General features: G+C 46.0%; 4 protein-coding genes across 7 annotated transcripts in view; 1 reads left to right on the top strand and 3 right to left on the bottom strand.

The window, feature by feature from the left end:
- Positions 1 to 23,455: 23,455 nt before the first annotated feature.
- Positions 23,456 to 77,393, bottom strand: PTEN (phosphatase and tensin homolog). The gene is made up of 13 exons (XM_086752383.1): positions 77,346 to 77,393; positions 76,572 to 76,869; positions 71,570 to 71,652; positions 70,786 to 70,958; positions 69,711 to 70,414; positions 53,170 to 53,254; positions 49,709 to 49,753; positions 45,063 to 45,106; positions 41,722 to 41,960; positions 36,153 to 36,294; positions 33,755 to 33,921; positions 25,205 to 25,429; positions 23,456 to 24,528 (listed from the first exon to the last, which is right to left on the bottom strand). The coding sequence occupies exons 1-13, from the start codon at positions 77,391 to 77,393 to the stop codon at positions 24,343 to 24,345; spliced, it is 2,439 nt and encodes an 812-aa protein (XP_086608509.1). The 3' UTR covers positions 23,456 to 24,342.
- Positions 76,332 to 93,240, top strand: ATAD1 (ATPase family AAA domain containing 1). Of its 3 annotated transcripts, XM_086751919.1 has the most exons (11): positions 76,332 to 76,418; positions 77,247 to 77,365; positions 78,498 to 78,673; positions 80,378 to 80,476; positions 80,759 to 80,879; positions 82,506 to 82,706; positions 83,873 to 83,979; positions 86,942 to 87,031; positions 89,089 to 89,139; positions 91,338 to 91,474; positions 92,011 to 93,240. In XM_086751919.1, exons 3-11 carry the CDS (start codon positions 78,512 to 78,514, stop codon positions 92,129 to 92,131), a joined length of 1,089 nt encoding a protein of 362 aa, XP_086608045.1. In that variant the 5' UTR covers positions 76,332 to 76,418; positions 77,247 to 77,365; positions 78,498 to 78,511; the 3' UTR covers positions 92,132 to 93,240. The 3 variants fall into 3 exon arrangements, with proteins under 3 accessions (XP_086608045.1, XP_086608044.1, XP_086608046.1); XM_086751918.1 differs by lacking the exon at positions 77,247 to 77,365 and having other exon boundaries at positions 76,337 to 76,418; XM_086751920.1 differs by lacking the exons at positions 77,247 to 77,365; positions 89,089 to 89,139 and having other exon boundaries at positions 76,337 to 76,418.
- Positions 93,241 to 95,478: 2,238 nt separating this feature from the next.
- On the bottom strand, positions 95,479 to 123,027 carry PAPSS2 (3'-phosphoadenosine 5'-phosphosulfate synthase 2). 2 transcript variants are annotated; one of them, XM_086752350.1, is made up of 13 exons: positions 123,000 to 123,027; positions 108,639 to 108,744; positions 106,291 to 106,526; positions 105,543 to 105,681; positions 105,163 to 105,281; positions 104,945 to 105,058; positions 104,240 to 104,351; positions 102,304 to 102,324; positions 100,871 to 101,076; positions 100,273 to 100,408; positions 99,407 to 99,675; positions 98,464 to 98,693; positions 95,479 to 98,037 (listed from the first exon to the last, which is right to left on the bottom strand). In XM_086752350.1, the coding sequence occupies exons 1-13, from the start codon at positions 123,018 to 123,020 to the stop codon at positions 97,896 to 97,898; spliced, it is 1,851 nt and encodes a 616-aa protein (XP_086608476.1). In that variant the 5' UTR covers positions 123,021 to 123,027; the 3' UTR covers positions 95,479 to 97,895. The 2 variants fall into 2 exon arrangements, with proteins under 2 accessions (XP_086608476.1, XP_086608477.1); XM_086752351.1 differs by lacking the exon at positions 102,304 to 102,324.
- Positions 123,028 to 137,929: 14,902 nt separating this feature from the next.
- Positions 137,930 to 143,202, bottom strand: part of MINPP1 (multiple inositol-polyphosphate phosphatase 1) — a 20,834-nt gene continuing 15,561 nt past the window's right edge. Inside the window, exon 5 of the mRNA XM_086752547.1 lies at positions 137,930 to 141,714. Within this exon, the coding sequence (XP_086608673.1) occupies positions 141,315 to 141,714 (400 nt within the window). The 3' untranslated portion in view covers positions 137,930 to 141,314. The remainder of the gene's footprint in view (positions 141,715 to 143,202) is intronic.

Below are 143,202 nucleotides of genomic sequence, written 5' to 3'. Positions count from 1 at the left end.
CCCTACAATGGGCTAGCCCCCATTGGACAGGCAACAGCAAATTCCAGCCCAGGAGCAGTCTTCTCCTGCCAAAGGACCAGGGCGGTCGTGGCATTTTCTAGCCAAGCAGCGAAGGGGAACAAAGATCCTCCCTGGTCTCTGGATGACCCGTGCCAGGACTCAGAGGCCTGTGCCCACCTCTTCCCCTTCTCCATGGACAGCTCGAGGTCTCCAGGTGAGCATCTGCTCGAGCAGGTGCGGTGGCTCTGTGGCTGTTCCCCCTCTTCACCAAGAGGTGGAAGCAGAGCCCCCTTACCCTACATGGGGCTTGCACTAAAAACTCAGATTTATTAGCTCAAAATGAGGGTCTCCCCACTTTTGTGCAATCACAAATAACGTTTGTCTCCTGTCAAAGTGCTCAGATGAGACTCCTCGCGTCCTGGTGCCTGCATCAGCAATGTTGAGGGGTTTTCCCTTCATACTGGGGAACGTGATACTCCAACAAACCAAAAAATCAGCAGTTCTTCACCGCCAGCGCAGTCATCGCCTCCCAAGACCCCACATCGGCTGGTTGCGTAGGGGGATAACTTGTGCAAATACGTGACTTGGCCTCGTTGCGGAGCCCCGGCCGGAGATCTTGGGGTGTGAGGAGCCGGGAGAGCACGGGGCAATACTGGGAGCAGGGGGACCAGATCCCCGAGCAGGGAGTAGATTCCTGGGGGATGAGGTCCCTGCTCCTGGAGGAAGGGCAGTCATGCCCTGGAAAACTCCAGCCGCACATTAAAAATCCAAGCCAGCAGTGCTTTTAGAGGCTGCCACACGCGTTCCTTCTTTACCTACACCCTCCAAACAAATAAATCCTCACACTGAAATTATGGATACATGGCCGGACTATTCACAGAATCACAGACTGGTTTGGGTGGGAAGGGCCCGTTAAAGCCCACCCAGTCCAACCCCCCTGCCAGGAGCAGGGACATCCCCAACCAGATCAGGTTGCTCAGAGCCCCGGCCAACCTGGCCTGGAACGTTTCCCTGAGTACTACTAAAAATACAGAACTAATTTTATTTTTTCTAACATGGTGTGCGATAATTGATCCTGAAATGAGCCCTTGGCTGCCGCAGGTATTTACCCGTGGCAGTGAGATAACGCTGACCGCCCAAACGAAACAAGTGAACTCAAGAATCGGAACCGGAGCAGACCTGCCTCTAATCTGTGTCACCCGGTTTCTTGTCGCTGCTTCACATTTTTGCTCCAAGTGCTTTTTTTGCCCACCCCCTCCCCAAAAAAAAACAGCGAATTCCCATGCTGCACAGAGCTGTTTTTCAGAGTTTTTATTATCTGTCGGAGGAAGAGAGCAGGCCTGTTTTACTCAGCCTGGGAATTAACAGCATGCTATTACGATAGATCTGCACGCACGGCAGAGGCTGCAAAGCACAATTTAAAAAAAAAAAAAAACAGGAAAAAAAAACCCAACAACAAAAAAAAAACCCTAGAAGCCAAAGTTACCACTGAACACTCAAAGCTGCAGAAGTTTCAGTTACGCAAGCACACATTTCCTGAGTGTGAACATCTGACACGCAGTCAATCAGGTGGAGAAGGACGTTAATAAACCAGCACAAGCAGGGCAGTTGGAAAGTAAGTGGATTTTAAACTTTCTAAATAAAATCAGTCATTCCGAGCGCCGTGCTTCGAGTCGGCCCGTGCGCAGCAGCTCAGCTCTGCCGCTGTGCACGAACGCTTGCAAGCACCTCTGGAAGACATGGCAAGGGGAAAAAAAAGCATATACAGGTTCCCTGCATTCTGCAGAAGAGAAATACGTCTTGCAGGGAGGATTTTCTTACTCCCGTTTCAAAGGTGCTTGTTACCTGGGCTACTTTCCCCACCCCAGTCTCCACGGGGCCCTACGCTCAACTTGCTCCAGGTTGCAGATGCCTCTCCTGTACTGGGGCACCAACCCATTCCCAGTATCCTGATGCGGATCCCCAGTGCCGAGCAGAGAGAATTATGCCGTCCTCAGACCTGCTGCACGCGCTTCAGCCAGCCCAGCCCTGGACAAGGCTGACCTTCACCATGGCCTCCGGGCCAGCTCATCATGCCTTGGACCCTGGTTCCCCTCCAGCATCGCTCTCCTTCCACCAGCTCCACATCCCTTTTTTCCATTCAGTACCTCCCCTATGGATCCTACACCACAAATTCATTACATGAGTGTATTCCATCTTTGCCGTCTCTCCTCTGGGCTATACAAACCATCACAGTGCATCTTTCCGAAGTGGCATCAGCTTTTCCCCTAAAGCCAAACTCTTTTTGGAAGCATCTCAGTCAGGTTCAGACCTGCGAGCCTCCTGGAGAGCAAGTCCAGTCTGCACCCTCGGTGCCAAAAACCAAACACGAGGGCTGAGTCGCTCTGGATTTTAGCAAGCAAGGAAATAATTCTTCAGCCAGTCCATGATTTAGAACAAATTTTCTGCATATTTGGGGGTTTTCTCTGTATGCTTGCTGCTCTTCGTTGCTTTTCGTCCCCTATCAGAACTACATTTGAAAGGCAAACCCTCACCTTCCCCCAGATTCCCTCCGTGAGAAAATTCTCCAGAAGTCTGTTTGGTCAAGTACCAAACCACATTGGTGTTTCGAGTGTCTCAATTTGGTCCCTGATATCAAATCCAGGAAAAAAAAAAAAAAAAACCCCACAGATCTCCACGGCCAAACTCGCTCAAGAAAAAACTGAAAACAAACCAAGTAACAGGAACTCCATATCCAAAAATAACCACATGTCCATCACTAGAGGTTCGGTTGCTCTTAGGGAATCGCAGTTCAACAAGGTCATAATCTGTCGCTCTGCGAGCACCATCTGATTTTCCAAAGGGAGACCAGATTTAAGCACAAGTTTTAGACTCTTTATGGAATACAAACCACAAATCTAAGCGTTGGCAGCTGTGCTTCTTGGTTTATTACCTGGATGCATTAAGCACTGCATAGGAAAGATCTTCCCTGTGTGTGTGGGGCATTCTGAGGACAGGTCCCCAAGTGGTGGGAGATCTCCATCCTCAGCGACACCTCGACTTCCCTGGACACGACCCCCAACCACCTGCTGTGGCTGCAATGTTGGCCCTAGGGACCTCCAAGAGAGCCTCCCTACCCAAGGTTCTCCATCATTAAGCTTCATCCAGGCTGATGTCATGGCAGATCTTGCTTTTTTTTTTTTCCCTTGGAACAGTCATCAAGGTCTTAGTCTACCCAAAAATGCCTGCTCAGTGTCCATTTACAGCTGATGTACGAGTGGGACTTCGGCCTAAACCACCACCATTTGGAAGTTCAGCTGAGGCCATCCGTCCCACGATACAGGGTTTTTTCTTTTAATTCCCCGTCACCAGTGCTTATTTACAGTCCCAGAAGCAATGACTTGGCACACCCCTGCCCTCTGCTACATTCCTCCATCCACACGTGTCAGGAGGCAGCTGGACATCAGGGTTTGCCACGCAAGAGGTTTCTCAAGAGGTTTTCCACACCCGAGGTGGTACCTGCAGACAGCAGAGAGCTGCAGCCTCTGCGTTAGCCCCTGCTGTGCTGCAACGTCAAGGCCTTTAGCAGATGTTGGATCCTGGTGTGCCTGTGCTTCCCCCACTCCTTTTTTTTTTTTTTTTTTTTTTTTTGGTTTTTTTTTCTTTTTACTTTAAGAATAGCATCTGGTTGGCTTGCTCCCAAGGCTGTTACTCAGCTCACAGCCACTCTCAGCAGTAGTAGCAGACAAAGCAGGCAGCTTCGGCAGGATTTGCCCAAATCCTTTACTTGGCTTTTCCGAGCGCTACCTTAATTTTATTCACATGCAAACTCTTATTTACACGACCACTTCCATAAAGCATTTTTTTTTTCAACTGGTCCTTCCAAAATAACCCTTTGCCAGAGCAAGGTAAAAAGTAAGCCGTAACAACCAGCACAGGTGCAAGGACACGGGAACAAGTCGTGCGTCGGAACGAGGAGCCCGAGTGGCAGCCAAGGACCTGCAGCTGTTGTGCAATGCAGGGCTGGATGCAGCCCGGCCAACCCCGGCGCTGTGACCAAACGGCACCTCCGCTGCGGGACTGGGCCAGCACTGGAAAAAGCTCGTCAGCACAGAAGTTCATAATAATGTGAAAATGACACCGGCAAGGCTTTTCCCCGCAGAGCGGCACACAAGTGTAATGCAAATAACATCAAAATGTTTGATTTTTTTTTTTTTAATAAAAATTAGGATATGGCCAGATCCTCGCTATGGGAATCATACTCTCCGATTATTTTCAGTTAGAGGGATATCCAGACTCACCAGCCAGTTTTAATCCCATTAATGCGTTCCATGTACGTGTTGAGATGTCTTCCATTTAGTCTGTCTTGCAGGACAGATATAATGCCTTCATGGGAGCCAAACAAATCTCATTTGCATGAGATTCAATCTTTAAAACTTGCCAGTTGTGAGCAGAAAAGGCTGGACAAGGTGTTGTCCTAGGATTGCCTACCGAGCGTTATTAACTATGTGATCCCCCCTCACTGCTGCCAGAGCATAGGCCAACCTGCAGCCTTGCAATGGCTGACATCGTCTTCCTGCAGCCTCTCTGGGAGCTGCCAGCACCTCAGTAGTAGATTTTGGTAACGCTCAACAGGTCTCAGAGCTCCTCTGGCTTCTTCAAAGCTGTCAGGAGCTACTTATCCAAAAGGCAAAGTCGTTATCGTGACACTTCAAAGAGCGACATGGGAGGGCATTGGCGTTTGCTCACCATGGGTACCAAGGGAGATTTTTTTTTTCTGACTTTAGACCCTCTAACACCTTCCTGGTCAATTCATCCCCATGAAATTTATCTTCTGAGGTCTAACCCCAACCATTTAACCTCATCCGCCATGAACGAACTCTACCTACCTGAAGGCTCGGGTCTCCTGGTTGGTGACACTGGCAGTAGGAAGGGGAGATGGTGGCATCTGTCTTCTCCTTTTAATCCCACTGGCCCCAGATTTATTCTCCTTTATTTCTACTTCCTCGCCAGTTTTGAACAATTCCTAACATCTGTGGCTCTCTGCTTGCTATTTTCACCTCATGCAGACTGTTTCAGGGCTTGATTTGGTCTCCACTTGGAATGGAAGCCAAGTTGACTTGACTTCCTCTCTACGCCAACCTGGAGCTTTCGCCAGCCTCCCTCCCCAGGTTACAGGCCTTGGAGCATCCGCTAAAATGTCCTTGAGCAAGTCCTCATAAACCGGGACCCAACAGTAGGCAATTCCTACAACAACGCCCAGTTTCGTTTTGCGTCAAGCCGATGTTTAATAAATTTCATTTGCACCAGGAGACTTTCCGAGGTGGGATTACCTTCTATAACGTTTAGCAATTCCAAGAATATTTTATAATTCTGACAGCCTGCATCACCCTCGAGCCTGCCATGGTAAACACGCTCTTCCCTTTCCCTCTGCTGCAGATGGCAGTGCAGGCAGTCAGTGAGGTTTCATGTTTGTTCTCTAGCATGAGCCAAACACTATTATTCCTTTTTTTTTTTTTTTTTTTTTTTTTTTTTCCTGGAAGGACATCAACCTGCAGGGATTACAGAGGATTTTTTCCCCTCCCTCTCCCCATTTTTGGCGGCGTGGTGACAGACACCGTTTGCAAGAGGAAGGATCCTGGAGGCCAAGCACCTTGCTAAGCAGGACTTTGAAACCAGTGGTCTGACCGCCCGGGAAAGCCACCCCACCCCTTTTCAGTAGCACCATTCGCAAGCAGAAGCCAGCAGCGTTGGTATGAATAACCCTCACAGCTGGAACGGCACTGGTTAAAGGTTGGACCAGAGACCCCCGGGCAGCTCTTCCATTCTAAATTATTCTCTGATCTAAGCCACATCCCCTCTCCTCCCCTAAACGCTTCATCAGGTTATTCCCTCACATTCTCAGGTGCTTCAGCTTGCCTCCGCGTCACGATGCTGTACTACACAGAGGCACGGCTTCCTCTTAGTCACCAGTTTTCTAGAGATTTAAAGAATCACAGACCTCGGACACCAGGTGAAGAAATTTTTTAAAGATGCAAGAGATCGTTTATGTAAAAAATCCCAAAGTTATGCTTTAACAACTTCCCTTTCTTTCCAGAAAGACAAGGGAGTGTTTCACGAACTGTAACAGATACTACTTTTCCATAGCAGGAGAAACCAGTGAAGATTCCTGCAAAATACGAATAGCACAAACAGAATTAATAATTAACAGTAACAACTAGCAGGTTCAAAGACTGCAGAAGCAAGGGTGGTGACTTCTACCAGGTAATCAACCAGGAAGTGTTTCATCTTCTCGCTCTTTCCCCCCCATACCCCGTGATGCATTGGCTGGAGCCCATCCAGCCAGAGCCATCTGTAGCAGGATCTGTTGGCTCCTGCAAGAAAAGTGTTGATTTTCACCCCAAAAGGAAGCATCTGCTCCAAGAGCAGCCCTCTATCAGACAGCAGAGAAAGGTATCGCGTTCCTCCCAATAACACCACCTAAACATCCATTTGGTCACTGCATCCAACCAGGTAGACGGCTCGCAAGCACTTCATTTCCAACATGTAATTAACACCAGCCCCACGCCCCGGCCTCAGCACACGCTAAACGAGGTGCAAGCATTTATGGCTTCAGGAATAACCATGGTCTGCATCCGGCAACCAGCCAGGGACTTTGCAGCGCCGTGAGATAAAACAGGGGAAAGCAAGAAGAGAACGGGATTTAGGGGTTGGAGATGGAGGGGCATTAAATAAGTTATATTCAAAGGGAAAGCGGCTGGAAGGCAATCGCAACTTCAGATGCCCAACAGGGCAATGGGTTGGTGCTATTTGGTGCACGCACACCCCAACGCTTCGAGCTGACAATCCCATTCAGCATGCGCTTTCAGGTCAGGAAAGGAAATTGCCATTAATGAATGGCAGCAGAGGCGCGGGCCAGAGGCCAGGACGGGAGAGTTGCTGATGGGCAAAGCAGATGTTGCTCAGCTCGTTGCAGAAGGCAGGCAGGCCCGGGGCCAAGGGTTAGCAGAAGCGATTCTGATCCAAGCAGAGGAAGCAGAAACAGTTGGAAGGTGCAACGGGGCTTTGGTGGGATGCACCTCCAGGAGAAAGGCACCGAGGCTGCTCGGCCTCGCTGGAGATGAATGCCTGGTTGGGGCCCAGGCATCACTGATCCCACAAAGCCAGATCCTCCCACTGCTGTTAACTGGACTGACTTCAGCAGAGCTCCCCGGCTTTGCAGCCTCCACTGACCTGCCCCTACGTTTACAGCTCAGCCCTGGCCAGACGTTTTCCTAAAAGCTCACACAAAGCCAAAAGAGGAGGAGCAGAGAGTAATGAAAAAAGCCCAGATACCTGCCCACCTCCCACAATTAAGCTGGTCATGGCTTTCAGTCCCATTGGGTGACCAATATCTGTGTTTCCTCCCATTTCAGGTACACACGCATTGAGCTAGAAGAGGCAGGTTACAGGTATGCAAGCCGGAAACATCCCCTCCTTTTTCTTTGTTTTATTTATTTTACTCTTCACAGTCACCCAAATAATTGCTGGTTTTGGGGTTTTTGTTTTGTTTTGTTTTCAAACTCTACACCCAGACATTGACCTCACTTAAGATCAACCCAAGGTGGGCAGAGCACCACCGAGGGCACCACGGGTAAAAGAGGTCCTGGAGCTTGGCTTGGTCCAGGGCCACTCTGCAAGCCCGAGCTCCCAGACCAGGGTAAAACGCTACCCCTGAGCCAGCGCTGCGCTAGGAAAAGGTGCAGCCTTCTCCATTATGTCTACGACAAAGACTGTCATGCTGCCCAGAAGGACATGGTCATAGCAAGAAGGAGGGCAGAAGGGCTGAGGTAGGGCTTTTCACCTACAGCTGCTTCATCAGCCTTAATGCTGTGTTCTTCTTTCACCTCAAAACCATGGGAGGGGAAGAAGTACAACAGAGAGACAAGGATTTGCAAGTGCACATCAAATAATAGACATGGTTTCTCCATTTCTTCCTTCTCATGTGACATGGAGGTGGGCTTCAAGGAATAAGACGTCATGTCTAGCGTGCAGCTCTCACTGAGCATCACTCATTCAATCAAAATTACAACAAATATAACAAAAATCAAGTCGTAACATTACGTATCAGCCAAAAGGTGAGAAAGAAGGATAAAAATGCCAGCTGCAGTGAGGAAGAACCTCAGAAGAGTCAATATTTTTCCATGACAGTGCACATTGCCCCAATTCAACCGTTAAATCATCACAGTAAAAGATTTCAGTTCATGTTTGCCAGCAAGCATGAGGGTTTTCCTCCAAGAGGGTGGGCCAACAGGGTCAAAACCTCTGCTTTTGGGCTCTGCAGAGGTTCTTCACCAAGGAGAGACAGCTTGACCTTCTTCACTGTCATGCTTTCACTTTAAAACATCCAGGGAAGTCACTTAAATGCAAACAAGCCATGGAAAACGTTAGCCTGCTGGAGAACTTGGGAGAAAGACAACTGAACACAGAAGTGAGAAACGGGGAAATTTTTGACTGTGGCTGCAACACCACAGCATCAAGGGGTTGTTTTTTTATTATTATTACTTTAAAAAAAAAATTACAAAAAGCAGCAGTCCAGTGAGATCTGGCCATTTTATTTTCCCAAGTCCCCATGCAAGCAAGCTTGAGCTCTTAGAAAGAAAAAGAACCAGCCGCGGCCGTGACACGCAGAGGCGTTTCAGTAGGGGCAAGGCAGGCTCTCAGGAGCACGCACTGAGCCACGCTGGCTCATACTGCTCGAGCGGCCTCCAAAGCAGCTGTTCAAACACGCTGTAAGATATCAAAGCAGCTCTAATTAACTTCCTGCTTTAGTACGACTTCAAAGTATCTCACAGAGATCTCAAACCAGAGCTTTTGCAGGGCAGTTTCTAAAGGAAAGCACTTTGGGGCTCATTCATCACCGACTCAAGCATATTTGAGATTCTCCAGTTGCTGGGTTTTTTTTAAAAGGAGGTAAAAAAGGCTACATCCATAAAACGCTTCTAACACATGGCATCACCTGTCACAGGAGAAGGAACCAGCAAAAAGTCGAGTCAATCAAACCCTTCTCTAAGCCAACACCTAGAAGTGGACGAGCCAGGCTGGTCCTTCCTAGTCACCTTTGGTGTCTAGCTCCATTTTACCTGCAGAGGTTAAAGCTATGTCAGGGCATGTGCCATTCGGGAGACAAAATGTCAAGGGGCTTGTTTGGTCCAGCCATGGGCACTCTGGGGGCCCCCAACCACAGCGTGGAGGGGATGGACGGGACCAAACCCTTCCTGGAAGCAGAAGGCGATATGAGGGGCTGGAGCCCCAGATCACCATCCACAGGTTCAAGTTGGACACTTCTTCACCCAGAGAACATCACGCATGGAGCTGCGCACAACTAGCATCTTGATCGATAACCCACAATGAGAACAAACTGTCAACCATTTTGTAAGTGCGCAACACCCCTCCGCCACCTCAGAGCGGGTCACCTTTCCCAGTGAAATCCCACTGGCTGGGCAGGAGGGCGGGAGGAGCCCCACCGCCAGCCAACACCATCACCAGAACTGCAGTGATGGCTGGAGCCACCTCCAGCCTTAAGCCACCACCTCAACGTAGCTTTTTTTCAATATTAGCCCCATCGCTGGCCCTTTGCTCATCCAGGGCCGCCTCAAGCTCCTGAATGACGCTGGGTTTTGATCCACCACGTAACCTATTTTTTCGGTTTTGAGTCATATGCTCCTATGTTTATTTACTCATTCATTTTGATCTTTTTCTGGTCAAAGAGACATTTTCCCACATACCCAAGTCTGCCTCCGCTCCAACATGCCAGGATCTCCATGATCATCCACTTAACAATGCATTTTCTGAGCCTTAAATTGTGAGTAGAGCATTAATAGCTTCCTCATGTATCTGCCTGGAGCTCGTTTGCAAAGCCTCACTCCGTCCCCATTACACACTATTAAAACCTACACACACAGGAACCTTTGCCATGCTTTGTTTAAAACGTTTTTTTCCCAGAAATTAAAAAAAAAAAAAAAAGTTGTCATGGCCAAAAATAGAACATTTTTCCGCTCTGAAGAACAAGCAGCATTCCTGGGAATTCAGACAAACAGTGTTGGGCAAAAGACATCTAACAGTCACCAGCACAGCCTGCGACATCCCAAAGCTGCTCCGATGTCCTCCGATGCGGGAAAGTGTTCCATGCCCCTCTTCCACCCCCAACACAGAAGAAAATCAGAAGCGAGGAGCCTGTTTCCGCATCTTGCTCTGTGAGAAAGTGTTGCTGCTCTCCGGCCCAGAGGGACTTTGTAAAAAAATTTTTTTTAAAGAGGAAATGTCTCCTGAATAAAATCTGGTGCTGTTGAGAGCACAAGTCTTATCCTGCCATCACTCTGCACAATAATCAACAGTCATATTTTTAGCAAGGTCTACATTTTTTGTTTCCTATTAGAAAATACGCAGTATTTTACATGACTGCATGCATAAACGTGACATATAATACTGATTATATATATATATATAAAATAGTGAGATGATATATAATTGTGAAACCATGTTCAATTGAAGAAGAGTTTCTACAGAGGAGAAATTCAGGAAAATTTTCAGGGAGACCAGTAGTTTGATCTTTGTAGGTCCCTTCCAACTGAAAACACTCTCTTCTGTCCTAATTAATCACAAACCACCACATTTTAATTTCACCAAGAGGCGGTCTCAGTTTAATTGAATCTGTTTAACAACATGGGTCCTGGTTACATCAGGGCAAAGAGGGAGCTCCATTTTCAGACATCTGGAGTATTTTGGGAGCCTTCAGGCTCTTCTGAGAGCGAAAGGAAGGGCGAATCCCAAGTTCCATCGACCTTCAGCTATGCTTAAATCCCCCATTGCCTTGGGTGCTCAGAAGTTTTACTGGTGACTCCATTAATGGGGTCAGAAAACCTGAGCCAGCAGCATGGAGCACGGTGGCAACTGTGGGATTTGATCTGACGCTAAAACGCTCAGGTCCTTCGACAGCATCATGAACAAGTAGCGCAAAGAACACGTCTTTGAGAAAGCAGAAGTGTTCTTGAGAGCTGGGTGGGTAAAGAAACACGACCCTTTACCCCAGGACAGGCAGGGCGTATCTGAGAGATCCCCAGCGCCTGTTTTTGATCATCATCACACCCCCAGAGAGCAAGCAGGCACGGCGAACCAGCACATTTAACACGAGGCCTTGGTGCTGATCAAGCAGACGTGCTCAGATAAGCCCCTGTGACTTCATGCAGCATCAGCTCCCTTCTGGCTGCTCCGTTCGATTTAATTCCTGGATAATCTCGTACCCCATCAGCTCCCAGCTCTTCAGCCATGAGATGTTGCTCTGCCTGCCCGCGCACCCTGGTCTCTCCTCACGTGAACAGAATTTGGAATAAAACCAGTATTAGTAGCCCTCTGCCTAGGGTCTTTTGGGGATGAAAATACCCTCTTGATCCATTTACGGGGGAAAAAAGAAATCCTATTCTATTAAATAGATTTGGTGGCAGAATTTACAGGACGGCCTGGAAGCTCATTGCTATTAAATTGAACAGGTGAGAAATCCTTCCAGCCCATGATGGGTTTTACTGTTGGAAAAAAAAAAAAAAAAAAAAAATCACCAACTTGGCAACGCTTTTTCATGGGAAAACATCCAAGCAGCAGGACTTGCGACAGCACGTTGTGGGGAGCGGAGGGCAGGAGCAGAGGAAGAGCTCTGCAGCGGTCAGAGAGCTGCACCGGGCTACGGAGGAGAAACATCAGGTTTCAGCCTCAGTTACACCCAACACAAGACCAAGAGTTGAAGCCGAGGCACCGGCATCCCCACGCCGCTGCACGCAGGATGCTCCGTCCGTAACATCCACGAGAGGATGCCAAAACCTGACAACATCTCATGTTTTCTGTGATTGTCCCAATACAGAAAAAGGCTGGGAGTTTTTAATCCTCTAATTTTTCATGGGAGTGGAAAACAATCAGCATCTCGGTCCTACGCGCAACTCCGACAGCCTGGAGGAGAAAGATGCCACCCAGGTAAGGTGGGAACCATCTCCGCCTGTTTTGACCCATACCCAACCCCAGACAGAGCTGTGAGAAGGGTATTTCCATCCGTGGGGCATACAAGGGTTCGGTTCTTCCACGTTTAATTCAAAAAGCCCAAAGATTCCTGTGCAGCAATGGGCAAAGCCTAAAGAGGCAAAAGTCCAGCGCAGAGCTGATGGGTTTTAGACTTTGCCATTCCCTGCACTTCCAGCAAGTGTCAGGGATGCGCTGGCAAAGACACTTGCCTGTCAGATGAAAAAAAAAAAATCCATTCAGGCCCCTCATTTAGGATCTAACTTAATGAAATAATAATAATTATGCACTACCAGGAACCAGCTACATGAGAAATGACAGGAGATCGGCACCGTGTAGCAGCGGGAGCTGGGAGTGGTTGCTGCCGCACCAAGAAGGAGAAACCCTGTGCTGAACGGCCACAGAGAAGAGAGCCAGGCTGTCAGCATTTACTGCGGATTTACGATTTGCTACAGACCAACGCGTGGTTTGCGCCCGTTCAGGACCACAGGTGCCGGATCCGGCCTCAAGCTTTGGTAGAGGCTCCAGGGACAGAAGCCCTCAGCTGAAAGCCAGATGTCTGCCACCTCCAGGCTGAAGTGGTCCAGTATCAGCACATTTTGCATTGGGAAAAGAAAAAAAAAAAAAGTTTTAGAAGATGCTACAGCTCAACCTGAGGACATGGCTCCAAGTGAGGGAGCCTGGGGAGGTCAGATCACAGGATTATGGTTTTTTTTCCAACCCTGAAGAGATAAGTATCAACGTAAGGAAAGCAGCAGCCAGTGCGCACATCGCACAAAACCCATCTACTTTGTCTTTATTTCTGCAAGAACGGAGGGAGAACGGCTAAAGGAAGCCAGACTTGGAGATGGCAGCTGCTCTGCAGCAGCCCTGCAACCCGCGCCAAGCACGGCAGGTCCGCCGCACCACGCAGCGTAGCAGAAATCAGAGCAGGGACCACATCAGCTCGCGGTGAAAGACCACAGATAAGATAAAAAGACAACCTTCGGCAGCAAATGGAACAGAAAAACCAAGCTGCAGCGCCTGGCGGCCCTGAGCAAGCAAAAGCTCGCTGGGAATAAAAGCAATAAAAATAAAAATCTCACAAATGCTGCAAAGAGGGAGAAAACGGGTGAGGACCAGCTCTCACCTGAGAGAAAAAAAAAAGCATTATCAGGCACAAGCACTGCTAAACCAGGTCATTAATTCAAAATGCTTATTCAAGAGCAACTGTCTCCCAATTAAACTCTTAATGGGCTTCAGTTAAAAAAAAAAAAAAAAAAAAAAAAAAAGGAAAGACATGCTTGAGATAGAAACTGCTGACTTTGATTTTACGATTTTAAATTCAACACGCTGACCAGATAGAAGAGGCATTTTGGCAATAACACTGCGTTGATAGGCTGCTGGGGTACACGCAACGGCCCATGTACCTACGGCAACGGCACACGCAGGACTTCTGCCACGTAACCCCCAGGGAACACCATCCGCGCCCATCTTCTCACCAAACTGTCACCGCTCCGCCGCCAACGGCATCACCCCAAGTCACAAAGAGGATGACGCAAAGCTGCACGGCCTCTTGGGAAATGCAAACGCTTGCACGGGTCTGGTAGTCACAGCTGCAGGTGAAGTGACAAGGTGAAACACAGTCGCTGTGCAAATCGCTCCTGAGAGAGATGTCTGTCTTCCAGAAGTGTTTTGTGAAGTTCAGACGAGAAGTCCTCAGCCTAGAAGAGAGATGTTTTGGCCAGAGATCTACAAAAGGACACGTGGTGCAGAAAGGAGGAGGAAGGATTGGTCTTCCGCTGTCTCTTCCAACACAAGCGATCAACTGAAGTTAAGGAGATGTTTCCTCACTCCACCCAAATCATCACAGGACCTGTGAAACCCCTTGTCCGAAAATGAAGTGGATGGAAAGAGTTGATACATCAGTTGGACAGGAAACTGGACCTGTGCTTTGAAGATGGCTATCGAAGGCTGCCAAACAGACAAACCACTTCAGGCCCAGGAAGTCCCTGGCCACCAACTGGTTTTGGTCTCATATGTGCGTGCCCTGTTCTTACTCATCCTTGAACAGTCATCTCCAGCCACAGAGGCAGGACACCCATTTCAGTAGCAAACCCAAACGGTTGTATGGTCACACAGATGTACATTCAAAACTGCTGTTCTGACATTTTAAGGCTTTACAGCAAGATGCTGAGCTTAAAAAAAAAAAAACAAAAACAAACCCAAAAAAGAAACCCAACCATCCAAAGCAAGTAGTTAGCAATGGGCTACTCAATTCGTGTTCCAGGTTTTCCTTCAAATATTCAGTTACGTGGACATTCAGCATCCTTTATCTCCCACCTTCTTGTCCAGACATCTCACCTTGCCTCTCCCTCTCCTCTTTCCTTCTCCTTTTCCCTGCAGTTAAGCCAAGCTTGCTTTGTCTGAAGGACTTCAACTCTTTGGAAAAGTCAGAAGGCATTAATCAAACGCACTATTGTGCAACTATTTCCATCCTCCAGTTGCATCTGGTCCCTAAGGTCTCTTAATTCTTCATTAAGAAAGTCCTCCATGTGGAAAGAGGAATTGGACGGCACTTCACAAGCTTTGCTGCACATGAGTATGCACGATTCGAAATAAATCACTCCAGCCCGAAAAACAGATGTGCAAATGAGCCAAACACCAAGGGTTTTGTCAAAAGGAAGTGACAAGTAGCAGTGGCCCCACTTCTGCCATGAGTCATCTTACCAGCAGCATTATGGACAGAGGTCACCCACATCGGTGGGTATCAAGCAAGAACGGAGCATCAAACCGAAAGCATGAGAGGAATAGCCCAACCGTTGACTACCTTTGTGGGTCTGAAACCATGCAAGACCCAACCAGCTCCCACTCAACTGCTGCAGGAAGTGGCCTGACTTATAAAAAGTTCAGCTATAGACGTGCACCAGATGAACTGTGCACAGCGTTTCATCCAAACCCAGGTCATGAACTCTGTTAGAAAAATGCACTCCTCAAAAGGCAGACAGGTACCAAAGCAAGAGCACCAGATTGCGGCCACCAACACGTCAAAACCACATCTTGAACATCTTAACCCTAACAGGTAGTTTGATTTTTGGAAAATACTTCTTGGTCAGCCCATGCTGCAGCATCTAGATGAAGGTGTGGTTCCTGGTACAGGGTCCCAGACTGCTCTCAGAAGACTCTTATGCTTAAAAGATCCCAAACTAACTTAATTTCCTAGCTGTGTTACTTTAAACAGCCCCTCTTTGGCCAATGAAAGTGGCTCCAAGGCCCACTTGCACTGCATCTTCCCACCTCCTTGGGTGCTCTTTTGGCTGTGAGCACCAAATGAAACAATCACCGCAGGGAGTGCGTATGCACAAGACTACACCCACCCACCAATCTCCTGGTGTTGCGAAATGTGTCAAATCCTTAACAAATGAGTCCTACCTCCCCAGAGGAGCCTGAAGTTGTGCTCTTGCACTGCTCTGAACCGAAGTTGTAAAAACTTCCTACTCCAAAGGTTTTTTTTTTTTTGCTATGAAGACAAGAAAGAAGAGGGACATGGGTGAGCGGGGAGGGAAAATCTCTGCAAAGGACACCACCTGGGCAAGCAACCCCAGCTAAGGTCATGATGACAGGTGGGACCTTCACCGAAGATACAAATGCACAGGTCCTGACTTCTCACTGCGCTGCAATCTTGCCGTCATCCATAGGGACAGCAGAGGAGCCAGCAAACTAACCACAGGGAAGCTGATCTTGTTGACAGTGGCTGGCATCCCCAATTTGTCCTTCACAGCAAAGCAGCGAGGATCTGCTGCTCCCTGCTTGGTTAACTTGGCAGCTGGGCACCATGGAGCAACATTAACAACAAGCTGGCATAAAGTATTCACACTTCCACCACCGCCATCACATTGCCTTCCAGACACAGGTCAAGAGACGCTCTGCCAAAGCTAAGATTATCATCAAACAGGTTGGGTTTTATCGTGTGTAAACATAAGAGTTTGGCAGATCTTACCTTATTCCCCTACAATAAGATCTCCAAATCTTACTCTCCTGGAATCTAAGCTTGCCAGATGGAGCTGCAGAGATGAAAGCAGCAAAGATTGTTCCTTGCAGCATCTTCTTTCTTTGCTTCAACCTTCAGGAGAAGCAAGGGCATCCCCTGGAATGGTGCAACACAGATCCAACCAGAAAAGGACATGTGGACTTCACCCTCAGGCGCCATGCCTTCACCTGCATTAAGGGAGGATGAGTCAAGAAGCTGGCAGCCAGCAAACAGCCTCTGATGGGCAGAGAGACCTCGGATGGACTCAAGTGGGAGACTATTCACCAAACTGAGGAAGAAAGCAGGAGTTAGAAGAATGGTTCAGTCCCAAAGCTTGGTGCCTCCAGCACAAGGAGAAGTAAAGGAGAAGCAGGAACACTGGAGGCAAAATCCCCATGACAAAACCAGTGCAGACTGTGCCACTCTCAGGAGTGAGCCTTCATCCAGGGGACTACAGAGCCACCTCAGGGGCCCAAGACCTGCATTGCTCTGGACACGTGCCCACCGCTAAGGAAGAACAGCAGATACGTCCCAAGGAACATGTGTGCACAAGGTAAATCGGCACAAGGGATGCTCAAGGCAGCACTGGTCACAGGGTGTCCTTCCAGTGCGCTTGAGCAACAAGGTTCAGAGCTTAAGTTCTTGTTGAAGGCTTGGGAAATGGCCATCGTTCTGGTGTGCAGAGGAACCTCCATGGCATGAAGAGACATCGGAGTGCCACTGGTGAGAGGATGAAACTCTCACAAGGAGCACATGGTTCAAAAGGAGGCCTTTGAAGAAGACATCAGAAGCCAAGTGGTGAGAGAAAGCCTCAAGATATAATCAAGCAGCACAATACCTTCTGCTCAAGGAAAGCGATCTGCATAGCACCAGGCGACATCCCTCTGTGCTAAACAGCAAGAGGTAAGGACATAAACCTGGAGACACATGGCAAGAAGCAGCTTTCCAGGTTCATAAAGCAGGGCAAAAATACACGAGCTGTGAGCTTGGGTTCTTGAACAAAGCTTTTCCCTTCTTTCTACACAAAAGAACCAAGTTGAGAGCCAAGAGGACGGACAACCCTCCGGGGTTAAAATAATCTCAGCGCGGCAGAGGCACCTCCTTCCTCTTCTGCTTTTTATTATTACTCTGTATTTCTCAGTCCAGTGGTTCCCATCTGCTTCCAGCCTGTTCCTCTTCCAGTGGGGCTCCAGTTTCTCCAGGCTGACATCAGGCCTTCAGCCCTCTCCAACACGTCTGCTGCAAGCTGTAGCCCATCTGTAAGTCAGATCTGAGCGATACTGAACCTTCAGTCAAAACTGACGGACCACAGCTATTTAACCGTATATCTGGACTTCAAGAAGCCTTGTGAAAACAACCCGTGTCCTTCCCAACTGCCAATACTCAGAGAAGGGAAATAACTCTCCTTTTCGCTTGCAAGTGGATGTTGCCAGTCTACTTTCACTGCTGCGTGATCTTCACACGGGCTCTTCACCATCCTCCCACGCGAATGCCAACGTTTCCTAAGCTGGCTGCCGTCCTACCTAGCCTGTAGCTGTCAGCCATCCCGTTTCCATAGCTTCAAACACCTTTAAAGCAAACGCTCCCCAAGCCAACCTCTCAAATTCATCTCCCGCCTAAACTCAGCCCTCCAGATGCCTCTCGGACACCTCTCATCAGCTGCTTTATAGCAGTTTTGCAAAACCTTAGTAAATGTAAACATGTGCCATCACCCCTTTCCTCACAAGTTCCATGCCTCCGCCCATGAGGTTTCTCTCTCCCATGACCAAATCCTGCTTTACATCAAAGACTTTGCCTTCTTATCCTTGAAACTCATTTCCATTTAAAACGTTCATTCATGCACATATGTCCATTACAGAATCCTTCCCATTTTCTTCCGTCGCTTTCCTTCTACCATAAAAACATTTCAGAGGACCAGGCACCCCTGGTATCTGTCCAGCCACTCAGATTTCTTAACCCAGCATTTGCCACCTGCTTTCAGCCCCTTTGTCTTCCAAATCCCACATAATCCAAATTGCTGTAGTTTGCTGAAGGCCAAAAAAAAAAAAAAAAAAAAAAGTCTTAAGCAGCCTGAATTGTACAAGTACAAACTTTAGCCTCTAAAATATCTTCTATCAACTTAAAACTCTTAGGTGAATGGGCTCTGTAGCAGGAAAAGCATGTCTCAGGGAGTCAAAGAGCCACCTGGTTCCACCACCTGGAGTTAGCTATGGGACACAAGGTGAGTTATCAACCACAGGAGTCCTCAAGAAAAAAACCACCCCACTAAAAATCTCTTCTACTTTGCCATAGTCAGCACGATCCATACATTTGCAGGTGGAAAACATTGCCCAGCAGTTACTTAGGTTTTCTTGCGCAGGTTGCTCATCCCAAGTCCAGTTCCTCTGCTCGCCGTTCCCGTTTGGCTGAGCGAACATGCGCAAGTTGTACAGCGCATCAGCTGCTCGCTGAGGCAAACGCGCTGCTGAACTCGCACAAGCCCAATGTTTTTCAAAGCTATGAAGAAAAGCAACCTAAAAGCAGTTCTCCTTGCTATGCCTTCAGACTAAAACTAAAAAAAAAGAAATAAGAAACAGGCAGAAAATAATTACATGTTCTGTGTTGTAACAAAGATACCAGTGACTAGAAAATTTGAAGGCACAGGAGAAAGTGAGAATAAACACACAGGAAAATAATGAAACACTGTTAAAAAGCCCAAACAAAAAGTCTCTAAGTACAGGAGCAAGAGATAGCAAAAAGTAAAAAAAAAAAAAAACAAAAAAAACCCAAAAAAACAAGTATGGGTTTTTATTCTGGTAGATACATCAGTTCAAAATAAATGGATTTTCTTGTCTGCTTAGCACAAGGTGCTTTTTAATTGTATCAAAGAAGGGCCAGAATTACCAAGGACAGACATGGAAAGGGGGGTTTGAGAAGGTACTAAAGAGTCAGGCTGAGAAGAAACCAAAGATGCATTAGCAGCAAGCAGCTTATACTATGCTTTAGAGAAGACATCCTCCAAAAGTTGTGCCAGCTTGTTATTTGACCTGCCCTCCGTTTGCCTCAGTAGTCTGAACCTGCAGGGATGGTTTGCTGAGCGTTTTTTTTAGTCCATCCCTTGCAGGGGTCTGACCGCACCTGGCTGTGGCTCCTGGCTCCCGCTGCACCCAGAACACAGACACCGTCACCTCCCCCTGCCAACAGGCTGGGGACCACAGCGGCACGTCACCTTGGGGAATCTGGTCAGACCAATATAGAAACATCGTCACTGGTGGATGTCAGCACTCGTTTCACAACCAAAACGCCAACCAACTGCAGAAAAAAAAAAAGTGCTTTAGAAGAGTCTGCTACCAACGTAACTCCTTCTTAAAAGAATGTGATTTGTAACTCCGGCTGCCGTTTTAGAAAAGACACAATTAACAATCACTCCATGGCTGTCTAAAAAGAGACCCACATAAACCCAGCTGCCGTTCGCTGCCGACACCACAGGCAGCACAAGGTCTCCAGGTGCCCGCGCTGGAGAGGTGGTCAGAGGACACGGAAAGCGCCGGCACGGGGACGGAGCACGCGGGAGCGTCCCTCATCCAGCACCATCCTGGGACATGCCATCATCACGTTAGTCAGAGCACCCATATGCACAGCCGTACATGGAAAAAAATGAACGTTTTATAGAAGCAGCTTTTAGACTGGAGCATGGGACTTTTAGTCAACAGGGCAAGAGTGTAAGTCAACCACAACACACTACCCACACTGCAACACACCTGTCACCTCGCTTCAGACTGGAATCCCTTCGTATGTACAGGGCTATAAATTTATAGAAGCTCTCACCATACCGAACGCCGCCCGGACTCCTCTCCCTAAAGCTTCTCATCCTGCCTTTCTACACCTTCCCACTCTACTTTGGTTTTTTAGATGTAACACAAGCTTACAAAAAAAAAAAAAATGCATATTAACAGATTTGGTTTAACAAAACCTGCTGTTTTACTAAAATGGTGTAAATCCCTTAATGGTGTCATTCACCCGAAAGGATCAGATACAGCTGGCAAAAAACTCCACGCGCATAAAGCAAAAAACTACTTTCCACTTCTTCTACCACCAAAGACCAGAACAGGCCACAGCACCAAACCTCTACCTGATACGCATTTTTGGAGATGCTCAGCCAGATGTGATACAGGGCTGCCGTTAACACCAGCAGGAAGGAAGGAGGAGCAAGGGGAATTACCTGACGTAACCCAAGTCAGCATCCCCAGGACCCACAGGGTGCGGAACAGCACCCTGGTTCCTCACTGTCACTGGAAACGCAGGGGCTGTCAACTCAGCTATGGGTCTCTGTCCTAGGGGCTGGAAGGGCAGCCCTAACACAAGAGAACACCATGTATCTTAAACTGCATTTTTTAAGCAAAGCGCTGGTTTAAAGTCTAGTTTGAAAACAGATGAGCAACAAGAATAGAGGAAACCCCAAACGAGGTACTCCATACCAGGTGCTGAGCACACTTTTTCCACTGGGGAAAAATATATCTCATTGCCAATTTAAAGCTACTTTAGGAAAAAAATTCTCAGGTTTGCATCTCATTTTGCTGGAGATGCACCGGTGGACATTAAAAATAAGGCATTGTGCATTTGGGATAGAGTTCTCTTACTTGGAAACCAAAAATGGTTTATTTCCCCAGGAAAGCGGTCCTGCAGCTCACCACGACCGCATCACGGTGAAGGGTTTGATCTCCCTGCACACAATCTGTGCTTCCAATGCCTACGCTTGTTCAAAGCTTCTGAACATATAAGGTTTTAAGCTGCAGTTCCCTTAAAATCCCTTGATGCGCAACCAGCACCCTTTGCTCTAACGACGATGCTCAAAATTCCACGGCTTACAAGCAAAATATGTCAGCTGACTGTATCCATACTCAAAATACTTCAATAAAACACCCACACAGTGACAAGAATGAGACTTTAATCAGTTTTAAGTGGAGTTTTAACACTAAGAGATAAAGGGTTGTTAAACACAATAACAAACGGACATCTGATTGGTATGAGGCATTATCCTGTACACGTCATACTCGGGTTGTGGGTATTCTCAGTGCATAGCGTTACACACAGAGCCACTGTTGCACAGCACAAGAGTATCTGAAGAGGCTGAATCAGAGTAAGGCTGCTTAACAGACTGATTTTTTTTTTTTTCTTCTTTTAGTATCTATATATATATATGCTATATGAAAACAGACTGAAAATTTGAACTGGCAGAGAAAGGCAGCTCTGCCCAATGCTGCAGCTGGAGCCCCTTTTCGTGCACAGTTCCACCTCATCCATCTGCAGGCGTGACGCTTTCTAACAGTATTTAGAAGGTAAACGAGGCACTTCGTGGCAACCACAGGCATCGTTAACATATTGCACACATTGGCTACGACTAAACATGGAACTTGCACACTAGCATCCTGTTTTTTTTAATTTTCTTTTCGAAAGCTGGAACATTTGATGCTGCATGTAAACTCCTCTGCAGTTTACAATGTGTGCCGCAGGAAGGAACCCGGATGCTATGATACAACTGCGCTTTTCACAGCTGTGGCAAATATTATGAGTGGGGTTACCGATGACTCGGGGATGCTTCAGGGCCTAACAGTGAGCTCTTACCGAAGTTATGCCTTCACGTAGTTTCAGACATGTAAGCTGTTGCACGTCCAGAAAGGTTTAAGTGTACAGTCCAGAAACTCAAGGAAAGATTACCTACAGAATGCAGTTCAAGCTAATCATGAATACTGTCATAAATAAAGTTTTAATAAGGACTCAAAAACCTTTCAGTCATAGTAATTCTTGTCAACTTCTATGGGGGTGGTAACTGAAATAAAGTATAGGAGAGTATGTATAATATATATTTATATATATAATATATATATAATGCCATTTTTCCATTTCCAATGACTACACCATAAAATGTAAGCAAGGCTTCTCAAAGACATTGAAACATTCAAAAAATCAAAACCCTCATTCCAACCTTCACATTCCAAAGGAATAACAACAGTGCAAAGCCCATCGCGTCACGATTTCCGATCCGGCCCTCAGCGTTACATACCAGAACCACGCCAATCCAATTTTTATTATCCAAAGCGGGACACGCAGCAGTGTCAATATCCGAATACTTTTTAAAGCATGAACATTTTTGTTTATTAGCCAACACAACTTTCAACTGTTAAAAAACAGACAAGGTGAAACATGATTGGAAGGGTAAGAGTTAAACGTCACGTCTCAAGGTAATCACCTCCTGCTCGTCAATAACAGCGGGAATAATGAGCGCTAGAACCAGAAATCTTGCTCCATTAAGCTATTAAAATCTAATTAAACCTAGAAGTCAGAAAATATTTATCAGCCTTGTTAGAAGTTAGAATCATGAATCTGATGAGCAAAATTGACCAACAGATACAGGAGAGGAAAAAAAAAAAAAAAAAAAAAAAGCACTTTATACCTTCGTTTACCAATAGTAATTACTGGAAGTCCTGCCTTGTCTTATTCAAATTCTTACCATTAATGCTGTTGCACAGGGCCCCTACAGGTTCCATACACGGTTGTTATCTAGGTGAGAACACAGCTAATGAACTTCAATGTCAGCACCAATAAGTTAAGAGAGAGAGTGTACTACATTGTAAAAAAAAAAAAAAAAAAAAAAAAAAAAAAGCTTCAATTTGGGGACAGCTATTCATAGCGTACTTTAGAGAGAACAATTTTGTCAGCTACTTGCATCTGTACGCAGCAGCAATTGTACTCCTAAGTCACCTGCAGTCCGGGCACGTCAATTATACCCCAAAAGCGAATCAAGCCCTACTCCTGGCTACATCCCTATGAACGAACGATACGACACTGCCAGTTTAGAAGTTACTTTGTTGGATTGGCTTTGTTCTAACAGTAAACAATATATCTGGGACAAGCTCTGCTTTTTAAAAGTACACATCTTCATGTATACAGTGTTGAGAATCTACTGCAACACTGGTTTCCTCTGTATCGTGTGTAACGTCTGTTTTTAAATCACCGTAGGTACTGAGTATTCAAGTAAAATTCCCTAACAGTTAATGACATTTTTTTAAAAAAGTGTGCAAAACTGCAAAACTCATTGTAATAGAATGTGTAAGGTCAAAGGGGTGGAACGGCTGACAGAGGTTTGATTGAATAAATGCATCGTAGATCTTCCAAACAAACACTAACCTGGAGAATCTCCAACTGAAATTTCCTGTGCACCATTACAAAATATTTTTATATGAATGAAAAAAAAGCTTGCAAGGCAGCACATGAAGTATTCACAGCAGGAATATGATTGAAAAACTAATAATATAGATGTAAGATGTTGACTGATGTATGCACTAATAGCATCTGACTTTTAGCACTGGCCTTGATTACACAGGAGATGGAGCAGCCATTACAATTCAAAAAAAACCAAACAAACAAACAAAAAACAATTAATCAATCATTGTCAAATTTTGTAACAATTTATATTTTAGGTGATAGCCTCCACATTTGTATGGTTAAGTCATTGTTGCTGTGTTTCCTTTCTGTGACCCCGATAATTTTTCTCCCTTCATTTGCGGGTCTTTAGGATGTTGTGAAGGTTCATTCCTGTACCCCTATACAGAATCACTCCCTCTAGCTGCCTTTTCTAGCACCATTACACTTAAAAAAAATAAAATGCACAAACAACAAGCAGTGACAGTGGCGACTCCTCAATTGTCCAGGATGAATTACGGCAGCATGCTAAAGAAAGGTGCGTGGAAATAGCCGGATATGGTACACAGGCCAAGCTCCAGCGGACTCGATTCCTTTCTGAGCATTACTTCCCATCCCCCATCCAAAATACATGCATTAGAATGTAGTAAAACCTTCTAGAAACATCTCTTAGCCAACTGCAGACTTTTCTGTTGCCACACAAGTGCAAAAAAAGGGGCAGGATGTGAACCTGTATATTTTCAAAACTTTGTTTGGTGACAGAACACAAAAGGAAAAATTCCTACGTATACACATTAGGTCTGTCTCCACTTTTATAAAACTGGAATAAAATGGGAAAGTGCCATGTTTATAGTTCCTAATTGAAGTTTTAATGTCCTTTTGACACAAAAAGGTATATACATATCATAGCTACGTAACCTTTTTTCCCCCCAACTGGACAAGTGTCAAACCCTGTAGATTTATAGGGCAAAACAAGATTGGTCAGGAAAGAATTGTTCCTATAACTGGTAATCTGACACTATGTCCTCTTGCCATTTAAAAAGGTTCTTTTTTCAGTTTTTTCAAGTTTGTCACTCTTCATGGTTGGTTTTTTTTGTGTGTTTTTTTATCTCCGATAAAAAAAATATTCAGACTTTTGTAATCTGCGTATGTTGATCTTCATCAAAAGGTTCATTCTCTGGATCAGAGTCAGTGGTGTCAGAGTATCTATAATGATCAGGTTCATTGTCACTAACGTCTGGTGTTACAGAAGTTGAACTGCTAGCCTCTGGGTTTGATGGCTCTTCTACTGTTTTTGTGAAAAATAGCTTCACCTGGGAAAGGAAAAAACAATATTTAAAAAGGGAACCTGAACATTAACTGAGCACAGGTAACAATGCAATTTTTAACAGCGTGGCTCCGTTCGCTATAGCGAATCACACGAGTGCTCCTCGCTGCTCTGGAAAGAGGGAAACAAAGAGCGAGCTCTTCTGAGGTCAGCAGCCTCTCCCTACCACCCCTGACAAAATAAAGAGCTGGCAATGCAGCAGGTTTTCCAGCCCAGCTGACGGAGTTTTGCACATCTGCACCCACCGCTGGTACTCCTGAGTTACAGCGGCAGGACGTACCGCTGCAGCGGGCCGCGCCACGCTAAGTTTTTTGACCGTCCTACCTTTCAGTCCTCTGTGAGCACAAAAAGAGACTGAGGCGCGAGTGCACAGGAATGAGCAAAACACGCCATAACTGGTGACTCGTGCGTGTTTGTGTTGGAAGGCTGGTGCAAGGAACATTCCAACAAGCAGCTATGACCACTACCCTCAAACCAGCACTGCTGGGGTCTAACTGGTGAACTTACAAAGCCAGAAGCTTTGCTAGGCGGTGGCAATACTGTACATGAATTCCGTTCCTACACGGACAGCAGTTTCAAAGGGTTCCTCCACAATGTAAGACAGACAAATCAGACAATGTCACACAGCTTTTCAGCTTTGTTTATACACAATATATACTGACCTTGAAGTTTGGAGAGAAATATCTGTTGGCTTTGTCTTTATTTGCTTTGTCTAGATCGTTTTTTGTTAATGTAAGGATTAAATATTCCTTATCATTATCTGAGCGCTCTGTACTGAAAATACCATCAAGTTCCTGATCTGCAACTAGACTTCCATTTTCTACTTTGTCTGAATTTTCATCCAGTCCTATGAAGAATGTATTTACCCAAAAGTGAAACATTTTGTCCTGGGGGAGGAAGAACACAAAGAACAAGCTCGCTTTAGTATTCACTAGTGGCACATTAGACTAATATCATCATCTGGTTAAAAACAAATTGGTAATATCAAACAAAACTTGCTTAGACAACAGTACATCATCGGTTACATTGCAAAGACATTTTCACCAATTCTCCTACACAATGTGCAAAACTCTGTATCAAACTCGGTTTTAACCAATTAAGCTTTCAGAAGTCACTCCCTATCGAAAACTGCATTTAAAACAATTTATCATATCTACAAAAAAGCAGATGACAATAAATTAAACAAATGTTAAGCTTGTAATCACATGACAGATATTCTTTTGCTCATACCTTGCCACGCATTAGCCAAACCTAAAAGACAACTTGTGCGAATCAGCTTCAGGGAGCAGTATTTATCAACGGGGAGCATCCTCCCCTACAGCTTCCTACATAACAGAATTTTATTTTTATACAGAAACAGCTGAAATCAAGCAAAACCTGCCTACAAATAGAGGATTCTTATTGTATAGGTTCCATTAGTGGTCTACGGAGATGGTTTCTACCAGTCAGATGTCTGTTGACCAGTACTAAGAGAAAGTCAGACTCTGGAGCGCCTGCTGGCCCTCTACACAACAGGGAGTTTTTAACGAGGAGACGAGGCGCTGGCGGTCTCAGTATATTCAACTTAAGCAGAACTTGAGAGAGGATGATCAACAGCTGGAAAGGTACAAGTTAGATTATCCACTACAACAGGTATATCTGTACAAAGAGGCAAAATATAAACCTATGAGTGATTTTTGGAAGTCCCTGGAGAATTAGCTGGTATCAGCTAGTATATTACATGCTTATTGCTACGACTAGCAGGGTCGTTGGGAGTGTCTATCACGTATGTTCTGCTGAACAAGCAGCAATGTTTTGCTCTTGGCTAGACAATCTCTGAAGATGGTATGCCCAGGAATCATAGAATCACAGAAGGGTTTGGGTTGGAAGGGACCTTCAAAGCCCGTCCAGCCCAACCCCCCTGCCAGGAGCAGGGACATCTCCAACCAGATCAGGTTGCTCAGAGCCCCGGCCAACCTGGCCTGGAATGTTTCCAGGGATGGGGCATCCACCGCCTCTCTGGGCAACCTGGGACAGTGTTCTACAATAAGCTCCCGGCTAAATAGCTCTGTAGGATGCCCTGTTTTCCATCACCTGCCATACTTCTGTCAGTCAGGAGTTGATATTTCTGAGACCAATTACCATTAGCAGGCTGGCCCTGACTAGCACATTAAGCACTTCATCTGGAACTCTGAGCTACATTTACTTCCTCTTTACCAATGATACCTTCTATTTCAGTCCAATTTGAGTTTTCAGGCAAAAGATCCAAAAAGCAAGTGGCCAGTCTTCCCACAATAGCCAGTATTTCTGTATTTCTGTTCAAGTTGCAGGGGTGACGAAGCTAGCACATATCAGAATCTAACATTCCTTGCTATTATACAAGACCAGAACAGAAAGACTCCTCCTGAGCTAACTTACATATTTTGGTTTACCACAGAGATCCAATTCCAAATTCTTATTGGAAAATCCAGGTCCTGCCCCACCTTCCTAGCTATTGACCTCTGCTGGTAAGCAGGGTGGGAAGCCAGACATGGAACAGAAGTGGTTCTAGTGTGTATCATACGAGTGTGCCTCGCTGCTGAAGGCAATCCGGCACCGGCCGAATATCACATCATTTTCCTGGGCCATGGAGAAGGGAGCAGGGAAGAGTTGGACTGCTGTTTAACTTATATTCTTCTTCCTCACAAATTAATAAAAACAAGTAAGCACACAAATGCTGGGCATTCAGAAGTTTCTCACAGAACAACTTGTACCTGCCCTCCCTACCAAAGCTGAGGAGACTCATTTTCAATATTTGATAAGCATACAAAAGCACTTCCAGCTTGTGTGCATTTCCGTAAGCACCTAAGAGACCCCCACTCTGTAAGGAAGCGCAAGGACAGAGACCAAAGTTAAATAATTCAGTCAGAAACACTTCTCGCAGTGCAGCAGTTATCCACTTCAACGCATGTCTCCCCAGTGCCTTTGGGAATCAAGTTAATACACCAGATTAACAAGCTGTAACCACAGCTGGCTTGGGAGACTAACAGATGTTTGCCACTGCCACCAAGTCCCTTCAAGTTATCACACCAATGAAGGAGCCTTGTTGGAGCCCATCCACGCAAAGCAGCGGTTGGTAGGTTCTTGCCAGGCCCAAACTGCTCATACACTCAGCACCTTCTTCTTAACACTGCCTCAGAAACAGCCTTAATGCCCACTCCAGGACCTGGAAGTAGAGGATGAACACCATGGGCAAGAGGGTTTATTCTTCTGTAATGCTCCAACGAGTCACCGTCTGCCTGCTGATGTCTCATGAAGAAAGTGGCAGTAGGCAAAATCCCCATGAAGACACCTGCAGGGTAACCTGGTCCAGGCTCCTATGCCCTCAAAAGATACTGCATGAAGATGCTGCAGCAGATGGATGGAAAATGGCTTATACCAACAGTGTTGAAGCAGCACTGCAGGAAAGCAGGGCCAAAGTGAACAAGGCCACTGGATGTAAAACAGTGCAGCAGAACCAGAAGGCATGGTCTTGTCAGGCCCCACCTTAAACTTCATCAAGAGGAGCGTGGCCAGCAGGTCGAGGGAGGTGATTCTCCCCCTCTACTCTGCTTTGGTGAGACCCCACCTGCAGCACTGTGTCCAGTTCTGGAGCCCCGAACACAAGAAGGACATGGACCAGTTGGAGAAGGTCCAGAGGAGGGCCACAAAGATGATCAGAGGGCTGGAGCACCTCTCTTATGAGGCCAGGCTGAGAGAGCTGGGGCTGTTCAGCCTGGAGAAGAGGAGGCTCCGGGGAGACCTGAGAGTGGTCTTCCAGTGCCTAAAGGGGGCCTACAAGAAAGATGGGGAGAGGCTGTTCAGTAGGGCCTGTTGCAATAGGACAAGGAGTAATGGTTTTAAAATAGAGGGGGGTAGATTTAGATTGGAAATTAGGAAAAATTTTTTTACAATGCGAGTTATAGAACACTGGCCCAGGTTGCCCAGAAAGGTGGTGGATGCCCCATCCCTGGAAACGTTCAAGGCCAGGTTGGATGAGGCTGTGAGCAACCTGATCTAGTTGGGGATGTCCCTGCTCCTTGCAGGGGGGTTGGACTGGATGACCTTTGAAGGTCCCTTCCAACTCTAACCATTCTATGATTCATCAAGTGGAGCAGAAGCAGGATGGATTTACTCAGCACTTTGGCACCTGCCTGAACAAGCAACTGCAGGGACTCAGCTTTACTGATAGAGTCCGGAGAAGACAAGACAGATGACAAACTTCTCGCTAGACATCTTTTAATCTGTTTTCCTCAGCATAAATTTGTAGAGGTCTTCAGGGACTCAAACTAAACAATGCAACTTGGCTGAGCTGGTTACTTATCCTTTTATCTCCCTCCAGCTTTTTAAAGCATCCAGTTATTTTCCTTCCTTTCCCACTACACTAACTTAATTAGCTTAATAAATTAAGTTCATTGGTACTGGAACATGTCACAGTCACTCAAATTGAGGGAAGACTTGGTCATGGTTTTTGGAATTAGCTCTTAAGGCTGCTAACTGTGTCACTACTTTCACTGAAAACCAAAACTCATTATTCAAAGTGAGGACCCAGCCAGCTTCAGCTAAAGCATTGGGCTACAAGATATTTCACAGGAGACAAAAAAAAGTTGATGTAATACAGGGCCAAAGACAGGAATTTTAAAAACCAAGGCATGAGCTGAACTTGGGCTTTCTATAGCAAATCAGAATACCAGATCAAGTGCTCGCAGGAACACAACTTAATGAACAGGCCTCTGAAAATGAGTATTAGCTAGAGGCTTTTTTTTAAATGCGGTTTGCTTCACTTCCAGTTACATCACAGGCATCTGTCTTAAAAATAGCACAGACGTATTTCTTCCCATAATCAAATCTGTATCATAAAATCTACAGTGCAGTATCAGACACTGGAGACAAGCTGATTTCATCGCGCTAGTTTGACATACAAGACTTATCTCTACCTTCTGCAGTTTTTCAGCTCTCGACCGAAAAATATCCCTCACTCTAGAGCCACTATCTGCCTCTAACTGCAGAATGAGATCCAAATCCAAACATCATTTAAGCCATCAGCTGGGAGTTCCCATATCCTCTGGAGAGTTTAAGTTTGCAGAGAGATATACAGGCGTGATAATCACTGTGCAGCACCAGCTAAGGGTTTTGGAGATGCAACCCAGCAATCAGAAGATGGAGATCACATTTCAACCTGTTCCACGCTGGCCTCACAGCCTTCCTGTAGCCACGGCTGGTGGAATTTCTTGTACTATTTTCAGATCGCCAGTTAAAGTCTTCTGACATTTCCCGAGCTCATTCTTCAGTGTTCGCTAAAGAGCGATCACCCGAAGTCCTCTTGAACCGTGTAGCAGAACTTCCCATCTATATAGACTCAAGAGATGAAACGGCAGACCCAACAGCTCAAACAATGCTGTCAGCCCTGCCTACGCTAGGCTCTGGGTATAAACCAGCAGTGACTCTTAGAAGAAAAACCCCACATCAATGTCTCCCCTTCATCTATACTGGAAGGACTCCTGGAAAAGGTCTCCTTTATCCCCAGGCTCTGCAGGCAGGAAGACGACGAGATCTTCAGGATTATTTTTAAACAGACTCTCAAGGAACCAAGTGATATAAGGATACTCTGAAATACTTCTAAGATTATCATTTCAACATCAATAACTTGAAGAAAAAGGCTTCACAGAGGTACATAGAAGCAAGCCTAGAGAGACTACAGCAGCAGCCTGAGATGGAAGAACAGCCGAGCTACAAGTCAGAGAAACAAAAACCTACGCTCAAAAACCCCCCAAATTACTAACTTCCATCCATCAGAAATTCATACACAGTAACTGTACTCGAGCCCCAAGCCATTTTATTCTCATATGAGCAGGCATTTCACTCTTGAAAGGAAGTAGCTACATCATACTGAATAAACGGTCCAAGAATGAAGTAAACAACTTGATTAAACAAGAAAAGACCAAAAGTTGTGGACTTACTGATGCCATGTGGCACAAATTATGGAAGAGATGAAACAGGGCAACTTTTTCAAAGCAGTCACCCTCTTACCAACATCATCTCACCAGTACCATAATCCTTTGGCTGAGGTCAGCTCTCACCAGCCATTGAATATGCTTAAATCAAGTTCTGTCGTTAAAAAACAGGACACTTGACTGCTTTAAATTTCACACTGACACTGCAACGCTAGGTGCTTCAAGTAATTTGATTATTCAGGTCTGTTTTGTTTCATGTTTTATCCAAGAAGAGCTTGATCAAAGTTGAGGAGGACCCTCTGTATTACAGAGCTCTTGCAGACAACACTACTGTTCTTCAGAGGATTAAGAAATTTGAAAGCAAGTACAGCTTAGCGAATCTGGAGCACTTCAGCTGAGATCAGTGGTATCAAACACCAAAACAAACCCAGCACGAGGACGCAGAAGTTTCCTTTATCTCCAGAGATCAGATATAGCCATTTTGCAGTCTGAAGCCCGGAATGGACTGAGAATTACACTTTTAATTAAATGTTATTAGGTTTATTAGGTTTCTTATGGAAAATCAGAGTGTTGACTGGTAGATACATGATACCTCTAAGTGCGTGCAAGAAAACTTGTCTAGCAGCTACCTCTGAACATGCTAAGAGAAAATTCTGGAGAAGCAACAGTCAGTGACATGCAACAGACCCATAACTCCAGCTTTCGTAAACACGTGTGAATAAACCAGAATCTCTGAAAGATAAGATCCTATTACTCCTAACTATGCTGTTCCTGATGAGGAACACTGCATGGAGGTGATCTTCTCCAAAATGTGACAAGTCTCCACAGGGGAAGGCTCTCTCTTTTAGGGTCTTGAGTGAAAACTGTGTAGAGTCAGTTGATCTAGAAAAGGAACAGGCACAGATGTGAAACACTTGTACAGAGAAATGTGTTCAAGTTTGTGCCAGGGAAGGTTTTTGGCCAAAAATATGCACCTTTGCCCTATTCCCATCTTAGTCACTTCACGTAACAAGTTTTCAAAAGGATCTCCTCCAGTGCCAAAGCACACGTCAGAGATGGAGTATTTCACTAATTCTCCGTGTGAAGACCTCAGCAGTGGTTTCGTAAAACACACTAACATACCAACATCCGAGAAGATCCAAGGATCCAGTCCCAGATGCTCTCAATTTGTGTCTGCATTTACAGCGGGGCTAACAGAGATGGTCTTACCAGAACTGCGTAGCACCACATACCTGCTTTCTTTTGGACTCCACTCCTACACAAGGTTGAGGGCAATCTGAAACTAGATTCAACAGATCTTTGGGGCAGATGACTAAGGTGGTTTCTTTACCAGCTGGCAAAGGGACAGTTTCTATCTCTCAGAAAAGCTTGCAGACATGGAAAGAAGAGCTTTCACCATCTCAGCATTTCTTGGCCCCAGCAGTCCAAAGACACTGAGAAAAGGAGCATCTCTGCACTACCTGTAACCCACAGAACCTGAGTGGTTAAGGTACCTGACAACGATAGACAAAAAGAAAAAAATTAAACCAGCTACCTCGGAAACTACAAAGAGATTCTTAAGAAATGAAACACAGCTGATATGACACTCTGAAGTGAAACTACAGCATGGTAACGCACTCACTGCATTTCTGCAGGCAATTCTACACGCTCTCGAAGACTGAATTTATACTACAGAAATAGCACGTGATAACTAGGAGCTCCAGTTTACGCCATCACTGGATCTCAGTGCTCTTTACAGAGGCAGAACAAATACAGAACTTGGTGCTACAGAGCCAACATCCAGCATCTGAGCTGCGCACTGGTATTTCAGGGACTTAGTCACGGAGAGGCAATGCAGCACAATGCATCCTGAAAAGCCCGTTTGAAAACCATGTATTACTGAAGATAGTAAAAACTGACAAATTCACAGTGAAGACAGCACAGAGACCAGAGGAAACAAGACCTTGTCTCAGATGTCTGGGTTTTGTTTCATGTCCTCCCTGCATCCCTCATGCCTAGCCCACAGTACTAATCTGGGTGCTCCTTTACAAGTCCATTGTCAAAACTGGCTTCTGTGCACTGCAGTTTTAAACGTCAGTAATTTTAATGCTGACTTCAACTAAAATTTCTACTTTTAAAATGCTTGGTCTAGAGTTCTCTGCACTGTATATAGCTGCACTGACCAACTAAAACAGCTCATTAAACAGGCAGAAGAAAAAAATATTCCAAATAAGAAACCGTTAAAAAATTTTTTTGTATAGATCTGCTCACAGCGAACAACAGAACGTGGCGTTTCCAGCTAGTGAAATTGTACCATTGAACTAGTTAACAACACCTCAGCGCTGAACAAGCCCACAAAAGCATGCATGTGTACTTGCACACGTACCTACTAGGTACCACCCACGTGCAGTTATGAGAGACTTATCACTTACGTTTGCCTCCCAGTCCACTCTAGTATTTTTTTTTTCTATGCTTTGCCTGGACACAGGATTCACTCAATGAACACTCTTGAGTTTTATATCATCTATTAAATAGTGAAAAACTATTCATAAAGAATTTTAAGAAAGAAATACAAAAGTAGCCTTTAATCAACAAGGTCTCATCCTCACCCTTCACTCTGGTAGACAAACTAGCTCCACAAGCAACAGAATTCATGAAATCCAGTGATGAAGCATTCCTCTTTAAGAACTCGCTGACTTTAGCGTCACAGTAAGTTCTAGATTAATTTTTTCCACAACTGAGACACTGGTAACATTCTCAGTTCTGAGTGAATTCTGTAAACGTCTAACGTCAAGGCATCGCAGCTGGGAACCGAGATGGCTGAATAGATTGCAGAGATACTTCTACAAAGTGCATAGGAATTCAATTATCTCAAACTCAACCAAATTTGACAGATGGGTAGAAATCAACCAACAGCACACAGACATGATCTTCTGTGCCTGCCGAAACCTTAGGAAAATGTAGCGAAGAAAACAGCTGGAGTTAACTTGCTCAGTATGCAAGTCTATTTTTAGAATTAGAATGTTTCTTCCTCAATTAGATTACTCACTACTACCCAAACGACTGCAATACATATCCAGTATAATTTTTATCCAACGTTTGTATTTAATCTCACCAACTCTCAAAATATTCAGCTTTCATTTTGTGGTAGATTCTCTCTTTGGGAAACCTGACATTAAAGCATTAAATCCTGTGATTACACACCACTGAAGAATAACCAGCATCCCAGTCCTGCATCAGGATTGGCTTAACAACATTTTCCAGAAAAGTGAGAAAACCAACCTTTTTCAACATCTTGTTCTGTTTGTGGAAAAATTCCACTTTGATATCACCGCATACCGGCAAAGGTTGAGGGAATTCAAAGTACATGTACTTGTCTTCACGTCTTGAGGGTCCTGAAGGGGAGGTGAATATCTTTACCTTTAGCTGGTACACCACAAACTGAGGATCTGCATGGCAAAACAGAGCGTCACTTTGTAAGAAATGCCTTAAAAGTGTCAAAAAGCACAATATTAGTATCAGAATCACAGTCACGAGCTACGACATCGTGAAAGTTCAAGAAATATCTATGAAGAGGCAAGCACCACAGGGCATCAGACTTTGCTAGGTGTTGCTGGAAACAACCTAACAGATTTCTGTCCTTTGTAGCAACACTCTCAGGCAACCATAGAGTTTCTAGAAAGTTGCTGTTTCTTTTTAATATAATGAGGAAGAACTATATGAAGTGACAACTTCTTGACTTTTCTTTGCGTATCGCCTCTCATCTTTATATCATACGGAGGTAACTGAGGGGTTTTATTCTGTCACCTCTTCTTCAAATTGCAGAGCGGGCAATCATGTCAGCACAAACGGATTCCTACTCTTGCATAAACAGAACTGTTACACACACACACAAACAGGGACAAAATTTAAAATTAATACATAAACCAACCAGCAGATTATACTGGCACAGACCCACAGTCTGGCCCGTGAACCATCCCCGCCAAAGGAGGGCCAGCCACAGCGTAACTTTCCAAATTAAGTCTGCAGGGGTAACAGCTGAAATTAGGAGGGCTTTTTGGTGCTGCCTAAGCAGGTTTTCTTTGGAAACTGCCAGACGCCACCACGAAAGCCAGAAATATTAAATGAAACTTATTCAAAGTCTAGAACTGCTCCATAGACAACAGGCACCAAACCGTACCCTGCCACAGAGCGCACAGCCTCCCTGAAACCAGCCCTGCAGAGCTGCCCAGGTCCTGACCAAGCACACCCATGCTATCTTGCTGAATGGCCTACTGCTACTTATCTCCCTCAAACCCTCAGAGCCGAGAAACCCTGCCATGCCGCCTTCTTGTCGTGCCCTAGAGGCACGACTCTGCTTGGTCAGTGGCTTTAGAACAGAAGGAAGATAACAAGGAAGTCAGATTTGAAGTTATCATTTGTTGGTAAAATTACTACCACCGCAGCAGATAACGTGACTAAAGAAATACAGACTACTGATTTCGCATTCTGAAAAATCACTGAAAGCTCCACAGAAATGTAAAATATTGCAGTTCACAAAGATGCTGAAGTTGAGAGATTTTCTGTCTTCTCAAGTGCTTAGCAAGTCTTTTGTTTACCCCGACATCCTACTGCAAAAACAGCATGCTAGCAGCCTGGTACTGACAAACAAGTTAATGCTCACGCGAGCAACTCATACTTGGAGCTTGATTTCGCAAGTATAGTGCAGTTTATCCAAAACACTAAATAACTGGTAATTGCAGAAATCTGTAACCTCCACACCTCTACCCTAGAGGCAGAGGTTTTTTGGCAGAGGCTCCACCTCTCCTCCCCCTGTAAATACATTTAGCCTGGCAGTTAGCTTCCTTCTTACATGAGTGACACGTTCAGGTACTGTCTTACAACAATATTAATAGTGCAACTTTAATCAAATCCACAGGAGGCACTGGAATTAATTACACATTGCAGTAATCCCCATAGCAAAACCATTAGAAAGACTTTTTCCACTAACAAAATAAAGAACACTCAACTCTAGGCAGTTACTGCCCTGTAACACAGCCCACAGAAGGACAGAAGTCAATTTGTATTTATACTTCAAAGCTTCAAGCAATCTGTTGTTCCTTACTAACACACTGTGTATCAGCAAACTAGATAATTGTTTACAGGTGTATTAATACTTCATGAGTTTCCATATAAAGAAAAGTTTATTCCAGAGTTAATTAGATATTTACCTAGCTGAACCAATTCATTTTTTTTAAACATCATGGGAAGAATAACATTGCTGCATTTGAAGCCAACATGCCACTAAGCAAGTGTTTTTCAGCAATTCACATTTCCCGAGAGTTGCTATTTAAAAAAAGCTTTTTAGAAAAGTAAGGAGCAAATATCCAAATATATATATATATATATATACATATATATATATGGCATCACTTATCTTCAAACCATTAAATACTTCCCAATTTAAAACCATAGTGAAACAAGTCCTTTGTATACCTCAACTTACTGCACCTGGGAGGATGCTACTGGATAGACTACACCAACCTAGCAGTGAACGTGAAGTACGATGATCTCCTCCATCAAGATGTGCAGCTCTTCGTATCATGTAACAGAATGGTAAGTCACATAACCAAACCAAGTTGAAGGCCAACGTGTTTCCTTACGAGGCCTAACGGAGGCTAACAAGGTGCCGGGTACTTACTGCAAGTTCCGCTGCTGAACATGGGAATTGTTTCAAACATCATCTTGTGAAACAGCAGTGCCACTGGTCTGTAATCCAGGTGATTCTTTAACAGGTAGCTATAGTAGTACACGTAGCGTCTCTGGCTGGGAATTGTCACTCCCTAAATAGAGGGAAAACAAGTGGCAAAAACCATCAAGACCATTTATTATATCCTGCCTGTTACCTTGGGATATAGCTAAAGGGAAATAAACCCCGAACAAAAAGGAAGCCAAAGCACCTGGAACAAACTGTCACGATACACGCTGAGTATACCGCTGTGGAGCTAGCCTGGAGACGGGCACGCAGAGTAAAGCATCTAAGCTAGGGACCTAGGGAGCAGGACAGTGCTGCGCTGCTCTCGACACCGCACCAAACCCAGCGGTAACTCGTGAGGGCTCTCAGTGATTTCTTCACTGTGGACCATCCTAGGCACCTTAAGGACTAGCGAAGACATAATCCACCCCCAAACCATTCCCAAAGGCAGTGTCTGTATGCGTTCCCCTTCTTCCTAGGTGTACGTCCACATCTCTTGTACTCATCCTGCAGAGCGTTTAAGAGGAAGCTGTTTGCACACATTATTTAACACCAAGCAAATAATCACAGACCAGTCCCCTGTGTGGAACAAGCAGCCTTTCCAGTTACTTTAGTATGTATCTCCAAACAACCATCTCAAGCAATGAGGCAAAGAATGGAGATTTTTCTGTATCTTACAAACACCGCAGACACTCTGAGGGTCACGTAAAAGATAGTTTCACACTGCTGCTGGCATGGGGAGTGTCAGATATTAAGCAGGAGGTACCTTGAACATACTCTGATTTCTGAGCCCCAATACAGGAATTACATTTCAACAGCAGCTTACATCAAAAGGCTCTCATTTTGTTTGCCAGCATCACTGTACTCAAGACTGACGCTACCTTCTAGGACAAAACGCCCTTCTGAAATGTTTTCACAAAAACCAGAAGTGGAAAGTTTCAATAATAGAGGCCTGTATGAACGTATTCACTTAACAACTGTTAAATAAAGGGCTTTGTTGAATTACAGTTCTGAAGTAAACACCTGCTTTGAGAACATAGAGCCAAAGAACATTTTTATTACTGGTTTTAAATCAACTTCAAGTGATGGGAATAGTTTTAAAGCTCTTAGAGCCAGTAATTTCAAGCAAAAGTGATAGGGATGAAAAAATCTAATTTCTGAGAAAATTATTACATGGTTTATAGTAACCCATACTATATACTTGCAACAGCATAAGTAAACTTCCATATTAAAACTAAACGTGAAATTGCAATGAACTGGAGACAAGAAGGTTTTCACATACAAATCTATGAGCATTTTGGTCACAAAACCTAGAATACAGTATTTCTATAAACTGTTAGTTCTAATACCTGCTTCACCTCACGACAGCCATAAGCTAAGAGCGGCCAGAGTACTTTTAATTTAGTAAGCATCAATTCTGCATATAAGAAAATAATTAACTTCCTGCCATTATTTAAAAAAAAAAAAAGAAAAAAAAGAAAAATTCATAATTTTGTCTCCTTACCACTTCAGTTTTTCTAAATTACACAAAAGACTTTTCCCTACAGCACCTGTACAATGACCTTCTTACGAAGCCTTCTAGACTGCCCGTGTTTTTGGTTCAGACGTCATGTCAGTAGCTACCAGACCCACTTCTTAACAGAGCTGTAAAGTTTGCTTTGCTGGGATCTGAACTTCACGACTGAGAAAGTCCCAGCCTCAGAACAAACCATCAGTAAACTTGCCAATGCTGCCAATCAGAAGGCGACCATGCAGGTAAGGGAAATGCATCCTTCTCTGCTCATCGCTTCTTCATGCCATAAAGGATGCGCCCCACAGAAAACCCAGCACACCGTATCAGGACAACCAGGGCTGGGGCCAGAACAAAGGGAACACAGTCACTTTTGCGGCTATATAAAGTGATAGTTGGTCTCACAGCAAAACCAGTTCTCCACCAAGAGGGCAGTTTTATCCCTCTAGCCACAGATTTTTACTCCCTGGAGACAGAGCCTTTACTCTAAGATCCTAAGAACCAGCCACAATGAAGTGGAACAGAAGTTCTCCATTTTCCAAAGATTTGATCTCAAAGCAGAACAGTTTCATAACAAGCTAATATTCAGAGATGCATTCAACCCCTGCTTACTTTTACTGAAGAAGAATAAAGAACAGGGAAGCAGTTTTAAGTATTTTCTGCTCAAGAAGCCTACACTTCCCATCTAACACCATCACATTTTTTTTTATTTGATATTAGAGAAGATTCTCTAGTCCCTATGTGAGTTTTACAGGGCACTGCTGAGCTGTGCAGACATCACAAATTGTCAGATGCTGCTCCTGGTTCTCTTCTCAACGTAGTGCAGGCAGTATTATGAAGAACAAACATTTCTGGAAGTAATACTCCCACATTCACTTTAATAACATGCCCTACTGCGAGAGTAAAGCTAAAGCTGTGGCCTTAGACTAGGCTTACAGCACCAGGTTTAGCAGAGGCTGTCACCTGAGTACATCAAACAGACAGGCATCACAAGTGATCAGCTCTGACACATCAGACATTGGGTATCCACCCTGCCCAGAGTCATTCTGAGACTGCCTCACGCAGAATAATTGGTTTCCATTTCCTGTTCAGTTACACCACTATTAGGAGCCATTCCTAAAAATACAACAGCATGACAGTCAAAGAAGGCTCCTGAATGGATCAGCTCCAGCTCAAGCCCTCAAATAGCTGTTCTTAGCTGATACCTATCTGTTGAGTAAACTACACTTCCAATACTAATCCTCACCATAAAACCTTCAAGGCAGGAGTGGGAATACATAAAGACCTTCTCCAGCTGTAGGAAGGTAAGTGGTCAGTCTTCATCATCACAGTAGTATTTCAGTGCTCAACTTAAATGAGAAACAGGCGATCAGCCAACCATTTCAAATAGTAGAAGCAGCAGCTTTTTTAGAAATTTTTTTGGGGGGTTTACTTCTCCCCTAGCTCTGCAAACAGGCTGGACAATGACAGTTCTTTATTCAATTCCAGAAAACAGTTTGTCTCCCTTGGTTTAAGGGGAAAATAGAAATCAGTCCTGTTCTACACCACAGCGGTAGTGACCAACAGACACAACCACTTAGCCAATACTTTCTGCTCCTCATCATTCCCTTCTTCAGAAAAAGTTCCCCTCACTATGATGAGTTATAGAGGAAAAAACAAACACAGCAGATTTTGGTCAGAGACAGACATTTAGACTCAGTTCTGCAACGTCCTATTCCTCACTACCTTTCCCAGGATGGCAGCTCATGAACCTGCTATCTACAACAACTCTCCCCTAACGCCGCCAAGGCCTCTGTGAAGCTGCTTCTCCCGGCAGGTGCTTGGGAAAAGCTGGCTACAGAAGTACTCGAGGTTGTTCTCTTGACCAATTAGTCATACTTCCTCTTGCAGTTAGACTCACACTTCCTGCTGGCAGGGACTGAACCCCCACAAGAATCACTTTGCCGTGCATGTTAATGGCAACCGCGATTTCAGCTATACCGCTCTGAGTAGCTATATATGAAACACGCACCTTGCGCTTGCTTTAAACAGAGAACATTTGGTACCTAAAGTCAGTTTTGCTTCAGCATAGCTACGTTGGTGCAGCAACAACAAGAAAAACCCCAGACATTTTCTTGTTCCTAGGTGCAAACAGCTCTTTTGATGCATTTACTTTGAGTTCAGGAAGTCAATTATATAAACGCGTGGTGAAGTGTCAAATCAGAGAGCAGCCGTTGACATACAATACTGAAATACGGGTCACGAGGGAAGAAAAAGCTCCCAGAACCCGCAGTGGAATACCTGTTTATAAACACTACTTTAAGGATTATGTGAATCACATGCTTCCCACTGTCCACATAAAGATAACCATGCTCAAGTGGAGCTGGGGGGTGAGGAATCAACTCTTCTAGTAGAGACATCAAAACCAAAACAAAGTTGCTGGTTACAGACAATATTTACCATGAAGCATCCCTGCTCCTTGCAGGGGGGTTGGACTAGATGACCTTTGAAGGTCCCTTCCAACCCGAACCATTCTATGATTCTATGATTCTAAGCTAAACAAGGCTCTCACTATTCCTGTTTATAAGCTCTCTGTTACCTCGAACATGCCAGAGGTACCACTGGGTACTGAACACCTAACCGACCTCACCCACAACACCCCGACATGCAGAAATACCACCCTTGTTTGACAAAAGGGAAGCTGAGGTACAATACACTTCACTGTGTATTTGTTAAGTTTTGCAGCGTTCATGGTATTTTATTCGGCTCTTTAGATAACCTTTATCAGCAGGAACAACCTATACTGTTTATCCATCACACAGCTCACTCCTCTTCATTGTCATGCACTCTTACCAAAAGCCACGACGCTTTGGTGGGAAACCTCGACACTGCCCCCACTCTAGCGTTACACCACAACTATCCTTCTCAGCAGCACACGGAATAACAGCTCCATCTTGTCAAGAGAGCAAACTAGGAAGTTATTTGCTCCTTCCAATGAATTAACAGCCAAATTCTGAAATTCCTTATGTGACACTTCGGCTCTCAAGAGCCTCCAAACATGAAGCTCTGCTTATTAGAGGTCTACACACTGAAATTAATACTTTATGCAAATATTACAGGAACACAGAGAGCTCTGTACTTGACTAGGCTGAAACTGGCCCGCTGGGATGATCCCCTGGGCTGCTCTACCAACACACACAAGGAAATCATGGAAGATGAGTGTGGAAGCTTGCTGAAGTGACCTTGCAAGTAACACCTTATTATATGTGCAGAACATTTCAAATAAGGTTAAATTCCCATTAATGAGGCATAACCATGCCAGAAAGGTCCAACACACAGTTACTGCTAAGTCAGTCTGTACCACCGAAGGTCTTAACAGAAAGCTCTTTTAGCCACGAACACCATTTCTCTGAAATGAGATCCTCCCATTTCTCCTCAGGAGAAGTACAAGAAACGAAATGGCAGCACCTCATGACGCAGGCTCTGGGGCAGCCAACGTCTGGGCTTAACTAGCCTTTTATTGAAAGGGGACATCCACCAGACTCTTCCAGTAGGGATAGTCAACTGTAACACGCACTGTCATGACTACACATCTCCAAACACCACCACAGAAGTTAAGAGAACCTGAGGAGATGAACAACTCATCCATTCAGGCAAAACAAGCTAGAATATTCCTCTTATTTGGGCTGAAAGTGCTGAACGAGAACATTCACTCATCAACTGCCCATCTGATGCACCACACAGCAAAATGCTATTTCAAAGGCTATTTAAAATAAACTGTCCTGATCTTCTTGAACAGGAGATGGGAAAACCAGATTGTTTCATTGTTGTGATTTAACTGCTATTGCTGCTTAGGAAAGCTCTTTCATTTAGAACAACGGCATTCATCCAGTAACGTTAAAGCTAAATCAACCAGATATCACAACTGATGGAAAGTTTTTCCTAAAGGGCTTGACTATTCAAATTGACCTCAACTAGGAAAAGCAGAAAGATGCAGGTAGGAGAAGAGAAGAGGAAATAACTCACCTTCTTGTCTCTGGTCCTTACTTCCCCATAGAAATCTAGGGCTTCTTGAGCCTTTAAAAACTTGCCTCGGTGCAACAAATATGCACATATCATTACACCAGTTCGTCCCTTTCCAGCTTTACAGTGGATTGCTGCAACATGATTGTCATCTTCACTTAGCCATTGGTCAAGATCTTCACAAAAAGGTTTGATAAGCTCTAGCTGTGGTGGGTTATGGTCTTCAAAAGGGTACTGTGCAACTGCAACGAGAAGCAGTAATTTATCAAAATCTCAAAAGGAAATTACAGCAAGCTCAACTAGGTAAACAAAAAATTAACTTTCTAAATAAACTCCCCTGTCTTACATAGATATGTAAATTTTTAAAATTCCAGTATTATTCAGGAATACTGCCTGTTACATGCATCGCAGCCATTTCTCTAGTAATACACCAGCAAGCGCCCTGCTACAAGAAGAGACTATTTCCCATTGCTACTGAAATGTGTGGCACAGATTCTGTATCTTACATCATGAGTTTTCTAGAATTTCAGAGTGCACTGGCACAAAGAATAACCTTGTGAAAACCCATTACTCTAGCAATAATTAGGCTACCTGCTGAGAGAAAACAGGGCCAGGCCCCAGTCACTGATCAGACAACAGGAATTTTGCTGAAAAATTCTGAACACAGTTGGGTCAACATTGGGAACAAACCCTCAGAATTTGCTCAAAGGTGTTTTGAAACAAAAACCTGCAATTTCCAGATTAAAAAATGGTAATCAATAAAGAAATCTCATGTAAGGCACTTGCAATACTTATGGGTTTTAAACTGAAACCACCACAAAGTTGTCCTTTTTGTTATATGGATATATATACACGTACACAAACACTTTTTTCCCCATCTAAGAGATGCCCGCTTGAAATTCTTTGTATGTGGGAAATGAAAGGAAACTCAAGAGAGCAAAAAATAAGCAATAAGGAGAGACAAGCACCCAAGCCCCTAACACCTCAGAGAAGAGAACAGTCAATGCCATGCTGACCAGTAGAATTACATAAGGCTGTACTAGTTTCATGAGAACAGCCCTTTTTAAAACACACCCCAATTCTCGATTGACAGACTTGGGATCTTATAAATACAACTGTGGTTCACTTAATTCTCAGCTGGAAACATCATTTCCTTTTCTGGTCTAAAAATGAATACATTTCATTTTTTGGCAAGTGTTTGTATTCGTTTTGTAAGTACTACTCTCTTGTCAAAGACGCAAGGCTCCTTTTGATGAATCCCCAGGGACTTAAAGCGCAGAAGTGAGGGATGAAGTTATGGAACTACTAAATTACCGCACCCCAAGTCCAAAGGCTTTCGGAGGGATCCGCAAGGACAGTTTATTCACTCGCCGTACAGACCACCCATTTAATCTCCCAGAAGACCAAACAGGGAAGCCTCATAAAGTGAATAACTTTTGCTGAAGAAGCAGTAAAGGTTAACGAACATGAACATACACTAATAAATTCTTCCACATGGAAGATCCGAAACTCCCCAAATGATCATTTTGTGGGAACTTACAGAGACATCACTTTTTGCAGCAGGTGTAAGTGAAAGGACGAATTTATTTAGAAACTCCTAAAAGAAGAAATTGTGCTGTGAATTTGCCCGTACAACTTTAAGTCTACCTTAACTATATCCAATCAGGTTCCAGTGAAAAGGAGAGACAAAGCAGTCCTGAAAGAACCGCCTGAAAAATCCCAAGCAGTAAGAGCATGCTGAAGATGCTCTACAACATGTGGGATCAAAGGCAAACCTTGCAGTATTTTCTTCAAAGACGGAATGAGCAGACACCCTGTGACGGTGAAGAGGGATTAAGAGTCAGAAAGCAGCCTCAGGAAAACATCAAGCTAAGTACAAACTTGAGCAGGTCCTTGAAAGTGTGCAGGTCCTCCATGGATTCTGGTTCCTAACACTGGGGGACAGAGCATGGAGAACAGTTCTGATTACTCTCTCCAAGCTCCTAGATGTTGTGTGAAAAGTCCCACTGCACATAAAGGAGTGAAAAAAAAAAAAGGGAAGTCTGCGGCCAAGCAGAAGGCAATTTCGAGCATGGAAGGACCTCAGAAACTGTAAAAAGCCTGGACAGAAAGCTTAGCATCCAAAGAAGATGAAGACCTTTCAACATTCAGTTTTGAATCTGATGCAAGAGCATCCAAGTTGAATAATGAACCACTAATGTGTTTCACGCTAAGGGTGAAAATAAGAAGTTACCTTTGAAATTAATTCACTTCAGAGGACTTCAGAGTTGAACTGTTGTTCCTCTGCTAAGGGAAGTCCCAAGTCACCAATGTGGTTATCTAAGGTAACTAATTTGGGGATGAAAAGGAAGAAATGCAATAGTGGGGTCTCATGCAGAGGAGCTGTGAAAGATGCTGTTACAAACAACATTTTGGGCTGGGACTGACAGTGAAGGGATCTGAGCACCCCCGTAATAAAAAGCGTATATTAAAGCAAGCATATGTTCTGGAGATATTAGAAGCATGTTCTTTTCATTTACATCTTTTCTCCTCTTACCCAAAGCATTGCTCAGGAAGATCTTAAAACACATTTTTTCTGGCTTGTATGTACTGAGTGAGGTTTCAGGACACTGTCATTCAACATTGTAAGAGCAAATCAGAAACGAAGATGGCTTCAACATGACAGTTTCAGTCCTTCTATACTCAGACATCAAAGCAGCCAACTACATTTTGGTCATGTTCTAAACACACTCTTTACAGCTGGGAGGACGGTTTAAAATGACGATAAGAAGCTGAGCCCTTGTTATGATGTAGTACTAGTCACTAAGGCCAAAAGTTTCCCCACTGGTTCTGGTAGCTCTACAAAGCATCTAAGAACCAATTCATCTCAAAGAGGCATCATGTGGGAATTTTTTTTTTTTTTAAAAAAAAAGCAGCAACTGAGGTTTGTTCCAGATCTTCAAAGTGTTTGATATGAATACTGACAGTGGCTTAAGTGCTCTCTCCATTTTTATTCTAAGTGATGCTTCTGTATAAAAACTAGATGTCTCTAAGCTTCACATCTAAATTTTACAGTAAGTATGCACACTGAATTCACCAGAAACTTCTGTATTACCCATTCTGCAACAATTTTTTGCAAGAGTAGATTTCTGATTGCCTTATTAGATCCTGATCTAGTTAACTGTGAGGAATATACTTTTTTGGAAAGCATCAAGAATATAGTAAGTTTCTCCAATGACTCCAAGTAATCTGACATCATTCCTTGTGCCCAAATCTCCTACATTACTATTCATCACCTCCTCCTTTATACCTTCATTCAGAAACACTGAAGCTTGAAGAGAAGAACACATACAGTAAAAACGTACCTCTGCAGTTAAATTTGGCAGTGTCGTAATGTCTTTCAGCACATCTAAAAGAGAAAAACAGACAAGAGTTCAAGACAAGTCTCTGTGGCGCTTCCAACATCCGTCACACCCTGGAACACAGAGATCAACATAGGGGAAAAAATAATGTACACCCATCACCTTTATGATTTAAAACTACAACTGAAAGCACCACTGGATATCATCATGGAGATCGCTCCCATCACAGAGAGGTTGTGATACTGCTCACCAACTTGGCATTTCTTCTTGAAATTAGGTGAATGCAAAAAAAAAAAAAAAACCCCAAAAGGCCACTCAGCCAGTTTTCCCCTCACAGATCCTGGAAAACAGCACATTTCTGAAGAATATGGAGCTCGTCAATGCCTATCTCAGCACTCTGTAAGAGACCCACTCTAGCTAGCTGCGCAAACCACACTTTATTAGTCCCTACCGGGGGACAACCATCAATAACTAAGTAATCCAACTAGCAGGGCTCTAACACAGCCAAAACAGTGCGCTGTATGGGAACAAGCTAGATCAGATGGTGGGGGCAAGGGGAAAGAGGGCAAGAAGCGAATGCCAGGCCAAATGACACACCCCTACAGAATGCAAGTCAGAAAGGAAAATGAGAACAATTCCGCCTCGAAACAACAGGACTGCAGGTTGAAACACAATGATTGGGAGTCACTTCAGTTAGACAAAACACATCTAGATCTTCTGTTCTGATTATAACCTGCACTCTTCAGAGGGCTCAAATACCCACATCAGTTTCAGGACTGGTATGAACTTTCTCTTTCCTTAATAGGCATGTTATGACTGCAGCCCGTGGAGCTGTACGGGGCTTGACGCTTTCAGACACGCTAACTTTTAGGCTCCTACTTTCATGCCCATTGCACGTAACTGGAGCCTCGCGTGTGTTGCATTGAGCTCTGGCCACGAGACTCTCGCACCAGGGACAGAGGCAGGTCTGCTGGGGTTGCACACGCACCCAGCGCTTCCCTTTCTCTGAATTCCAGAGCCTTCTCAACTCTAGCCTCTGCTAGGGAAAAGTCTGGCAGTTTTTACAGCTCTGACCACATGGCTAACACTTTCTCAGGTCAAAAGCAGGTTAAGCTGGCAGACGGGACTCCAAAAAACATTACCTGCGCTCAAGCCTTTGAGAAGAAAGGTCAGATGCAGTGTGTACACCCAAGATGGGAGTCGCCACACCTGGAGCAGCCATCAGCCATGCTGGGCAAACCCTGCTACGAACTAGGAAGCACTTGAGCTTTGGAAGTTGAGCCTGCCCGGAAGCAAAGCAGTTAACACAAAGCATCTTATCCAAGAAAGTTTCCGTCTTCCTTTCAAAGAAAGACCCAATTCAAAGGGGTAGGAAGATATGAAAGTGTCCAAAACATTAAAAAAAATTCCACATATGGGCAAAAAAAGCCTTCAAATTTTGAAGTTTGAATGAATAACAAGCAGAATACCATAAGGGATAAAAAATAGTTTTGTTGATACCAAGGATAGAACCTGAGCACAGAACATAGCCAGGTCACTCTTCATGCCCTCTTATGGGAGCTGTACACAAGACAAGGCACACGCAGAGCTCTAGACACGGCTGTACAAAATATTCTCCCATTTCCTCACACAAAACACATGTATCAACAGCAGAGATCCCACTGACACACACTCTGCGGGGTGTTTCCATTGCTTAGCATTTCAAATGCATTTGGTGGGTTGGTTTGTTTTTTTTTAAACATTACAGACCTGTAATACAGACAGATCTCCAGATGAAACCTGAACATTTTTTTGGATTTTGGGCAAGGGGAGCAGGTTGTCATGGTTATTGAAATCCTCCTTACGACTGAAGTGAGTTCAAAGCAACCCAGATCCCAAGTGCTGCCAGCCAGGCATCTTTCTGATCACAACCACGATCCCACTGACAACAGGCCTACAGGCTACTGAAAAGATGGCAGCCTGTGCCAAAGCCCAACCCCACGCATGTAAAATCCACATTGTTCATTACAGCTTCCTTTAACTAACTACCTGCAGGACAGGTAAAAGTAACATACTGGAGAAGATGGTGATTACTACAACAGGAGAGGTCACAATCTGGCAGTACATGAATTCAGGAGATGAAAGTACGTGTTGAAATAAAGACGAATACTGAAGAAACAGCAAAGGGTTAAAGGCACAGAGGAGAAAACCAACATAAACAAGGACAAAATTAAATTCATTGCTCAAACATTGACTGGGAAGTTAAAAGCCAGGATGCAAGGATGAGGCATAACTGACATCACGTAAGCACTAGTTCAGAAAAATCTCTCTAAATTCTTTTAAATAATGGGTATATTGAACAGTTTTGTTATCAACTTCGTATAATAGCTACATTAAGGGAACTCAGACCCCATGACAGTGTTTGAAATAATTCTGAACATAATCACAGAACTCCTCTGAACTCCCACCTCCTCCTTTTAAACACAGACAACAGGCTGATCAGCTATATCTGAAGAGATCAGCTGATCTCCAGAATACCTGAAGACTGCAATTTCTTCCCAGCTCTTGACCAAACAGCGCAACAATTCACCTAATGACATTTATGTACAAATCTCGCACACAGGAAGATAAAGAGATAACCTGGCCTCTCTAGCCAGAGATACACAGTTTAAAAGCTGTGCAGTAATCACTTGAATCTCCATTTGCAACTGATGCATGTTTTGGTGAGGAAGGAAACCCGTGTACTTTTAAAAGTATGTCTTCTCCTGCAAAAGCTTTCATCTGAGGGTGAAGGCAGTAATGTTAGGAAGTTTCACTGGTGACTTCAGAAGTTAGCAACAAGGAAAAAATTGATGGTGGGTTCTTGCACCAAAAACTGGAAAGTTACATTTTTTGTATGAAGAGCTTGAAGATAAAAAACTTTGGCACAACTGGGCAAGCTCTGTCCACAGCTGAGCACATGTGTATCAGCAACGTAAATGTCAAAAGTATTTGTCTTATCACAGCTCTTCTCACTTAAAAACTTTAAAGTTGTTCCTGCATAGGGTTGGGGAATCGGGTTTTGCTTTTCTTCTGAAGTAAAATGAGGTTACTAGCACACAGCAAAGTGGAAACTTTTCAAGCACCACCTCCCTGAGGAGCTACTTGCTAACACGCAACAACCTACTGCTTTTACCTGTCACCTCTGGAGCTCCTTCGAAACAGGCAGCTCGGCAAACCCTGATCTTGTGATACCAGAGCCACGCTTCACAGAGGCTGACAGCTGAATTCAGCCCCAGGAAGCAGGAGGAAATTAAATTCTCTCTCCCATTCTGCTTTGCTCCCCAAACCAAGCAGAAGCTCTCAGGAGGCTTCAGGGAGGGGGGTGTCTAATAAAACCACAGTAGTCAGATTTTACACAATACAGATCTCTAGCGCTGAGCTTCAGAAGACTTCAAAGGAAGATATCCAGAAAGTTACCTCTCTAGAGAGCTGCATCTACACGCAGAAGGAGCTACCAGCTATCCTAGAAGCACCATCCTCTCCACCCATTCAGTGCCACCAAGGTTGCTTTTATTAAAAGGCTAACATTCCAGAGAGCTGCTAAGCTGGAGAAAATAATTTTGTTACTGAACTGTATGAAGGGTGTCCAGTGAGTCTACTTGAACGCATATTTTATTTACATATCTTTGTCTGTCCCATCCTACCCCAGGCTGTACAGACAACTGCAATAATCCATATACAATTTCTCAGCTTCTAGTATCGCTTTGCTCCAATATCAGGAAACAGAGTTGCTTGATGCATAATCCTTCAACTAATTTAGAGGCATATTTAAAAAGTTCTGATGACTGACAGATTCCAATGCAATGCATTGCCTGGATTTCCATTCCACGGTAACTTTTCCATTAATTGCAGCTATTTAGAAACATACTCATTAAAAACAAAATAAAGCCATAACAGCTCAGAGAATCAATAAATCTTCAACTTAGATATCTGGCAAAAAAAATTGGAGCAGGAAAACTGTAACCTACTTCTCAAAATCAGCTGACATTGCCAAATCATTTACACAAATGAAATTAGCCTACGCTAACATATAAAGACAATCAAGGAACAACAACAACAAAAAAATCCCTTCTGTAATAAGAACAGCTTTCTGCATAACTAAAATTTCAGAGGAAAACATTACACTTACAAAAGTGAGAAACCATCACACTACCAACTGCTGCAACAGCTTTTTGAAAGTAACAAACAGGGATGGTCCAAAAGACTGAGCGAGTAAACTGAACCTAGGTACCAATACGGTTCGATTTAAAAAAAAAAAAAAAAAAAAAAAAACAAAAAAAAAAAACCAAAAAAAAACCACAGGAAAATACTCATTTGGCAATTTCTTCACTGCAGATATTAATGCATTAACAGAAAGTCTGCTGTGAATTACTTTTCACTTTTTAATCACATGGTACGAGCTCCAGATGGGCCTGACGCCAAGTCATTTAAAGTAATATGAATACACACCGGCATTTCATTTAACCTCACTCAGCTCCACTAAATGAAGTAACAGTGCTCTCAATCAGGCTTAATTGTTTTAAGAAATGTGCAAAACATCTCTTCAGTACAGCGACAAGCCTCTTTCACTCATAAGCTATTTTTAGAACTCATTATTTTGGAAAATACATCTATAAGAGCATACTTACAGATTGTATATCTTGTAATGGTTTTTATGCTTTGAATCCAAAAACCTTGAGCAGAAAGGAAAAAAAGGCATGTATTAATATATATACACACAGCGATAACGTTGGCCTTAATTTGCAGCATTGTTAAAGCACCATCCAGCATGTGCAGCTCTACATTCCAAGTCCCAGCTGGCCCTGCAGCGCCTCAAAGTCAAGGAGGCAGCATGTTGCAAACCTCAACTCACAAATAATCCAGCCGTATGAATAATACTGCTTATGCAACTGAGGAGACCAAGATCTGCCCCATAACTGCAATATTGACTGTATGGACCAATCTGCACTGATTTCTAAGATCAATATATTAAGCTGAGGAAAGGCAATTTATTTTTAAAGCAGAAAGCATCAATTACACAAGGTTATCTGTAAATACTTACTTCTAATTTAATCACCTATGCAAAATATTTTGCCACAGTGCTATTTCCAATTAAAAAAAGCAGTTAAAATAACTTTTGCATTCCCATCAGAAGAGCTAGAATCATTTATTTTAATACCAGGTTTTTCAAATGGCCATTATCTGCCACTGAAACCTGAGGACAGTGCCTGACGATACTCTAGGTTCAGAAAGGAGGAGGAAGACCACTACACTTTTTCCACACTCATCTCATTTTCATGCTCGCTTTGTAACAAAAACTTCCCATAAGTGCCTCGGAGAGCCAAACTGCAAACATGATTCATCAAAATTGCTGTGATTATATATGATGTGTCACCTGGCAATGCTCAAGAAGAAAAAAAAACATACAAATGTTTACACTTAACATCATCAACAGTGTGTATCTGCACATCAGCCAGAAGGAATTTAATTAGCCATGACAGAACATGCTGTTCAAATTGAAAAGAAACACTAGCTGCTAAAATCCTGGAAAGCTCAAGCAAAAACAAGCTCTGGTTATCAGTCATAATATTCCAGAAGAACCTAGAAGAACTCAATGCGTTAAAATAAGAACAGATGTGAACGCTCCTCGTGCAGCATTGAGCGGGGGATTCCAATTTCATCGGCAAAAATCTTTCAAGACTCCCACTGGTGCCCCTCTTGGCAGACTTGGAGAGATTAAGGAAGATGGTGGACACAGTGATTTGTTTCAGGAGATGTCTTCACTTGGACACTGGAGAGCAAGGAGAGCCGACTGCTTCTGCCAGTAATATTCACAAAGCTGAGTATAAGCTTTCATGCAAGTTTTTTTTTTTGTTTTTTTTTTTTTATTATTTTGCTAAGGACAAAATTCCATCCAAAAACTCTCAAAGCATCAGTCACAGGAGACAGTGACCAGTCCAGGCCATACTTCTCAGAGCATTAGCATTAAATTTGTCAGGACACCAGCTATTCAGAAAAAGCCCCCTGGCACATCCTGGCTCAATACCAGCTGCTCCGGAGCTCAAAAACATTGAATTTCTGTGTAAAAAGCTCTAGGAAAAAAATCCCACAATAAAAAGATGACAGGACAGTACATGAGGACCTTCTGATTGCAGAATGCTGCATGATCACATTTTGTGTATTATTCACTTTTAAAAATAGGAGGCAACAAATGTAACACTACTTCAGCATCCAGTTTCCTATTATATATCTCTGTATCTTCATTTGGCTGATTATACTTTTAGGTGATCACCGCTCCCTTTGATCAGAGTGTTTATGGACAGCTTAATAATTCCATAGTCATTCCCTTTCCAAAGTCTAATTTACACATATCTACATACTTAACCAATAAACTGTATTCTCCCTCATACAGAAGCAACTGCAGTCAATGCTGCAAATGGTAGAGGGCCAAAGACTACTGCCTGTTATTATTTATTTGGGTTATTCCCATGTCATTTATTCCAAGTCCAGCCTTTACCCCGTCCTACAATTCCCAAAGGTGGGGTCCCTCAGGGCCCACATGTATCGCATAGCAGATGCAACACCCAAATCAACTCAACGAGAAGGCAGCTCTGACTGCTGGTTCAGAAGCGGCTAGGTAGTTTTGAGTTTGTGGGACAGCCCTTAAGTGTCCCAAAAGGACAGGAAAAGATTTTTCTTGTACGCAATAATATGACTAGAAAACACAACTTCACGCCTCTGTTAACAGCTCCAGCAGAGACACAGACACTCTGCAACAGTATTTACAGTTTGCTATGCTGAACTCACTGGTACGACCAGCTCTGGAAAAGTGACTTCTCGCTACCGCGTGACAGAACAAGGTCACTTCTGTGAGCCTGGTCAAGTCCAGTCTCTGACATTTTCAGTACTATTCATGGATAGCGAGCTTCGTCAGAACAGTTAAATACGCAAAAACGAAACCCCCTCGAGCCCATCTGAAGCTAACTGCAGCTGCACAGGGAAGTCGCTGCCTCCAGACGACTTGTTCTCAGTTGAGGGTTACGATTCCTTGTCGTGTGGGAACTGAGGAGCTGTCTCAACTCATTTCTGTACAGACCTGAATGCAAACGATTACCACTGAAATTCAAGCAGCGCTAAATCTGCCTGCCAACGATCATGAGAAACCTTCTGTGGCATTGCAAACCCGGGAGCAGCACCTTCTTGCCCAGATACACCCACTTCTAATTTCACTGCGTAGCCACTGCATTATCCCCGTAGCTCTAAACACAAAGTCTCTTGGAGAGAGATCTCAAAGACCCAAGATCTCAAAAGCATCATGTATGACTTAAAAATGCTGAATTTAGGATCCTAAAAACACTAACATTTGGCAGCTTCTGCCAAGTGCTTAGTTTTTAATCCAAGCTCTCACATTACATTCTCCAGGTAGAGTTTTAACTAAACAAATCACAATGATGCTCCTCAAACACTAAGTACACCTTCCATCGTTGTATCCAGCAGTTCAGAGCAGGTAACTTTTTCTCACATTAAAAATTACAATCTGGAGGGTTTTTTTTAACAAAACGTGCTATAAAGCACGTTTGTCACCAGCAATAACAAATTTCAGTTGATTTTTCTCATCATCCACAATTATTGCACACAGCCAGACATAAAGGCCTTATCTATATTCACCTATATCTACTACTTTAAATCAAAAATAAATTATCAAGCACTTCATTTATCGATTGAAGAACGGATACGGGCAGATATGTTCTGAAATGTCATCGGCTAGCTGACAAAACTCTCAACACTGAACAGAGGCACGGACTGACATCCCTCTAACAGCAGAGCCTTCTCCTACTCCAACATAATTTGCTTTTTTAATGTGAAAAATTTACTTCAGCACACTACATGCTTTTGAGATCAACCCAGAATGGCAGCTAGGGCTAAAATTCTTTAAAGTACTATTTTTGTTGTTTCCAACATTTTTCAGGAAAGCTAATAAGGCAAAATGTATGAGATGTAAAAATCCTGCCATTTCTATGAGTCAGATCACATATCCTTTCCTTAGGTGCAGAAAAGGATACTTAAGATTTACAATAACAAGTTAAGGAAAATAAAAATAAAGTCTTACCTTACTACATCATCAATGTTGTTCCGGTACACTCCTTCAAGCCTCTCCGCAGGAAAACCCATAGCAATTATGTTTGGATAAATATCTGAATTCACAAGTTACGGAAATATTTGTAAAGCATATGAAATTTCTACGACAGGGTTAAACAGACATTAACCACATGTTTAACTGCATCAAAGTCAGAGCAACAGCTCCAATCGACTCCCACAGGCGAACAACTCAGCTTTACACATGTAGCAATATGGGTTCTTTTCCACGAAAAGCTGAGAAAAAGTTGGGGAAAGGAGGAAACAAAACAAAACAAAAACCCCACAAACCCAAGTGGTAAACTGTTGGAAATACAGTACTTTGACCAAAACCACAACTCTAACAGGTAAGTTACTCGTACTCTGTGCTATTGGGCAGCTGATGGTGAACATCCATTCAGAAGGCAACCCACTAGAAAAGCAAAGTCAAGCAATCTGCTTCCATCGTACGCCATCTCACTAGACTCACACAGCTCCTACATACTGGTCTTTCTCCACGGTTTGAGTGGCACATTAAATCCAATGGGAAACTTAAAAATAGCCTTCTGTGACTAAACTGCAGGAGGTTCCAAATTAAAACCCATGTTCAAAGCGCCAGTGATCCCACAATAGGTGATGCTTTTATCACCAATGCTTTTATCATTTTCTATTACTTCTACGTAACAGACCACTATAGCAGCCGCTAAGGCAGCTCTGAATGCCTAAATGTAAGATACTGCAATAGATGGGAATGTACAGATCTGAAAATTATTCTATACCTTTTTTATTTAAAAAAAAAGAAAGAATTCCCACTTCTGGAAAAATATTTTGGTTTCCTATTCTGAACTACCTGTAATTCACTTGCCAAAAGTAACCTGAGACAAAGAAATTAGGAAAAGTACCTTTTTACAAAAACAAATCAGCACCGAGGAAAAACATCACACAGAAAATTTTAAGTTCATATACAGAGAGGATGTAGTAAAGAATTCACAACAAATTGCTAGAAAATTACTGGTATGCATTTTCCTGGTGGTGTAACGATACAGATTTTGAGTTCTGGGGTTTGTTTTGTTGGGGGTTTTTTTGTTTTGTTTTTTTTTTTTAAATTGCAAGAAATCAAAGTACACCCAAGTTTTAAACATTATTAGAAATGATAATGTAGTGAAGGAGCTTCACTGAAAAGCAAAACAGAAATGAAACTAGCAGCTTGAAAACAGACCATACCCTACCACATTAACATCCTCCTCCTCAAACTAATTTTAGAAGGAATAAGAACAAAGCACGATATCTTTGAAATTGGCTCTGCTTTAAATAAGGTGGCCAAAGTAGGTTATTTCCAGAGGTCCCTGTCAACCGGAATTATTCCACAATTTTAAGAATAATTTTTATTTTTATGGTTAAAATATAAAGCTATTTTATATATTTATATGAAATACATACGATAAAAATACAAAGCTCCAAAGAGCAAGCATCAGAATGGAAGACATTGCAGCAGTTTCCAAGACATTATTATTCCACTTACTCACACACAGAGAAAAGCCTGAAGTAGGAGACAAACTACTTAGAATCACAGAACAGTTTGGGTTGGAAGGGACGATTAAAGTCCACACGGCCCAACCCCGCTGCCAGGAGCAGGGACATCTCCAACCAGATCAGGTTGCTCAGAGCCCCGGCCAACCTGGCCCTGAATGTTTCCAGGGATGGGGCATCCACCACCTCTCTGGGCAACCTGGGACAGTGCTCCACCACCCTCAGCGTAAAAAACTTCTTCCTTACATCCAGTCGGACTCTGCCTCCCTCTATTTTGAAACCATCACCCCTATTCCTGTCCCACCAGGCCCTGATGAAGAGTCTCTCCCCACCTTTCCTGCAGCCCCCTTTGGGCACTGGGAGCCGCTCTCAGGTCTCCCCGGAGCCTCCTCTTCTCCAGGCTGAACAGCCCCAGCTCTCTCAGCCTGGCCTCACAGCAGAGCTGCTCCAGCCCCCTGATGATCCTCAAGGCCCTCACTCCATCCTTGCAGAACCCCCACAAGTCTAAGTACTCCCAGGAAAACAGAATGGACCAAGTTCTGCACATACACAGTTTGTTAACTGGACGACTTAAGAAAAACATTAAGACTGAATACATGGAAATAATGTTTTCTACACTCAAAAAAAGAATTAGCATTTACTGTTTTGTAATCCAAGTATTAACAGACACTGGTCTGCTTGGACTATTCAAAAGATGATTTATACAGATAATGAGAAAAATAGGAAAGCTTTTGAGAAATACAAATAAGCATCTGTAGCTGCCTTAAATACAGACACTGAAAGCTGTTGACATCTGGTTTCCAATTTATTCTGTACTTGTCCAAACCCTAAAAAAGACCCCTTATCTTGAAAAAACAAAAAAAAAAAACAAAAAAAAAACAAAACAAAACAAAAAAACAACATTAAGTTGCTTAACTTTCAGAGTTTGTGATAACTTCAGATACTATCAAATCACATAAACCTTAAACTTTGAACTTCACTCTAAATGTATTTTACTCCGCAAGCAGTCCACACCTCTTTGTTAAATTAACAAAAGGCGCTATATAATTAGCAATCTATTTACTACCTTATCAGTTATTACTTGCCATAAGCAGAAGAAACTGGTTTTAAGCCATATGCACCTGCTCTATGCTTATTCACAGTGAATTACCCGACTCCTGATTTCTACATACAGCCAGTTTTAGCATTTATACCCAAAAGCACCTCCTTCTGCATCCTACTCTGAGCAGCGGGGCTACATAAATTACCAGAACAAAATAAACCAGTATATTAGCCTGCTTTCCACAGCACTTCGCACTTCTCCAGAGAAGACAAGCATTTATGCTAGCAACAGGGATAAAATAAATTCCTTTTGACATACCACATCAAAATCCAAAGCTCTGCATCAAAACAAAACTCAGTATCACCCAGGAGACAGATGCCCAAACTTCACCAAATTACCATGCGACTTGCTCAAATTTCTATTCGCAATCGAGAGCTTTACTACAAATTTTCTTCACTCCTTTCAGCATGCCATTTACGTTCAGACACTCTTCTGCTGTTGGCTTTTCCACTCTGAGAGGCTAAGAAATGAGATACTTGCCAGGATTCCCAGCTGGTGCAAGATGGAGGCGAAGCAGACAGACACCCCAAGCGAAGGGAACAGAACATCTTAACAGCAGCGCTTCCTGTTTGCAGGCTCACAGATTTGTCCAAACACCAAAGCCTCAAAACATGCAGGCAGAGAGAGATAAGTTCCAAAGTCTCACGCTTTCAGAAAGCACGATCCCCTTTCGGCTCTCACATCTCACGTGACCCCTCTCCCCTCCCTCGGTCCTCAACGGCGATGCATGAGCAGTATACGCACACCTCGCATACATTTCTTCTTTTAAATAGGAGCAAGCCAGCAAAATTGACTTCTTAAGCTTAATTGTGCATCATCACAGGTGCATTTTTAAACCGAGAGCTGGTATTGCAAAAAGGTGCTCTACAATGTGCCAGTAAGTAAAGAAAGTGGGAAAAGACTCCAAATGGAGAAAAAAAAATAATCTGGATCAATTTACTGATGTTGATTTAACAGAAGTGTTGTATGCTCTGGGGCTTTGCAATCTGACAGCACAAAAACTGAAGAAGTTGCTGAACAACAAATACCCAACAGTGAGCCTGGTGGAGGGCCGCGGTTTCAGAAAAACACGATTGGTTTTTGAACAGGCAAGCTGATTTCTCCCCCACCTAAATATAAGCATCCTGAAGAACCTTCCTCATTAGCTCAAAGAATTAGACTGGAATGCAATTCACACACCACTGCCACACCACTGCTGACTCACTCCTCTGTCCGCCAGAGATCTGGCACTAAAGGACACGGGCCGCAGCGAGCAGACATGAATTCCATACAGACACCCTTCCACAGCACGCACAGGAGACTGCGGGCTCCACCTGCACCCAGCGAAAGCAAGCGACAACAATGACAAATGCATTTGTACTGCTGGCAAAGATCGTTTTATGTCTTTTTAATACAGGCTTCTGACAAGCACGCCGAAGCAGCATGCTGCTTTGAAACTCTTTTGTTAGTTCAAGCAGCTGAAGAATGCCTTTTGCTTTAAGGAGCACCGCAAGATGGAAGAAGAGAGTGGAAGCGCTGCTGCTGTTCGCACAGATGATCTAAGTCTCCAAGCAGAAATAGCAGTTTCATCACTCAATTGGAAAAGCTGCCGTAAAAACCAAGCTCTTCCACCCCTTCCTCTCCTGCAAAAAGATCTGCAGCAAGCAAAGGGGTGGTTGTTACCCCACTGGTACCAGCTTGCTTTTTGCTGATTCCAGGTAACAAATCAGTCCTCCTCAGGGACAGCCTGCAATCAGCACGCAGAAGGGTACAGAGCCAAGCCAGTTACGGCAGCAACCATCCGCTAAGCATCATCTTCAGCAAGCTCTTCTATCACCAGTCATGCTCAGTGGTCCAGAGACACTGCTTTTCACATCTCCGCTAAATTAACATTGATTTTCAAAGCTGAAATTAAGATATTCGCTACCCAGACAAGATTTCTTACAAAGGAGCTTGGAAGCTGGGCTTACATTCAAAGCAAGAAATCCGAGTCATAATGAAATTGGTAATGATACTGACAATTCTAGAAATCAGAACTGATGACTTCAAACATGCAACAAGTTCATTATCAATTCCAAACTTTTTTTTTTTCTTTTTAAAGACAGGCAAATGAAAATGCATAAAAGCCTCGGCCATTTCTTGACGCACTTCTAAAGCGCAGGCAAAAAAAAAAGTTAACCAAACTGTCACAACTACCAAAATGTGAAAGGGGCCTTCTAAAAATCATAAAATAAACTCTGCCACATTTTGCCAAAGTAGCTCTTTCCTAAGAAACCCATTCCCAGAAATTATTTCAGTAGTTTTCAAAGCACTCCTGTCTTTCTCAATCTTGTAAACATGGAGGCTAGGATTTTAGTTAGTGATCATAACAAAAAAATGTGTACATGAGACAGACTTATGATACACAACAGCAAAACACTGAAATGCCACCCTCTACTCAAGTTCACACTTCTTACTAACTACAAAACTCCAGCTTTCAAATGAACAAGGACAACGCTGTGCTATACCCAAGGAACCTTAAAATGAAAACACTCAGTAATTTGCTAAGTTACCAAATGTCACAAGGAAGAAGCAATGCCTTGTCAATACTGAAGACATACCAAAGCAACCAATCCATATGCCGCTTCAGAAACGCCTTTGCTCTAATGCTGCTCAGAGACTTAATAAAACACTGTTCTTCAAGCCTGAAATCATTCCCACATGCTAAAGATGACAGTCGTTCCAGTTGCTATGAGAAAAATTCTGTATCATTATGCAGATCAGCAGTTATAATCACTTTCAAAAATAGCTGTCTATATATTCACATTATGCCAAGATCAAATTAAAGAACATGCAGTATACACTTTAAATTTTAAATACATATACACACACTTTTATATAAAAGTGATTTGTGTTGGTCCTAAAACTGATTTTTCTCACAAATTCAGCCTTTTTCCTAATAACGGAAAGTGGCCAAAAAAACATACGAAATATTTACCAATTCTTAAGTTCTTAAACAGCCACAAGAAAGTTGCAAAAATAAACAGCTACAGCCTTTCCTGCAATTATCAACATTCTCAATTAACATCTAGAATGCGAGTCATTAGAATTCCCAAGTAAATTTATGAAGTCCTATTTCAAAGTATTTACTCCCTTAACCTCTCTCTGCTCATGAAGTCGGCTATAACAGAAAAACAAAGCAAATGATCTATTTTATAAGCATGCTACAGCATGCAGTGTATAAGAATTCACTTTTTAAACCCAAGAGTGACAACAGACTTTAAATCAAAACGCAAATAAAACACAACTTTGAGTCCTTTACAATCAAAGGCTTCAGGAAGACCTACCAGGAATCAGACTTCATCTTTCTTTAAAAACAAAATTTAAAACAAGCTGCATGTTCCTGAAGCTGTTAATTATGGTTACTGTCCAAGCCATGCTTTGGAGCTGAAGACTTACTGCAAAACCTGAACCTGGCTCTCACAAATATTATGACAACAGTCCATTTTTCCCAACCCTCAGTTTCCAGCTTCCAAATACGAATCTTACTTAACAAAGAACAGGTTTAAATTGGTCAAGCTATGGCCTGAAAAACACTTCACAATTGCCAGAAACGCAGATTTGCAGTGCCAGTTCAGGTAAGCAAGGCATGTACTTGCTTTAATCCGCTCCTAAACAGTCCACTCCTCATTCACGCGCAAGCTGCTGTCAGCTCTGCTCTGCTCTGCCTCACCCACCACCCTCCTGGCTGCGCAGAGCCACAGTGCAAAGGAAGCCAGCCTCTAGCACTGGGTGGCCAGGCTGTCAACTCTAAGTCCCATTTGATAGCAACACTGAAGAGCAGAGGAACAACGTGACTTTGAAGTCTCCGAAAGTTGCTTTGTTGTCTCAATTTGTCTGCAATTTTCAGTAACTCTGACTTCAGTAACCATGCAACATGGTCTAGCAGCGCATCTGGCCCTACCAGCTATGAAATGTTAGCGTGCTAACCTCAAGCCCTTTTAACTCCAGCTTAAACGAGTCTGTATAGCGACAGCAAGAAAAAAAAAAAAAAACTGTTCTGGCTGTTCAACAGCTTGACAGCCTGAAGCTACAAGGGGAGTGTTACGAGAAGTGTCCACACTCCATCCTCAAACAGATTTAAGAGTCCTGACAAACAGCCAAGCTCTTATTAGTGCCATTTTCTTGACAGCATCCCTACAAAAAAAAAAGCCAACACAGAAAAAATACTCAGCCAAATCTAGAAAAGTTTTCTAGCATATATACTGTTTAGCTTGTACGTACTTTTTTTTTTTAACATAGGCTGCATTTCCATTAGCCAGCATGAAACACAGAATAAGTTTATTATTTTTCTATGAGTCTGGATAATCAGGAACTATAGAGGAAATGAACAGGAAGAAAGTTCTTCAGAGCAAAGGAGGATTCCTTGTAGCCAGCCAGCTGCACTTGCCAACTCTACCATCTGTGCCTTAAAGAACAAGAGAAAGAGACCAACTCAGATGTGGCTGAGAGAAACATTTTATGATTTAGAAGACATGCATTTAACCCCTTAATGCTCAATATTTCAACTACAATCCTTCCTCCCCTTCCTTCCCCCTCCGCCCCCAATCTTTCAGCTTGTAATTTAAATGCAGCAACCTAAACAAGGAACAACAAAACTGCAGCTCCTTGGTATTCGGGAGGCAAACCTGTCCAGAGGAGGTCATGAGGCTGACAACAGGTCTGGAGGGAAACTCAACTTCCCACAGCGCGAAGAAGTACCTCAGAAGATGCTTGAAGACGACACTACCAGGTTGGCTCAGAAACCAGCTACATCCTCAGCCTACCTCCATCCCATAGTGGGGCTTTTGGACCTGCTCATGACATTGCACTTGGGAAGCATTCCCAGAGCAAGAGTCTCTCCCTTCATCTGTGAGGTGTATGAAACGTGTCCTGGAGCTCGCAGCCATATGGAGGCTCTGCTGAACAGCTAATAGGGTCAAGACGACTGGAAAAAAACACACAATCTACATAATGAGCAGGCATCTTTTTTTTGCAAAACACTATCAACCTTATAAACCTCACAGTATAAATACAAAAAAAATGGTACCAGAGAAGCATGAAAGATGACGTCTACTCTACAGAAGAGCTCATTCTGATAGAGACTGAGAAAAAGATGCCTCAAACTTCTATTTTGGAATCACAAATAAAAATAGGAAACCATGCAAATGGGAAAGGAAACGCGAACTTGTTGTGAAGAGCTGCAAATCCCTCTAAAATACCTGATCATATTACAGGACACAAAAAAAGCTACCCTTCCCATCAAGAAAAGCCAAGAGCAAACAGAAGCATAACAAATGATGCAACAGCACGCTAAATCCATATAAAGTTTTGACAGAAAGAACTCTTCAGCTGAGGAGTCAAAGATTGGGCTTCAGCTTCTTACTCAACTTCAAGTCCAGGTCTGGAGCACTGAACAAAGCCCTACAACCCCAACAGGTTTCTAGAGGTGAAAACATGCAGAGGTCCAGTTCTGAAGGCTTTGTGTTTCCGCTCACACTTTGGAAGAAGCCGCGTCCCATCTTAGGACAGCTACCCTGGCATCCCAACTAGCAGCAGCAACACACAGCAGGCCGAGGCCAAGAGCTGCACCAGTGGCACAGGCCAACTGTAGGCACCAGGCTGAGCAGGTGTCCTCAAGGTGACACATCTACGAGCGGACCTTCTCGGTAGGAGGCAACGTATATGAGAAGCTGGACTGTCACACCTCAGTTTGAGATGTCCAAAGTGACAAATTTACCCATTTTAACCAACAAACCAAATTCAACATGAACTCTTTCAAGGCAGAGTACGGGACCTCCCTAGTACGCGTTCTCAGTACTTTGCAGGATCTGCTTTAAAGAAGCACCGATGTGTACTTAAGCATATCCTAACCTCAAACACTCACAGAAAAAGACAAGAATTTTATTCAGTAAAAAGAAGTCTGCACAGAGAGTCACTACTTTGATATTTACTGACAGGAAGTGAAAAATGGCTCAGTCTCAACTTTTTGCAAGTCTGAAAGGACATCCAAAACTTTCAGAGACAAGGGAATTTAAAACAGCTATTGGGCTGGAGGACGAGTCAGTCACACTGAAAAGCTTTATGAAACATAAGCTACAAAAACTAGGATATGCATGCATTTATTAAGCATTTATTTGGGGGTGAAGGGGTGCTGATCCAAGAGAAGATAAAGGCAGGCAGCAAAACAAGACATAAGGCCATCCTAGCAAACTATTTCTCAACAAACAAGTCCCAAGTAGATAACACTCATCTCATTCTAATGAGATCTAGCGTTTTCCTCCTCTAAATGTCAGTACAAAAAAAAAAAAAAAAAAAAAAAGAAAAAAAAAAGACATTAAGTCACCCACACAAGAAGTTAAAGAATAGAAAATACACAATTACTTCAATTCTAGGCCAATATATACCCAGGCAATGCAATGAATTAAGCAGAGGCCTCTAAGAAAACTAATCATGCAATTAAAAGCTATTATACTACAGATCCACAAAGACAGAATTAAGTTTATACAGACATTTCTTAAGCACTTCACCACAAAAAAAAAAGTATATTAAGCAGTTTTTATGCACTGCTACACATCAGGGCTGTGAAGGTGGGACTGCATCTTTAAAGGGAACAATGCCAGCTTTCGCAGTAGTCATCATCCCAAAAACAGAGCAGTTCAGTTTAATTTTTTAGCTGCACAGTCAATTACCATTTGAATCAGAGAGCCCACTACTTTAGTTACGTTGCTTGAAAATCGTTATTAAGATAACCTAGATTTATGCAGCATGATACACAGCCTAACTGCACAATTATTTACTTCCATTCTACAAAATATCTCTTTTTCAAGGCTTCATAGGCGAGACTGTAAAAGAGGCAGTGACTGTAGGAGCAAAGAGGATGCTAGCCTGAATTCAAGACTGGAACAAGGATTTGTTTACATTTGAAACATCAATCTGGGCCTAAGACACATTCAAAAACTAACAGCAATCTCTGAACCCAAAGTAGAGTCAACCACTCACAAAACATTTGTGTTTCAGAAGACATCCTGCTCTACAGGGCCACTTATGAACCTTGCTATATTTTCAAATAAATTCTCTTCTTACAGGCCGGAAATCACCGTCGCAGTAACTCACAGGAACGCACAAACGTGCACAGCTTTAATCCCACAAGCCTTCACAGAAGTGCCAAGTCAAAGGAACCCACAACTACCCCAGTATTTATGACGAGGCACCAGGCACATCCAGCACCACTCCAGGCTGTACGGCATTTACCCCCCGAAAAAGCCACGCAGTAATTACCCTTCACCATCCACCCTACATTAGGCACAGTAAACGAACACACATCACCTGGAGCTCCCAGTTCCAGATGACTCGCTGGGTTCCTAAACTGGAAAGGAGGTGGGCTTTAAAGGGGAGTTAGTTATGACTAATGACAGCAAGTTTGGTCTGTAATGTAATCAAGGGATCTGACATCTCAACCACCTGGTCCCTCCCTTTTCTTCCAGTTTGTTCAAACGCAGTCCCGTAAATCATTATACAAGAACCATTTTCTTGTTTGGACATGCTGTAAGAGAAGACTCCAGGCTAAGGTACCAGGGGTATAATTTGTCAGCTTATGCAGTACTAATGTGGCAACAACATCAATCCACTAAAAATATAATTTCATTTAAGAAACTATTCAGAGATTCACAACTGGCAAAAGCAACTCGGTAGGCAGAAACTTTATATTAAAAATCCCAACTTTGTAGCTATTACATTCTGAAGTTGGCATGGCTTTACCTTTCTTGGCACAGGGGTTTTTAACATCATGTGTTAGTAAAACACATTATTTCAGTTATATTATTACTGCACAAATTATATCAAGCGCTTTCCCAACAAAGCAGATTTAGGTGTCCAGGTCATCCTAAAAGGAAGAAAAACAGTCACTTCTCTTCTGGAAGAAAACCCTGTACTCCTCTACACAGTGCTTTAACACACTATTTAGCAAATACCAGCTTTCTCTACATCAGTCCCTGTACTTCAAAGCCTTTCAGTAATTAAAAAAGTTCTTAAATAAGAAGTGTCAAGTGTAGCACCGGATTGCACAGGAAAAAACACATTTTTGTCCCAAAGAAATCTGCTGATCACCAGTCTAGCAGCCATCAAGAGCCAACTAATCTTCCTGTATGTATAATAGCAATAATAATAGCAATAATATGTATAATAGCAATAATAGCCATTTCAAGTGTTGCGTAAGATCCACACTCAAGGCTGTACCCTTTCCCTAAATATGCCGCAACCGTCTCAGGAAGTCAGTGGAAGTCACCTCTTGAGGACAGAAAGGCCTTTCTGACTAGCACAAGTTCCTAGAAAGATGCGCTTTCAAAATTCATCAGCTCTCTTCAAGGTTCAAGTTGGATCCAGCGTTGACGCATGGCCAATCAACTACACCAAGAGCTAATGCAAGAGCTTAATGGGTGGATTTTCAGGAGACCTCAACACTGACCTGTCTTCACCAAAGTCACTGACCGGCCTCAACAAAGACAACTTATCAAGGGCCTCAAGTGCCAACACCTCAGTCTTATTCTAGGAGATAATGAAGATGAACGTGGATTTTTTCCTTAAGAAAAGCTCAAAACCAGTACCAGTCCTAGTAAAGCTTGCACTTTATTCAGCATTATCCTCTCAATGTTTAAGGGCAAAGCTTTGGACGATCTGAAAATGACACACACTTAACCAAGCTTACAAGCAGATTTCAGTGAAGATTAGCTTCAGTTGTATTTTTTCTAAAAAGGTCATCATTTAAGAAAATTTTATAAGGCGTCCATTAGCTGTACTTGTTTCTTTCCCCACCTTGTAAAGAACACACAGCCCTCATTCCAACAGCAGAGCTACGCGAAACCAAGAATGTTTGCAGCTTTTGTTGATTTAAAAGCATGCACAAGCAGTTATTTTTTAACTTTGTGTTTAGCTTGTGCAAACAGTCTCCAGCAACACTGCAAATTGATTAAAAATTTCTGACGATGCAAGATGAAGTAGTCCGTTAGGAAGCCTGCACTACATTTAAGTAAGTGCAAAGAGGCGAGCTGTAATTTGCTAAGCACCTTTTAAGTCCCTTTCCGAGCAATCCTAGTCAAAAAACAGGGCAGAAAGGGGCTGGGGTGACTCTGAATGGATGCAGCAAGGGTTGCACAACGGAGCGCTTGCTCAAACGGTGGGGATTTTGTGCGTAGGCTTCAGCTGTCAAACAACACTATCCACAAATATGCACGTACTACGGCAATAAGTGAAAGGGTTTTGGGGTTTTTTTTTTAGGTTGTGAAGAAAAGTAAGTGATCCCTAACCCCAGAAGAGAAAATGCATGAACATACTTGCATCTATCACCACCTCGCTTTCTCCATCTGGACAATTAAAAAAATCTTTATCCTTGCTAAGAGCAAAAAGACCGATTTTCCCAGGATCAAATACATCCTACAGCAAGCAGGTAACTGAATTAAACTCTGAAAAGTCCCCAGCCAGTACCATTTTACTGCTGTCCATTCAAACAGACTTCTTAGATGAATTCAGAGCAAAACTGGCACTCATCTTCTTGTCCAAAATCTGAGATCGTCCCAGGCTCCAGAAGCTAAACAAGTCTGTTGGGCTCTTAACACTGCTAAGTAACATGGTTTACTCCAGAACAAAGAAATACTTTACCACAAATAAAATGCCTTGCTAGTTGGTTTCTTCTAGTTTCTTCTAAACCCTTAGCAGCCCTTACTCTGCTCACGTGCAAGAAAAACTTGTTAAAAAACGTCTGACAATCTTCAATCTTAAAACGAAACTAAATATTTTAAAACGAATGGCATTTCCAACCCGGGCTCTATTTTTAAACACGGTATGTACCTCATGCCACTAATCCATTTTTTTTTCCTGGAAGCCGAGCCATTTTGAGTGAAGTCACATAATTTAAAATTTCATTAAAAATGCAAGGAGCTGTAGGACTGCAAAGAGCATAAAGCAGTATGATATTCTAAGAAGCTTCCACTCACAAGTGCAGCGTTCTCTGCCTTTCATTATATGAGACTTGTAAATAAATTGCACCCAACATCTAATCTTTACTGAATATTGCTACAGTTTACACAGCTATGTAGGTCACGAGCTACACACGCTTCAATTAAGCATCGGGGTAGGCATGCTCTACCCTACGTTCAGGCTAGCTGGCCATTTTCATGCCTAACGGAAGGCCTGGAAACAGGAGGCAAAGTTTAACCAAAGCTATAATGGGCAACAAGAAGCAGTTACACCATTTTTTTTCCACTTTAGTCTCAAGTAGTTAAGCCACATGCTAAACTGTTACGCACAGACCTCTTAACACACAGGCTATCCATGTAACGTGCAAGGCTTGCATGCAAGCATTCTCTCTTCGCTGTTCCCTGCAGTAAAATGGTCAACAACCAAGCTGCACAATTTCAGAAACACCAAAGGTTATAGTGCCTCAGAAAATACACTGGTCATTGCACCACAAAGAAATGCAGCCATCTTAGAAGAAAGCCATTAACTCAAACTTTCCTTCTCATTCATCTGCACCAAAAGGTATCCAGTAGTATAGAAATGAAATAGTAACCTGAATGAATCAGGAATAAATACAGTATCTGAAATAAAATATTAAAAAGCTGATTTAATGTCTCCACCTTTAAAACCCTTTCCTCTTCTAATTCCAAAATATTTTTCCCCCCCCAAGAGGTGCATAAAAAGACTGTTCAGAGAGAAAAAAACATTCGATTAGATTAAAAGTAATGTCAGTATGTTTTTTTTTAAGACCCCTGTTTCATGATTAGCACATACAACTATTTTCATCTTGTGTCCATAAAGCCACTAATTTTGAGACATCGCTATTTCCCTTTCCTAAAATCCTGTATCATTCACAGAAGAAGAATTCTTAACTAACTTGTCAGGAACTGAGAGTCCCTTGCACGATGTACTGTACCGTAGACACACCTGCACCAGTCTCAAAAGGATGTGACACAGCCCATCACAGAAAATAAAAGAAAAGAGAAAAAAAAAAAAAAAAAAGAAAAAAAAAAGAGAGAGAGAGAGGTCCTTGGAGGGGACTCCGGCACTCCAGCCTGCCTTTTGGCACTCAGGTATTCCCTGCAATGCCTTGGGAGAATCAGCCATGACCAAAATGTACAGACTGCAAACCTTTGTCCACCAGCGAGACACAAACCCTCCCTCAAGGATGGGTAGAAGAAAAGACAGACCACAGGAAAAGGCTGGAGATCAGGCACCTCACCTGGATTCACTGCAGATTCCTCCTATTCTCCACCTCCCAAAAGCCAGGTAATAATCACCAGCTACCGAGCATTTTGGAGCCACCCACCACCGCTGAACTACTCGTACAGAAATATTTCCTGGAGGAGGAATTCACACCTCTGTTTCCCATATCCCAGTTAAATATCCAAATCACTGGGCTACCCAACTCGTGTCCATCTCTCTCTTTCAGCCTGACAGAACCAGTTACCCTGAAATCACCAGTAACATGTACCAGAGGGCACTCCTACAGATACGGGTGCGCAGGGAAGCAAAGCTAACCAACAGCAGAAATGCAGATGGCAGCTTGTTTCAGTCTCAAAGTTTTAAGCTCTAGCACAAGATGAGAAGTACCTTTGAGAATTTAAACCTCAGTCCTCCTGCCATGCCCCACACGCCTTCCCGAACGGCTCACGTTTTCTCTTTCTTCATCTAACATCGCATGGTTGGAGAGCTAACTCCCAGCTTGGTCTTCTGTCTACGTGTGTAAGAAATAAATAGGTTATTTTCCAGCTACAATGAGCAACAGTTCCATCAAAGTCCTGCAAAGAGAACACCTCCAAGAAGCCTGCACAAGGTGATAAAAAAATAAACTTTCACTTCTGCAGCAACATCAGCCTTCAAGCAAGACCATTATACTGTACAGGCAGCAGTCTTCATTCATTAATTATCTGTTCAAAATGTGCAGCTATTAAAAAAAAAAAGTCTGCGAGTATAAGCTTCTTCCAAAGATATTTTTGCAATAATGAAAAAACATCTCTTCTACAAATTTCATTACAGAATTGCAGCCAGCTACTCCTTTTAGAAAAAACAGTCTAAGCCCAGTGTTCAGTGGCCTAGTTCTAATTCTAAGAATAAAATTAATAAGACCAAAAAAAAAAAAAAAGCAATAAATTCCATTTTGCATGCCATTAGCAATCTCAAGCAAGAAAATGCAGGTTCATCATTCACCAACGTTCTTGCCAGGAGTAGATGACTAGTTAAAAAGATCTGTTTGGGTCAAAAAAAAAAAAAAAAAACAAACCAACTCTCCCTACAAATGGCACATCTGGGCAAAGATCTCCAAAACACCAAACTCTTCAACTGCGAAGCCAAAAACCTCATCATTTTGCTGCCACTTCCATCTTTTCATAATGCCAAAGTTCCCAGCAAACCCATCACTGAGAGAATAAAATAAAATAAATCACTCAGACTTCTGTCATTAAGTCAGCAGTAAGTGCTGCGCTGGCCTATGTCAGCATTGCCGCTGCCCTAGTTGTAGGCCAAGGAAACAAGCGAGTGCAAACGTTTAACAACGCGAGTCTAAAATTATATTTTGTCAGCATCACAAACAGAGTGCAGAAATTAAGTACGAGAGTTGCTGGTTTTTAACTAAAAGCTCAGCAGCCACCTGCTAAAGTCAGGAACAAAATGCATTTCAGGGCATTTTAAAGCCACCAAAATTTTAGGCCAAGGCTCAGTCCAACAGTATGAGCTCTGCGCTAGCTACAGCCGTTACCACTTTTGATCCTGCCCAAGAACTGGATTTCTTTGTCGCACTTGCCATGACACCAGTGTAACTGCTCCAAAAACCAGCAAGTTTCATCCTGACCCTTCTGCAGAACAGAATGTGCTCTCTCTGTAGGGATAAGTCTCGCTCTGAATACTCCTGTCTGTTCATATTCATTTTTCCTGCACAGTTCCAACTTTTAAGCAAGGTTCTCATTCCAAAACCACTCAAACACAAAAAACGATCTTTCTCTACCACGGAGAAAGACCATGCCCGCAGCACGGCCCCTACATACCCAAAGCATCCAAAGCTAAACATCTGCCTGCCACCGCTACAGCACATCTGTTCAAACGCCACCAAAACTACACGCTAGCGGTGCTTCTCTATGGTTCCACTCATTAGTTGTAATTGCATACTGATTGCATATTCCAGAATTACACTCCTCATAATCCTCCTCGACGAGACCCAATGTGCTCTCATTTGTAGACCATCCTCGTGCTCACTGTATCTGAGACGATGCCAAAGCGCGGTTCACGTGTCACCTCAGGAAAAGAGGTATATTTTTTTTTTAATCTGGAAGAAGCGATCGCCACCTCTTGTCATCAAGAACCTTGCTGCATCGTACTGCGAGCTCCGCTTTACGGAGCAGATGAAAAATCAGGGCAGGGGACACAGGCTTCGCCTCTCCTGCCACGCAGAATAAAGCACCAGGCCTGCCACGATTATATTTGCAATTAAAGACGAGTTAGTAAATTAAAAAAAAAAATAAAAAGCGCTCTGGATGTGAGTCACAGCGGGACAGGCTGTGCGAGCTGAAAAATCAACGCAGCCAGAGATAAGCACCAGACCCACGCTGCTCCTGGGGGTCCCCGGGCCGGGGGCGAGGGGGAACAAGCCCCTCCGCGACACGGGGGCGGCAGCGGGCGGGCCGGCCGCCATGGCCAAGGCGCGCTCACGTAAATCCTCGCCATCACGGAGCTCCCGTTAATCCGCCCGGCTGCCGGCTCCCCGGCCGCCCGGACAAAAGGGAGGCCGAGGCGGCGGGGGGAGGGCCCGGGCCAGCCCCGGCCGCCCGTCGGAGCGGCACCGGGGAAAGGCGTTAGGTAAGTGCGGCGCAGGTCTGATGCAATCGCTGTACGTGCGGCGGCCGGTGCCGGGAGGATACAGGTCAGGTCCAGGTCGAAGCCATCCTCCTGGTATCGCCTTTTGTTCCTGCTGACGATCTCTTTGATGATGGCGGTCATGTCTGGCAGCCGGGGGCCGCTCCGGGACAGCGCGCAGGGGCCGGGCGGCGGCGGCGGGACGCGGGGCCGGCAGGCGGCAGCGGGCCGGCGGCCCCCGGGCGGCCCCGGGCGCGGGGCCTGCACCGCCGGCGGCTCAGCCCCGGGCGGGCCCGCCTCCCCCCGCGGCGGCGGCTCCCGGCGGCGGCGGCTGCCCCCTCCTCCTCCTCCTCCAGCCGCCGCTGCGCCGAGCGGGGCGGGAGCGGCGGCAGCAGCAGCAGCAGCGGCGGCGGCGGCCGAGCAGGGAGGGTCCGGAGCCGGGCCGAGTCCCTGAGGGTGCCGCCGCCGCCGCCGTCTTTGAGGCGAGCGAGGCGGAGGCGGAGAGAGCAGCTCTCCGGCGCTCCGGGCCCCAGCAATGGTGACAGCGGCGCGGGGCGCCCCCCCGGCCCGGCCCCGCTCCGCCCCGCTCCCCGCCCGCAGTGGCGGCGGCAGCGGCGACGGGGGGCCCGGAGCCGCGCGGTGCGGTGGGGGCCGGGCGGGCGATCCCTCGGCGGCGGGGCGGCGGCGGCTCCTCAGGGCGTGCGGGCCGGCGGCGCGGCCTGGCTCATCCCCCCCCCGCGGGGCCTGCTCCGCGCCCAGCAGCGCCGCGCTAGCGCTAAGCTCCCATCATGGCTGCAGCTTCCGAGAGGGCAGGCAGCGCCGCCCCGCCCCCTCCGCCGCCTCCGCCGCCCGGGAAAAGTAGTCCCTCACGAACCGCCGCCTCGCCCCTCTCCCTCTCCCAACCCCGCGCCCGCCCGTCGCCACACCGCGCTCCACCCCGTCCCCGCACCGGTTCCGGTCCCCGTCCCGCCGCTCCGCGGGGAGTGGAGCGAGGAAAGACGGTGGGCGGAGGGATACGGGCGCCGCTGAGCGCAGCAGCGGTGCTGCGTCAGGTCACGTGGGCGGCCCGCGGCGCTGGCGGCGGCCCCTCCCCCCGCGGGCGGAAGTGGCCGGAGCGGCGCGGAGCGGGGCCGCCCCCACCCGAGCCCCGCGGGGATGAGGGGCGTCAGCCCGTGGCCGTGGGCCTCCTCCGCCTCCCCCCCCACCGCGGGCCGGCCGGCTCGGGGCCGCTGCCCGCCCGCGGTACGTGAGCACCCCCTGCAGCCACCGGGGCGGGGCGGGCCGCCGGCTGCCCCTCCACCCCCCCCCGGGGCCTGCGGGAACCGAGCAGGGGGGCGGGACGTGACAGTGGGCCCCTGGGTCACCGGCCGTGGGCACGGTGGCGGCGCGGAGCTTCCTGTCCCCCGTTGGTCACAGCTCCCCTGAAAGGGGTACAAGCGCTGCCTCGAAATCTCCACATTCGGCCTTTAAATTCCGTTAAAAGCCCAGCAAGCCAGCCCCGTTGCACCGGCTTCTCCACGCTTCTGTGCTGAAAAACGCTGGAAGTCCTGGGGAATCACCGGTGTTGATCTGCAGGAAAGTGACCACCGGCCTGTCGCAGCCTGGATGGTGCCTGCAGTCTCCGTTACTGCTTTCCATCGTTCTCAGTTTGTTACTGGAGGTTTTTCAGGTTTTTTTTTTCTTTTTTTTTTTTCTGTGATTCTTTTTTTATGTGAAATATTAGCCTACTGAGGTAATACAAAACAAAATTTTAAGGTGGCTTGGAACGTGTGACTTCTGTAAAGTGTCAGGAATGGAATCCGCTGGAGACCAGCATCTGCCCCGACTGCTGAGGGATGAGGAGAGAGCTTGCTAGAAAATGCATTTGAAGAAACGAGGTGACTAGGCACGTGAAATTTGTAAATTTGCATTCCTGAAGAATAACCTTCACATCATTCTCTTCTTGGACAGTAAGTAGGGGCAGGGATATGCTACGGAGGTCGAAGATAATGTGTCTTCGGAGGAAGCCTGTTTAAAGGGAGCGAGAAGGTAGTTATTTGGTTTACAAAGGGGTGGTGGACATCTCCAAAAATCCACAAGGAACAGAAACAAAAGGAAAATGAAACTGCTTCCTATACAACTAGAAAAGAGATGCCACGGAAAGGACCGGCCTGATGGGAAGAGGAGAACCCACCCGTCCCTTTTTCCCTTCTCTCTGTGAAAAGCAGGTTGCGTAAACCAGGCAGGTATCTCCCTAAAGAACAGATCCTGGGTTTATTTCGCAAGTCCACGTCAGATGTTGCTGGGGCTGGCAGGGAAAGACGCCTGCTGAAGAGACTTTGTATCTTGCTGGACCCATCAGACCACAGTGAAGACGGCCCTTGCAGGAACACGACGGGGAAATCTCTCCGTGGTTTGCTTAGTAATTGCATTACCCAGGGAACTGCTATCAAATATGTTCGAGCAGGGCCAGCCTGGAGTAAAATGGCGCTCGCTTGCGTATCAGTTGGATGCAATGGGAAACTGGTTAATAAGGAAGTCTGGCAAGGAGGAAAAAACACGCAAAACATAGCACTCTAGGTGTGTGAGAAGATGCAGTTTTTGCATGTATCAATTAGGCAGTGCTTTCCAAAACTTTCCTTTGCAACGAACAGCAAAAAGGAATTCAAAAGTGCCAGATAAATTCAGCGTCTTCTTCGATCATTTGACAGCTTTTAAGAGGGGTGCTGAAGTCCGGCTGCAGATGGCTGGAGCGGGAAGAGGGATGGGGGCTGAAATGCTACGCTTTGCCTTTAAGGGCTCAAAATAAACTGGAACATAAGGTGGAGGGATTTCCTGGGTTGCTGCAGCCTTCAGCCTCTGCAAATGCTATATTATGTAATTCCGTTCATAAACATATTGGGTTTCATCTTAAGATCTTTTGCTACCATTATTCCCACTGAGAAGCTGTTCCCAGAACCACCTTCTGATTTTCATGCTAAATATATTTGTAACTGGTTTGTGTCGATTTATTCTTGTGCCAGCGTTGCCCTTAAATAGCTCCTGCCCCACAGCATTTACCCTTTTTACCCTTTGTGCACTTACAGGCAGAAACGTCCCTCATAGCCGTCATCTGACGACGTGAAGCTAGCTGAGCTCCTCTAACTTTTCTCACTCTCGCAGTGACTTTCTGCTCCAGTTTCATTATTATTTATTTCTCTTCGATATATAGATGACCAGAATGGCATGCAGTGTTCCCGAGGGTACCTTGCCAGCGCCAAGGACAATGGTATTAATCCCTTCCAAACTCTGCTAGGAACATTGCTCCCAGGACCTCTTAGAGCCTTGTTTTCACGATTGCATTGGCAGCTCCGAGTTATTTTGGGATCAACTCGTGTGTGTGCAGTGAGAACGCACTGTTCCTTTCCCAAACTTCAAATGTATCAAATGAACCCATGAAACCTACTTTTGGGTCCTGGACTCGGAGGTTATCCATAGGCAAATACGGATGTGGGCTAGCAAGTCAAGACCATCTTTGAAAACGTTCCTGAAAGTCCTCTAAGTCCTGAGAGTGCCCCTCTCTTTCTGACATCTGACTGCGTACGTGTCGCTAGGAAGTTGATGGGGCTTAACTGAGAGTCCTTTTGCTCGATTCCCAATTCTGAGGCAGACCGAGGCTAGAAAAGCAGCCTGAGCAACGGATATCGATCCATCACCACCGCATCAGCAAGGCCCGGGACAGATTTTCATCACATCACCCAGCGATGATCTTTTTAACAACAACCACTGCTGAAATTTCACGATCCAACCTGCGGGACTATGCCAGCAACCGGTAGGACAGGGAAAGAGAACGTCATTATGCCACCGTTCATATCTATGCTGTGCCTCCAACTCTGTGTACAGTTGAGGGCCCGCTTTAAAAATTCAGGTAGAGATCTAGAAAATCTTGTGTTACTGAAGAGGTTGGACAAGGACTGCTTGCTTTGCCATTTCTTCAGTATAAAATGTCAAGGTTCTAGATGAAACTAGCAGGTGACGGGTTCAATAAAGAGAGGTTGGTGGTGTCATGGTGTGATGTTAAATTGTGGGACTTGGCTACAAAGTGCTGCAGATGCCCCAGGTTTTTGAGGGCAGAGTAGACAAATTCATGAAAAAATTGCCTATAAAATACACCGCATCCTCTGACTCAGGAAGTCTTTGATCTGCGAGCTGGTGAAGCTCAGAAGAGGCTTCTGAGGAAAAAAACCTGCATGCCTCTGCCCAGTTATGAAGCTGTTCCTAGGCATCACCTTTCCTCCAGCTTGTTCGTTACTTTCCCATCTCTTGTTTTCTTTCCATACACTTTGCCTTGCTTCCTTTTGATCACATTTCATCCCTGTTCCCTCTCTTTGTGTTTAGTTGTTCCCTGTGTCTTGCAAACCCTCTTCCTACCTCCAACCCACCACAGATGCTTCTGATTTTAATATAGCACTCCCTTCCCATCTTGCTCCTGTTCGGGTCACTGGAAAAGCTCAGGGCAGCCTGCACTGACTGGAGAATGAAGTTCACCAAAAATAACACTTTCCATAGCAAAGCACCCAGCAGTCAAAAGCAAAACAGGACACGCACTGTGCGGCATTTGTCTTGCCTTCTCTGATGGGCTTTCCAGCCACGCTAGGTGCTTTCGGTGACCTGGTCCTGTGTTCAAGAGCTACCATCTCCTAGAGTCCAAGCAAGTCATCCATACATTTGATCTGAAATGTTAAAATTGGTGGGGGGGAACTTGCAATCTCATTTTTCTATAGCAATCAAAAAAAAAAAAAAAGACAAAACCAACCCAAATGTTCTCTTCAAATATACACCAAAATCAAAATTGATGAAATAATGTGCCAAATGAGTTTCAGCTTACCACTTTGGAGATCTGCCCTTCAGCAGGAAGCACGCACCGTGATCTGAAGCAGCCAAGGCATGCCAAGCGGTCGGGGACAGCAGCTCCCACAAAGAGCTTTTTTTTTTTCCCCAGTGTAAAACCATGATTTCCAGTACATTTCTTTTTCAGATAGCTTTTACTAGAAGATATAAATTGAAAACCGAAGCGCAATTTGCATTAACGCTGGGAAGGAATAGGCAGGCTTATCACTCTTTTTAAGAAATATTTGTTCAGGAAATTATAATCTCGCAATATTTTGAGAAATTAGGACCCAATCCCATTTACGCATTCTGCACAATGTAAACCAGGAGCATCAGCCTCACCTTCAACCTGACAAACCCCAGTCGGCTTCTGAAAAATTTAATCTCTCAAAATTTTTTTAACGTATTTTTAGCAGAGGATTTATTTCAAAGGTTAGTACCATGGCTGTCAAACAGCAGTGACAAAATGTAGGTTTTGAGCTTTCACTGCTTGTGTGTTTGCATTTCTCCTTAATTGCAGCAAAACAGATGTCATTTTTTTAAGAGTGGGAGAAAAAACAGAAGAGTCCTAAATATTTTCATTCAATATTGGTAACTGGAACACAATAGTGTTTTCCTAGTGCATGGAACGCAGACAGTGAAATGATCAATTATCCTTTTTCTGTTCAAAAGGGGTGACTGCAAGAACAGGTATAAACCCCAAATTAAGAGCAAAAGCTGTCAGCATCACCGATCGTATCTAGTTCGTTTTTAAAACATCACAAGGAAACTGTTCACATATCCTGCATAGCTTGAAAAAAAAAATTCTCTAGAAGATTATAATCTTATTTACTGTCAAAGACTGGAGGAGCAGCAGAAGAGGAAGGCCTTCTGTAAATCAATAGGTGCATTTAGACATTGACACATTTATTTTCTGATTAAATACACTTTTTATTTGGAAGAGCTGTAGCACACAGAACAATAAAAGGGAAATACTGATTTGTCAATACTGATGAAGAAGCAAAAGCTGCTTCAACATTTATTATTTCGGGGGGGAGTTGTTGTATATTAATCCAATAAACGGGACCAAACCAAAACTCTGGAACAGTACTTTGGTAAAACTACAATCGCTTTCAGAGTGCGAGTGTTTTTTTGCAGATGGATTGAAGGATGGAAACGCCACGCACCACCACTGCGATGATGGATAGATGGGGCGGACGACGTCTCACTCAGGTCGCTGGAGAGCATGCCTGGGTTTTGGCACGGATCAGCTGCGGGAAGGAAATTCAGCATCACGTTCTCTACCTGAGGTGATGTTGGGCGAGCAGGTACGGTGGAGAAACGGCAGAGCAGGAGCAGCGGATCCGCTCCGCGGGTCCTGGTCTGCCATAGCCGCCAGGAGACTCGGCAGACTCCTGGGTGGGTGAAGCCTCTCCTGCCTTCGCGTGCGTTTAAAAACTTTGGATTAATTATGCTTATTCCAGAGATCTCCCTATTTTAACTTTTTCTGGCCACTTTTCTGTGGCTGTATAGACAGTGAAGTTGCCGTTCCCGTTACAAGTTGAAATGGGAAAACTGTAACCTGGTATTTCTCAGTCAACGACTGCTGAATCGCGGTGGTTTCCATGCTGGCAGATCCCCGCAGCATCCCAAATCCGCCAAATAACCGCGATTTCCAAACTGGGGCTGTTAGCCCCTGGCCCGCCGCCGCTCCCGGCGGGTGTTCCTCAGGGGGCGGCTGCCGGGGGCGGCTGGACCCCCGCGCGGGGCCGGGCCCTGTGCCGGCGGGGAGCGGGCGGAACCTTCAGTGCGGGGCGGCGGGAGCCGGCCGGAGGGGGGAAGCGCGGGACGCACCGCCGCCGCACCAGGGCCCCGCGCTGCCGCCGCCGCCTTTCTCTGCCCGTGTGGCTGCCGCCGGCCGCGTGTCCGGGAAACCGGCCCGAGGGGTGAGTGACCCGGCGGGAGGAAGGGAGGGAGAGGGGGCGCCCGCCCGCCCGCCCCCCCCGCCTGCCCGCCGCTTCCCGCCGCCGCGCCGGCACCCGCCATGCAGCGGGAAGGTCACGGGCGGCGGGTCCGGCCCGGCCCAGCCCGGCCCTCACCGGTGCCGCCATGGCGATGCCGGGGGCTCTCCGAGGCCTGTCCCTGCCCTCGGTGGGGCCCAGCCCTTTCCCTCCCGTCGGCTGCGGCCCCGCCGGAGCGCGGGTGAGGCGGTCCGGTCTGGGCGGCCTGGCCCGGAACCGGGCCGGTCTGCGGCGGGGGTGACGCCGAGTCCTTGAGAGGGAAGCGGCCGCCCTTGCCCAAGGGCTGGGGTTTGCTGCCGGTGGCGGAGCGAGACGGGAACCGGCACCGCTTCTCTTCCGCGCTTCTTCTCGATATTTGAAGCGTTGGCAGGCAGAGCTGAAACAAAATGGGGCGGTAGCCCGGCGGACCTGCGGTTCGCCGTTCAGTTAACTGTCCTCCTCGCTATTTCAGCAAGCTGCCCACCAAATAAATGCTAAAATTCCTGCAGGGTATGCAGAGCTCCGTTTAGAAAGGTTACGCTTAAGTTTCCCTCCTGTTAAAGATTTTTCTTAGCCTTGCTGTTCACGGCAAGGATTGCATAAGAAATGGGCTTTTTCCTTGGGTTTGGGGGCTTTTTTGGAAGCTTTTTTTCTTGTTCACCAAATATATAGCCCTTTTAATAAATCAGGCTTAAGAGAACATGCAGAATCTGCTAGCTCTGCATTACTTGCTTACATGCCTAAGCATGCAAATTTTATTTGAATTCCAAGCAGGTATGCACAGCAACAGCCTTGATTTTTAAACTTCTAGAGAGAGAATGAAGAGTTAAAAAAACCCAAACTATTTTAGTGATCCACACTGGAGTACTGTACCGAGCCGTTGACATCTTTTGGTAAGCAAGTCACGGTGCTTCTCCTCATTCCAGTCTGCCCAGACCTTGCGAACAGAAGCTGTGGTGTGGCGTTGCCTTGAGCTGGATGCGGGATCGGCATAACGCAGCCACTGGCCGAGCGAGGGGGAGTTCGAGGGTATCTTGGCTGTCGCTAGTTCAGCTTTTCCCTAGGCTGACAGCTCGGTCTGGAGACCAGCCAGGGAGCCTTGCAAGCTGCCGAAGGAATTGCCACTGTGTTTGCCCTTGCAGTGGGAAAACTGGGCAGCGAATGCAGAGAGCAGTGGGGATTCTCAAGCGGAAAAACCTTCGGGTGAGGAGAAAGCAAACTGGGGAAAGAGGACTCTGATTTTATAAGTAGTTTTTCAATTTTTTAGGAAAATATTTTTCCTCTCCACAGCACACTCCCTTAACTTGAAGGTGCTGTACTTTCTGGGTTTAGCTCTTACAGCAGCCAGCCTTTTCCCTTGATAGCTGTGTGCCACATCCAACATTTTCAGTTTTCCAGGGATATTAATAACTCCAGATATATTCTGCTAGGTGCAGGCTCCAGCTCTTAACCTCATTTTGTTCAAGTACAAGTCATCAGTCGCTCCTTAATGTGACAGTTGGGTGCCCTTCCTTTAATCTTCCTCTTAGGGAAAAGAACACTCTGTTTAAATAATGTAATTATCTTTGTCTCCATGACTTAGCATTCTTGGGTGAATAGCCGTCACAAAATGCCAGTCTTAACGGGAATGAAAACTTGGCACTGAAATAAAGTAACTTTTATTACTTTAATAAAGTATCATGTAGCTGACAGGAATGCGGATTTCTTGAGGGAAGAGTGAGATCAGGGCCTTTTTGCATGTCAAGAAGTAAGGCCTCAGAGAGTTGCTGCCATTTCTTCTCCGCTTACTGAAAGTGGAAATGAAACCATCGTTATACTCAGCACTGCATGTTTTAATCTGACGCGGTTTTATGTGCTGGCGTTGTGCTATTGTTGAGCGATTTCATTATAACTTCCTGGTAAGCTTTATGCCCACTGTGTGTGTGGGAAATAATTTTTATGAAATGATGTTTAAATATAAGGCAGATATTTTCTTGGTTTTAATTTTATTTCTTTCTGTCCCTCCCTGTGCCTTTTTACATGTAGCGTTGAGAGGAAAAATGGTCCACGCTGAAGCATTTTCGCGTCCCCTGAGCCGGAATGAAGTGGTTGGATTAATTTTTCGTTTAACCATATTTGGTGCTGTAACGTATTTTACCATTAAATGGATGGTTGATGCCATTGATCCGACCAGAAAGCAGAAAGTAGAAGCTCAGAAACAGGTAGGATTTTATTTGTAAATATTTCTGCCAAGCGCTGTCTCGTTCATTGCCGTTCAAATGGAGATATCTGCTGACTGAAAACTGGACTTGCAATAACAACAAAGTAATCAACAAAAGCATGTGGAATAATAAAAAAACCCCCTAGAATTATTTTTTAGTAAATCTCAGGATCCAGGCTATTAGAGTTTTCAGTGCTTACATTTTATAACAAGTAAAATTTCTAGCTTGAAATGGTGGAAAAAACTGTTGAACTGGAGCGCGGTGTTGTCTCTAATTATCTGCAAGTGTGTGGTCCCAGTGCTGTTTTTTCTTCTGACAACTTTGCTAAGCAGCGTCGTGTTAAATAATGCTCTCATAAGACTCTTGGTTGCTTTTTAAGACCTTGAGGAGAAATAACTTAATTCTTTGCTGCTTCTTGGCAACCGAGTGGCTGGGACTGTAGTTACTCGTGACAAAGAGGAGCACTGCTGTCCAAACGCCTCTTTAAGAGCAGCTTGCGCTATGTCCCCCTCCCTCTGTTCTCCCACCGCCTCCGGTAGCAGCCAAAATGCCCTGGAAAAGGGAGGGAAAAAAGTGAAAAGCCTCATTCCTTGTGTTGCAGTAGAATGATTCATGGAAATTAATGCTCTGGGAAAAGATTTAGGTGCATTTCAGAATCAAAAGTTAAATGTTTCCTTTGGAAAGTATTGAAGGGAATGTTGCAACTTTGTTTTTTTTTTTTTTTTTTTTTGGTTGTTTTCTGGCTGACACAAATTTCACAGACTCAAACAGCCGTTTTGAGCCACTTAATTCTGGTTCGGGTAGTTTATCTTTTTAAATGGAATCTTTAGTTAAGAAATTGGTCCCGCTTTAAAAATCAGCTTTCACAATCCGTGCTGGTGCCAGCTGTTATATAAGAGGTTGCGATATCCCAAGAGCATGTCCGACTTAACCGCAAGTTTGCGTATAAAGAGAAACCGAGTTGTGAAAGTGTGTTGACACAACAAATGGCTTTTCCTTTTAAATTGGGTAAAAGAAAACATTGAATACATAGAAAAAAAAATAGACTGACTTCTCTGTATTTTTTTTTTTTCTTAAAAATATACTAATCTCAATACAGTGCTATGGACGTTTGAGGGGGCATGCTTTTTGTAACAACACAATTATATCTCTCGTTGAAGTATGTGTGTGTATTATTTGCAAGGTTGTGAATGAAGATAATTAAGCATGTGAAAGAACTCTAGAGTTCTATTTAGTAACAAGTTTCAGGCTTTTACTCTGAATCCTGTATGAAGGGGCTGATGGGCTTTTTTTAAGTGTGACATACCTGTATCAGCTTTGCAAATTCCTGAACAGGTGATGGAAATGATTTTGTATTGAGGTTACCTGTGTCTCTGCAAACCTGTTCCGAACAGCAAACTCGGTGTTTTAATGTTTATCTCGGTTGCCTTTCAGATCATAATGTATGACTTGTGGATTCGGGGGTGGGAGGGCTGGTGTGACGCTTACCGGGTGGGAACTGAGACATATGAGTTAGTTTCACTGGAGTGACAACAGGTCATTAGGAGAGAGCGGAACCTGCTACTTCAGAAAGATTTCAGCTCTTTTCAAGTGTGACTTGTGGAGAAACTCTTCAGACTCCAAATAGGAGTTGTTTAAAAACTAATTTTTGATTTAAGTATTCAGTTTCTTTCTCTGATTTTCTTGACGTTTTATTTCCCCCAGGCTGAAAAACTAATGAAGCAAATTGGAGTGAAAAATGTCAAGCTGACTGAATACGAAATGAGTATTGCTGCACATCTCGTAGACCCACTTAGCATGCATGTAAGAAACTATTTTCCATGTTATTCCAATGAAGGCACTTCAGACATGGAAGATCTTGATTTTGACCTTAGATGACATCATTTGTCATATATACGTATCTATGGAAGCACAGAGAAAATATTTCTCTGTAATTTAAAACTAAAATTGCGTCGTTGAGAGCAGAGGGTTTTTTAATCACTTGTCTTTTTTATTTTTGAGGCTTTGCACTAGTTTTAAGCTTGTGGATATTTTTTTATTGGCAGGACTATGAGGATCATTTCTAATACTGTTTTTCTGGAATAGGTAACCTGGAGTGATATTGCAGGCTTAGATGATGTTATTACAGATCTGAAAGACACTGTTATTTTACCCATCAAGAAGAAATACTTGTTTGAGAATTCCAGGCTCTTACAGCCACCAAAAGGTAGGAAGGAAATGTTATGATTTATATGTTGATATTATTTAAAAAAAAAATAGACGTTTCAATCACTGAGAAAGGAAAGAGGAGGAGGGTTGCCAGTCCAAACTGCAACCGTTAGGACTGATGCCAGGGAAAACCCTCAGGTTTTTCTTCTTCTCTTGCTGTGAAATCAAGTTCTAGTGAAGTAAGTTTCATCTTCAACCTTTGCGAATGAAGTGAAAACTGCTTTTCAGTTATTGATGTTACATTTTGGTGCACTAATCTACATAGCCCGCATTTTAACTGCCTAAATTGAGGAATTTTTTTCTTCTTATACTCCATCTTGTCCTTTGGCAGAGGTGAGCTGTAACTCCGGAGTACAACTTTTGGTTAATATTTCTGCAGGATCATAGAAACGTAAGTCATAAACACGAGATGTCAATGTAAACTCATCTTGCAGACATCTCTCTGCTCTAGTCCAGTCATTCAAAGAGGCAGAAATCCCATTTTTATTCTGGAGATCCCTTGATTTTCTCTGGAGTTGAGTTGCACAGTGTTGAGGCAGTAAGGAATCCGTCGGGTGACAACCTGACTTTCCAACAGTAAAACAGAAGTTGGGTTGTCTCCACTGGAATGCTTATGGCCAAATTTACTCTGTGTTACTGCAAACAAGCAGAATTTGAACCTAAAATGTTGAATAAAACCCCAAAGTTTATTTTTACTGCTCTGATCCCTGGAATATTGTCTTCTGAAAATTCTCTGAGCACCATTAATTACTGCCTGTATCTGTGACCATCTCAGTTTCATGTCCTAAGTGGTGGAAAATGAAGCACTTTTGTAGCTGGTTTAGTTTTTCCAGGCTACTTTCTGTTTAAGTCACAAATTGAAACTGTCTGGAAAATCACTTTAATGTCATGATCTAATAAGCTGAAGGAAAAAAATTATTTTTTGTTTATCTTTTTAAAGCAGACTTTCCATATAGGGCAAGCTCCCCAGTTTTATTAGTGGCCTGTGCTGTGTGTTAATAGGAAGTCATTGCTTCAGAGTAATTATGTTTGTGGTCGTCAGTCATATAAGCAGAAAAAAATCCCTAGTAATTATCTGTGTTTTGGGCTTGTTTGACTTAATTTTTTTAAAATTTAAATTGTTTTATTTACAACTGTGTTAGAAAAACACTACTGTGAATTCTTTCGCTATGACAAGTTTAAAAATAATACAAGATGTCATATTTAATTGTGGGTAATTTGTCTAAAATGTTTGTGGGCTATCCCCCCCCCCCCCCCCCCCCCAGTCTAAGTTTTATTAGCAAGGCTGACACATGGCTATAAACAGGGCCTGTCAAATGCTTACGGCAAATAAATAGGGTTTTAATTTTATGTAACTTTTATAGTCACAGTAATGAAACAGTCATCTTTCAGACAAATGTTTCCCTTCAGTTTCAGCTTCTTGTTCTTGGATACTCATAGCTTTAATTTTATAATAAGGATCTCTTAAATAACTCTGTATTTGATTTCATGGAACGCTGTGTAACTTGATTTCTTATCTTCTGAAACTTGGATAAAATACAAGCCTGGACACTGTCAGGTCTGTCGTACCACAGCATGTTTTCTGTGTGCCAACTAGAGAGTGTTAACGCCGTTACTTTTTCAGGAGTACTGCTCTATGGCCCTCCTGGCTGTGGCAAAACGCTGATCGCCAAAGCTACCGCAAAAGAAGCAGGTTGTCGATTTATTAATCTCCAGCCTTCAACGCTCACTGACAAATGGTACGGAGAGTCTCAAAAACTGGCTGCTGCTGTCTTCTCCCTTGCTATAAAGCTCCAACCATCCATCATTTTTATTGACGAAATAGGTAAAAATCTATCTTTTTTTCTGTAAGTAACTATAGCCGAGTGACGTTAAACTGTAGGTTCAAGTTGGTGGGTGTATTGATCTACTGTCATCTTTCCCTTAAAACGAGTGATAATGGAACAACATTTAGTAATATAAGTAGTGTTGTAAAGTAATGGTGGCAAATTAGGAAAAACAGTGTATTTCTTCCTCATGTTAGTGGAGGAAATTACAAATAGAACATGGTGCTGCTTATTTCTGGTTGGGCTAGGGTGGTTCATGAGGAAAGCCTTTCTTCTGTCAAGGGAACTACTTAGTCAGGAAACCCAACACCAAATACACCGCTTCTGTGGTGAGAGCACATAATGGAAAATAAAATATGGATTTAGGAGAGCTCAGGAATCATAGTTTAATAAGGCTGAAGAAGTGGGAGGGGAGCTTCAGCTAGAAAGACAGCAAAGGTGCCAGTTGTCCAGTGCATTTGGACCTGTCACATCAGTTTTTCAGTCCCTGTAAACTTGGGATTAATTTAATTAATTGTTAATTGTTGTTGTTAAAATTGTTAAAATTAACTTGTTCAGTTAAAATCGCTTGTTGTCTGGCAGCACTGGCATTTCTTAGTGAGTTGTTTGCAGAAGCAGAGCCTGGTGAAGCTTTTACCCTTTCCACAGTTCAGGTTTATGAAGGGGCTGTGTTCCTAAGGTGCTTTCTGTGCTTTTGTGTAGGTGTGGAAAACGGGGTGTTTTTCTAGCTGTTGGAAATTCTTTAGAGCTCTGCACAACAAAGTGTGTAGCCTACTTTATGTTGGTCCTGCAGCTTGCTGTTCTCCTGTGTTGTGGTGTTTTGTAGTTTGCAAGACTCTGAATGCTTCCATCTCTGCAGAAAAAATAAGGTGAAAGTTACACTTTCCATGAATTCAGGAAAGTGAAAATTTGGAGCACAACATTTGGGGCAATCTCATGTGATAGGTACATACTTGTGTAAAGTAATTTAAAAGATGTGCTTAAAAATGTGATGATATTCCACTTTCCTGTTCTTCATCCTAAGAAATATTTCTCATTTGTCGACAGTGTTTATTTTAGAAAGTATTTATAAGATAGAGAATAGCATAGGACTGCACATGAGAAATCAAACGATTTCTGTGGCAGGACTGAAAAGTAAACTGCTCTACTGAATCCTTCCCTACAGATTCCTTCTTACGAAGTCGATCGAGTTCTGACCATGAAGCTACAGCTATGATGAAAGCCCAGTTCATGAGTCTGTGGGACGGACTGGACACCGATTATAACTGCCAAGTAAGTACAAAGGATGAGGAGAAAAGTGACGTCATCCTTCCCTCTCAGTTATTGTGCCGTGAGCCATTTGGAAAGAGTAGCAGGTTGCGTGTAGTAATTGCCAAAGTAGTTTCTTTACCTGTCAGGGTTAGTGATTACCAGTATATTATGGTATGAGTTATAATATGAGTTTATATTAATAGGTGGGTTTTTTTTCTTGAGAAGACTGTTTTTGTAGGTATTTTGTTTTTAATTCAGAGGTGGTGTTTTCAGAAATTTCTTGAGTCTCAATAACGTAGCTGTAAAACTTGAGCTATCAAAATTGGGAATTTTAAACTGATTCAAAAAACATTTTGTCAACAGTATTTTCTCCAGGTGAAGTGAATCTTTGGTTTCAGGAAAGGTATTGAAAGATCTGAGCATTCATCCCAGTTGCAGGTTGGTTGCTGTGTTTGTGGAAAGCATTACAGTAGCATTCCACAAGGACTAGGCTCTGGAGTTAATCTGAAAGGGTAGGGAACTTGATGTTACCAAAAGACAAGTTCTGTTAAATGGAGCCGTGCTTCCATCCCTTTATCCCTGTATGCTTCTGTCCCCCTTCCGTAGTCTCAATGGAAGTATCATATTTTGGAAAGGGAAAAAAAAAAATACAGAAGCTGTTAGTGCTGTAAAAACAAAAAAAAACCATTTATGGAACAGGTGACTTGAATGTAGCACAGACAGAAGCCTGCTTGGTGTGTTTCTGAACTGTCACCTGGAGCAATCTTTTAAATGCCTCTAAAAATAATGCTGATTCTCCGAATTTAAATTTTTCAGCCTTTTTAATCTGTGTTTTTCTGTTAATGGGTTCCAATGCTTGGACCTCCATTAGTTCTTTCTTTGTAAAATCTGCTTTTCCTCCTCTGTCAAGCTTGTGCTAAAGATATATATTTTTTTTTCCACTTGATTTTTTAGAAAGCTGATTAGAACACAGTGGATATATATACTGAGGGACTTTAAAGCAGAGTGTGCTCTTGCCGTTAATAGCAGGCCAGTGGTCTGAACACTTAGCTGGAAGCTAACATGATCTTGCAGGGACACATTTCTTCCGGTGTTTGAATATATTAGGTTTTTGCCCCGCTGTAGTGAGAATGTCTTGGAGCAAGTCACGTTGTTCATTCCCCACAGTAAGACAATACGTGGTCTTACCCATCGCTGGAGTTGGGCATGCAGAGCCTGAACAAGTCCCTTACGCATATGCCTCTGCAGGGGAGGGAGCCACCAGAGTAACACGCGATGCAAACAATCGGCTGGAGCCACGGCGGGGGCTTATTCAGGTTTCTGGGGAGTTTTTCAGCAGGAGTGCTTTGTTTCAATACCATATTTCAGGCTCCTCCCCGAGATGTCATTGCAATTCAGGAAGTGTTCTTTAAGCAGCGGTTTTGACATTTGCATTGTTTCAGTTTTTGACAGCCAGCTTGCCGGGCTCTTTTGTTTAATTACAAATGTTTATTTGGGAGCTTTGCGTTGCTTGTCTGGTTCTCACCAAACAAATTTCCTTTGAATAAGGATTAAATTTGGCTTTTGTTACAGTGACAAAAATTCCAAATGCTAGGAGGAAATTGTAAATAAGTGTTGTGATGGATGTTATTTGTTCCTGTGTTGATTGCACCTGAAAAGCCTATTCAGCTTTGGGCTAAACCTGCCGAGGACGTAGTCTTGAGTCCAGCAGGACCTTAGGACACGGTGCCTGGAAACCAGAGCTGTGCTGCTTGAAGGGACCGTTCAAGTCTGGAAGCCCAGTACAGCCGCGTTTGTGCCCTGGGAGGAGGGATCCTACCTTGGCAGAACCTGCAGACAAAGCCGGTTCCTCGCTCTGGTAGCACAGAGGGAGCAATGCTTCGGGTCCGATGCTGGGCCCTGACGCAGACTCCAGGGAAGCGCAGCACGGGTCCAGCGAAGCCTCTCTGCAAGAGACAGCTCAGCCAGACGTTAGCTTGTGTTTGGCACGCAGGCAAGAGCAAAGCGCTTGCTAGGAGGTGAAGGGTACTGCGGCCATGGCGAAAAATCTCTCTTCTGGCTTTTTTTTTTTTTTTTTGGCGTAGCAATTTGCCGCCGTATAATGAAGCCTCTAGGTGGCAGGGTGACTCTGCTCCGGGACACGCAGCCCAGCCGGGCGGGGCGCGGCTGGAGCTGCCAGGGCTGGCTGCGGAACAGTGACCCTGGACAAAAGACCAGAAGCATGTCAGGAAACGGTATTGATAGGAGATTAATTTCCCTGGCATTTTTCACTTTGGTGACTGGCTGTTTACAATGTACATAACTTACAATAACAAATGAGAAAGCAAGGCTGATGTGAATGGAAAGTAAATTTGTTCTTACGCTAACAACTGGAGTGCAGTCAAATGAGGTAAATACTCTCATTGTATTGAACTTGGCTTAGACACATCCGATGCGCTGCTGTTATGGTATAGCCGTGCAGATAGGTTCTTAGGGACTTTTAATGCTTTTTTTTAATGCTAAAAAAAAAAAGAAACAACACTTTATTGCACGAGAAAGCTGCCAGTTTGGTCGTCCTGATGCACTGATTGCCTTTATTTTTTCAGCACAGCACAAAAATGCCACATTTTTTAATACCTTATTGAAATATCTCCTTTCAAGTTCCTTCCAGACCACCAGGAACTAAAGACACATCACCAAGACTTATAAGCAGAAGTTTTGGGTTACTGCTTAGCGTTTGAACTTCCAAATTGGGCTCAGAAGACTTCAGACTAACGCAAAAATCTCCACTGGGATGGTGCTCTGTGGTACCAGTGCTCTCTTAAGCTGCCTGTTTAAATCCAGTTGCTGAAATCAGTACCGAGAAACCTTATGCAACTTCTTTAAATGTCGATGTTCTTGATAAAGTGTGGAAGAGTCACATGTTTGGTTTTGAAACTCCAATACAGCGGTGCTTTCAAGAGCTAGTTTCAGGCTGACTAGTTTTTTCTGTTGGTGTATACAGGTGATAGTGATGGGAGCCACCAACCGTCCTCAGGATCTTGACTCTGCAATCATGAGAAGAATGCCGACCCGGTTTCACATCAACCAACCTGTAAGTCACGCCAGGTTCACCTGACCAGTGTGCCCAGTGCCTGAGCTGCAGGCAGATGCCTTGTTGACCAGGAAACACACATCTCAGGGGTTTTTTTTCAGAGAAACATTGTATTATTTTGATCTAGTTTTAGTAACTTTGCATTTTAAGGTGAAGTTTCTCACAGAAATCTCGATTCCTTGGGTCTTCTGTCTGAAACAACTCCACGTGCTCTGAGAGCTTCCCACCCATTTCCTTTATCTATAAGAATGGACTGGCTTAAATGCTTACGCTCTGGAAAGAGCTTTGTTTTAACTTGAAAACAATAACCAAAAGTGCCGAAGTGACTGCGCACACTTGCTTACGAGGGAGAGCGGCACCCAGGTTGAGAAGCGGGTACATTTTGGCTACCATTTTTACCTTCTGGATACACAGTATTTAGTTTTCAAGGAGAGAAGTGGGAATGAAATCTGCAGATCAAAGCCTACATTCTGCTCAAGCCTTTCCACAGGCAGGCAGAGCAAGCAGTCTGGAAAACTTTTTATTACGCTTATGATTTATGCCAAACAGGCAGTAATTAAGGCCTTTATCAATTAGGGCAGCCGTCACAAGGTTACCTTTACTGTGAAATTTGCTACTGCCATTCTTTTTCACAAGGTATTTTAGTCACCTGTGAACGCTTAGCAATATCACAAGACACTTCTGTATCAGAGTTCAGTTGTGATTGTCAGTGTTCCCTTCTGGCCACAGAAATACCCTTCCTTATTCACTTTTTGCAGAGCAAAACTGGAGGAGCAAAACTCTTGTTGATTGTGCAAGAGAGCAGTCGTGTTCCCAGACCCATCTTGTTTGAACTGGCTTTCACTCCTCGTGGGCGGATACTTTCTGAAACAAAGCGTTTATAAGCTCGTAACTGCTTTTCTGCCTGCTCATAGGGTTTCGTATGCCGTGCTTATCTTCAAGTTTTCCTTGAATTACTAAGGGGCAGGGATGTGTATTTTAGTACTTTATCATGTCTTTTTATCAAGAAGCGTCGTTAGAAGAATGAATTATCTGCAAGTAACAGTTCCTCAGGATATTACAGGGGTTGGCTCGCTCTCCCAGGATCAGAATTAGAACAGGATGTGTCACTTAGGCATGTAACTTTCCTTACCCCACTACAGCTGTCTCGTGAACTTGCCACTTGTCTCTTCTTCTTGTCTGTGGCACTTTGCGATGCAACCAAGATCAGTTACAACTCTTTTATTGAGGGCCAAGATAATTTACGTGCTGTGGATTGGAAGTGTGCACAGGTAGTACTGCTGTAGAGTAGCTAAAGCTTTGCAGGTTTTATAATCGAAGTTTGAGATGAAAATGCCAAAAATTACTCGTAAGAAATTATCTGCAAGGCAGAGGGAAATGGAAGACATATTTTTTTGAAACAGGGTGTCAACTGTTCAGCTGCCAGAGTAGTTTCTGGGATAGGTTGGTTTGTTTGTTTGTTGCCTCCTTTTTTAACAATGAATTGAATTTAGGACAAGTTTGGTTCTGGGAGACACAAAAATCCCCACTCTCTTTGCTGCCTGTGTTTTACCTTGCTAGTAAGGATGTGCTCAGGACTTAACTGTTTCTTTCAGTAACCTCATTACAGTGTGTGAGTTACATTGCTTAAAATTGCCTAAGCATCATCTGCAGAACTAATTTTTTTTTTTTTTAAGCAGAACAGTTTATCCTCTTCATCTGATTAGCAAAGTATTGAAAGCATCCCCTAGGTCTAGAGAATCTACCCTGCGTTAAAGATAATGGGAAATCTTTGGAGACAGTTGCTTTTACCTGGGGGAAAGTCAGACTGAATGTCAGTGTGTTTCCCCTTTCCCTGTAGTTAGTGTAAATGTGTGTCTGAAATATTCAGTTTCATGTGCTCCTGCAGTCAGAGTGCTCTAGATCTCGTTTTGCTGAGGGATTTACCGACAGATATGTTTCCTTATCGCCTATTTGATGGATCAGAGTTGTGACTGAAAGCCCGTACAGTGCAAAATGGAGATAGATGTTACGTACGTGTTTTTGTACTCTCATAACTTCAATCTCTTTTGTTTAAGGCTCTGAAACAAAGAGAAGCAATTTTGAAGCTAATTTTGAAAAATGAAAATGTAAGTAGATTCCTTTTAATGGTTCATCTGCTGTGTTATTGTTTTCATGAGTGCAAGCTCTGGAGGTGTAGAAAACATGTTTTATAATTGACTGTCTTGGAGTAAGGCAGAGATTATCTGCCAGAGTATTTCTGATTATAGCTTAGGAACCTTTTGTGGTTTTAGGTGTGGCTTTAAATTAAAGCAGCAGAGTTGCCTACTGGTTTAAGCATGAGCCTCTGTCGGAGCAGCAGTCCTGGATTTTGGGATGAGTCACCATCTTTGAGGAAAATTACTTAGTTTCTCTCTCTCTATTTTCTTGTTATATAAGAATACATTTATCTCCCAAAAGACGCTGAAGTGAATCATGCTTGGAAATAACTTTGATCAGTGAAAGAAATTTCAAGCTGCCATGAAGCATGATTTTTAAATTTTTTTTTTAAACTCTTTACAGTGTATTGGCTCAAGTCAAAAGAGGAGGAACGAGCACTTTTCATAGTGCTGCTTTTTGCACTTTGATCCATAGTTTGTGTTTCCTTTAGAGAAAAACTCCTCCTATGGATGTTGCTACTAACGTCATATGATGTTTGTGTTGCCATCCGCTTTCCAAGACGAGGAGGAGTGAGCACATCTGGTAGTATCTGTTGGCAGGATACGGTATCTGTGTTATCAGGGGTTCCTGCCCCTGAAGTATTACAGAATTGAATCTGCAGCAATTGTCATGAAGCTAAAGTGTCAAACCATCTCTTGAGTGAGGTCTATCCTAATAAATATCCTTTGTTAGCAAAAACAACAAAGGAGTTGTGGAGGGAGAGCTGATCTATTTGCAGAAAATCTCAAACAAACTAAAATGTCTCCTGTGAGTGGTGATTTCGGACTCAATTTTCTTTTCAAGAGCTGTCAGGTATGCCAGATAATAGACCTTTGTGCAGGCTCCCTGTGTCTCTGCAGCCACCCAGCCCTTCTGCGCAAGCGGACTCTGTTGCTCCTTTGCTTCGGCAGCTGGGCCTGGGAGTTGCAGCACTTAAGCAGAAACCTAAGTCATCTCCTGAATATGGACCTGAAAGAACACAAAATATATAAAGCAGGTTGTAGGTCAGGGAGCTGGGTCTCAAGATCTGAGCCAACAGCACTGTAGCACTGTAACCCTTGTCCTGCAAGGCAAGCGGGAGGGATAGCGTGGAACTGGAAGGGTGCTCAGTGGATGTCAGCGCGTTCTCAGGTTACCTCGGGGAGTGCGCGGGTTGAAGGCGTAGCTGGAAGCAGCAAAGATGGCACCTGGGGCTTTGCCTTCATCGCCACAGAAGTCACCCCTTAAGTTCAGCCTTTTATTAGACCAGTTTGGATGTAACTTTTTGAAAACAAAATACTGATGCCTTGGAAAATGTGCCAGAAGGGGTTGGTATCAGGTGGACCGAGTCAATGTGGGGTCCTGGCTGGGGTGAGCTCAGGCTCTGCTCCAGTGCCTGGCGCTGGGCACATTATTTGGCCTCGAAGTTCCCTGTGTCGTGCTTGTGTAAAGCGGGAGCAGTTGTTCGGTAACTCAGCACACAGCTGAGCTGCTGTGAGAGTTAACAACTGCTCTTGAAGCTCTCATTCTGTACTGAAGGGTGGCAACGGCGAAACGTAACTGTGACAGGAGCTTTTCCCAGCCCTGCTGTGTTACTGGTCACAAGGAGCCTGTATGAAAACAAAATGCGCTCTTTCAAATCACGTACAAAAAAAGGGCTGCGGCTGTGAAAGGAGGCCCGCTGGCTGGTGTTCATTGTCTGCAGATAAAACAGTGCACGTACGCTCTGATGGAGCCCGTGACCAAAAAAAAAGCAGCGCCCTTGCAGGAAGCTCGTGTGGGCATTTGGGAAAATGGGTCGTTATTGCTGTGATCCGGTTTTTGCCATCCAGAACCGCCCAGGAGCCACGTCAGTAGCAGAATATACCAATATGATGGTTCACTTTTGGTTGGTTTGGTTTTTTTAAACAGCTGCAGAGTTTTATGAGATGAAGCATCCGTTTGATTTAATGAAATTAACTACTTGGAGGGTTCAGACTCTGAGTTAATAAAATAATATGCTTTTAGCTCTCAAAAAAAAAAAGTCAAGGCTGAAAAAGATCTTCTTAGGGCAAGTAAAAAATACGTAGAGGTGGCTGTTTCTTGTTCTTGTAGAACAAATGAAGTGACTTGAGAGTTTTCCTGCTCTTACCTCTCTTGTTTTTGACAGGTGGACAGGCACGTTGATCTCCTAGAAGTTGCTAAAGAGACCGACGGCTTCTCCGGCAGTGATCTGAAAGAGATGTGCCGGGATGCAGCACTCCTCTGTGTCAGGGAATATGTTAATTCTGCCTGTGAAGAAGAGACGTAGGTGTCTTTGTTCTGTCCGTCACGGTAGCGGAGCAGCAGTTGTGAATGCTCCTGGTGCTGCGTACTGCCCAGCGATGAGTTTCTGTTTTCTGATTGGAAATGCGGCTGCATAGAGGTTTAAAACCTTGCTGTGATTGACAGAAAGCAGGAGGCTCTCTTTTTCTTGACAAATTGCCACAATACAGCAAAAAAAACCCCCAAGAAATAAGTCACCTTTGTTAATTTTGAGTGTGAAAGTAAGACTGTTTGTTCCAAGGTGTCAAGCTTGAGGTGGCATGCACCAACCAGAGAGTGATACTGCTGCGCTCTGTTACCAGCCTTAAATGCTGGCATCGCTCGTGCACGCCCGTGACTTCGCGTGCTGTGACGTTCCTCCGGTCCTCTCCCATACTTGCAGGCAGTACCAGCAGGGGCAGGTCTCCCTTGTCAGAGCTGCTGTTTCAGTGATTACCTCTCATTGTTTGAATAGCTCTTACACAGCACCTGAATCATAGCTTGCCTTTTTTTTTTTTTTCTCTCTCTCTCTTTTAAAGCCATGACGAAGATGAGATTCGGCCTGTGCAGCAGCAGGACCTCCACAGGGCGATAGAGAAGATGAGGAAATCGAAGGATGCCACGCTGCAGAATGTTTTGATGCACGTTAGTTTAGATTAAAACAAAAGAGTGCGTTTGCAGTTTCTGATGTGATTTAGTTTGACTTCTGTAATCAGTTAGCAAAACCAATGTCGGGGGTGGGAGCGGGGATGTTCCTGGAATAAGGGAGTTCTGTTTCTGGAATTGTTTTTATACGACAAATTCTAAGTTATTGACATTGCGTCACGCGCGCCCAGAAGTGTCACGATGGATCATGAAGAGGAACAATTATACCCCAGACCAAGAGCAGCTGCCTGTGTCTTGTCCCGCCATCGGTATGCGCTGCGTAGCCTTAAAGCAGGTCCCGAGGGGGCGCGCGGCTCAGCCGGTCACCGGCGTGCCGGGAGGTGACCCGCTACCCATTTGTGTATATACGGACGAGCCTGTGTGTATGTATGAAATGTATATATCCACACTTTTTTTTTATATATAGACATAATCTGTAGATAACTTGAGTATGGAAAATCTTTTCTACTTACTGAATCAAACCAAATGAGGAGATGTATAGATTAAAGATTCAGTGATACTCAGTTCACACTTAGCTCTTCCTTTTAGCAGCAAATACCGAGGTAGAAATTCTGCTTCTAGAACAATTTTCAGGCAAAACTTGAAATGTTACTGATTTTTCTTTCACGTGACCACTTGAAATCTGGTGCCATTTAGTAAAGATAGTGAACTACTGTAAAAAATGTTTGAATACTTTTCATTTTGTATGAATTCTGCTTTTTAAGGCTTTTTAAATGAATGCTGATTTTATTTTTATTTTTCCCTTGATGTGAGTAATTAGAGTAGAATCTGAACTGGTCTTTCCTGAAGCCCCACGTATTCTAGGCTCTCCGCAGTTGTGGCTTTTGCACTGTAAGGAGGGCTTGCTGCTGTTTAACCTCATCTGGAAGACCTGCGGCGTTGTACTGTGAAGCGCCACACGTGTAGCTCTGAGGCGCGGGGGGACCTTTCGGGCTGTTTTGCTCTGTCGTGTGCTCTGATCTGCGAAACTGAGAAGGGGATGGATTTTAGGTTTATAAATGTGATTTGGCAATGTTCTGTACTTGCTGGTAACAGTTTTGGTAAATTCATGTAACGTTATGTAGCGATAAAGGCAAAGGGTTAAAAAACGTTAAGTGGCAAAAGTGTTGTGGTAAAGTTATTGTCAGCAGGTTTTCAATAACTGGATTTTTCGTACGGTACTATGAATTGTGCACTGCTTCACCACAGCTCTGTAACGGGAATTGTTTGGGCCCAGGGCGTGGAACGCTGTGTCACAGCTCTGCTGGCTGTCGAGGGAAGGGGAGCGTGGAAAGCAAGGTGACGCTGTGAACCGAGACGTGCTGCAAAGCGCGCTAAAGGGAGCTGGAGCCAGGCGTGGTGCGGGGTCGCGTGCCGATGGCCGCCATCCGCCTGTCCTGCTGTCCGGCACGCGGGTCCTGTGAGGCACCAGCTGCAGTCGGTCTTCGTCTGACCCCGTTTAATCTCCTGGCATACCAAACATGGGGGAATTTTTAATAATGACTTTGCTTTTTGGTATGGGAGGGGAAAGTCTGGTAAATTCACGTTGCTCCAACACACGGATGTAGGGAATCGGGCACAGCAGAAAATACTGGGCTGTGGAAATGGATAAAGGCTGGGATAGGGAATGCTGCTCGCCAGGCAGACAGCAGTGCTGTGAGTCCGTGCTGGCTCCGGGAGAGCCTGAGTCCAAGGCCTGGTCTTAAGCGCACAAAGAGCCTTGCTTACTGGAGCCTGCTTTCTGGGGAGGTTTAAATTACACGTGTGCCCGATGAACACCCACTGGGCGTTTGTGTGCAGTGCCTGCTCCCACTGACGTTCTCCCAGCTCCTCGGTAACAAGAGCGTGTCTCCCTTTTTTCGGCGTGCTTCCTATGCAGTCAAATCCAGTGCAGGCAACTGAAGGGTACTGTCCTTACTGGTTTTAATGGTCTGAGTGTAAAGAGTGTCCTCAAGCGAGTTTAAATGCCGGGCTGGGCGTGGGGGAATAGGAACAAACCCGCACCTGTTAGCAGGTGCTGGGGCCATCCTCCAGTCACCAGGTCAGCTCTGATCTCCTTTCCGCGTGTTTCTCCAAAAACCTGGCTGGATCTCGCCTTTACCTCCTGCCTGTAACCATCGCTGCAGGCTGAGGGGCCTGACTTAAAGAGTTGGTTGTAATTAGCCCTGAGGATGATTCCCGCAGCTGGAGGATCATTTCCACTTTTCCAAGGGCTTTTCCATACTTGCCAGCTCCCGCTGCCCCTCTGGAAGTCCTCAAAGCACTGACCTCCCTGGCAGCTTGCTGGGCAAGGGCACATTTTATTACGTGGGGACGTAGCTGCTTTGATTCCACGTCTCCAGCGGTTTGATCCCGCTCCTCACCATTCCATCCTGCCCCTCCTCGGAGCGGGGGCCAGCACAACCCCTCTCCTGCGGCACCAGGGCCGGTTGCTCAAACCGAGCATCGTTCTGCACGCGTGGGCTGAGGCCAAGCCACTCTGGTGCTGAGCTCTGCGTCACCACACAAACTTTTCTATGGCTTTCTCGGGGTTTAAAGGTCGCATCCTCTGGCAGGACTCGGCATGGCCATTCCCAGCAGGCAAATAATTTGTTTAGGACCGGTTCAGCCCCAGCAGTCACGCACAGACCATGTCCTAAATCATCCCCAGGGCTGTAAAGCCACTCATCTTGCCAGGCCAATACTGCAGCGCAAACAGAACCTTTTGGCGTTGTCTCAAGGAACAGGTAAATAAATAAATGTGGTGGTGGTGGTTCGCTCTGTGTTTTTGTGGAGCTGTTTTCTGTAACCTTCCCTGCATGTCCAGGTCTGACTTCTGTAAATATAGCTTTTTGGGTTTGGGTGGGATTTTTGGTTAGGTGGTGGGGGTTTTGGGGGGGGTGGGGGGGGGGGGCCCTGTTTTTTTTGTTGTGGTGGTTTTGTGTTGGTTTTTTTGTTTGTTTGTTTTTGTTTGTTTGTTTTTGTTTTTTTTGTTTTTGGTTTTTTTTGAGGCTGCTTGGGCAAAGGCATCGTCTCCCTGGCTGAAGCTTGGGAACCCCCAGGATGCAGCAGCCAAGGGTGAAGCCTGGGGCGCCGGGGGGCCTGGCTGTGGATGAGCAGGGTGCTGGGAGCACGAGAGCAGGACAGGCCAGCAGCAAATGCCCTCCATCCCCATCACGCAGACGTCGGCAGAGCTCGCGAGCTCTCCCATTGTCCCTCCCCAAGCTGGGAAGCCTGGGCGGCAGCGCTCTCTGAGCCCCACAGCCTGTGCACAGCAGGTCCGTCGGGATGAGAACAAGCTCCCACCGCCCCAGTCCTGTCACGGCCCCAGATGAACCCTCTGGTTGGCATCTTCCCCGAAAAGATTACAGCGTGAGAGCCACTTACAGGTATAAATATTTATTTGTACTAAAAGTGAGTGTTTCATAGCAGAGTATCAAGTTCAGAATATATTAAATCATGAGATGCATCAGTTGAGGTACAAATTCCAGTCTCATGTCTTTAATAAATACACTACCAAAAAAAAAAAAAAAAACCAACAAACCCTAGTCCACATACTCTATTTTAATCAGAGGTAATCAGTACACTACGCTATTTTAAAAGCCTAATACAACATTTGTGTTTTGCTGTAACCATTTGGATTTACTGCAGGGATGGTTTTGTTTTAACCACATAATTATTTTAAGACGAGCAGCAACAGCACTATTTCACTCCTTTAAAATGATAAATATTGCAATCAGAAACGGGAGCACTGCTTTTGTCTCCCAGGTCCCTGCCAGAGGGCCCGAGTGTAAAAGGCACCGGTGCTTCTGTGCTTCCAGCTAACGTGGGCGGCGCAGCGCTTGTCGTGAGGTATAAAACAGCTTTGGGCTCTTTGCTTGGAATATTTAAAAAAAACCCTACACAACTCACTACCAAAAAAAAACCCCCAAAGAGTTGGTGAACAAAAAAAAAAACTTTTTTGCAAAAATATTCCCAATGGCATGCATAGTCTCGGACACCGCACCATGGCCACAACAAACCAGGGTTCAGCTGGCGAGGCAGCTCACTCCCCTGCGTTACAAGCAGAAGTGTGATTGTTTTTACCGTGCGCAGATCCACTTGTAATTAAAACTGAAGTATAGGAGGGAAGAGGAGAACGCGATCTCCATTTCATTCGAAACACATTCTGACCGGTCCTGGGGCTTCTACTAAAAAGAAAATTATTACGAAAATGATCACTGCAGTTGTTACAATAACTAAGTGCACAGCTGTCACCCCGCCCCGTAAAAACCCTCACAGCTGAGCGCGGCGGCCGGGGAAGCGCAGCGGGGCTGCGGGATCAGCCCTTTCCCTGGGGAAGCCTCCGCCGATGGCGGGCAGGACGTCGGGGCGCAGGCGGGCGGCTGAGGGGCTCCCGGCCGCGCAGGGCATCGCGCTCAACCCTCGGCTACCACCAAGACACACGGCGGGCCCAGCCGGACGAGCTTGGGGCAAGAGGCGGGTAAAGTGCCGGTGTTGTCACGCTGCTGTCACCGCCAGAGTTGCCAGTCAGCAGAAAAGCCTCTCGCACAACGGCAAAGTCTGTGTTGGCGGGGGAAGAAAAAGGATAAGACCTGCAGTAACTTTCCACCCGCTCTTGGCTGAGCCCCACGGCCCCTCGCACAGCAGCACCCCACGAGGCTCTGGGAGCTCCAGGAACTTTTCTGCCGTCCTCTGGCCGTCCCCCAGCCGGAGCCAGTGTCACCATCCCGCGGAAACGAAGTAAAATCAAGTCAGCTGTACCCACACAGGGCAACGGGCAGGGATGAGGGCAAGCGCTCCAGCCGCCTCTCGCCTGATTTAGGGGGTACAGCTGCTCGGACCCACCTCACACTGCAATTTTGCTGTTTTGCCTTTAATTCACCTTTCAGATGGGACTGGAAAGGGGATCTGACGCTGCCAGCTGGGAGGATGCCCACCAGAGCACCTAAATGGCATCCCCAGTTTTCACGTGCTGCTCTCAGCTTTCTCGGAGATCTCCCGGGCTTTTCGGAGCCTCCCGGCACAGCTTCCCCCACCCGCGGGCCCACCAGGCTGTGAGCACGGGGCAGAGTCCCCACGCAAAGCTGGACTCAGAGGACCGGTAACGCGCAGCCCAGGTTTTGTTTGGAGCAGAGGGTTTAAGCAGGAGGAAGCAAGGAAGAACAGTGAGCAGTTGTCTCGGCCACAGTGAAGGGCTGATGGTCAAGGTTGATTTTAAAAAATCCTTTTAAAAACAGGGCATTAAAAAAAATCCCACTGTTTGCTAGCAAAAATTGTCTAAGGCACAACCTGGAGGGCAGTGACTGGCTCCGAGCACTGTGCGCCCGTTTCCCTCTCCCGCGTCGGCAGCAGCAACTGCTCCTCACTGCAGCGGCCGCTCCTGCCTCTGCGGGCAGCGCTGGGCAAGGGGCAGCAGAAAGGCACTTCTTCATCTCTGCTCCACGCCGGGGACAGACACGTTTTTCTCCTGGTGCTGAGGTCCCAGCTCTGCAGCGGGGGCCGGTGTGTGGCCCTGGTGGCACCAAACTGACCCGGAGGCTGTGCTGGGCCGCACTCGGCTGGGAGCGAAGGGCCCGCTGCCTTCCCTTCCAGCTCCACGGGGATGCTCCTGGCGGCTTCGAGGGGAGAAGGACCAGGCTTGAAGTATTTCTGATTAGCAAAAAAACGCTCTGGCCCAGGCAGGAGCTGCTCCTGCAGCCAGAGCGCTGGAAATGCCAAGTAACTGATCTGTGTCATACGGAATCAATCAATCATTGCTCACTCTTAATACAAGTATTCCTAGGGAAGAGGAGTAGGGTTAATTCTTTTTTTCCAGCGACTGGTAGTACTCGGTTAGGACTTTCCACGCTTTGGGGGCCATGAAGCCGTCCGGTGGGTTTTCACCTTCACGAGCAAGCTTCCTCATGCGCGTTCCCGAGATGAAGTCAAAATCGTCGTGCCTGCGCGGAACAGAGACAGGGGTGAAATCCGCACAACCGGCCCAAGCCGTCGCCAGCGCAGCTCTTCTGCCGTGCCAAGCGCGCGGCCGGAAATCTCCCGGCACTCATCTGCGGCTTGACGCCCGGGTTTATTGGCAGCAATGGGTTCCTCTTTGGAGCGGAGCTGGAAGAGGAACGTGTTTCCACTGCCACTTCGGCCCCAAACTGTGCTTCTTATCCTCCCTGGATCTTTAGTTTCATCCGACCCATCGTCGCCCTGGTGTTGGCTCCCGGAGGGGAAAGCGGGTGGCTTTCATGGGTTCCCCCACTCCTCTCCTTAAGAGGAACCACTTTGCCCTCTCTCCCGGCAAGCCGCAAGCCAGATGCAATCGCAAACCGCATGCGCCACGTAGGCTGAAGAAACCGCGACGCTGCTGCCTGCGTTACCTTTTTGGGTCATAAAAATCCATGGCCCTTTTCAGTTTGTTGTAAGCAGCCACCCGGAAGGGGATGATTTCCACCGAGGTCAGGCCTGGCGCCATGCTGAGGACCTTCCCTCCCTGCGTGGGCTCGTAGAGGTCCTTCTTGGTCTCAGGGTGAGGCATGCCTGCAGGGTCGCGTCCCACGATGTAGAAATTGGCCCCGGCAATCATGCGAGCTCGACAGTGCCACTGCACCTGCAAAGGAGAGACAGGAGGAATGCCGGCTGAGGGCTGAGCAGCGACTGAGCCGGCCGCCGCAGGCTGCAAAAGAGACCCTGGCGCTCCACAGGCAGAAAGGAAGGAAGGAAGGAAGGCAGAAAGGAAGGCAGGCAAGGCAGGCAGGCAGGAAAGGCAGGCAGGCAGGCAGGCAGGCAGGCAGGAAGGAAGGCAGGAAGGAAGGCAGGAAGGAAGGCAGGAAGGAAGGAAGGCAGGAAGGAAGGAAGGAAGGCAGGAAGGAAGGAAGGAAGGCAGGAAGGCAGGAGATGCGTCAGCAGCCCAGCTGCGGTTTCTCAGAGCGATCAGGCCGCCCAGACTCATCTTGCCCGGCTTTGACCTGACGCAACACCATGGTTCTCCCAAGGACACGTATTTCAAGGGAAACGCTGGCGATGGGAACTGATCCTGTTCCAATCTGGCAGCAGACGGAGGAAGCAGTTTGCTTTTTGAAGGCGCAGAGACAGCGCCCACCAGCCCTTGCACCCCGCACAGGTGCAGGCTGCCCATGCATCCCTCTCCTTCCTCCCTCGGGGGAGGTTCAGCATCGACCGCTTTCATCCCACCGATTTAGGGACAGAAGGGAAACCGCTGGGAGGAAGCAAATGAGTGTCCCTGCGCGACAGGGACAAAGGGCACGGCGGTACAGTCTGGCCTCATGCCTCGTCACAGTGAGCAGCCGACAGCTACGTTACCTCTGTGGGGCCGGCGTAGAGCATGGGAGAGGGGAAGATGGCAACGATGGTCGACTTGGGGTCCAGGACTCGCTCCTCCAGCACCGCTGCGTGCTGCTTCATCCGCCACTCCAGCGGGACGTCGTCATCTTTGGTCCACCCTCCCAGGGGGTGCAGGAGGAGCACGGGGTTTTTGTAACCCCTCTCCAAAAGCTGGCGCCGCGTGTCCTGCATGAGCAGGGCGTGCCCATTGTGGACAGGGTTGCGCAGCTGAAATGCAAAGACGGCATCTACAAGGGAAAGATTCAGAGGGTCACAGGCTTGTGCGGGCCAGCAGAGCCTGCGGCTCCGTCTGCACGCTGCACATTGTGACACAGTCATGAGACACGTACGTCGTAAGACGTGTGTCCTGTCTTCACATGAGCGAGGCCTTAAATACCTCAGATGAGCGTTTCATACCCATGCAGTGCCTCTCCATCGCTCTGCCAAGTTTATTTTCATTGCACATCCTTCCTTTGGGGCTGATTGCAAACCTATCAGCTCTCCTACAACGTTTTTACACACCACTGGATACCTCCACTGAGTTCCCTGGCTTCTGAAGTGACCTGCCACCTCCCCAGGCTCGGTGGCACCTTCAGGAAGGACAAGGCTCCCTCCCCAATGCGAAGGTGGGTGTCTGACGCCTGCCAGCCTGCTGGGACAGACACCTGGGAGAAGACCCCTCACCTAACTGCTCGCCCCACCCGACAATCCCATTTTGGGAGCACACAGGAGCAATGTGGCAAGTGCTGTGAACTTGGGAGGAAGTCATCAGAGATGACACAGGTCTCCTGATGCCAGGTAGGGCAAGAAGAGCCCTGTCACCGGCACTAGCCCAGGGCACTCACCAGCATTCATTTCTCTGAACTTCTGCCTGAGAGCGAGCGGTGTCAGGCGGTACTGGTCCAGCCCGTCGTTCCATTTGATCTTCTCCAGCACGAGCAGGTCTCCGCCAACCAGCCAGTCTCCGCTGTCCATCACCATCTGTGAATTACACCCACGTGAATCACGGAGGGGACACCAAAATATCCCCTTTTCCCTTTCCCACTCTCCTTTGTTTGGCTTGACTCTGCTTGTAGGGTGATCTTCCCTTCTCGCCAGCTCACTGCAGGCAGAAAACATCCTTGCAGCGCCCGTGGGGACTGAACGGCACCTTTGGATGTAGGCACACCGGTGAAGACGAGTGAACGATGCTCCTCAGCAGTGTGCTCATCTTCCCTTTCACCTTGCGCTCGTTATTTGCTGCTCTTGCTCAGCAGCAACTCACGAGCCTAAAAATTAAGTCCTGCCTGCCAGGGACACGACGGTTCTCAGTGAGAAGCTGGGTTTGGAGAGCAGACAGGACACCCATGGCCCTCAAAACCTTGGAAAGGTTCAGTTCTCCAGCCCCCGCCCACATTTCCCATCCCAGCCAGGTTTCCCAGAGCAGCAAGGGCACAAACTCACCTTGACGTGCGGGTGCTTGATGCAGGTGGTGCCCCAGATGCGGGCGCAGCGCTCCTCCTTCCTGTGCTCGAAGTACTCGGGGCTCTTCAGCACAGCCACCCTCCGCCCTGCGTAGCTGAGCGCCAATGCCTCGCAGCCCTTCAGCCGCTCTTTGTCCTCCGTGGTGATGGGCAGCACGATGGGGATGCTCAGATTGACAACGCCGTCTGGCAAAAGAGGGGGAGGATTTTAACGTCCCTTGGGCACCGAGTAAACAGAGGTTTTCAGAGGCACACCTTCTCCCTTCAGAGAGCCAAATTTCCCAGGACCAGCTGGCAGATTCACCATCACTCGGTAAATTTATCCACTGCCCCATTTTTTTCTGCACTGCTAATAAATAGCAACATTAGCGGAATACGAAAGCTCCTTATCTTTGGGCCAGAGATGTCTCAAAGACACCTGGAGCTTTCCATCACCTTCCGCGCTCTCTATCTTCCTGGAAAGGCTGGTTCTTCTCCAGCTAGCTTGTTGTAAAGTCTCTTTGAGAAGCTTAAACCTACTTGGTAAATGCAACCCTGGATTTGCTCCAGCTCGGTGCTCCCCGGGGCATCCCGCTCCCTGCACACCTCCTGATCGGCCTCCTCCACCGGGGAAAACGCCATCACGCTCCGCTTTGTTTCTCTGGTTTGCTCGGGATATCTCTATGCCGCTACTCCTCCTCCTTTTTATCTCCGCAGAGCCTGCTCCCAATCTATTTTCTGTCCGTATATAACAAGCCTACGCTGGCACGGGTTGTTTCTAACCTCAGTGTTTCCCAGGCCTCCCGTTTTTTCTTGGATACCCCGGCATCAATAGCGAAGAATCGGTCTCTCCCATGGGTTCCCATTCACAAACAAATCACTGATTCCATTTCTTCTGATTTGAGAGTCTTAATTTGAGGATTTTGCTATGATGATGTATATTTTTTAATATATTTTTATTAAAATGTTTGCATTTACGACAGCAATTTTCAAGCACCTTCATGAATAATCACAGCCACAGTCACAGGGAACCCAATCCGCAGCACCTTCACACATTTAAATTACATTAACCAGAGATCAGTCATTAAAGTCAGCGTGGAAAAAGCTGAATTATGAAACCAACAAACGATGCTGAAGCTGAGGATCCCTGTGTTCCATTTCCAAATGCAAGACGTAGAGTCAAAAAAAAAACCAGAATCACTCCAGCAAAGGTAATTACAAAATTAGGTGGCTGGGATTTTTGTGGAGAGCAGCTGGCAGGACACAGGGTGTGTCGCGCCGCTTCGTAATCAGCTGAATCATAACCAGGCTGTGGCTGTGTCAGGCCTTAATAATTCTCTTTTTTTTTTGGTAAATCTCAGAAAATCACTTTATAGCAAAAAAAATCTAAATTGAAGTAATTTCTGTACGACCCAAGAGCAGTCACATACATACCAGCTAGAGAGCGATTCCTTCCTGGGAGAACACAAACACAATTAAGGTAATTAACACTCACGGGCACCGGTTGCATTTCAAGAGCCAAAGGCGCCCATTTAAAACCTGCGGCAAGCTCCGTCCGACCGTGGGCAGGGTCCTCCGCGTGCCGCCCCAGCCCCTCCGGCGCCCACCCGTCCCACGCGGGCCGCACCACGGGAGCGACATGCAACACCCACACTTCCGCGGTCACCCGGTCCTGACAAGAGGCGCGCGTCGCTGGCGCGGAGGGCAGAGCGCTGGAGGCTCTGCAGTGCTATTACCACGTGTAGATCCACCTTCTTCCTGGTGGCCACCATACCCCTAGACAAAGGACCTTGTCCACCCAACTGTTAGTAGTGTCACGGTGGGATTCATTGCTCAAAGTCGGAGCAAGAGGAGCGCTGGCTTGCACGAGTCCACCAACATGGATCGCAGCCCTTCCAGGCACAGCTGGGAGCTGCCAAAACCACCGCATGCCCACCAGAGCAAAAGGGCTGGAGCTATGACTCCAGAAAGACCAGCCTCAAACCTCTCTTTGGCAACACGCACCGCAGTCTCAGCACCATGTGATGGAAACCCTCCACCTTCTCCTAAAGCTCATCCAAGCAAACCAGGGATGTTCTTCTGCCTGCCCAGATGTCACCCTGTGGGCCTGCTCACGCAGATGTTGAGTTTGGAGACCTCCATGGAAGCAAGGTGGACAAGCTGATGCCCTCTGCTGCAAAGACCTCGCTCTGGAGAGTTCCCCACCCCCCAAAAGGAGGTGTCCTGGGCTTTGTCCCTGGCCCCGTGGAGCTACACAGATCCTGACCACATGCTTGCGGACCCCAGAGGATGCCGATGGGTTTGGGGGAGCACCCCAAAAACACGACACTTGCTGAGACGAGCCTCCGGTGCAAATTGTGGAGCTCTGGAGCAATGCGGTCATTACGGGGCGCCTCTGCAGCCTCGTCAGGCACAACAGGCAGCTCAAAGACCACGGCTTGGGGTCTGATAACGAGGACATGTGCTTTCAAACAGTGTTTGTGCACGAGGCGGGAGGTAAAGGGCTACGACATGTCTGAGAGCCGAAACCCCCATACAGATATTCCTCCAGTCCTGAGCTTTATGCCTCCCGCACGGTGCCCAAATCCCAGTAACAGCGGGAAGTCGCTGCCTTGCACGACCGTGGGATCCTCTAGAAAGTGGGCAAGACTCAAAGTGACTCGCTCACCAGATCCCAAACCCCCGAGGCCGGAGATCGCTGTCAGGTCAGCAAAACCCAAAGCGAGCGCCCTGCGTGCACGGGAAGTCACATCTACAGCTGAGAAACGGGACAGGAGCATCCACCGCCCCAGCCTCCACGGCAGCGACCATCTACAGACCACTGCCTGAACACTCTGCCTCTTCCAGGGATGAAGCACCCCTAACATGTTGCTAATGAAGAGGTAAAGCTGATTTATTTCAAGTTATGGTAATGGATAAGAAGGAAAACAGAAAAAAAAAAAAAAAAAGTTAAATCGGACTCTGCTCCTGTTTCCAAGGAACAGCTGCCTTCTCCTCCCACCTCAGACTCCGCCTGGCAGCCTCCCTGCTTACTTGGCGTTGGGTTTGCATCTTTGTTTACGCTGGTATAACCAAGCATGAAAAGAGCTACGCAACGGCTGCCAAAACGTTGAAACGGCACCGCGTGAGACGTCAAAGCCGTGAGCCGCAGCACGGTGAACTCACTCTGTCGCCTTTCGTACCCTTTGGAGAACGGCCTCCTGGCCCCCACGGTCCTTCACCAGCCCCGGCGTTTAACACGCGAGAGGGAAGGAGGAGGACACAGGGCCGAGCGTTAAGCTTTTCTGTAGGGCTGCCCGCCGAGACACCGCGAGGTAAGCACCGCGGCCCGCGGCGCCCTGCCGCTCACGCAGAGCACGGGGATCCGTACCATTCAGCAGGGTGCCAAAATGGATCACTTGCAAGTACTCCGCCTCGCGCATGAAGCCGGTCAGCGGGGTGGCCCAGCCTTCGCTCAGCACCTGCACCCACTGCAGATCCAGCTGCAAAACAAACCCAGACGGCACTCCTGTCACCAGGTCACGCTCAGAGGTTGCTTCTCCTCCCCTTCTGCCGCAACTTTTGCTTTACTCCAAATACAGGGCATTCATAAAGGGGGAGAAAGCCATGGGGGGTGGTCTGGGGGGTTTTTTTAAGCCAGACTCAGCTATTTTCACAGCACAGCTCTTGCAGGGCTGTGCTAACACAGCCAAGGAGGCTGACGGCCTCGGCTTGCTACAGCACGGAGTGGAGACATGGCAGAACGCGGCTGAGGACCAGGACCACGCTGCAGCTCGCTGGAAAGCACAGGCACAAAAGGACACAGCCCCCTCTAGCAACGTCCCCGCCGAAGCGGGACAGGTTGCCCAGAGAGGTGGTGGAAGCCCCATTCCTGGAAACATTCAAGACCAGGATGGATGAGGCTGTGAGCAGCCTGATCTGGTCGGGGATGTCCCTGCTCCTGGCAGGGGGGTTGGACTGGATGACCTTTGAAGGTCCCTTCCAACCCTAACCATTCTATGATTCTATGAAGCTCCTACCCTTCAAACAGCTAAACAACGAGCGCATTGCACCCAGCGTCCGCATGTGACGCTACCTTAGTGATCTCCACAGACGGCAGCATCTCCGCTTCAGCTTGGACGCTATGCAGTTTGTTTTCAGGTACGAACAGCTCGAGAACATCCTTAATGGAGCCATGGGGCACGATGTTCTGAAAGAGAAAGACGGACGGCATTTGTAAGCAACACACTGGTTTTTAATTGCGCAGCAAAAACTCCGTCTCCGAAAGCAGATTTACAAGCAAAAACGACCTACTTGTGTTTGGAGGAGCTCCACCAGCTGCTGAATACATTCAGAGACCGAGGCAACGTTCGTTTTCAACACTAGCTCAGGAGATTCAGGCTTCTCGTACTCTGAGTCAATCCCCGTGAATCCTACGGACAATTAAACCCAAATTAAATTTATTTAATGTAACACTCGGTGCCCTAGAGCCAACAAAGCTGAACAAACAACCGGCAAGCATTCCATCACGCCGGGTACTACAAGCGACACTTGTGACAGCAAAAGTAGGGAAACAGGATACTCTTGTGCGCTACAAAGAGCCTTTAGTAATGCGGCTCTCCATCGGACCGCAGCGACACGCTGTCCAACGCATCGGAAAGCAGAGGGCAAAGTAAGAGCTAGCTCTTCTGTACCTTTGATCTCTCCAGCTCTTGCCTTTTTGTAGAGGCCCTTCACATCTCTGCTTTCACAGATATTTAGAGGAGCGTCTACAAAGATTTCAAAGAAAGGAAGTCCAGCTGCCTCATGAATTTTCCGAGCATTTTGACGATCCTGTTAGAAGGAAGACAGGAAAATCATATGTGTCTGAATTGCAGCAAGCACCTTCCTACTACAGGACATGCCCTGGAATTTGACACAGGTAAATTAGTCTCCGGTATAGTTTTGTTAATTTTACACTCATTCTAGTATGGGGTTTTCAACTCCCTCCCCCCCTTTTCTTTAAAGATACTTAAAAAAAAAAAATTAAAATCTAAAACTTTGGTCTGTTTTCAGCTTTTTCCATCGGAAACATCAAGAAGATCTCTACGTTAAGCAGCACAGCAGAACTTTAGAACGTGAATAATTATCTGCCCCGTGACAAAAAAAGGAACTGCTTGCATTGGCTTGATAACAGCAGCTACTTGGTGTTCTCAGGAAGCACAAAAACACAATCAGTACTGCTTCAAACAGAGCAGGGATAGTGTCATGACAGGCTGCTGTTTCCACGCCTCTCTTCTGCCAGGAGAGTAGCAGGAGCCTCCGTAGGGAGATTTCAACCTTCTCTGCGTTTTAATCCCTTTGTAATACTGAACACGTTAAGAAGTTATAAGGAGCGCCTGGTGGCATACACAGGAAGTCCTCCACACAGATCTCTCTGAGCGGAATATGCAGCGGGTTTACCTTTGCGAAAGGAGAAATGAAACTGGTTATGCAGACGAGCCCAGCGTCAGCGAACAGCCTGGCCACCTCTGCGATGCGGCGGATGTTCTCCTCGCGGTCCCCGGCCGAGAAACCCAGGTTTTTATTCAAGCCGTGCCGAACGTTATCGCCGTCCAGGGAATAGCAAGGAATGCCATGAGAGACCAAGTACTCTTCCAGAGCAAAGCCAATGGTTGTCTTGCCGGCTCCAGAAAGGCCTGTTGGAGACAGAAATGTGAGGTTCAGGTTTGAGGTCAAAAGAGTGAAAATGACGGCGTAACACAATACCTCCTGGGACACTGGCAACGAGACTCCTCCTGTCTGAAGTTGCTTCAGGAAAGAACGAGGTTGGGTTCACCTTTTTAGCACACGGTTACCACCACAGAGCCCTGGCCAACCCTTGTTATTGAAAGGGTGGCTTTAACACCCTGAGAAAAGCTGCTGTACCCCAATATCTGGAGAGGTTCAACTCAGCAGGGTTGCAAAAGCACCACTTGCTAGGCCATGGTGGGACAAACAGGCACCAGTAAGTAGGGGAAGCTTGAAAGGATGCTGCTGCCTGTAAGTCTCTCAGCATCTTCATCCTCTGGTTCCCCCTACAAACAGCCAGCTGCTCTCCCAGACTCAAGGAGAGGGTCTCGCCACACTGTGTGGGGTGGGACAGGCTCCAGCAGCAGCCAGTGCCTCTCTGCACCCACGGACACCTGCTCCCGCAGGAGCAGCACCCACAGATCCACGTGAGCAGGAGCAGGGCGGTTGTGTAGATAGCCAGCACGTTTTCAGCTGCCTGCGTCTCCTGGAGTCATCAGCCAGAAAGACAGCAATCCAGAAGGTGGCTGCTTCCCATCCCAGCTCCAGCCACTGGTACAAAAAGCACTGGCTACTGGCTGAGTCAGAAAGCACTAAACTGGAGCAGCAAACTCCTCCTTCCCTTGGGTGGGGACCTGTGAGTTGAAAACTCCTTGAGATGGAAGCGCATTTAGGAGAGATAACATCCCCAAACACCACACCTGCCGCAGGAAACACTTAGCCTCAGAGCATCTCCCATGGAGATAGCATCACCTGCTCACCTGTTTTTATACCCTTCGCATGACACTGACTGTTGAGCGCTCTCGGAGACAAGACCCTGAGCGAGGTGGACTTTCGGTTTGACGCAGAACAGCCACGTTTGTGCTGGAGAGGAAACCTGGCTGGGCTCTCCTCAGCTGGCAACGCAGGGCATTCGAACGCCCTTCCGTTCAATCCATACACGCCACGCAATGAAACGTCCTTCCATATAGGCTCTTAAAATTAATTAACTTTATAGAAAGTGAGGAGATCACTGTCTATTTCAAAGACTAATCATCAGCCAGAGAAGCTCAAACCTTTCAGATGCAGGATCTTTGAGTGATATGTGAAAAAAGAAGGAAATTGCCCTGGATAGGTTTTTTGGCTTCAGAAATTACACTGAAGCAGATCAGGCGCTGGCCTTCCTTTCAAAATTGAAGAGGAGAACAAAGCAGAAATGTGTTTTAATCCAACATCTAGCACGTAAGCTGATAGGAAGGCAAAGCAGAATGGCTTTACAAACCCTTCCAAGTGCGTCTTTCAACATCTTCCGGCAGTCAAAGAAAACACCAATATTTAACGAGCAAAGAAACAACTGGACAAGTGGCAAAAGACAGAGTTGTGTACATATTAGTGGGGTAAAATAAATGCAATCATCTTGTCTAGCAGCCCCTAATCCCCAAACAATGAGTCTATCTTTAGAACAGAAAGGCAACACACCAAAAGGCGTACAAAAGGAGAAAAACCATACGGAACCCAAAATGGCTGTGCAAGGAATGAGTTCCAGTGCGACTCGCTGCCTGCAAGCATTTATTCCGCAGACAAGACGACTGCCTCCTTGTGCTGCTCACGAGCTCACACCCTAAACCTAGGCATTCTGATAAACTTCCCACCGACCCAGAATGAAAACATCCGCGTGCTGTTTCGGACAACCCCGGGCATGTTTCACTGCCAAGGGCTGGCTGGGTTTGAGCCAAGGCTTCCTCAGCCACACACTTGGGAACGAGAAGCGTGACCCTCAGGGCTCCTGACACGTTCAAAGGAGCGCGATAGCAGCGGTGAGGTTCATGAGAGCATTAGTCAGGGGCAGCAGCAGCCAGGGAGAACGTCTTGCTGCGCCAGCACCGCGTATCGGTTTCCCACGTGTAAATGTTTTGCAATTCCCAGTTCACAAGGAACGCTGACGCTTCCTGCGGATCCCAAATCCCCGCCTCCCAGCCATACCCATGTACGCAAGTGAGTTTCACAGATGAAGCCACGCTTCCACACCCAGATGAAAATACCTGTCAGCCAAACCGTGCAGCCTCGAAATCCGCCCCTGGTACCAACGACTTGGCCTCTCTTGCTCCTGCTGACGTGATGGGCTTGGTATACCACATTGGTTGATCCCTGGGGAAAAGAAAGCAAATCAAAACACTTGGGTCACCTCTCAGCTGGGACGAATACAAGGGAGAGAAGGACAAATTTGTTAAAGGTCCGCACGACCCATTGCAGCGCACTTTGGCAATTTGGTACAAAAGGGTGAAGCCAAGGAGGACCCAGCCGGGGGACGGTGGGATCGAGGCAGAGAAAACAGCACCTAACACGTACGCACGCGCTTCCCGGCACAAACAAGGGACCAGCACGACACTGAGCTGCAGGCCTGAATTTTGGTGCTTCCTAACATTGACCTGCTCCGTGCAGAGCAGCCCCAGCCTCTCCGCCGGGACGCAGACCGTCAGTGCCCTGCAGCTCCAGGAACTTCAAGACAGCCTTTTGCACACGAAATATCTACAAGACCTTATTAATTGCGAGGATTACGCTTCCAAATGAGGCAGCCAAAGGAAAAGTCTCAAGAGGGAAAGAAGATATAAATATTTTCTCCCCAGCCGGATCCTTCACAAGCGTAGTTTATCCATTCTGTATCACCAGTACAAGAGCAGGTCTGGGCTTTCCCATGGTTTACATCTCGCCACATAAATATTTCTAGGTCTGAAGTGACAGCAGGGAAGCGATCATCTTTCATCTGTCCAAGAAAAATATTTTGACAAGGAAAAAAAAAAAAAAGATGAATGGGAGAGACAATGAAGTAAAAGGTCACTTTTAAATGTGTTAGCAAAACAGTTCGAGGTTTTTTTCCTCTGCTTGCTGGGCCATTAACACTTTAACATGATTCAGGAAGGGCACAAGCTTTCATTGGAGACTTGGTATTTTATAGGCAACAGAGGGCTCTGCCTGCACAGAAATCAAAATTATTCCATAACAGAAGAGAATAAATACCTCCTCTCCTCATCTGTTTTTATTATTGTCTTTCAGAGAAACCAGCAGCCCAGCAGCGAGCAATCTCCCACCGCAGCGATTTATAATGACGCTCAGAATTCCATGCCCGTTTGCAACTCAATTTTAGCAAAAGGCTCTAAAATCAGCCTTGTCACACCTACAAATCTGCCACCTGCAACTGCTCAGGGGGACGCGGAACGGCTACCCCACTCCAGAACAGTTTAACGGACCGGTAAGAATAGCTGTGTCCAAAATAATCACAGTAACAGTGAGAAATCTCAACCAGCCTCAACGTCAGCACCGCAACTGTGAGACTGCACTGGAAGCAGCTCTGGGAGGGAGATGCAACACCTGGTTGCCCCAAGGTGACCAGTTCCCCGCCCTGTGCCACCACTGCATGACTTGACGGGAAGCTCTGGGCTACAAACGTCTCCAGAGCTGTTGTCTCAACCACCTCCAGCGATGCACCTTCTCACTCCAGGACTCTTGCTTCCCACTTTCGTTGCCGCAGCCACCGGAGCAGGTCCCCATCATTGCTTCCCCCTTCCGCAGTGGTTTCCACGGATGAAATCAATTATGTGGGGGTTGGAGTGTAGGGGATGGAAGAGGTGCTGTCAGTATCACAGCATAACAAAAACCTCAGATCTCTCTAGACCTGACCCTGAAAATTGTGAGTGAGCCTGACCCATCCTGATGACTCAGAAAATAAAAGTAGCTCAAGATGGTCTGTGTTTTGTTTGTTTTGCTTCAGGGGGTTGTTAAAAGTCTGCTTGAACACTTTGAGCTTGCAAAGGTGAGGTAGCACCACCGTGGTTTAATTTTCACCTGTCCCCAGAGGTTCAGGCTTCGGCAGCGAGACTAAATGAGCGCACACAGAGGACGCAGCAGCCGAAAATAATCCCTTCTCCCAGGACACTCGGGCGTGTTTCTGCTGTGTTTACTCCCGGCTGAACTCTGGCATTGCTCTGAGATTCTGCGTTGCCCGGCCAAGGACCCTCAGCAAACCACGAGCGCCCAAACGCAGGCTCCTGACAGCTCGCAGCGAACCCTCCCCTGCCGCAGCGCAGCGCCCGCCCGGTGGTTACACATTCCTCAAGCGCAGCACTCCAGAAATCACCAAGTGCCTGTTTTGCAATTTGTTTGCAAACCACGACAGACAAGACTGATATTTCTGCGTGGAGAAACGCACCCGTGTGCCGAATCTCTTTCACGCCCTGGGCGTCAGTAGGAACTCCAGCCGCACGGTTGCTTTGGCAAAATGTTGATCTGCTGGATCTGTCCTGCAGGAGATGACCTCCGACAGCGTCCGTGCCTCGGGAAGACGCAGGAGCTAACACATTCCTATATGGCTGACGTGATGAGATTGAGATGTTAAAAGTACGCGTTGCTGCGCCGTAAATCTGCACTGTGCGTGTACCTCAGAGCTTTTGTTTTGCACGGTGGCATCTCTTGGAGCTTGGGAAAGCATCACTGAGGGCATTTTTGCAACTCAGCAACACTGTCAGACATCTCCTACCTGCTGGGAGCTCTGGAGAGAGCTCCAAATCCCCTGATTTTTCTGCTGTTTTCATAATCTTGCTGGTATATTCTTCCTAACCTTGGGCAACCACCTGCCACACATCGACTGAAATTCTTGTCACCAGCTACACCAAAAGTAAAAAAACACGAGCACGTGGGGGATGGCTGGGCTGGCAGCTTGCTTGGCTGGGAATGGGCTGTTCAGCAGGAAACACCGACTTCCCACCTAACCATCCACCAACTGGGACACAACTGGGGAAGCCAGAGCTGAAGCACCATCAAAGGGAGCAAAGGGGCCACCAAAAATAAGCACCAGTGACCCAAGAGCAAACCCTGGAGAGATTTAATCTAGCAAGAGCATGTACTGCAAGCCCGTTGGGAGGCAGAGATAAGTGGCGGACGGGGTTTAATCAGATGCAGGGCTGTTGTACCAAGTTTATTCTCATGGTTTTAACCTCACCATCGTAAGCCAAACGTATTTAAAAGAGATAATCCAATCATCAGCGCAACACACTCACGCCTGAATGTTGGGCCCCTCGGCGGGGACGGTTTAGGGACACTGGTATGCATTTCTTGTGGTAGTCTACACCAAAGGAGCGAGGTTTGGGAGAGGAACTTCATACCTCTAATTCAGCACCAAACAAGGCTCCAAGCAAGGCAATAAGTGACCCAGCAGCACCGTCAAAGAAGAGCCACACGGCCTCTGCGAGCCAGACGGTTAAGAAAGACACTGCCACGCTCTCCACTTTCCTTGGAAAAGTTTGGCCGCATCTGCATGAGCTCAGTGCTCAGCCCACCCTGTCTTACCTCATCTAGGAAATGAGAAAAAAAATAAAGACACGGCTCCAAACCTTGCACCAAGGCTGCGGCAGAACAAGAAGCCAAATCCTAGCTCTGCTTTTGGCCTTCCCTCCTACTGAACCTTTCCATGAGGCTGACAAAGCGGGAGACACCAAGATCTCAGGTGTCTTTAAGATCAGGCTTGACTGAGCCAACTGTTAAGTGACTCCTGGCCTGGCTTCCAAAAAAACCAATTTTTCGGCCACCACCCTGGTGGGACCAGATGCTCCCCTGCTTTGTGGAAGCAGGTTGCAGGCAGAGGCAATAAACAAGGAGATGGGACCTGAGACATGAGAGTCCGCCATGGCACAGACCTGTTGGAAATCAGGAACCACCAGTGTCCTCTGCTCTGAGTGCTACCCAACAGCTCTCCCTCAAGTGGGCCTGGCAGGGAGCAGCTGTGCTTGCCCACAAAAACCGAACACCCCCAGGAGAGGCGTCATCAGGGAGCATCTTCTCCTCTCACCTGAGAGCTACGTGCACCACAGCTGGGCGGCCTCTCCCAGCCACGGCTGACATCTCTTAGGAGCAGAACCAGCGCACGACTAATAGAAAATGAACAACATTTAGGGGTGTCCCGACGAATCGCACGGATGATTTGCCACCTTCCACTGGAAATTCAAGAACGTATAAACTCCAGACCTTAGGACGCAAGGCAGCATCTCCTCCTCCCGATCACTCAGCGGACGGGCCAGGCTCCTACGCTTGTACGAACACTGTTAGCATCCAACTGGCGCTGGCAGCGCTCACGGCCCCGGGGAAACCCCGACCCAGCAGCGAGGGTAGGGTCAGGGCTCCCCGAGCTGCGTTTTTATTCATAGGGCTAGCTCACATAGTTAGGAATATGATTCATTTTTTTTTCCAGTCAAGTGTTTAATACACGCCCTATTTCGGTACTGCAGCCTGAACATCTGTCCAGGAGAAAAACAAAAACCAAAAAATAGAGGCTTTCGAAATGTTTTCAGCTGATCATATTTGCAAATGGTAAACCAGGCTTTTAAAATTATAAAATGATCAAGCAAGCTTCCAAGTTTGAAGTCAAACACTTGCTTAAGCCTCTGAAAACTGATCTAACCTACTGTCTAAAATCTTCTCACAAGTTTTGCCATCTTACTAAAAAAAAAAAAAATAGACTCTTTTGCCCTATCTGTTGAATTCAACGCACAAAAATTAAGTTTATGGGACTTCTCCATTAAAAATGATTTTGTTCTACCAGGGCAATTCCCACAGCTCCTCTTGCAACCAGGGGAGCTGACATAATGGAGAAGATAAAGAGTCCACCACTAACAAGGGGGAAAACCTTCTGTGAAAGAGTCATTTGCTGCAGAAAAGCAAAACTATTACACTGAAAACAAAAGGAAGAAGAGAGTGAAGAGGGAGTTTTGCTTGTGGAAGCAAAGATTTGATTACGACCATATTGAAGAATGGTGGAGAAACCTCAGAGTCCCTGAAGTTCCCAGTTTAGCTCCTGTAACTCTAAACCCATAGACTTTTCCCAAACTTGAGTTTGATTCACTGAACGGACTAAGGCGGTAAATGCTTCAAAATCAGCTCCAGCCTTTCCCAGGGAAAAACCCCACCATGACGGAGTTACCCTGGAAATTTTGCCCATTTCTGCTCCCAGGACCCCACCACCATGACGCCGAGCCTGGCTCACAGGTCCAGACGGGGAAGCGGGACTCTGCGAGCACCTGACGCGTCACCCTCCTGCTTCCCGCTCCGTCATCCCCCCTCCTTCCCGCACGCGGGACTCGCCTCCTCTCCCACCACCCGCACGTGAGCAGAAAGGTGTGTCACCAAACACCCTGCGGAGGTTTCGGGGCTGGGGCTGCCAGCGTCCCTTCGCAGTGGGCAGGACGCTGAACTGGGCTCCCATTCTTTATCCAGCGCTCTGAATAGGCCCCAGCAGACCGCACTGGCTCCTTGGCACCCTTGGCCATGGACGCTTGTTCCTTTTGGCACTGCTACCTCAGCCCCCGTCCCCTGCCAGGAACGTAACACAGAAGATCTTCAGGAGACCAGCAGAGACGTCCCAGTTACCTGAAACAAGCAGCCTTTCAGCTTGGAGACAGCCGCTTGGAGATGCCAAACACCACTAACACACCGGGCTTTCAAGGCGGTGTTAGCTAAACTGGTTTTTTTTTTTCCTTAACCCGCAGGAATTTTTGAGCTCTTAGCAAGACCTTATTTTTGATGGAAGCTAACATATTTTCTCTTGCTATAAATTTGTTTTGGGTCACCACAATCAAGTTTTATACAACCCTGACAGAAAAAAAAAAAAAAAAAACAACCAAAAACCAACCCCAAACCAGGTTCGGTGCAGGAGCTCACGTTGCAGTCACCTTGCAAATCAGCCGCTGATTTCTAGACTCTGCGACCTCACACCAGCAGCTTGGGCGCTGAAATCTGCCTCTCGGAAGGTGCCCACGTCAGGCGTTTCCTGATCTCGGAACTAGATGATGTCACTACTCTAATTTCCTCGACACAGGAAAACTAGTGACTCATCCCGTGCTCCAACATTTTTCAGGCGAGTTTGCGAGGCCAGGCCAGATGTTATAAAAAACAATCTTCTCGTCTTCATTCCAGAATCACAAAGGACGGCTGCATGGGCAACAAATATTTGACAAACAAAGCATCTTGTCAGCCGCTGACAAAAATAACAATTTAAACACAAAACCCTTCCACGGTTGCCCCATTTTTCATATTCAGAGCCATTCTGCCAAATTACCTCAAACAAAAAAAAGGGAATTGCACGACCAGAAAGTGGGTGACTAGTTAAAAACCACAGAGATGGCGTAGCCTGCTGACCTCCGACGGCAAATCCGGCGCCCGGCGGATTTTTTGCTGTAGTTTTGCTGAACTGAGTATCGGTCCCTCGGCTTTCAGGGACGAGAGGAAAGGAGGACAAGGGTACATATTTTGACTACACACTAACCTCAGTATCAAAAAAATGTCCAAGTAGGAATTTTATTTACACGCAATCTTTTTTTTTTCTTGAATACAAGATTTAGGAATTTACTTACTGGCTTGTGGCTCCCTACGGCAAACAGGTCGCTGTACACGTCCCATCTCTTACCGTGGCGAGGCAGGCACCCTGTCCCTTAAAACAAGCCAGGGCTCCTGCACCAAACACCATGCACAGAAGAACCTGCAGGGTAGTGTCAGGAGAGTGCAAGCTGAGCTAAATTTTGTTCAGCTCTAAGATCCAATCAAGACCACCAGCTCTGATGTTCAGAGACACCACGTAGGACCGGCTTACCCAGAGGGTCCTCCAGCGAACGCCTGGAGCCAGCACGTCAGCGCGATACCCCGTGTCATCAAACACATTCCCTTTGAGAGCTCCAGCAATCCGTTCAACGCACCAGGACCGTCGAAGGTAAGTTAATACCTTCAAAAGCTGAACCGGCACCGCTCTAACACAAAAGGCGGTCAGACGTATTCAGCAGTTTGGTGTCCCTATCAACTCGGTTTGCAACAGGTTTTCAAACGTGGAGGCCAACATCTCAGCATGGCTATGAGCAGGCTGGTGGGACAGCAGCTCCATCTTCTGCTAAGTAAGAAAGCAGAACCTCCTTCCACCCTTCAAGCTAGCACAGGTGGGACCAAGCCCATCTTGGCTCCAAACAACCTGGGCACAAGGTTTGGAGCCCACCATATCCCTCTCAGGGAAGAGGAAAGAAATCCTGTACCTTTTGAGAAGCTCTAGAGGCTTCAGAAGCAGTGGGAGCTACAGAGGATCTGCATTTCAAGCAGCTTCATCAGGTTTTAAAACACATATATTTCTGTAAAAGAACTAATCTTCTCCTCTCCTCTGCAGGACACCGTGGCAGCCTGCTGCAAGAATAAAGCTGGGCACGAGCTGGGGCTGGCAGGGGCTCAGCATTGCGGTCACACGGTGCCGCTCCCTGCCTCAGTCGGTACCCAGGATGGATGCGCAGCCTTGAATCTGGCGCCTTGAACCCCACGCGCTTGGCTTCACAACGGCCAGCAGTCACCAGCAGGCAGCAGGGGACATCTCTCTGCCTCAGTGATTTTTGTATGGTTTGCAAAGTGCAAAAGCAGCAGCAGGAAGGACTGCGGGGAAACTCAGCCAGAATCACCACATAAGACACGGGGGAACTCCGCTGGGCAGGCCAAAAGTTCACTTGGCTGGAAAAAACCATTAAGACGAATTCATGGAAGGAAAGTTCATCAAGGACTATCAGCAAGAAAGGCAGGGCCTCTGGTATCTCAAGTCGTAAACCAGTGGAAGCTGGAACGACGCACTGCGGCGTCCCAGCCATAAGCTCGTCCCTGGCTCCCGCTCTTGGCTGCTGCTGGAAACCACCGACGGGGCCAAGGAGACCTTCCCCTCCCCTAGTACCCCCCAGTCCCCTCGGTATTTCTCTTGGCCAGTCAGACCATCGAATGTGCCACCCTACAACAAGCTCATCAGCCCAGTCCAAGTTGAGGACTCAAGCCTGGAGACATCAGGACGAAGGCTTCCTGTGCATCTGACTCCCACAAGCTGCAGGATGGGCTTTTCATTACGTGAGGGCATGCAGGGCTACCTAGACCCTCGCCTAGGGCAGCACCAAGAACATTGTACTCTTCTTGAGCGAGCGGCTATTCAGCATTTTCCTCATCTCTCCCTAAACCAGGTGGAGGCACAGGTCTTAGTTGGCACACGCTATTCAAAGGCTGGCTGAAGGACAGTTACACATTTTCCTTGGGGATTATTGTTACTTGGTCCCTCAAAAGCTCAAGCAGACTGCCAGGATCTCTCTGAGGATGGCATCACCCCCAGTTTTAAGAGCAGCAGAGAGTAAGGCAAGGAGCAGATCAAGCCTTGAGCTCCAGCAATATTTAAGCCCTATAAAAATGACACATGTTTGAAGAGGAGCTTCCCTGGACTTAATGTTGTACCTCCAAGAGCTGGACACTGCTCACATCCATTCCCATGGTCTCAGAGCAGGTTTGCAAAGACGGGCCCAGATGCAATGAGTTGCCCCAGCCATGGTTGAGGTGACTCATCCAGCATCATGCCCAGGGTCCCGGGCAGAGGCAAGCATGCAACTCAGCCCCCTGCAGCAGCAGTCACCTCCTCTAAAACGAAGGTTTCTTCCCTCTTCCCACACCCATTGGCAACACAAAAAAAATCTTCCCATCAGAAGGGCTGGGCAGGCCTGAAAAATGACCTCCCCACCTGACACACTTTTTTGCACCACAACGGAAAGCTGAGAAATGGTTTGATATCGAAAAAAACATTTTGTTCTGCCAGAGAGACCACCAAGACCTCAAGGTCAGAAAGTCTTGGAAATGTAGGTACAAACGGTTATTTTCCAAAGATGCACAAAAAGGCTCATCTCAACAAACCCCAAGGCGCTGCATCTAAAGAGAAGTCATGTAAGGAAAAAAAAAAAAAAAAGATTTACGCAAACTGGCTCCTTTCTCAAGCTCTGCTCTCCAAACAGGCCAACACATTTTGGCACCCACTCAGCAGATAAAACTTTTGACACACATAGTTGTAACCGAGCCAAGCTGTAAGTAAACGGAAAAGGACCGCTCTGCGAGGGACGAGAGGCAGCGCGAGCAATGAGCTACCAGCCCTGCCGGCAAAATTCTGACTTCCGAGCGTCCCACTTCGTGACGCGCATCCACGCCGAGTGCCTTGACCGGGCTTTTTTGCATCCCTCCTTTCCTTAACGAGACACTCCAAGTAAATTTTCACCTAGGAACCGTTAAGCTGCGAGACCATTAAGGAGCTATTTCTCACTTCCTACAGCTGCGATTCAGAGTGAAATTGGAGAAAATCATTAGTCACCCCGCTCAGGACAAGAGTAAATTAATAAACAGTAACCTGAATTACATGGCATTTCTCTTAGTGGACATTTAAGATAGCAAAGTGCAGGAGCACTGTGACCAAAGTACAAGTTCAAGGCAGGGCAGATCGTTAGAAGCGTTAATACTGGCCTCACATGCCGTGCCTTTTGTGGGCGCGGGGCTGCGAGTTTATCTAAAACACCTGGTTTCAGATAAGCAAGGCCTTTTTGTTTTTAAAGGCTACTTAAAGGCACCCTCCAGGATCAACATCAGGCCAGGACAAAAAAGAATGCAAGCACGCCAGTGCTTCTCTTGAAAGCCCTCCAGAAAAACAAAATCTCCGTTGCCCAAATCTACGCTGCAGCTGCCGTGCACATGTTGGGGTAGCATGGGGTCTTCAAAACCACTCACTGTCCTGCCAAAAACCACTCGTAGGGGCTGCCCAAGGAGAGCATGGAAGGCAACCTACGCCCGAGTTACAGGTTTTGGCAGAGATTTGTAACTGGCCGTCACTTAATCGGTGCAACCTGAAAACCAGATGAGGCTGGAGTCTGGATTTATCCAGGGATCCAGCAGCAGGACAGGAAACAACATGCTGACTCAAAGTGCTTCGACTCGGAGGTGGAGAAATTAGGGTCAGGTTTAGGCGCCCCGGCCACCACTGCAGACGGCACCCACTGTGCTGACCACCGCCACAGCAGCGGTGCTCGGCTGCGCTCCTCCAAACAAGGCCCCTGGGAGACAAAGGGAAAGCCCAAGGAGCCACGAGTCCTGTTGGGAAAGCAAAAGATGAACCTCCGAGCACAGCCTTGGAGGGAAGCGTGGCTTGGGCAGGAACCACCCGCCCCAGCAGAAAAACCCTTCCGCTTTTCCACGTGCACGCCTTTCTACAGCCCTGGGAGATGCTCCGTCCCCAAAGCCTCCTGCAAAACACAGCCAGCTCGCAGCTTCTGGGGCTGGACCGCACCAAGCTGGTTATTTTGTCCCCCATCCCCTGGAGGGCACAGCCTCCCCGAGCCATGGAAAGAAAGAAGCATTTGTATTTAGGAGCCTGCAACTTTTTCTGGTTTTTCTTCCCTGAAATCCCCCAAATTGAGCATCTCTGCTCTCACAGAGCCGAGTGTGGCTAACAAACCGTACTGGTCTGGCACGCTGGCAGCCCTGCAAAACAGTGCGAGTTAACGAAGCAGCAAGGTGGGGGCAACAGACTGGAAAGGGAACTTTTTAATAGCAAAGGACTTGGAAAGAAACAGGGAGAACAGGGGAAAGATCTACAGGAAACAAGAGAAGTCGAAATAACGGCGTATCGAGACAGTTAATCTGCTGATCGATCCGGGATCTTTGAAGAAAAGAGATATAAAGCAAAAAAAAAAGTGATAGAAAATAAACCAAGAAATACTGACACGCCATGAGCAACCAGAAAGCAATCACCTTTTACTGTCTCGGTGCAACGCGTTAGGTGCTGCGCCTCACAAAGTAAGTCATGGCTGTGAAGCCAAGGCCTGTGAACGGCAGGATCAAACATCAGAAACGCTGTCGTGAGTAACTTGCCCCGCACCCAGCCACGCCAGCTCTCCGAAACCAGGGCTCTGCCGCGCCAACGCCCGTGCAAGCACTGCTGTGCTGAGCTACGCAGAGCTGCTCTGAACACAAACATCCTTAAAGACGTGTCGGTCCTTACGTTCAAGGCAAGGGCAAAGAATAAGCGTGCTGGAGATGAACGCACGGTTTGGGGTTTTTTCAAATAATGTTTTTATTTGACACTGCTCTGGGATTAAACCGGTGACGCTGTACACACGTCACCGCACGGCCTGTGGCATCACCCGGTCCATCCGAACTCCACCCTGCGGCTGCAGGTTCTCCAACAGGAGAATAGCTTTAGGCAAAGAAACCAAGCCTCTTCGCATTTCCTCAGGGTTGTCATCCGAACTTGTGGGTTTTTTCCTTCTCTTTATATAAATTTAAAAAAAAATCTAAATTATTTTTACATGTTAATTCATGTTTAAATAAGACCACATAATTTGCAGCTGTGCACATAAGCCCTACACAAGCAAAACCGAACTCCCAGAAGTTACAGCTTTGTGATCCGCCGGGCTACTGAAGCAGCATCCCGGTGAAAGCGAGGGATGCCGCGTGCCACGCCGTTCCACTTCCTGGAGACACCGTTACAACACCAGACAGGTGACAGAGCTGTAACACCTACCCTGAAAAAGGCAGTTTCAGCACCGGGCTTTCACTGTCCGCTCAGCACCTGTAAGGAATCCACCGAGAAACCCCGTGAAAGCAGCCAGCGAGGACCGTGTCCGCCCGCTGCCAGGACGCCGGCAGCCAGCTCTGAACACCTCCATCTCACGAGAGACGGCGAGCCACGCTGCCCACACACCCACGCAGCCAGTCACCGCGGCGAGGGGCCAGCCCTGCCAGGGCAGGGCCGTGCCCATGGGTTTGGGCATCGCAGCGAGCCGTCTCCCCGAGCGCACACTGCACCATCTGTACCCTCCGGCTTGTTAACCAAAACGCTGTTCGGCAAGGAGAGGTAACGAGCTGCGGAAATACCAGCGGCGCCGCAGGTGTAGGGAGAACAAGCCGCCGTTTCGACAGGGCTCCAAGAAGCGCTCTGCCCTGAATGACGCGCTGTGCGAGAGCCCGCACAATAAACAAGGGCAGTCCCACAGCTCCGCGCCGCTCGCTGCAATTACTCCATGGCGTACTTAATCCTGAGAGCAGGATTTCGCCACCGGCACACACAGGAGGCCTGTGTAAGGAACATTAAGTCTTTAAGGTCATCATTAAAGACCGCTCTTCTCTCCAAAAAGTCAGTCCTGGAACCGGCCAGAAGTAACTGCTTTCTGTCAATGAGGTCTTTGAACAGAAGGACACTGCCCGGCACGTAGAGGGCCTCAGGCACTGTCATCAGCAGACACGAAGAGAGCGTTTCCATACGAACCAGCAAAAGATCAATTCCTGCACATCGGGTCTTGGGTCTCCAGCAGAATTAAGGTGCCTTGTTTACTTTTAGGGACAACGTGTGCAGAAGTGAAAATTCTTCTCTGTACCTTACCATAAGCGTCTATTAATAAATGGGTGTGCAATTAAAGCATCCTCAAGCTAGCCTCAAACTCCTTGGGTTTTAAATTCCAGGCTTGTAATTATTCCATTTCCGAAATGAGGAGCATAGTCAAATAATGCCACCAGTCCATCTCGCAACAGCTAGCGCCACCGCACCTTTCAAAAGCTGACAGCTAACCAACGTCACCTGCAAAACCCATTGCTGACATCCTCTTGGGCAGTGAACAATGCTGGAAACATCCAGCCTCACAAAACCTCATCTGCGGGAGAAGAATTAACACATCACCCACGCTACGAAGAAGTGGTAAAACCTGAGATTTTACTGGTAATAAGGATTTTTATGAGTAATAAGGATTCGTGTTACTGGGAGAATGAAAAATGAGGATTAAATAAGGGGCAGCAGAAGGACGAGCTGTGGTACTAACAGGGATCTCAGGAAGGAAAATTATTCTGTGCGTCCCTTCTTCATTTTCCAACGGGCCCATCTCGGCTGTTGCAGCTACAAAAAGTGTCATGCGAAATTCACCACCACGTTAAAACTCCTCTGAGCTACAACGTTTTGGCTGAAAGTTGCAAAAGAACATTGTGCTGCTGCCTGCTCTTTCGTGAGGCAAAATCTCTGATGCGCTGCCCCAGCCCTCCCGAACCTCAGCGTGTAACTGCACTGAGACGGAACGCAACTGTCCACGTGCATACGCAAATAATTGTGCTGATCGAGGGACCCCCATCACCGCGAAATGCCTCATCCCGTACCTTTGATACCGACCGGGGAGCCGCTGAGACTGCCTCAGGAGCAAGAACTTAACTCACGCTTTGTGCAACGCACCTCCCTGGCAGCAGACCAGGAGGATCATGAATGGGACATCATCGCTGTTTCATCATAATTACCGAAAACTCTTGTAATTACTGAAATCACGCCTTTTCTCATTCTATCGCATTACCTGGCAGATCAGCACATGAAAATACACCCACAACTGTCAACGAGACAGCACCTGTTTTGACAGTCACCGTACGAAGGTCAGCCGCAATCTTGTTTATAAAGGTCATTTTTCCAGCCCAGGGCGGAGGCGAGGGAGAGGGATTATTCTGGAAGTTCAGCAGTGCCTCTCTCATGTCACACAAACAAAACTCCCATACACAGCTCACATCTTGCACCTCCCTTCCCTAAAATAATCCCTAAACCACAGGTTTTCGTATTTCCAAGAACACCCTGCCGCACAGGCACCCTTTGTTACGCGTGGTTTTGGTTGCATTCCTATCTGGACGGATTACCAGCGTGTTCAAAATGCATCAAATCCATCTGAAAAATTTACAACGAGGTAAAAAAAAAAAAATCAACCAGCCCAAGAGACTTAAGTCAAGATTTCTTATGGTTCTGATTTAAAATCTGGAAAATTCATGTGAAGCCAGAAGGACCCAGACCTCACACGCCAAATCCAAGACGGAAGGGCTGGCAAGCGGAAAACTATTTCTGGCCATGACTGCGATTTGCAATTTTAATTTCTAACCGAGTTACGCTCTGGCTATTTTTTTTTTAATTTTTTTTTTTTTTTTTTTCCAAAACTTGGCTGAAAGCCGATCGGTGGTGGCAGTGGCTGTCTCACCAGCTTCTCCCGCCGGGGTGGGACCCCGAAAAGCCGTGAGCGGGGCAGTCGCTCAGCCCTCTCGCTGACCCAACCTTCGGCCTCGCTGTCGGGGCGGCCGCTCTACAAGGATCGGTGTGGTGGGCAGCGAAGTTGGCAGCATTCCGTGCGGGATGGCGTCCTCGCCGAAACGCCAGCGGAGCGTTGGACGCGTGGCCAACCTGCGGGCCAGGTGCTCGCAGGACATGCACCTCGCCCAGGCGTTTGCGCCAAGGTGGGGCAAGTCGCGGCAACAGCGCTCGCCGCCAGCACCCAACGCCGTGGGTTTGGCATCCTCCTGCGAAGCGATGGGTGCACCCCAACTGGGAGAACTCTGGCGCTGGTCCCAGCCTTCAGCTGAAGGCACTCACCAGGCGCGACCCACGGGGCTCAGCCCCCTCGGCCAACGCAGCCCACGTCTCCCCGCACGCGTAGGGAGCGCGGCGGTGCCAGGGGTTTTGGGGAGAGGGTTTCCTCGGGGTGGCGGACGCGCCCCACGGCCCCCCCCCCCACATCCCCGCGGCGCGGCCCTACCGTCTGCTGCCGGCTCGACATGGTGACGGGCGGCGGGGCCGCGCCGCGCCGGGCCGGGGCTATAAGGGCTGCCGCGACACGTAGCGCGGCCCTGGGCCGGCCCCCCTCGCCCTGCGCCCGCCCCCGCCTCCTCCTCCTCCTCCTCCTCCGGCCCGGCCCGCAGCGAGGGGAGAGCGGCGGCCGGCGGGGCGGGGTGCGGGCGGGACGAGTCAGCCCGCGCCACAGCCCCCCCCGGGTTGGGGTTTGGCAGCCCCAGGCTGAAACCCCCTGGAAGCTGAGGGCTGGGAACGAGCCGGGGCTCAGCCGGGGCAGCCCGGGTGCCGAGCCCAAGGGGCAGCCGGCTTCCCGCCCTCGGGGCAAGGCCCAAAATGGGGGCCGCCTGGCCCGGCTGCAGGGTGCAAGCCACCGCCACGCAGGTGAAGGCGGGGCCCGCTGCCGGCCAGGAACCACCCCTGCCTTCACGAGGAGAGAGAGGAGGGGGCATCCCACACAAAACAAGTCTGGAAGAGAGGAATAATAATTTCAGCCCACGACCCTTTGGCCAAAATGTCAAGAAGGTTAGGAACACACAGGAGTCCACGGGCGCATAACAGTGAGGGGAAGAGAAGCCAAAAATCCTCAAGCAAAAGCTCAAATCCCAAAATGTTGCTGAACCGGAACACAGGCAACATCCCGTTGGAGGGAAACCACACTTGGGCTGGCCCGTGAGCCAGCGACAAAGGAAGAAACGGTCCCCTGGGGTGTGTAATTATTTGTGCACGCCTGGGGATGCACGGCCCGATCCAGCACAGCACTTGTCCTCCAACCACCTCCTCCTGATCCCTACCCATCCACCCGTGACTCCTGCCCCTCCTCGGTGAGATAGTTTACTTCCAGTGAGATTATCTCACTTCGAATCGTGCCCAGAAGAGCAAGTGCTCTCTCTAGGTCCAACATGCTTTGGGCATAGGAGTTGTGGGCATCTCCTGGTACCTGTTCACCCCACCGTCGCCATTCCCCAATCCATGTCCTTCACCATAAAAACTCTCCCGTTTCCACTCTGCTCTTCATTCCGGCAGAGTTTAAAAGAAGAAAGATGGTGGAATTTTGCAAAGCTGCCCGAGGTAAGTGGGAAAAGGACCCCGAAAACAGAAAATGGGAAACTCCAAGGGAGAGATGAAAGGAAAAACAGTGTGATAAATTGGGTTTCTCAATGGGGTCCTGCTGGAGGAGGAACATGGAGGTGGAAGAATGAGGCTGGAAGGAGACAAGCAGCACCCCTTCAAACCAACTGCTGCAGCCAGGCAGCGAGTACAGCGCGACCAGGTATCGACTGAACCAGGCCCCAGTGTAATTCCAGTTGAACCCACACTATTACATTTGGGATTAACGTGGCTAAATAACACCAAGGTCATTTCTTAGCATCTCTCATTTCGTGCCTTTCCTTAGACTGGTTTCTCGATTGTCTAGCTGCAGATCAAGTTCCTGCCATAAAAACAATATAGCACGGTTGGAAGAACAGGTAAACAAACCCGAACACATCATCCACTGGAAAAGGACATCCTGGTTTGAGGAACGCTCCCCGCAATCGCTGCGTACCCAGGACACAGGCTACACCTCGTCCGTCAGAGGACTTCGGGAGAAGGACAACGTTGAATGACCGAAAGTCTGGGGGCGCACAGCAAAATGGCATGAGCTGCACGGTGGCATCCAGGGCTGCTCCATCTGCTTCGCTGCTGCTCAGAAGTGACTGTATGCCGTGCTCGAATCACAGCGCTTGGAGTCAGCATCTTATCTTCTATTTGCAGACGGATTTGAGTCAATTTGTTAGCGCGAGAGCTTCGGAACTAATCGCATCAATGCTGACCTGGCAGGAAAAGCACGTAAAATCTCAAGGAAAATACAGGTAATTACAGATCAACCATTGTTGTCGTCGTATTTGTGGCTCTGCTCTACAGGGGCATAGAAGAGCCTGTTATTATCTATGATGAGTTAATTATGCATCATAATTTCTACAAGTATTATTTTTAGGTGAGGGTTTCTGTGTAGTTGGATGAAAACATTTAATATTCTCCTTCTGTAGGCTGAATTTTAAATTCACGTGTTTACACCCTTACCACATTACCTTTCCTTTGTGTATCTTCAGCAAAGAAAAAGGGCTGAAAACGTGCTCGACAGACTGCAGCAAGTGGGGAAACACACTTACTGAAAAAAGAGCAGCAGCAAGAAGGCGTCTGTGTAAAAGAAGGGGCAGAAAGAGGGGTTTCTGTAACCACAGACCACTAAAACCATTCTGGCCTGATGTACAACCAGTTCCAGTAAGAACTTTTTTTCCTTCAAGAAAGTTATTTCTCATTAAAAAAAGAACAGTGGAAAGACAGAAAACTTGTTACTATGTCACAGAAAAAAATATCATTGAGAACATGTAACACCTCCATGTTTCCCCTAGATATCTATCAGTGAGACAGAAAAGGAGTCAACGTTATCTCCATTTGTTGCATCACTTTCCATTTCTTATTTCATCAAAGTTGTCTCCCTTCTAGGAATTAAATTGACTGCTTATAACCTGCCTGAGAATTTGAGCAAGCAAGAAACATTTTGCATATAAAATATTGAGTTTTATTTCTCCTCTGTTTTCCCAAGCACAATGCAGAAAATGGTATGAACTTCTGTAACGTTTACTTCTAATAATTAATATATGGCTATTGCCTCAAGTTTCAATTTGTGTACGCTTTTCAAGGAAGTAATTGAGGAAACACTATCAGAAATTAAGCAGAAAAGAAAAAAAAATTAATTGCTTACCTCAAGAGACATGCAAATTAGTGACACTCAATTAATTTGCATTAAAGAACTTCTTGGGCTATTTAACGAGCTGTAAGAGCTTCAGCCTGCCGTAGCTGGGGAAAGCAGCAGCACCACAGCAAAGTAAGCAGGGGGTCAAAAAATCTCTCCAGATTAAAAAAAGAGCACTTGAGCAGCCTCTCTGCTTAGTAAAAAGCAGCTTCAGGAATGATTTGGCAACTTTCAGGACCTATTACATATGCTGAAGTATTATAGGGAATATTTTTATTTGTGGGTATTCTCACTCTGCTTACAGCATCAGAGACGTTTCCTCCTCTCCTCACTGGGGCAGACAGAAGAAAGTTATGCCCCAAATATCTGCCCTTGTGCCCACAGAACGGAGGTTATTCAGCACTCCCTTGGACAGCCTGTATCGCCCCAACACCTGGATCTCACAGAGGCAACAAATCTCCAGACAAAAAGCTTTCTTAAGAGCCCATTGTGCAACCTACTGTTCCACCGACAGCAGCCCCAGAGAGCAAAATCTACACATAAACTCCACCAAACGGGCCCAGTGAGCTTGTGAGGCATGTGCTACAGCCATCTCCCCAGTTCAAAACCCACCGCAGCGCCTTCCTAATCAGAAATCCCATCCCAGCATCACCCAAGAAATCACTCCAAAGTGTCAAGACCAATGTGAACGCTTGCAAGCCAGGTACGACCGCTGCTTTCCTCAATACCTGCCTCGACATGCCTGGTGTGGGGCGTTCACCAACACGAAATGTTGCTCGCAGCCCCCTGCCCACCTGCAAGGTGGCAGAGGTGGAAATTAAAGCAGGCCCCATCCTTTTAGCTCAGGATAGTATCAACCCCTGAAGTACTGCAGCCTTTGGGCAAGCGTCACAGAAGGAGAGGGCTGTCCCTTGCAGCGTTCTCCCACATGAAAGATAAAAAGGAAGTGGTCACCATCCCTGATTTTGCACAACGATGTACTCTTATATCCTTGCATGAATTCCCTTACCTTGCTGACATCTAGCTGGAAAAGCATCGCCCAAATTAACATCACAGCCTCAGGAGAAGGAGCCTGGAGATCAGCTGCAATGTGACACCATTCCCTCCGCGGCTCCTGCCTGCTCCGCATCACACGTTTGGGAAAGCAGGAGCAGAGGGTGGAGGAAGCAGGAAGGATGGCCAAGCTTCAGTCTGTGTGCCGTGGAAACCGTACCACGTGCCAGGGCTGTGCAAGCCAGAGGAGCCATCCTCCCTGCACTCCAACTGCTCCACTACCAGACTGTCTCTGCCCCGTTTTATTTGCTTTCCTAACATCGGGGAACCTGGCAGATGAAGGCTTCAGCTTCAGTGCCTTGCTTAGTTTTTCAAGTGATGGAGAAAAAGGTGTTTTCTTCTTCAGCACCGTTTCTTCTCAGCTTCTCCAGCTTTGGTCGGATGACATTTTCCTAAAGGATCAGCAAAGCACTCGCACTTCCACACTCCCCCAGTCCACAGCTGCCACAGCATTACTCTGAGTTCACTCAGCACCAGCAACCAGTGAGGAAGAGATCCTACAGAGGACAAACAGCCTACAGAAAGCCCTCAGGAGGGAGCCCACAGGGGAAATCAGTGAAGGCAGGCAGGCCCTCGGCAGCTTTCGGTTGTACACAGACAACAAGGTCCCAGGGGAGGCTGTCACCCCAGTTAACGGAGTGTCCTTTGGTCACCCGGAGTCTAACAAATTCTGCTCATCAAATACCAAATGCATCAAGATCGGTACCTTTGAAAATCAAATGTTCCACAAACTAACACACGTAATGCCTGGGGCATCAGCCCGCAAAGATACCAGCTCCGATACTGAACCACCCCAACAAGCACTTCCAACTTATCTACCTCACCTTTCACCCACGGCTTTTCACAAATAGTTTTGAATTCTGTGTGTAAGTCAAGTCTGGGTCTGCAGCCCTAAAACCTGACTCAGGAAATATCCCATCAGAAAGTTGTATAAACTACAAAAGCACAGCGAAGCGCAGAACACTGGAAGCAGTGGAGGTAACAGGCTGGTAGGGCACTAGCTGCTGGCATAAGCAAGGGGGCCTTCTAATGAGAGCAGGAAACGTTATTTTTCTCCTCTCCTTTTTTTGTAATTCAAACACGTGGGATCACCCCCAACTTTCAGAAAGCTGTTGGGGATGAACAAAAGCTCCAGAAGTGACAACAAATCCGCCACAGAAAAAACTCCAGCGTTGGCAACAGCCGCTGCTGCTGGGGACTGCTACAGCCAGCCAGAAAATGTAAGTTCAAAACCAGTTTGCCAAGATTTCACAATGAGAGAAAGGAGCCCAAGGCAGGAACAAGCTTTGCACCGACCTTGGTCTTTGTGTCTTTAGAGCACCATCCAGAAGTCAGGAAAACAAAACACTGGTCTCATTTCAGAATACAGAGGGGAGGGAGAAGAGAAGCGTATCCGGTTTGTAACTGACAGCCCTGAACCTGTCCAGCCACTGGGACGGCATCCCCACACAGCCCGTATGTAGCAAACCCCATAATCATTAGGGAAATGGCAATAATGAAAAACGAACAACCACACAGCCGCTCCTTTCACTCTCCTTTTTAGAGCGGGTACAAACCTTTACCCTATCCTTCGAGCACCACTCTACACCCAGATCTCCAAACTAAGTTCTGACAGGGGTCCGTGATTTTTCTCACTCACCTTTTTGTTCTTATTTCTTTTTTTTTTTTCCCCTATTCATATTTCGTTTTTTTTTCCTTTGCCTGCCTTGAAAAACCTACAGTGCCTTAGAGATTCCTCTGCCAGCCCTCAGAAGCCAGAGCAACCTCAGCTCCATTTTGCAGAGAGATTGCACGCACTCCTTCCATTTGTACGCCACTGCTACAAGAGCAACAAGGGGCAATGCAACCAGGGCAGCAAAGGATTTGACTCCAAGGAGCAGGTGATTCAAAGCTACAAACCCAAGCCACCACCCAGCCGGGGCAGACGGGAGGCTCCAAACCATGATGCCAATGGCTCCAGGTCCCAGTGCGTACATGCAGCTTCACCGAGTGAGCTAGCACGGCGATGACCGAGCAACGGCTGCTTTCACAGCAGAGGAGCTGGCGTGCAGCTCGGGACACAAACACGCAGGCTGAGGTTTTGAAGACACACTGCACAGATGGCGCAGGTGACAGAGCAAAAAAAGCCATCGGGCAAATGCAGAATGAGAACTGAAAGGGCTTTTATTTGCCTGAAGGCTGCTGGAACCGCCTCATCTTTACGTTGGATCTCAGCAAGACAAGTGTAAGAATACATCCCTAGCAGGGCTTGGACGGCATTCTAGAGGGAAAGGAGTATTTGCCAGGAAAATGGCAGCAGAAGCAGCCAGCAATTTGTTTGCCTGCCTTTCCACAGCTGGTCGAGGCAGCTTGTAGATCCAAACACAGAGGAGTGCAGCCAAGGCAAGTCTTTGACGCCGCAGTTTGCTCGACTGCTGTTTTCTTTGCACTCACCTTGAATGAGGAATTAGTAACAATCAACTCTACAAATCTCTTTGGAAACAAGGCAAGGGTTCATATCTTTTTGTGGTGTGTCATATTGCAGTAAAGATATTTATTGTGTGTAATTTTCCGCTATAGATCCACTGTCTTCGCCCTATGAGATCTCTTGTTGCTATCACAGACTTTGGCCCATATTCCTACCTTGTCCTGTTTACAATACTGGAATAAAGAGACTGGTTCCTGAAATCACCCCAAAGGCTCATTTTCAGACTCACTTTCGCTACAGACTGCTGCAATCTGGGAACTCGGGCGAGGAGATGAAAAGCCACCTATGTCTTTATTCAAAAGCAGGTTAAAAGAAAAAGGCATGAGATAGCCAGCCTGGTATCTTTGTAGAAAGACTGTCACCCAAGCAGTCACCACCAAAGGAGAGTCAACAGAGGCTAAGGAAGGGCCAAGGAAACCCAGCCTTTCTACGGCCAGGCAGTGTTACAGCTGGACAAGCACGGGCAGGTAGCAAAGTCATCTCCTATCACAACATTTTGAAATCTAAGTTCACCCTAATCCTCCTGCAAATAAACCAACACCGCATGAGAGCAGCTTCTACCTGTCACTCTCTGTCTCCAGACTCCGGACAGTTATGAACACAAGCTCCACAGCACCAAGCCAGCACCAAGCCTTCAGCCAGCACAAGGAACAACTCCACGGCATTCACTGGCTTCAATTCACTGGGTTTCAATCCCGCGCAAGGACAGACCATTTAGGATCTGCAATACACTACTGAATTTTAATGCCTTTTCTCCGTGACATTTCCTAGTGTAATTCGTTACACAGGTTACCAGGCAAGCTATCTAACCAAGGGAGAGGTGAGACAGCCATTGTCTAAGGTAAATGACCATTGCTACAGGAAAACAGCGTAAGGAAAATTTTTGCGAGACTTCAGGTCTGGTGAAATTTATCTCAAGTTTGTAATTTTTAGAATAATGTAGAAAAGTCTTTTTACCATTCTCCTGGAAAAGCCATCCTTAATTATAAGCAGTAAGTTTTTAAAAAATCAGAGTGTCAGATTTACTAGTTGTGAAACGTGTTGGGTGCTTTATCCAAACACATCGAATTTCTACATAAGTAGTGTTTTTGAAAATGCATATTGCATACAAGGAAATACCAGAAAATTATGTTTCTTTTCTTCTTAGCAGTTTCCTTCAAGTCACTAAGAAAATGCCCAAGCCCATGCTGCCAAACATGTGCCAGGAGTTCCTTGGCAAAGGAGCAGCAAGTGATACTTCCTCCCGTGAATCTCAAACATCTACTGAATCACTGGAACAAAGGAGGACCAAGCAAAGAGCAAGGAGAACAAGCACATCTTCAGCACCTGCAACCAGCAGAGTTAACCAGACAACTGTGTTGCTCCTGGCAGCTGTCACGTGGGAGAAGAGACATACAGAATGTCTTATTTTGTAGGGCTGATGTTCTACCAGGACATTTCACAAAGGGCCACAGTACGACTTGACACCTGATTGACCACTAGCTCACCCCAAGTCCAGCTGGAAGGTAGGTAAGAGAAGCAGTTTGGTGGTTCCCATCAGCTCAGTTCCTTAAACAGAGCACACCTGGGTGGTGGAGGGCCCTGCATCTCTAAGTCTGCAATGGCATTAGACTGAGCATGTACCTCCTCAGGGTGTGCTGCAGCGAGCTGCGCTCCCTCCCTCGCAGTCCAGCTTTAAGAAGGCTTTGAAAGTTAAAAGAATACAGTGCACTGAACCAAAGCAATAACCGCAAGGCACATTCTGCTTGCTGAGGAGAAATGGAGAGACTTGACTGAACAGCAGCTTTCCTGCCCTGAGAGTTCCGCTCTACTCAGGCTTCAGCGGAGCACCTCGTCTGGAGTTATGCTGCTGACCCAGCCACTCAACCCCTTTGGTCAGTATAGAAAAGGGAGATGGAGAAAGAAGAGAATTTTATTTGTTCACTTGGCTTTGTTGTGATAATGTGACCTGTACTGCTTCCCTCATCTTTCCACAGGCATCTGTGGAGACACTGGCTCAGATCTCAGCCCACCTGAGGAGAGGGACTTGGGAGCAATGGCGGACAAGAAGCTCATCACGAGCCGGCAATGCATGCTTGCGGCCCAGAAACCAACGGCATCCTGGGCTGCATCCCCAGCAGTGTGGCCAGCAGGTCGAGGGAGGGGATTCTGCCCCTCTGCTCTGCCCTGGTGAGACCCCACCTGCAGCACTGCCTCCAGCTCTGGAGCCCCCAACATCAGAAGGACGTGGAGCTGTTGGAGAGGGTCCAGAGGAGGCCACGCAGATGATGAGAGGGCTGGAGCAGCTCTGCTGTGAGGCCAGGCTGAGAGAGCTGGGGCTGTTCAGCCTGGGGAAGAGGAGGCTCCGGGGAGACCTGAGAGCGGTCTTCCTGTGCCTAAAGGGGGCTGCAGGAAAGATGGGGAGAGACTCTTCAGCAGGTCCTGGTGTGACAGGATGAGGGGTGATGGTTTTAAAATAGAGGGAAGTAGATTCAGACTGGATATTAGGAAAAAATTTTTTACACTGAGGGTGGTGGAGCACTGTCCCAGGTTGCCCAGAGAGGTGGTGGATGCCCCATCCCTGGAAACATTCAGGGCCAGGTTGGCCGGGGCTGTGAGCAACCTGATCTGGTTGCAGGGGCGGTTGAACTGGATGGGCTTTGAAGGTCCCTTCCAACCCAAATATGATATGATTCTATCTCCGTGCAGACCACACTGGACACTTGCATTCTCCTCCTACACAAAACACCCTTTATGCTTCCCTGACTTGAAGGAAAACCTTTCCCACCCCCTTCCAGTCTCCTCCTCTCACTCCAAGTCCAACATCATGCACAGCCACTGGACTCCCACAGCAAGCCAGCCAAGGTCTTTTTGTGCTGGCCTTGAGCTACTATTTTATGTCATCCTCAGGGAAAACTGGCAGCAAACAGGTAACCCGGTCAGGCTGAACTGCTCGGGAAGAAACTCGGAACACAAGGAAAAGCCTCTTTCTCAAAATGGGTTAATAGCTCCTTAACTTTCAGCAGGACCAAATGTCAGTTGACATTCATGCTACAGCAAACCGAGCGGCCCGATAGCTGTGATACAGTTAAAAACAACCTGAAACCTCTCCATTGTCAGATGGGTTGGAAACTATTTCTCATTTACCATGAAAGCTGTCTCCTCCTGTTCAGTTTTCTGATCTGAAGGCTGCGCATGAGAGCTTAAGAAGTAGGTCACATGAGCCTCTGCAGTTAACTTAGTCTTGCCTCATTCAGCTGGAAGCTGGCGGCTCAAAGCACCACCTCCAGATTTGGCTTTGACACCCATCTCGAAGCCTGGTTTAAATCAACAGATGCAGCACCCTCTGGAAAAAAACAAAAACAAAAACAAAAACCACAAAACCAAAAACAACCTGAAAAGAACTTCACCTTAATAAGAACCCATTTGATTTACCACCTCTTTCCTGTCTGATGAGGGACGCAGGGCACACGGGCGCAGGACAGTCAGGCCGTGTCACACTGGGAGTGGCATTCACCACCAAGTTTGCACGGCGAGGTTTTATAAGCAGAAAGCATGGAGACAGAGAAAGGGGAGATCCGCTGCAGATCTGACAGGAGTACCCTGTCAGCTGACCTCAGCCCCAGAAGAAGAAAGGCAAAGGGGGAACTGAGGTGCTGGATAGTCGATCCCTGCGGAGCTCAGCTGTAAATCCAAACATCCAGGCTGGTGGATTCCTCGCAAAGCCAAGCCACAGCAGGACCTTGCGTACACTTCATGCTTGAGAGGGCTGGAAGCACAGGGCCCCAGGCGCTGGGTTTTATACAGCAATACTGGATCGTAAGAGCAGCGGACCTGCAGGCAAATAAAGAAATGCAGAATATAATTACCAACACTCTTTGTATTATAAATATGTTATACACAAATCCATGCACAATAAATGACCTGTGACACCTGATTGAAGAGTTCCTTAGCAGAAGACGGGAGCCAGAGCACAAAACCTCCACGGTGCCACAGAAAAGAGGCCTCAACCAACCAAATAAATATGAAAACCTCGCCTGCATAATGATTAACCTCCCCAAGAGGGAAGGCAGGGGAAATCGCACTGCCAGTGAAGTCAGCTATTTGTAAGACCTCATCTGGAAAACCGAGTACAATTGTGGTCATTTATGTTCAAAAGAACTGGAGTGAAACAAGAGCCAGTACACAGAAAAAATAAATCAAGTGAGGAGGAATCAGGAGGAGTGATTAAGAGGGATCAGCTTACCAGATCTGGCAAAGCCAAGACTAAAATGAGATGCAAGTGGCATCTCCAAAGGTACCAGGCAGGTCGATGAGCAGATGCTGGAAGACAGAATTGGGACACAAAGGCCAAGGATAAAGTTATAGGCTGGAAATGAAAAGCTAAAGGTTCTCAAATGCCTCTTTTGGCAGATATACCAGGAAGTAGCAGCTTAGGGGTTTGGATTTTTATTTTTTTTTTAAATGAATAGGTTGTGAAAGACATTCTGTAAAACAGTGGCTGTGGAGGAGAGGTGACAGCATACAGTATCTCCTCCCCTGCAGCATCAGGACAAATCTGAGGTGTCCCTGAGAACAGCGCCTTCTCTGTCTAAGTCATCATTCACTTCTGTAAGCTCAGCAGTAATGCTTCACACGCAATAAATAAAATACTCCTAATTAAGAGCATTAAAATAAATAAGCACAACAGAGTGGTCAGAGTATTAAGAGCCGTCTCTCTGTGCTTTGGCCAGAACTATCTCCTCTGTAAGAGGAGACAGTGGTTAGAGATACGCTGCTTGACTTTCATTTCCAGAAGAATACCAGAACGACCAAACTCTTTGTAGGCACCAAGAAGCCAGCACCGAGATGAGTAATAGCTTGCAACGGTTGCCCGATGCCAATCACACAGCAAACAACCCATTTCACTCTACCGCAGAAGTGAAACCTGGGGATCCCAGACTACAACAAGGGTTAGAAAAGCCTTGGGCTGCTGTTTCAGATGACATGGCTAGTGATGCCTACACCTGAAGGTAAGGAAAGCACAGACACAGAACTTGGAAAACCAGATGTAGAGACCAGTTCACCCTCATGCTGAAAAAAGGTATCCAGAGTCCTACCAGGGTCAGATCTGAACCCAGCACTGTTCAATAACTGTTCAAAACACAGGGAATTAAGGAAAAAATTGGTGCTTACTGAATTTGCAGCCGGCACCACGTAGCTGATGCGCTGAATGAGAGAATGCGCTGAATGGTGAGAAGAACAAATGCCCCTAACAAACCATCAGCAGGACAGAGGACACCACAGAGGGCAGGGGGGTGGAGTAGAGGGCCTCTCAGAAAAACCTTCTTTCTCCTTATTTTCCTATCATGCCATGCTTTGAAGCCGTGCAACTGGTTGTTTAAGAATATTCCCTCTGCCATTCCTCTCTTGTAAATTGATTCTAATGAACCAATTATTCATTAAAAATTAACATAATTAAAAATATAGGATATTGTGAATTCATAAATGTTAGAATACAAAATTGTTCCAATTTTTACATAACCTCTAATAGCAAGAAGGAGGAATACATTATACATGGAGGACAGTGTTTTCTTTGAGAAACAACCACAGAACATTGGTTGCTGGTACCGATACTTTTAAACACTGTCAGGAGTGAGACACTGTACCAGTGAAGAGCTCCATACACACTGGCCTCATGCTCACCACCTACCAAGGAAAGAAACGGGGTGCTATTTGGGGTGAGGAGCACGTGAAAGAAATCTGGAAGACTTAACAAGAATTATCATTTCACCCCTTTTCAAGTCAATGGTGCACCCTCACCTTGAATACTGCGTGCAAGTCTGGTCCAGAAAATGTATTTATAGGCACAGAGTAAAACTAAGCCAAAAATAAAAGTAGCAATGAAAACAATTAGAAGAACAGAATGATTTCAGTACAAGGAACAAATAAGCAAGATGAGCCTCTCCCATCTTGGGAAAAGAAAATACAAGTCATGAGTAGCACAGGCAGGATAAAGAGAGATCAAGTGTTTAACTTCTCTCCCAGTAAAAACCCTCCAAAGAATCAAACCACTGGTGTTTAGGAAAACACAGCACTGAAACAAGATCTGTATCACACAAAACGTCTGTATGCTCCAGCATACACGCCAAGCTTTAGCATTTGCATACGGTTAGTTACCTCTGCTAATCAAGTATGTCGGAAAGCTGTTACTGATTTTAAAATCACGGCTCGTGACTGAATTTCCAGTCTAGCAGGTGGCAGGCTCGAATGAAGCGAAAGGAGCTGGGCTTTCACAAAGCCAACGGTGGAGCTCTAGCACCCGCCACATCCCAGCACAATGGCCAGAAATCAGGAGCATACAGGGATATAATTACGTTCGCGTAGGCACCACGTCCTACCAAAAGGCAGAGGTCGCCAGGCTAAAGGACCTTCCGCCTGATCCAGCCTGGTTCCTCTGCCTGGGGTGCACACTTTGCTTCCCAGGATCAGCTGGGCACCTCCCGTTTCTGTAAGACGTTCAGGACTTGTCACCACATCCGGTGAAGCGTTCGAGAGCAACGGGTCGCTAGCGTGGGAAAGTCTGCAGAGCTTTACTGACCCCTAAATAATAATAACAACAACAATTATTAATATTATTATTATGTTATTAACAATAACAATTATTATTATTCTTCAGCTAACTCCTTGCATTCTAGTCCCTTCACCAAACACCAATTATTTGTTTTTGTTAATTAAATACAGTAAGAGATGTGCTAAAATCTTTCAACAGAACGTCAGAAAAACAACACTTGCTTTAAACCCTTTTTCAAAGGAATTGTTTAAAAAAAAAAAAAATCCTCCACCATAAAGACCAGATGAGGTCAGCCTGAACCTCTGTGCCTCCTCCGTCTCAAGTAAAAATACCTCTTTAAAGTATTGAACTAGGTTGGAAAAAAAGCCATAAATGCAGGTTAATCTAGATATAATTTTCATTTTCCACTTCTGGAAGCAAACAAGGGAAGGGAAAAGTCATACAGCATTTACAAACATCTGCCTGTGTCAGATGTGGAAGCAGAACCTAGCTCTGGCCTCGCGTGTATTTCAGTCAGTGAAAACCCTCTTCAAAATCTTTATCAACATCTAAAGCAAAGCAATTTAGAAATAGTTTTCCACTTACTGGACCATAAATCCTTAGAAATCAGGCGAAAAGACATCACTCAAAAGCTGAACTGGATACACAGGAGTCACCGAGTCTTCATGATGATGAATTTGAAGGTGGCAGTGTATCAAAGACAAAACACTCCCCCACGCCCATCAGTCAAAGCAACAGAAAAACAGACGGGACTTTGAAAACAAAGAAACTCGCTACATCACGCACAAAAGCAAAGTGTGGCCTCACCATCACGTGCCAACATGGGTGACAAAAGTATGGATGGCCTGAAGACAACAAATTCAGAGGAGCAGGAGTGGGGGGGAGGAAGGGGGGAGGGGCGGGAAGAAAAAAACCAAACCTCTCCCCAGAAATTTTAGACAAAGTTATGAGCTTCCCCTAGCTCGCTCACTCCTGGCAGCACACTTTGGTGGGCTTACCAATGTAGACTGTTCGCATTTGTATATAATTCTTCTTCTGATGGTCCCTAACTGACCCTTCAAAGAGTGTGGAGGACACAAGAAACCTTCACTCCAGTCCAGTAAGGTCTGTCCTTACAATCACCAGGTTTGAAATGACTGTGACAACCAGGAGAAAGAGTCTATAAGTTAAAGCCCAAGAAAGCAAGAATTTAATGATTCAAAGATAAACCATTATTTCTGCCACGCCAACAACTGCAAACTAACATCTGGTAATACTAACTTCCTTTTGAAAAGTTAGACAACTAAAAAAATGACCCTTTAATATATTGTGTTCTTCCCCCAGGTTATACATGGTTTTGGTATCTTAATTTAAAGGCATCTCACTCCTTTTCCTATGACTACACAGTTTGGGGTTTGTTTTAAACATTAACAGCATCAATTGTTTTCTATTTCAAGCTGTCTTACAGACTAACACTTCTGAAAATAGAGAAAAGCCCTTGATGAGTGATGCCATTCCAGTCACAGCACGCTTACAACAGCGCTGCATCCTCAGCCCATGAGCACGCTGCAGGCAAAGCTTAATTTTTACATAAAGGTAATGAGAGAATTAACAAACTAAGCAGCTAATGGATACTCAATAACAAGGATCTATTGCTAAACACCTACAAGAAATGACAGGTTAGGAAGTATTGCATGATGTATGCTTCTAATTCTTTATCAAATCCACAGCGTCAATCTCATTCTTCTAAGCATTATCACTCTCTCAATAATACCGCAGCAGATTCTGGACCGCACAAAAATGTGTGTGTAACCCTCACCCCACTTCAAAATGCAGGACGTTTCCAGACATTTTGCATACTATAGTACATCTGCAAAACCCTTGTCAGGAAACTACCGCTGCTTTTAACATCAGAGCTCCTGGAAACAAAAGTAAAGTTTCACTCACCTCAAAACGTGAGAGTAAAAACCCAATTAAGGTATTTTATATTAATCACCAAGCAATTTGACGACTTAAAATAATCAGACACACCAATGCAAGTAATAGCAACCTACCAAATGTATCTTGAGGCAGAACACAGCCGTGATACTAAAGATCGTGTGATTATTACTGCTCATAAAACAGAGATTCAGAAAGTGTGCAGTTTTATTTCACAGCACTAAAAATGCAAAACAAGTTCTCAAAATTCATCCAGTTAGTACCATGTTATGACAAATTCGCATTGTGTCCAGCCATTCGGCAGCTCAATGCTCATCAGAATTACAGCAGCAGTATCTACTAGGAGGAAAAAATTAATCTGCTTAGTTAAGCTTCAGACATTTAACAAAATAAAATACATCCAAACTTATTTAAGGCCAACAGCCAAGAACACTGCTGGTGTTTTTCATCAACGAAAGCTTCCAGTTTGCAAAAGGCTGTGAAGTCCTCAATGGATGACTGAGATGAGGCGTTTTGTCCAGAGCCACCTGAAGAAAGCAAGCATTCTTCTTGCAGGACTTTTTCAGGAGGTGGTAATCTGCCATGCCATGAGATCCTGCAGCCTATTCAAACACTGTTCACCGAGCTAGTGCCCAACTTTATGGAAATAGTTTGATTTACTTTAGTTTTTCTTTTCAGTATATAAATAAATTTATATATTTACTAAATAAAAGGGTCATACTGAAGTCACCTCCCTAATGATAAGAAACAGCCGTAGGAACAAGTGCCTAGGACATTTACACATCCAAACACTTCTGTTGCTACAATTGTGCAAAGTTTCCACATTCAGCCTCTTTTTGCCAAAGGACTGAGTCAGCGCATCCTTTAAATCCCGATCACAAACCAAACAGCACGTTTTCCTTTTCAGTTAACTGCTGACAGCCGCTGAAGATACATCTGTTATGCTGGAGGTATGATGGACCTGCGCTCCAAGGCAAAACAGGAAAAAGCCTCTGAAGAGCCATCCTTGAAGCCCTTTGCACTGAATTTAAGCGTACAGTCAACTTGGTAATACAGAAGCAAATAATGCTTCCCTATAGAAGGAATTTTTTGGTTCCTCCATCTCATGTGGCACATGATCAAAAAAAAGCAGTCAAGTGCAAAGGTCTCCCCCTCCATAAGGAAGGAGGATGTATCTTTTAACAAACGTGGTGTCTTAAAATCAGTCTCACTGAACTGACAAACAAAAATCCTCCATTCATGTCCAATGGTCAGGCTTTCATCCCTTCTGTTCAAATCATGAATCATTACAGGATGACTGACTCACAGGAAAAAATATTTGTTCAAAGGTAGATTTCCTCACCCTTGTATCTGCTATTGGCCAAACTCAACTGCCATTAAACAAAGGTCCATTTCTTCCTAGCTTGCCTCAAATGTTGCAATAAAAGTTCGTAATAGGCATCTGTGTCAGTAATTATGACAGTTGACTTAGTCTCAAGGCAGGATCACGTAACAGAGGAGACATGCGAAGCTGACAGCAGTAAAAGATACATGCCAGGGCTGACAATGATCCTGACCTATATTCCTACATTAGTTTCAGCATTTCCTCCCTAACCATGTCACCAGTTTCAGAAAAAGAGCTGCAGAGCTAACACAGGCATTTCACTGGGATGCTAACACTGAAACATCCACCAGTTTCAATCAGTATCTTCGGCCATCAGAACACCTTGGTCTCCAAAGAAATCAGTGCACTAATGAAACAGGGCTTACGTCCCAACATCGGGGAAAAGCCCTTAACTCAGACTGTAACACTAAAAACCACGTTTTCGATTGCTCCTTAACTTACAGACAGGAAAACCTTAAGTGCTTTGATACAAGCTGGATTTTTTAAAAAAGTGTCAGAAGCCTAAGTCCTCAAGAAAAATTTAAAAAAAAAATATGCAGTAAGTTTAACCTCAACTTTAAGCCAGTTTGGCATTGTCTTTCCTGTTTCTGTTTCTGCAGCAGTTAAGTTCCCAGTTCTGAAGGCGAGCCTACAAAAAGAAGCTACCCTGCAGCAAACAAGGGCATAAATGTTCATAGTGCACCTGATACCCTGTGGTAATCGCAAATATCAACCTTTCACCCCCTCCCCGGTAAACGCAGCCAACTACGCCTCGCATTACAGGGCGAGTGAGCTCTGGAACACTCGCTATGGGTACTGTGAGCACGCACTTGCAGGAGCTACCAGCATCATAAATCCACACCCTCATTTGCTTTGGGGCAACCTGTTTACACAGCATTCTCCTCTGGACGACAAAGGAATTTTTATCTGACTTACTGCATTTCAGACATTTCTGGACAATTATCTTCATTCTTCCTTTTCCAGCCACACTGCAGAACTCTAAAATGCTTTCCAACTTTCAGCAGCAGTGAATCTACTCTAAGTGCAGCTGTTTTAAAAGACCACGACTATGTGCATGCAATTACTTTCTTTAAAACCAGCTTCCTTTCCAGAACAAGGTGGCACATCAAATGTATAAGGCCTACGTAAGCAAAACCACGCTCAGTGCCTTAAAGCCAGCAGAAGTTAAGTCTCAGCCAGATACTTTTTACAGCCCCAAACCTGCCTGGATTTAGGGTTAGCAACAGTTCCATTTCAAGCAGGAGGCTGGACTGGAAACCTCCAGAGGTCCCTTCCAACCAGAGCTGCTAGGAAAACCTGGACAGGATTGAGATGTTCACAACCACAGAAGAGCCTAACCTGAATGCCCTAGCTCACACCTTTAAGGTAAAAAGCTTACAGTGTCGAGTGAAAGGACACACTGGATTATGTAGAGAACAACTGCTGCATCTCCCAGAGCACCTTAAAGGAAGAGTGGCTACTTCCTGCTCCCTCGCTTTTTGGGATTTTTTTACTACTTCTTTTAAAGATAATTTACTTACCCTGGAGGCTAACTTGCTAAGCAGGCTCTGTGGATGACGACTTTAAGACTTCTAACACCTGGATGCTTTTCAGGCAGATAATGCATGCAGGAACACTGCAACTCCTCCTGCTTTAAATGCCCAAGAAAGATGTTCCCATGGTGCTGTCCAAGCAGAAGCTGGGCAGTTGTGGAGAAGGGCTATGTACCCTCGCTCTCCCAGAAGGTCAGGAAAAGGAACAAAAAAACCTCACAGGTTTGAATTATTTCGTGCCTGCCACAGGAAAACAGTAGCTAGCAAAAGAGGCAGTGCAAAGCAATACTGAATCAGTCCAAGCACCTCCAGCTCTGATAAAACAGAAGCTGCCCCAGCTCTTAAATCCATCTATGGCACATTCATAAGAGGAACGGCCAATGAAATTACTTATTCGTACATAAAAACATACAGATACACTTCATCTTGCATCACACGTTCGTTACAAATGCTCAGCAACATCCCTGTTACAGCATCTGTTTTGTAATTCTGCTTAAGTAATAAACAAACAGTGCACTGAGCTAACTAAGACAGCCCATCAAATCCGCGAGTTTAGAAAGTCAACGCAGCAGCAGCAAGTCGTCGAAAGGGCTTGTTCACAACGTCTGTCGAACAGAACCCAGGTCAATTTGCAGAACACCCACTCCTTTTCATTCCCTCAAAGTTCGTCAATAGCAGTAGTATTAATTTTTGGTAATTCACACTCTTCTTTGAAGTGGCAGTTTTCCAGGATGTCCTTGTAATAGTCCTTGAGGTCCGCGTAAGTAGAGATGGTTTCATTTGAGTGATGGAATGTCATCAGTTTTTCATTCAACAGCATCTGCACTTGATACTCTTCTTCAGAGGTTTTCACCTGGTCACAGTGGTAAAGCACAAATACCAGGTTGGCTGCGTAAGGCACAATCCGGCCACTGCGAAATTTCCGACGCGTTTGTCTGACGTAATTGTTTGCCTTGAGAGGCTCGTCGTCTTTGAAGAAACCCATAAGGGCAAGCAGCGGCTGAAGTGTCTCTGCGTGTCCAACTTGTACAATCAAGGGTGAAGAAATGGGTTTTGAACTAAAAAGGAAAAATAAGAGTGCAAAGGATGAGCAAGAGCCCGTGCTTTAAAACAAACATACCAACATATTGCACAGCTGTCAGCAACAAAGGCTTAAAGAAGTAGACTTTGAACTTGTCTTACTCCAATGCCTGATAAAAACCTGTTTGGGAATTCCAGTATATTACAGATATTTTTTTTTTAAAGCATCCAAGCTTCCTAAATTTTGTCCCAATTTAAGGCATTGCTCTTACATAAAATGTAAGAAGTTGTACTAAATGTAGTGAGACTACACCTAGAGCCTAACATAAATACGGTAAAGAAAAGCGAGAAACAGATTAATGGTGCGCGGCCATATACTGTGTGCATCTCTCCAGCTCCCGGTGTGAACCTAGTTACTTGTGCTCTTCCAGGTACGGGAAGATCCAGCTGGTTTGAGATTAAATCTGAGATTTTTTTTTTTTTGAAATAGCATTGCCTCCTTCCATCAGGAACTTGAGAGATAGGCAGCAAATCACCAAGCCAGCTGCAAGGCTTTGTTAACTTACACACCAAGTCAAGCCCTTCGTCGGATGTGACAGAGCCCCCTTCCCCTTCCAGCATGCGGGAAGGCTCGAGGACATCGCAGTAACTCATTATTTCTGTAACACAGAGCCACTGCAAACACATATAGCCATTCCGCCATCATGGGCTCTGCTTGGAAAAAACTTTGAGACTTTTTTTTTTTTAAACCAAATAAGATTTTTACTATAAGTTTAGGCTTTAGTACAAACCCAGGTGTAAAATACAACAGCTTTTCCCAGGTTGCTGAGCTGTGTTTGACAGGACTAATTAGAGAGAGTAATTTTTTTTTGGTTGCTCCCCAGCAGATGCAAAAAGTACCTGAATGAGAAAGCATAACAAACTATTAAGTGAGATCATCCAGGACACAATCCACTTCACAAAGACCAATGGTTTATTATTAAAACACACTTTTTCTTTACTATTACACTATTTCTTTAAGATTACACTATTCTAAATCCTTCAAGTGACAGAGAATTTTGAAGTCCTGTTAATAAGCTTCTGCCTAAATTAATCCAGCGTACAGCAAAGAGAAGCTCTCACATTATCATCATTTTAGACCTGGAAAGTTTTAAAGTTTTCAGCACTAATTTTGCCAGATTTAAGGTTTGAGGATCAGAAACCTTTTCCAACTGCCATATTAAAGGATAAGCGACAACTCAGTTTCAAGATGAAAATTAAGTCTGACTACAAACTTATCGGCACATTAAAAAACTACAGCAAACTCCTGCGACCCTCTGACCTAACTACAGCCACATGATTGCCCTACAAGCAACGACTTACTGATTTAACACACAAACTGCTTCCTTCCCCAGCACACCACCACCAGTGCAGGACTTTAAGGAGTGTTTCTTGCCTATCTCTACAACCACCAATGCTTTTAACTACGTATCATGCTAGAACAATCGTAATTTAATAGCAAAATACTGCCCTTTTTTCCCCCTCTA

This window comes from Chlamydotis macqueenii, chromosome 7 (assembly GCF_036417535.1).
Source record: "Chlamydotis macqueenii isolate bChlMac1 chromosome 7, bChlMac1.mat, whole genome shotgun sequence".
In the NCBI taxonomy this organism is placed as follows: domain Eukaryota; kingdom Metazoa; phylum Chordata; class Aves; order Otidiformes; family Otididae; genus Chlamydotis; species Chlamydotis macqueenii.
Note: the sequence above shows the minus strand (reverse complement) of the source record. Positions and strands in the feature narration are given on the sequence as shown.

Excerpts from the sequence above, each read along its gene's own strand:
- PTEN (XM_086752383.1), bottom strand. The coding sequence starts at position 77,393 with ATGAGGAGAAGCACCGTGACTTGCTTACCAAAAGATGTCAACGGCTCG. Across the intron at positions 70,415-70,785 it reads CTCATCCCCGCGGGGCTCGG|CGCGGCGCTGCTGGGCGCGG; the intron begins GTGGGGGCGGCC and ends GCTTAGCGCTAG. Across the intron at positions 41,961-45,062 it reads TGCCAAATTTAACTGCAGAG|TTGCACAGTACCCTTTTGAA; the intron begins GTACGTTTTTAC and ends TTCTCGTTGCAG.
- ATAD1 (XM_086751919.1), top strand. The coding sequence starts at position 78,512 with ATGGTCCACGCTGAAGCATTTTCGCGTCCCCTGAGCCGGAATGAAGTG. Across the intron at positions 78,674-80,377 it reads AAGTAGAAGCTCAGAAACAG|GCTGAAAAACTAATGAAGCA; the intron begins GTAGGATTTTAT and ends TATTTCCCCCAG. Across the intron at positions 91,475-92,010 it reads TCTGCCTGTGAAGAAGAGAC|CCATGACGAAGATGAGATTC; the intron begins GTAGGTGTCTTT and ends TCTCTTTTAAAG.
- PAPSS2 (XM_086752350.1), bottom strand. The coding sequence starts at position 123,020 with ATGTCGAGCCGGCAGCAGACG. Across the intron at positions 105,282-105,542 it reads AAGAGCTGGAGAGATCAAAG|GATTCACGGGGATTGACTCA; the intron begins GTACAGAAGAGC and ends AATTGTCCGTAG. Across the intron at positions 101,077-102,303 it reads AAGGAATCGCTCTCTAGCTG|ACGGCGTTGTCAATCTGAGC; the intron begins GTATGTATGTGA and ends CTCTTTTGCCAG.